Raw genomic sequence first — 112249 nt, 5'->3', positions numbered from 1 at the left:
ATCCATTAATGTGTCAATGGACATTTAGGTTGTATCCACATCTTGCAATTCCCTCTGTATTTCTTATCTGTTCTATTATAATGTTAACCTAACTGTTTTTCACTTTTCCATTATCGGTCCCATCCAACTCACTCTCCATACCAGACACAGAGTGAACTTTAAAAAATAAAAATTGCTCATACAGCTCTTTCATTTCTGGATATTTTGGAGGGATAAATATCTTGAAAAAACATTTCCACTACAAAACTAGATACGATAAAGAAATATCTTCTTAAATGCATAATGCTTAGCTGAGCTTGCAAGTGAGGAAGTAAAATCAGAGAGAATAAAGGGAGTAAAGGAGAATAGGAAATAGAGAGGAAACTTGGGAGGTAAGGAGGCATTAATGCCATGGTGGTTCTGAGGACATTTGCTAGTCCTAGTAAGCTTGAACCTTTGGTTCTGTGACAATTGCCTTGAGAGATGGAGGATAAAGGGACAAAGCCTTGGGTACCTACAAGATGAAGAGTTGAAATGTCTCATCAGGGAGCAGGGCTTATCTCTGGGAATTTGTAAACACAGGCTCGCCCTCAAACAATATAAATTGAGTCTTCAATTTATACTACCTGAGTGTTCTAAGAAACCACAAGCTGAGAAATTAACAAACACACATTCCCTCTGGAGGGCACAACATCAACCCAGGCCTTCCGGGTTTCCAGAGGAACAAAAGTTCACAATCCAAAATTACAAAACACCACAGAAACCTTCAAGAGGGAGAGTCAGAAAAACAAATAGTAAAATCAGATACCCAAGGACTTGATGATGGAATTCAGAAGCAGAACATAAAATAAGTATATGGGTGAAGAAGTTAACAGAAGATATCAAAGCAAGGAACAAAATGTTATCAAAAAAAGATCCTGGAAGGTTTGAAAAAGTAGACCATCTAAATAGACCATCTAAAATAAAAAATTTGGGACTTCCCTGGTGGTCCAGTGGTTAGGACTCAGCACTTCCACTGCTGGGGGCCCGGGTTCAATCTCTCATCGGGGAACTAAGATCCTGCAAGCCACGAGGCATAGCCAAAAAAATAAAACAAAATAAAATTAAAAATTTAAACTCAATATTAAAAAAAAAAGTCCACTGAAAAAAATCTGACTTATAGGAAAAAAATCTTTTAAATTACCTGGAATATATCATTGAGAGAGAAGTCCACTCCTCTCATTTTTCCCCCCAAAACACTAGAAGGACTAAGAGACAAAAAGGATAGAAGAAGGTGTAACACACATACTTAGAGTTCAGGAGAAAAGACAAGAGGATGTAGGAAAACAGTTCTTAGAGAGATGATAACTGAGTATTCTCCATTGAATAAAAGACATAAATTTGAAATTTGGAGAGCACAACAAATCCCAAGCAGGATAAATATACAGAAATCTGCATCTAGACACATAAGAGTCAAACCACGAGGCACAACGGACAAAGATCTTAAAAGCCACCAGAAATTTAGATTACCTAAATCACTTTCCTGCTTAAAAGCCCTCAATGGCTTCCCTTTGCCTGGTTAAACTTAGGGTATTCTCCAAATTCTCATCCAAAGATCATGGTATATTTTCAAGAAAACAAGAATGGAATGTGACTAATGAGTAGAAATTTCTAGTCTCAATTGCAGTGTGCCTGGCAAGAAAAGTAAAACTACTTTTGATATTTGATTTTTAAAAGGGCATTGTATGATGGAATCTTTTTGTTTTTTGTTTTTTTTTGGCCACACGGTGTGGCACGCGGGATCTTAGTTCACTGACCAGGGATCGAACCCGAGCCCCCTGCAGTGGAAGCTCGGAGTCTCAACCACTGGACCACCATGGAAGTCCCCGGATAATGGAAATTTAACAATTCTGATCCAACACAATCTGATAAGAAACATGAATATTCCGGTCCACTAGAGAGGTGTGCAGTATGGTGGGGCAGGGACGATCTATACCCAGCTAACATTTTCCTCTAGACGTTCCATTTTCCAAATTTGTTCCACTGGTACACTGACACAAGAACATACAATCAAAACTCTTTTGTTCATGCTTTTAACCTTTTCTGACTCCATCCTCAAAGAAGTTTCTGTCATGTTTGTGTGAAAAATATCAAATTCTACAAAGCAGCTGTGCACTCCTTTGAATCCTGACACTTAACATACCACGTATGAGAGCTGCTTCCTCAGGACAGCTGTTCAGAACCATACAACTTCAGGGATAAGAAACAGGGAGAATACCACACTGAGTATCTTGGGAAAAAATTTTAATCTCCTTTCCAACATCTCTTTCAGCATTTTGTTAACTAACTATAAGTGACAATCAGAAATAATTTGGCTTCATATTGCTTTCAAAAAGCAGTAAGAAAGTAGCTACTTAAGAAAAAAAGAAGTAGCTACCTAGAAAAAATGAGGTCTAACAGTTTTTTTTCAATTAGAAACATTAAAAATTGAGTACAGCAGAAACTAATACAACATTGTAAAGCAATTATACTCCAATAAAAATTAAAAAATTAAAAATAAATAAAAATATAAATTGAGAATTCCATCACATAGAAATACATGATCAAAGGTCAGACTAACAAACATTCAAACAGGCTCTATTCAAACTGCAGTTCTCCATTTCTTTTAGAAGAATCTTTTTTCTCAGACTTGTGAAACAGGATAATGGAACCCTAATTTAAAATGGTTTTGGGGAACTTCCCTGGTGGCTCAGTGGTTAAGAATCCGCCTGCCAATGCAGTGGACATGGGTTCGAGCCCTGGTCCGGGAAGATCCCGCATGCCATGGAGCAACTAAGCCCGTGCGCCACAACTACTGAGCCTGCGCTCTAGAGCCTGCGAGCCACAACTACTGAAGCCCGTGCGCCTAGAGCCTGTGCTCCGCAACAAGAGAAGCCACGACAATGAGAAGCCCACGCACTGCAACAAAGAGTAGCCCCCCACTCGCCGCAACTAGAGAAAGCCTGTGTGCAGCAACGAAGACCCAACACAGCCAAATATAAGTAAATAAATAAATTTATTAAAAAGTAAATAAATGAAATAAAATAAAATGGAGTCAGGAAGTCACGAAGGAAGAGCTCTCACCCTCCTCTCAACTTACACAGCCAGCAGAAAGATTTCCACATTCCTCAGTAACAGCAAACTGCCAACCACTTGAAACCAATGTGAAACCACCATAAGCCCAAACTCTCGTTCTCCTCCAATGGACTTCTGTTCAAAACAACACTCCCCAATTTCCTCCCAGATTCTAATAAAAGCTAACCTCCCCTTTGTCTCCTCGGACTTGCTTATGGTTCACCATAGTTCGCTGGCCCCAAATTGCAGAAATAGCAGAAATTCTTCTGCTATTCCCAAATAAACTCATCTTTGCTTAATAATAACTGCTGTTAAATTTGTTTCAGGTTGACATTATATGGTGTCACAGATGGGATTCGAAGCAACTGAACTCCTGAGAAGCTAACAGTCCTTGGAACTGTGTGTGGTACCCACTGGAGCCCCTGTAATCTCTGCTTCTGTTAGGGGAACCACTGACTGAAACCACCCGCCCTGGCCAGGCACCATAGTAACCACTTGCATGAGTTATTTTAAACAGGAAGTCCTGGTAAGGAATACAAAACTAACAAGCTACCACCAACTGGAAGAATTCAGGAAAGGTCAAAAGGAGAGAGGAGAATCCAGTCCATATGTCCTATCAACCTCCCAGAATCCTTCTCACTGTAATCCATGTTTGCTGAGTGATGCGCATGCCACCAGGAAGGACCCTGAGTCAGAGTGACTGGCCAGAGACAACCCAGAAACTAACCCCATTCCCATAAAACCCAACACTGTGAGCCACGTGGCAGAGTTCTCCTGGGTTCCCTTACCCTGCTGCTCACCACCCAGGCACCCCTTCCCCATAAAGTTTCTTGCTTTGTCAGCACGTGTGTCTCCTGAAACAATTCATTTCTGAGTGTTAGACAAGGGCCCGCTCTCGTGCCCTGGAAGGGGTCCCCCTTCCTGCAACACTTCCATGAGTCATCTTCTTCCTTTCAGCTAAGTCTGCTCTTGGATTTGAGCTCCCTCCTTTTGGTCCAGCCCTCCAAATTTATTCAGAGTGTTTTCATAAAGGCATCGTCCTCCTTGATGAATACTCAATTTTCTTCTACAGTGTCCCTGTTTTTGAGCTATGGGATCCCAGTCCTCTAAAGACTCTTAGGACAGTTTCTTTCTTTCTTTCATCTCTTTCTGGGATCCTGGCCAGTTTTATGTTTAAAAACTACAGTCCCTGCTCATGCTCATTTTTTTTTAACATCTTTATCGGAGTATAATTGCTTTACAGTGTTGTGTAAGTTTCTGCTGTATAACAAAGTGAATCAGCTATACGTACCCATATATCCCCATATCCTCTCCCTCTTGCATCTCCCTCCCATCCTCCCTCTCCCAACCCTCTAGGTGGTCACAAAGCACCGAGCTGATATCCCTGTGCCATGCAGCTACTTCCCACTAGCTATCTATTTTACATTTGGTAGTGTATATATGTCAATGCTACTCTCTCATTTCGTCTGAGCTTACCCTTCCCCCTCCCCGTGTCCTCAAGTCCATTCTCTACAACTGTGTCTTTATTCCTCTCCTGCCCCTAGGTTCATTAGAACCTTTTTTTTTTTTTAGATTCCATATGTATGGGTTAGCATATGGTATTTGTTTTTCTCTTTCTGACTTACTTCACTCTGTATGACAGATTCTAGATCCATCCACCTCACTACAAATAACTCAATTGTGTTTCTTTTTATGGCTGAGTAATATTCCATTGTATATATGTGCCACATCTTCTTTATCCATTCATCTGTTGATGGACACTTAGGTTGCTTCCATGTCCTGGCTATTGTAAATAGTGCTGCAATGAACATTGTAGTACATGACTCTTTCTGAATTACGGTTTTCTCAGGGTATATGCCCAGTAGTGGGATTGCTGGCTCATATGGTAGTTCTATTTTTAGTTTTTTAAGGAACCTCCATACTGTTCTCCATAGTGACTGTACCAATTTACATTCCCACCAACACTGCAAGAGGGTTCCCTTTTCTCCACACCCTCTCCAGCATTTATCGTTTGTAGATTTTTTGATGATGGCCATTCTGACTGGTGTGAGGTGATACCTCCTTGTAGTTTTGATTTGCATTTCTCTAATGATTGGTGATGTTGAGCATTTTTTAATGTGTTTGTTGGCCATCTATATATCTTCCTTGGAGAAATGTCTGTTTAGGTCTTCTGCCCATTTTTGGATTGGGTTGTATGTTTTTTTGACATTGAGCTGCATAAGCTGCTTGCATATTTTGGAGATTAATCATTTGTCAGTTGCTTCGTTTGCAAATATTTTCTCCCATTCTGAGGGTTGTCTTTTCGTCTTGTTTTATGGTTTCCTTTGCTGTGCAAAAGCTTTGAAGTTTCATTAGGTCCCATTTGTTTATTTTTGTTTTTATTTCCATTTCTCTGAGAGGTGGGTCAAAAAGGATCTTGTTGTGATTTATGTCATAGAGTGTTCTGCCTATGTTTTCCTCTAAGAGTTTTATAGTGCTTGGCCTTACATTTAGGTCTTTAATCCATTTTGAGTTTATTTTTGTGTATGGTGTTAGGAAGTGTTCTGATTTCATTCTTTTATATGTAGCTGTCCAGTTTTCCCAGCACCACTTATTGAAGAGGCTGGCTTTTCTCCATTGTATATTCTTGCCTCCTTTATCAAAGATAAGGTGACCATATGTGCATGGGTTTATCTCTGGGCTTTCTATCCTGTTCCATTGATCTATATTTCTGTTGTTTTTTTGTGCCAGTACCATAGTGTCTTGATTACTGTAGCTCTGTAGTATAGTCTGAGGTCCGGGAGTCTGATTCCTCCAGCTCCATTTTTCTTTCTCAAGATTGTTTGGCTATTCGGGGTCTTTTCTGTTTCCATACAAATTGTGCAATTTTTTGTTCTAGTTCTGTGAAAAATGCCATTGGTAGTTTGATAGGGATTGCATTGAATCTGTAGATGGCTTTGGATAGTATAGTTATTTTCACAGTGTTGATTCTTCCAATCCAAGAACATGGTATATCTCTCCATCTGTTGGTATCATCTTTAATTTCTTTCATCAGTGTCTTATAGTTTTCTGCATACAGGTCTTTTGTCTCCCTAGGTAGGTTTATTCCTAGGTATTTTATCTTTTTGTTGCAATGGAAAATGGGAGTGTTTCCTTAATTTCTCTTTCAGATTTTTCATCATTCGTGTATAGGAATGCAAGAGATTTCTGTGCATTAATTTTGTATCCTGCTACTTTACCAAATTCATTGATTAGCTCTAGTAGTTTTCTGGTAGCATCTTTAGGATTCTCTGTGTATCATGTCATCTGCAAACAGTGACAGTTTTCCTGCTTTTCTGATTTGGATTCCTATTTATTTCTTTTTCTTCTCTGATTGCTGTGGCTAAAACTTCCAAAACTATGTTGAATAATAGTGGTGAGACTGGGTACCCTTGTCTTCTTCCTGATCTTAGAGGAAATGGTTTCAGTTTTTCACCATTGAGGACGATGTTGGCTGTGGGTTTGTCATATATGGCCTTTATTATGTTGAAGTAGGTTCCCTCTATGCCTACTTTCTGGAGAGTTTTTATCATAAATGGGTGTTGAATTTTGTCGAAAGCTTTTTCTGCATCTATTGAGATGATCATATGGTTTTTATTCTTCAATTTGTTAATATGGTTTATCACATTGATTGATTTGCTTATATTGAAGAATCCTTGCATCCCTGGGATAAACCCCACTTGATCATGATGTATGATCCTTTTAATGTGCTGTTGGATTCTCTTTGTTAGTATTTTGTTGAGGATTTTTGCATCTATCTTCATCAGTGATATTGACCTGTAGTTTTCTTTCTTTGTGACATCTTTGTCTTTGGTATCAGGGTGATGGTGCCCTTGTAGAATGAGTTTGGGAGTCTTCTCCCCTCTGCTCTATTTTGGAATAGTTTGATAAGGATAGGTGTTAGCTCTTCTCTAAATGTTTGATAGAATTCACCTGTGAAGCCATCTGGTCCTGGACTTTTGTTTGTTGGAAGATCTTAATCAGAGTTTCAATTTCAGTGCTTGTGATTGGTCTCTTTATATTTTCTATTTCTTCCTGGTTCAGTTTTGGAAGGTTGTGCTTTTCTAAGAATTTGTCCATTTCTTCCAGGTTATCCATTTTATTGGCATAGAGTTGCTTGCAGTAGTCTCTCAGGATGCTTTGTATTTCTGCGGTGTCTGTCGTTACTTCTCCTTTTTCATTTCTAATTCTGTTGATTTGAGTCTTTTCCCTTTTTTTCTTGATGAGTCTGGCTAATGGTTTATCAATTTTGTGTATCTTCTCAAAGAACCAGCTTTTAGTTTTACTGATCTTTACTATTGTTTCCTTCATTTCTTGTTCATTTATTTCTGATCTGATCTTTATGATTTCTTTCCTTCTGCTACCTTTGGGGTTTTGTCGTTCTTCTTTCTCTAATTGCTTTAGGTGTAAGGTTAGGTTGTTTATTTGAGGTGTTTCTTGTTTCTTGAGGTAGGATTCTGTTGCTATAAACTTCTCTCATAGAACTGCTTGTGCTGCATCCCATAGGTTTTGGGTCATCGTGTTTTCATTGCCATTTGTTTCTAGGTATTTTTTAATTTCCTCTTTGATTTCTTCAGTGATCTCTTGGTTATTTAGTAGTGTATTGTATAGCCTCCATGTGTTTGCATTTTTTACACATTTTTTCCTGTAATTGATGTCTAGTCTCATAGCGTTGTGGCTGGAAAATATACTTGATACGTTTTCAATTTTCTTAGATTTACCAAGGCTTGATTTGTGACCCAAGATATGATCTATCCTGGAGAATATTCCATGAGCACTTGAGAAGACAGTGTATTCTGTTGTTTTTGGATGGAATGTCCTAATAATATCAATTAAGTCCATCTTGTTTAATGTGTCACTTAAAGCTTGTGTTTCCTTATTTATTTTCATTTTGGATGATCTGTCCATTGGTGAAAGTGGGGTGTTAAAGTCCCCCACTATTATTGTGTTACTGTCAATTTCCCCTTTTACAGCTGTTAGCATTTGTCTTATGTACTGAGCTGCTCCTATGTTGGGTGCATAAATATTTCAAATTATTATATCTTCTTCTTGGAATGCTCCCTTGATCATTATGTAGTGTCCTTCTTTGTCTCTTGTAATAGTCTTTATTTTAAAGTCTATTTTGTCTGATATGAGAATTGCTACTCCAGCTTTCTTTTGATTTCCATTTGCATGGAATATCTTTTTCCATCCCCTCACTTTCAGTCTGTACGTGTCCGTAGGTCTGAAGTGGGTCTCTTGTAGACAGCATATGTACGGGTCTTGTTTTTGTATCCATTCAGCCAGTCTATGTCTTTTGGTTGGAGCATTTAATCCATCTACATTTAAGATAATTATCAATATGTATGTTCTTATTACTATTTTCTTAATTGTGTTGGGTTTGGTTTTGTAGGTCTTTTCCTTCTCTTGTGTTTCTTGCCTAGAGAAGTTCCTTTAGCATTTGTTGTAAAGCTGGTTTGGTGGTGCTGAATTCTCTTAACTTTTGCTTATCTGTAAAGGTTTTAATTTCTCCATTGAATCTGAATGAGATCCTTGCTGGATAATCTTGGTTGTAGGTTTTTCCCTTTGATCACTTTAAATATGTCCTGCCACTTCCTTCTGGCTTGCAGAGTTTCTGCTGAAAAATCAGCTGTTAACCTTATGGGGATTCCCTTGTATGTTATTTGTTGCTTTTCCCTTGGCTGGTTTTAATATTTTTTCTTTGTATTTAATTTTTGATAGTTTGATTAATATGCGCCTCGGCATGTTTCTCTTTGGGTTTAACCTGTGTGGTACTCTCTGTGTTTCCTGGACTTGATTGACTATTTCCTTTCCCATGTTAGGGAAGTTTTCAATTATAATCTCTTCAAATATTTTCTCAGACCCTTTCTTTTTCTCTTCTTCTTCTGGGACCCCTATAATTCGAATGTTGGTGTGTTTAATGTTGTCCCAGAGGTCTCTGAGACTGTCTTCAATTCTTTTTTCTTTATTATGTTCCCCGGCAGTTATTTCCACGATTTTTTCTTCCAGCTCACTTATCCGTTCTTCTGCCTCAGTTATTCTGTTATTGATTCCTTCTAGAGTATTTTTAATTCCAGTAATTGTGTTGTTCATCACTGTTTGTTTGCTCTTTAGTTCTTCTAGATCCTTGTTAAATGTTTCTTGTATTTTCTCCATTCTGTTTCCAAAATTTTGGATCATCTTTACTATCATTACTCTGAATTCTTTTTCAGGTAGATTGCCTATTTCGTTTGCATTTATTTGGTCTTGTAGGTTTTTACCTTGCTCCTTCGTCTGTAACATATATTTTTTTGTCATTTCTTTTTTTCTTTTTTTTTCTGATGGGTGGTGCTGTATTCCTCTCTTACTGGTTGTTTGGCCTGAGACATCCAGCACTGGAGTTTGCAGGCAGTTGGATAGCACTGTGTCTTTGTACTGAGATAAGGACCTCCGGGAGGCCTCACTCCGATCGATATTCTCTGGGGTCTGAGGTTCTCTGTTAGTCCAGCGTTTTGGACTTGGAGCTCCCACCACAGGAGCTCAGTCCCAACCTCCAGCCTGGGAACCAAGATGCCACAAGCTTCGTGGTGCTGTTAAAAAAAAAAAAAAAAGGAAGAAAGAAAGAAAGAAAGAAAGGGGGGCTTCCCTGGTGGCACAGTGGTAAAGAATCTGCCTGCCAATGCAGGGGGCACAGGTTTGAGCCCTGGTCCGGGAAGATCCCACATGCCGCGGAGCAACTAAGTCCGTGTGCCACAACTACTGAGCCTGCACTCTAGAGCCCACGAGCCACAATTACTGCGCCTGTGTGCTGCAACTACTGAAGCCCGCACGCCTACAGCCCGTGCTCCGTAACAAGAGAAGCCACCGCAATGAGAAGCCCGCGCATCGCAACAAAGAGTAGCCCCTCCTCACTGTAACTAGAGAAAGCCCACGCGCAGCAACGAAGACGCAATGTAGCCAAAAATAAATTAATTAATTAAAAGAAAAAAAGCAGTACAATATCAAAGAATAAAAAACAAAATAAAATTAGAAAGATAAAAAATATATTAGGAAAAATAAAACTGTAATTGAAACAACTGCAACAAAGTAAAATAAAACCACATCAGAAAAAAGAAAAAAAAAAGGGGGGGGGGGCGGGGGCAACAAGGCAAAAGGAGAGATCGCTAACAAAATATAAAGAATAAAATAAAATTAGAAAAATAAAAGATTTATTAGGAAAAATAAAAATATAAAAGAATCAACAACAATGAATCAACAAGGTAAAACAGAACCCCAATCTAAAAGAGGAAAAAAGAAAAGAAAAAAAAAAAGCCTTGGCTATGGGGGTGGAACTTAGGCAGGGCTGGGGCTTAGGGTGGGGCGGGACCTAGGTGGGTGGGGGGTGACGTTCAAGCATGGGGGTGCAGGGGGCCTCTGCTTAGGACCTGCGTGGGAGGGGAGAGGCAGCACGTGGAAAGGAGGGCCTCTGGAGTGTGGAGTTCTGGAGTTTGGAGGTAGGGTCCTGGGTGAGGGTGTGTGGGTGGGGTTTAGGCCCAGCGCATTGGAGGGGGTCTCAGAGGGGGTCTCCGAGTGTAGAGCAAAGGCCCTGGTGGTGTAGAGGCGGGGCTTGGGCTCTGCACAGCAGGAGGGAGGCTCCGAGGGCAGAGGGTTAGGACCCGGAGCCCAACAGGCTACCCGGTGCCTAAGTAGACAGGGAACGCACTGGCCCTGTTCCCTTCCATTCCTTCGTGCTCCTCCCCCACAGTCTCCCCCAGGTTCTCCTCTGTCACCGCTGGACCCCTAACCGTGGGTGGGTCCCGCTGGGTGTAGGAACTCCTCCCCTCCCACAGCCGCCCCTCAGGGGTGCCAGTCCCGGAGGTCTGGGCTTTACTTTTGCTCCCCCTTCCCCTCTCCCACTCCCTCAGGACCCGTGCTGCTGGAGGGGGCCTAGGTGGGCAGAGGATCAGGCCCAGTATCTCAACAGGTTCCTGGGGGTCCACGTAAGCAGGGGAAACCTGGCCACACTCCCCTTTGATCCTCTGCCCTCCCAATGGTTCCCCAATTTCCCCCTTCGGGTGTGGGATCTCTTCCCCTCCCCCAGCCGCCCCTCAGGGGCGCTAGTCCTGTCCCGCCTACACTTCTCCTCCCCCTCACTCCCCCCATGCCCCACGTCCTACTCAGTCCCTGGGGGTTCCTCCCGTCCCCTTAGGTGTCCGTGGTCCCCCACCAGTGCCTCGTAGGTGCCCTAGTTGTGAGGAGACACGAATTCCGCGTCCTCCTAGTACGCCATCTTGACCCTCATGCTCATTTTTAACTAAATGGACCAGCCTAACCAAAGATCGTCTAGAACTTCAGTGGCCATTGTGGGGAACTTTTGACCTCCCCAAACCTGTTTTTCTCAGAACTAAAATAGAAGACCATGGCTCTAAAGCACAACAAAGTGAATGGGATGCCTATTTTAAATGGTACCTCAAGGCTTCCAAGTGCCATCAGGACTCTAAAGCTGCCTCTTTACAGAATACTACTTATGATTGAGGCAAATAAAAAATTAAAAGAATGTAAAAAAGCATCAGAGGCCTCTTCTCCCCTTTCACTTCCTGCACTAACTTCTCCTTTCCCTACTGTGCCTGTTCTTTCCTCTTTGTACCCTCCTCTTTTCCATTTCAACCCTATCATTGAACTTCCCTTGTTCTCTGAACCTCTCCCTACTTCCTCCTCAACTCAACCCATTAAAACCTGCACCTTTAAAAATCAAACCCTCCAGGCTTCCCTGGTGGCACAGTGGTTGAGAATCTGCCTGCTAATGCAGGGGACACGGGTTCGAGCCCTGGTCTGGGAAGATCCCACATGCCACGGAGCAGCTAGGCCCGTGAGCCACAACTACTGAGCCTGCGTGCCTGGAGCCTGTGCTCTGCAACAAGAGAGGCTGCAATAGTGAAGAGGCCCACGCACCGCGATGAAGAGTGGCCCCCGCTTGCCGCAACTGGAGAAAACCCTCGCACAGAAACGAAGACCCAACACAGCCAAAAATAAATAAATAAAATAAAGAATTATTCTGCCTTCCTCACTGAATTACTTAAAAAAAAAAAAAAATCAAACCCTCCTAGGATCCTAATGCTAAGCTCCTAATTTCCTATGTTCCCTGAACTAAGACTGAACTACAAACCATAGTCAAAGGTTTTCCTAAAGTTACTGAAGGTCCTCATAAATTCACTGAGGAATTTAATATAATTGTCCAGACTTTTCAACCTGGTTCCTCAGACTTAATATCAACTAGTCCACATGCTTTTTGGCAAAGGTGGAACCCAACATTGGATGAAAACTGCTAATTGGTCACATCTCGAAAAATCTCTAGAATAACAAATGGGAGATTAACCCCCTGCCCTATTTTGTGATCAGGCTCAGGCAATTGCTAAGGGACTCCACTTAGCAATCCCTAGAGCTTTCCTGAAAGCTGTTGATTGGAACAAAATTCAGGCCTGCATTTAAAAACCCAATGAGGTCCCATTTGTTTGTTTTTATTTTCATTACCCTAGGAGGTGGGTCAAAAAAGATCTTGCTGCAATTTATGTCAAACAGTGTTCTGCCTATGTTTTCCTCTAAGAGTTTTATAGTGTCTGGTCTTACATTCAGGTCTTTAATCCATTTTGAGTTTATTTTTGTGTATGGTGTTAGGGAGTGTTCTAATTTCATTCTTTTACATGAAGCTGTCCAGTTTTCCCAGCACCACTTATTGAAGAGGCTGTCTTTTCTCCATTGTATATTCTTGCCTCCTTTGTCATAGATTAGGTGACCATAGGTGCGTGGGTTTATCTCTAAATGTCCATCAACAGAGGAATGGAGGGACTTCCCTGGTGGCGCAGTGGTTAAGGATCCACTTGCCAAGGCAGGGGACACGGGTTCAATCCCTGGTCCAGGAAGATCCCACATGCCACGGAGCAGCTAAACCCATGTGCCACAACTACTGAGCATGCACTCTAGAGCCCGAAAGCCACAACTACTGAGTCCGCGCACTACAACTACTGAAGCCTGCACACCTAGAGCCTGTGCTCCACAACAAGAGAAGCCACCACAATGAGAAGGCCACGCACCACGACGAAGAGTAGCCCCCACTCGCCACAACTAGAGAAAGCCCACACACAGCAATGAAGACCCAACGCAGCTAAAAATATAAATTAAAAAAAAAAAAAACAGAGGAAAGGATAAAGGAGATGTGGTACATATATACAATGGAATATTACTCAGCCAGCCATAAAAAGGAACAAAATTGGGTCATTTGTAGAGACGTGGATGGATTTAGAGATTGTTATACAGAGTGAAGAAAGTCAGAAAGAGAAAAACAAATATTGTATATTAATGCGTATGTGTGGAATCTAGAAAAATGGTACAGATGATCCTATTTGCAAAGCAGAAATAGAGACACAGACGTAGAGAACAAATGTATGGATACCAAGGGGAAAAAGCGGGAGGGGTGGGAGGAATTGGGAGATTGGGATTGACAAATATACACAATTGATACTATGCATAAAATAGATAACTAATGAGAACATACTGTATAGCACAGGGAACTCTACTTAATGCACTGTGCTGACCTGAATGGGAAGGAAGTCCAAAAGGGAGGGGATATATGTATATGTACGGCTGATTCATTTTGCTGTACAGTAGAAACTAACACAACATTTTAAAGAAACTATACTCCAATAAAAATTTAAAAAAAAAAAAAATGAACCCATGCATGACTATTATAGTCGACTCCAGATTATTTTTAAGGCAAATTCTAGTCTCCCCATGGATGTCAAATCCACATGGGTGGCCTTTAACTCTATGTTCATTAATGAGCTAAACTGAGACCTCTCTCTTTTGGCAAAGAGAATTAGAATAAGATGGGAAACTATGTTTGTAATGGACTTGGTTAATTTAGCAAACCGGCTAACCCACACCCACACAAAGTACTAGGTATAAAATAAGCTACAAGGATATATTGTACAACATGGGGAATATAGCCAGTATTTTATAATAACTATAAATGGCGTATAACCTTTAAAAATGGTGACTCACTATGTTATACACCTAAAACGTATACAACGTTGTAAATCAACTATAACTTAATTAAAAAATAAAATAAAGTGATGGCCAAAACAAAAACACCCAAATTGTTCCCTCAAAGCCTTTCCCCAGAATTAATCAATACCCTACAAATAAAGAGTGCTTACAGGGAATCAGACCAATCACAGAGGATTATAAAGCCCAGGCGTTTATAATCCCTTGTATCAGTCCCTGCAATACCCTTATTTCACCTACCAGGAAACCCAATGGCCTCAGATAGACTTGTCCAAGACCTCCATACTGTAAACAATATTGTTATCCCTCTTCACCTTGTTGTTCCCAACCCTCACAGCTTATCAGCTCCCATCCCTACTGAAAGTAAGCTTTTCACTGTGATTGCTTTGTGTACTGCCTTCTTTAGCATCCCTGTGGATAAGGCCCATCAATATCTCTTTGCCTTTAATTGGGAAGGACAACAATACATCTGAACAGTAATGCCCCAGGGTTTAACTAAAAGTCCTTCTTATTTCTCACAAACCCTAAGAGCTTATTTAGATGATGTAAAATTTCCTAGAGGTTCTAAACTATTACAACATGTAGATGATTTGCTTCTCTGCTCCCCTTCCCAGGCCTCCTCAAGGGAAGACAGCATCCATCTGCTAAAGCTTTTAGCCTCAAGGAGACATAGGGTCTCTAAGGAGAAGCTACAGTTTGTTCAAACTCAAGTTTGCTTTTCAGGACATCTGATTTCAGAACAAGGACTACACATAGATCCAGAAAGGCTCCATGGCATCCTGAACTTCCTAAAGCCCAAAACTAAATGCCAATTACGAGGCTTTCTTGGGTTAGCTGGCTATTATCATAACAGGGTTTCAAATTTTTCTCTCATGGTTCAGCCCCTATATATATCTTGTTGAAAAACACTAAGCCTGATCCTATTATTTGGGAAGATCAGGATGATCTAGGTTTTAAAACCCTGAAGGAAAGCTTAATGAATCTCTCTGCCCTTGGACACTAATTATCAACTCCCCTTTTTCCTCTAAGTCTATGAAAAGGAAGGAAATGCCCTCAGGGTGCTTATTTAGAAACATGGAGATCACCATCACCAATAGGGTATCACAGTCAGCAGCTAGACCCTGTGGCACAAGGATACCCCCTTGCCTCTGAGCCATTCCTGCCACTGCCCTTTTAGTAAAGGCCAACCAAGAAATACTCATGGATTCCTCTCTGACCATCTTTGTTCCTCATGCTATTGAAAGCCCTTCTGAACTCCAACCATATCCAACATCTTTCAGCAAGACGTCTTACTCCCTATGAAATGCTCCTGTTGACTGCACCCCATATCACTCTTGCTCACTGTAATATCCCTAACCTTGCCACCCTTCTTCCCTCCTCTATGGACGAAACTCCTCATGACTAACTCTGACAGACCATCTCTTGACTCCCTATTACGACTTGCAAGAAACCCCTTTAACAAATGTTGATTCTTCATGGTTTACTGATGGTTCTTATTTAAAAGATGAAAACGGTGAATATTGTGCTGGATATGCAATTGCAACTTCTTCTGAAGTTATCAAGGCAGCACCTTTGCCTTTGGCTACCTCAGCACAACGGGCTGAATCATACGCTCTTACTCAAGCCTATATGCTCTTACTCAAGCCTATAGTTCAGCCATGGGCAAAACTGCAAATATTCATACAAACAGTAGAAACACTTTCGGAGTAGCTCATAACTTTGGAATGTTATGGAAGCAGAGAGATTTCCTTACGTCTAATGGGGATAAAACTTAAAATGGCCCATATGTTCAAGATTTATTAGATGCCATACTTCTACCAGCCACTCTGGCTATTATTAAAGTTCTGGGCATTCTAAACTTGACTCCCTGGAAGCTAAAGAGAACCACCTCACTGATATCTCCACTAAAAATGCTGCTCTCACAGGAACCAACAACCAAACCTCTGTCATGCTCCAAAAAGATGTTCCCCCCAAATGATAATCTAGACAAGTTGACTAGAGATACCCAACAACTGGCCACAGAAAAGGAAAAACAATATTGGAAATCTAATTACTACTGGTTTGATAAAAAGAAAGAGCTCTGGTTTGGGCCAAATGATGATCCAGTCCTGCCAGAGACTCTAAAATTCCCATTACTGACTACAGTTGACCCTTGAACAACACAGAATTGAACAGCAAGGGTCCACTTATATGTGGATTTTTTCCAATAAATACATACTACAGTACTACATGATCTGCAGTTGGCTGACGCAGAATCTCGGATACGGAGGGCCAACTGTAAAGTTATAAGCAGATGTTCAGCTGTGCAGGGGGATCAGTGCCCTTACCCCTGTGTTGTTCGAGAGTCAACTGTACTGTATATGCATTGAATCACTGATCTACTGATAAAATGATAAACTTTATGAATCAATACTGGTGGGAAAATATTAATAAAGCCACTAAAAGCACTTTATTTGCCACACGCATCCAAAATACAATGCTGGGGAACCTATCCACACCACCCCACAACTTTAAATTACCCAATAGACCATTTGAGGTTTGGCAACGGATTTCCTACAGCTTCCCCCATCTCATGGATATAAATATCTTTTGGCAATGGTTGTATATTTTCTCACTGAACTGAAGCTTTCCCTCGTAGATGGGCCACTGCCTCTCCTGTGGCTAAAATTCTATTAGAAAAGATTATCCCGGGCTTCCCTGGTAGTGCAGTGGTTAAGAATCCGCCTGTCGATGCAGGGGACACAGTTCAAGCCCTGGTCTGGGAAGATCCCACATGCCGCGGAGCAACTAAGCCCGTGCACCACAACTACTGAGCCTGCGCTCTAGAGCCCGCGAGCCACAACTACTGAACCCAAGTGCCACAACTACTGAAGCCCGCGTGCCTGGAGCCCGTGCTCCAAAACAGGAGAAGCCACCGCAATGAGAAAGCCACACACCGCAACGAAGAGTCGCCCCCGCTCACTGCAACCAGAGAAAAGCCTGCGCACAGCAACAAAGACCCAACACAGCCAAAAATTTTAAAAAATTAAAAAAAAAAAGCCATTAAAAAAAAAAATTATCCCTACCCAGCGAACCCCACCTCGAACTTCATGGTGACTGGGGAATTCACTTCACCAGCCAGGTGCTTGGACAAGTCTATGCTGTCTGGCCAGTTCTACAACACTTTCCCTGTGCTTACCAGCCAAAATCCCCAGGGCCAGTCGAACACATGAATGGCACCATTAAGAGTCTATCGGCAAAATTTGTAGAGACTCTTCAAACACCCTGGCCAAAGTCACTGCCATTGGTCCTTCTAAATCTTAGGTTTATCTACCCTTTTTGCAACCCATAAACTCTCACACTTTGAGATAATCACAGGATTCTCAACGCCACTAGCTCCTGCTTCTTTTGATCTACAGCTAATAAAAGAGTATATACTTGAATATTTTAAAGACTTAATTGTTTCTGCTGAAAATAACCATGACTCAGTAGAACAATCTTTTCACAGCATGCTCCTGGGAGACAAAGGTCTTCAGCATCATCCCTTACAACCTACAGATTTCGTCTCCTGTAGGAGACATCTTCAAAGACATCCCTCCAACCTTGCTGGAAGGGCCCTTACCAACTGTCGTTAACCAGTCCGCGTACTGCCAAGATCCAGGAAACAGACTCTCAGATCATGTATCACATCTAAAGAAAGCACCAAACCCTGACTGGACCTGTGTACCAACTGATGACCTAAAAGTAAAGGTTTCAAGGAAGTGAAACAGATGACAGCGAAAGGAGACAGCTTTCCCAAGATGACCAGACCAGGCCTGTATACCTTTTCCCCACTGTTTCTTACCTTATTTCCCCCCTTTCTTTCTTGGAAAGACAATGCTCTTACCTGCACTTCTGACTCTGTTTGCAACAGAGGGAAACATCTGATGGTTGGGTTTGCCACCAGAAACTCAAATCTGTACACAACAGCAGTAACTCTCTAGTCCATCCTGTGACCAGTTTTTCATTTGTCCCTAATGCCACTGCTAATTGCACTCCATTTCCCCTCAGTGTTAACTCCAGAGTGAAACTTCTGTCAACAGCCCTCCCGACGCCATTTCATCCTGAACACCCCCACTGACTGTAGCAATGATGGTACCACTCCCGATAAACTTAAAATTATGCTACTACAACCACCCAACTCACGCCCTTACTTTCATGATCTTTGTCCCCAAAACACCTTAAACCCAATTACCCTGTGCCATCACGTTAGAGAATAGACTTTTTGGCTTGGAGGAATCCTCTCAAAACATCACTGACCCCTGGTTGACTAACGCCAATAGCTCCATTCCCACAAATTCACCAATAAACAATGCCACTTCAGCTGGAGTCCTTTGTGCTCATCCGGTTTCATCTTCATTTGTGAAGGATGGCATCATCCCTGGGCTTATAAATGTCTGGATAGTTGGCGAATGGGAGGACAATTCTCGTTAGGATATCTAGTTGTTCCACTATCCATTCATAACCGATCTGAAACCAATCTCTGGGCCAACCCCTTAAGCCTACTTCAAAGAACCTAATGTTAACTGCCCAACAGGGTCCATGACTCTGGGTCTGTCTCCTTGGCAGATCTTTCCTCCTTTCTTGGTTTGGAGCACACATCAATGAGCACATGATTAGAAAACTATCCATTACCCTAGGTTATACAGCTGACTCCACCCCTAAAGCCATAGCTGCCCAACAACAGGCTTAGATTCTGTCAACTTTAGTAATAGAAGAGCCAGTTATTTCGCTAGCAAAACCAAGTTTATTTGGGAATAGCCACAGGAATTACAATTCAGGATATGCAAACTATGGCAGACCATAGGCAAATCCAGAAAACAGGAAAAGAGGAGTTTGCTTTCATAGGGAAAAAAGGGAGTTGGGATGGACTGTAATAATGAAAGAGTTCACTGGAGGAGGCTAGGAGTCCAAAGTATGGAGGCTTCTCATTGGTTGGGCAGCTACAGTCTGATTGGCTGGGCTGTCATCAGACGGAGAGTTTTCTTCTTCCTGCTGGATAGTAGAGTAGGCAACACCTTCCTGTCTGAGATATAAGCACATATCTCTTCCTGTGTAGAGTAATCTATGATGCACTGGTCGGGGGACTCCCCCCTACAGGTCTGTCTCCGCTCCAATTTTAGCTGAGGTTTCTTTAATAAATTCCACAATTCCTTAGCTAAGGTGGTATTAGACAGTCAAATTGCCCTTAGCTAACTCCTAGCAGAACAAGGTAGTATATGCTGGCAGCAAGAACGACTTGTTGCACATGGATAATTTTCTCTGGGGAAGGAGAAATTCAATTACATAAAATCAGGGAACAAGTACACTGATTACAAGTTTCACTTGATTTCCCATGGTCCTTCAATCTTTAGGACAATTATACAAACTGGATTTGTCATATTACTTTTAATTTTTTGACTTGTATAATCATTTTAAAACTTTGTAACTGTTGCCTGTCAAACATCTGCAGAAATGATGCACCAAACAGTATTATGTCAGCTCAGTGCTTTGAGATGATCTCCAAGGCTTACAACCTTGTTAAGACATAATTTAAGAATGGGAGATGCCTAAGAGCTCCTCCTTCTACCTTCCTTGTTGCTCAAATGTGGGCTTACGGTTTCCAAATGCTACTTATTTACTTTAGTCATAATTCTTTTCTTTTTTAAATTTTTAAAAAAATTTATTATTTTTGGCTGTGTTGGGTCTTTGTTGCTGCACGCGGGCTTTCTGTAGTTGCAGCGAGTGTGGGCTACTCTTCGTTGCCAGCTTCTCATTGCGGTGGCTTCTCTTGTCGTGAAGCATGGGCTCTAGGTGTGCGGGCTTCAGTAGTTGTGGCACACGGGTTCAGTAGTTGTGGCTCGCGGGCTCTAGAGTGCAGGCTCAGTAGTTGTGGTGCAGGGGTTTAGTTGCTCCGTGGCATGTGGGATCTTCCTGGACCAGGGCTCAAACCCATGTCCCTTGCATTGGCAGGCAGATTCTTAACCACTGCACCACCAGGGAAGCCCTTTAGTCATAATTCTGTTCTCCATCACTGTTTTAATATTGTCTCTGCTTATAGCCACAGCAGAGGATGGAGCTCCACTGCAGGGGACTGTAATTTTGTAGCACAGCACAAATGCTACTTGCTCTTTCCCCCCAACATAACTCCCAGGAAAGGTCCTTCCCAGCAATGAGGGACACAGACGGAAAGGTCCTTCCCAGCAATGAGGGACACAGACAAAAATATTTCAACCAAAAAAAAAAAAAAAAAAAAACCAACCTGATGCTACATCAGTTATGCTTTCAGAGAAAGATCTTGATCAAAAGGGAGAAATGTGAAAATGGATAAAGCATACTTGATTTTTAAATGGAGTGGGAATGCCACGAAAGGAGAGTTCTTACCCTTGGTTTCAACTTACACAGCCGACAGGAAGAAAGATTTTTGCATTTCTCAGTAACAGCAAACTGACCATCACTTGCAACCAATGTGAAACTGCAACAACCCTGAACTCTTGTTCTCCTCTAATGAACTTTTGTTCAAAACAACACTCCTCGGTATCCTCCCAGATTCCAATAAAAGCTAACCTTCCCGTTGTTCCTCAGATTTGCCTATGGTTCGCCACGGTTTGCTTGTCCCGAAGTGTAATTCCTCTGCTATTCCCTCTGCTAAACTCATCTTTGCTTAATAATAATTGCTGTTAATTTTATTTAAGTTTGGCAGACTCTTCCAGAAGTACTTCAGAATGAACAAAGAGGTCTTGCCCGCTCATTTCTTTATAAACTGAGGTATGACAAAATAGCTATAAGTAATGGTGAGAAGCTGGGAATAAAGCCCGAGGATGTGGCTCGCCCTCTGAGACCGATTATCTTTGAGTTGTTAAAGCCAGAACAGAAGAAGCTGAGAGATGGTCAAGGCAAACCCTGAAGGAAGGTGAATGAGGACAGCTATTACCCACTTTACCACAACACGCTCCAAACTGATTCTCCTGCCCCCACTTCACAAGGTTGAAAAGCTTAATGAGGAAAAAGCCTGTATTGGTCATAAAATATAATCTTTTCACTTTATTTTTTAAAGTGCAGCTCTTCAAAAATTTCATTTAAAAAGATCATCTGGGGCTTCCCTGGTGGCGCAGTGGTTGAGAATCTGCCTGCCAATGCAGGGAACACGGGTTCGAGCCCTGGTCTGGGAAGATCCCACATGCCGCGGAGCAGCTGGGCTCGTGAGCCACAACTACTGAGCCTGCGCGTCTGGAGCCTGTGCCCCGCAACGGGAGGGGCCGCGATAGTGAAAGGCCCGCGCACCGCGATGAAGAGCGGTCCCCGCACCGCGATGAAGAGTGGCCCCCACTTGCCGCAACTAGAGAAAGCCCTCGCACGAACCGAAGACCCAACACAGCCAAAAATAAATAAATAAATAAATAAAGTAGCTATAAAAAAAAAAAAAAAGATCATCTGTAAGGAAAAAAAAATGTGCTTAATTTAAACACTGATTTTAAACATCCCCATAAGTGAATGAACAAAACATCAGGCTCGGTTTATAAACTCCAGGAGATCCCTGCAATAGGAAAAGGTGTCCTGTCAATAGGTGGCTGCCGAGATGGTTTGATTTTAGGGACAGCTGAAAGGACTCCTGCTTTTTTCCTCATGTCCTTCCTCTCACCTATGGCCTCACTGATGCCTGAAATAAATTTTGAGTGTCCTTGGTCCTTCAGTGTCTGTCTGATCCTGCAAAGAAGCTGGGCCTGCCTCACTGTGACTTTGGAGACACATAAGTCTTACCAGGCATTTGTCCCTCTGCGTAAGTGAAGAGGTAACGCTTTACCCTGAAAGCAGGTTTTAATCAGGGGCAAAGGGCACTGAGCACCAGAAGACTAGCTTTCATACGTACAATTCAAAATAAATACTTAAGAGTGACATTAACATGACACAAATAACAATCATACACTCAATGCCTGTCAGAAAATATTATGTATGTATAAATGTTAAGGATGCTGCTATCTTCTAGGAGAAATACCAGCCTATGTCCTCCTTCCCCCATCCCTAATCGCTGCCCTCCCCCCAAAAAAAAACTTTAGCAAACCTTCATAGCATAGGTGAATTCATTCTTCTGCTTTTAACTCGGGTTTCTGATCCTAGTCATGTACTTGTCTGGGCTGGCAGCACTCATTACCGTAGTATAAACTGTGTAGCTGAAAATGAGAGGAATTTTAACATATACATCATTTTCTCTAATATTCCAAAGAGGGGAAAAAAAATCCCAAGCTCGGCTTCCCTGCTGGCGCAGTGGCTAAGAATCCACCTGACAAGGCAGGGGACACGGGTTCGAGCCCTGGTCCGGGAAGATCCCACATGCCGCAGAGCAACTAAGCCCGTGTGCCACAACTACTGAGCCTGCGCTCTAGAGCCCGCGAGCCACAACTACTGAAGCCCACGTGCCACAACTACTGAGCCCATGCGCCTAGAGCCGGTGCTCCACAACAAGAGAAGCCACCACAATGAGAAGCCTGCACACCACAACGAAGAGTAGCCCCCACTCACCACAACTAGAGAAAGCCCACGCACAGCAACAAAGACCCAACGCAGCCAAAAATAAATAAATAAAATAAATTAAAAAAAAAAAGAGCCCTCTTTAAAAGTCATGAGGGACACAAAATAATTAAAAAAAAAAAAAAAAACCCAAGCTCTTTTCCTCATACTTGGGACCCAGGACAAGAATACAAATAGAGACCCACATATGTCAGGCTATTTAAAAGTTATAATTCAAGCAACCACACAAAGTGTTCTTTCCTATTTTGACAACACTGTGGAAGGCCAAGTTCAAAGTTCTCAGACTCCCCAGAGTTCCACACTGTGGCAATGAGGGAGCGCTGGCCTTGGCCCGCAGCCCTGCTCTGCCTACCCCACAAATGGCACATATGTGGACACTCATCTAGGCTTCATGCACCACCCCCAGCAAACAGCCATCCCTTGGCCACCACCAGGCACAGGACGTCCAGGACGGCTGCACACCGCCATCAGGAGAACACCACCCAGGGAAGTGGACCACACAGGCCCTGGAAATGGCTTGGGTGCTGTTCAGGACGAGAATTCCAGGGTTCTGGGTACTTGGGCCAGACTCTGAGTGGATTCCTTATATCATGGGAGAGTCAGAGGAAGGCCAGAGTGGGGCCCCGAAAGCTCAGGGATCAAGACAGGGGGTCCACTGGCCCAGATCTAAGGATGAAAAGTACAATGTCACTTACTCAACATTCTGCAGAGCAAGAGACCCAAATAACTTGTGCACACGCACATACGCATGCACATACACACTGAGGCTCCTACCCTTCACTCCCTTCAACTACCTTTTGCCCCAGACACCAGCTGGGATGCCTGCTCAAAGCATTGGGAGTGGGGCGGTTTAGGAACAGGCACTGGCACCCCACAGCTGAATCAAACACTGGGCTGAAGACAGCACTATGAGAACATGCAAAGCTTGTCCAAGGGGAACAAAGGTTCCCTGAACAGGACCTCAGCTGCTTATTTACTTTAGTCATAATTATTTTTTTTAATTTTTTAAAAAATCTATTTATTTTTGGCTGCGTTGGGTCTTCATTGCTGCGCGCGGGCTTTCTCTAGTTGCGGCGAGCATGGGCTACTCTTCGTTACCAGCTTCTCGTTGCGGTGGCTTCTCTTACTGTGAAGCATGGGCTCTAGGTGTGCGGGCTTCAGTAGTTATGGCACACGGGTTCAGTAGTTGTGGCTCATGGGCTCTAGAGTGCAGGCTCAGTAGTTGTGGTGCAGGGGTTTAGTTGCTCCGCGGCATGTGGGACCTTCCTGGACCAGGGCTCAAACCCGTGTCCCCTGCATTGGCAGGTGGATTCTTAACCACTACACCACCAGGGAAGCCCTTTAGTCATAATTCTGTTCTCCATCACTGTTTTAATATTGGAGCTCCACTGCAGGGGACTGTAATTTTGTAGCACAGCACAAGGGGGCAGCATAGAGCTCCTTGCTTCTGTTCAGACATTTCTGAATATTAACCTCACACACTGAACAGACATAGCTGGTGGTAATCATTACATGTAAAAGGCCTGAGATTCAGGGATCTGTGTTATTTCTGGTTCACTGGTGATAATCATTTAAATGTAGATCCTCTTGGGTTTTCAATTATACAATAAAGAAAAATGCTTCTTGGTAAACTGTTTATAACTTCTGACAATTCTATTTCAACAAAACATTTGCCATTTAAACATTCATAGCCTTTAACTCAGTAATCCTACTTCTGGGAATTCAGCCAAGGAAAATAATACAAAAACAGGGGGGAAATGTACAAATATATTTATTTCAGAGTTTTAATAGAGGAAAAACTAACAACTGGAGAATGTTTAATTCAATTATACTACATTCAATTGGTTATGATGCAGCTATTTAAAATTATAAGGGCTGCTCACAGCATAGAAAATGCTTTATTAAAATAAATATTAAAACTATTTGATTATACTATTAATCTTTAAACAAAATATTTATCATTTATATAACTATTTAAAAAACTATAAGAACAAAAAAATAGGTTAACTATTTTTTAAATGACTATTAAAAAGGCAAAACTGGGCTTCCCTGGTGGCGCAGTGGCTGAGAGTCTGCCTGCCAATGCAGGGGACACGGGTTCGAGCCCTGGTCTGGGAGGATCCCACATGCCACAGAGCGGCTGGGCCCGTGAGCCATAATTACTGAGCCTGCGCGTCTGGAGCCTGTGCTCCGCAACAACAGAGGCTGCGATGGTGAGAGGCCCGCGCACCGCGATGAAGAGCGGCCCCCGCTTGCCGCAACTGGAGAAAGCCCTCGCACAGAAACGGAGACCCACCACAGCCATAAATAAATAAATAAATTAATTAATTAATTAATTAAAAAAAAAAAGAGTTGTAGGATCCTAAATGAGATAACACACGTGAACAATTAGAATGATGCTTGACCTTTATAAAAAAAAAAAAAAAAAAAAAAGGCAAAACTGTGCCCATCTGGAAAGGGTAATGGTGAATTGGCGCTAACTCCTACAGGCTGGTGAGAGTCAATGGTTAAATATGCAGGAAGTCTATGAGCCAACTGTAAGCTTGAAATAGGCCAGAGTGAGTATTTACAGCAAGGAAATCAATAAATGTTACAAATCAGGAGAGTCTTTTGTTTGTTTTTGCTCTCTCTTCCCTCAAAGAACTAGTTCACTAGCATAGGGCTGGGTATCATTTGTGACCCAACTAGCTCATTTGTTAGAGTGGGAAAATACTTATTTGCTTTTCTGTAGAAGATTGTTTTGGCTGTTAGAATATCGTTTATGGAATTAATTTTTAAGCAATAATCTTTTTATCTGGACATACTTAAAGAAGAAAATTTCAAAGAGATATATTCCTATTACAGTGCAAAGTGAACAGAGTAACACCAGTTTTGAAAATGTCATTGTACCTAAGGAATCTTAGAGCACCCAAATATACAAAAGTTAATCTAGAGGCCGTCAGGAAAACTACTGTTTTATATTTGTGTGAAAGAGGATCATTTCAAAGAAAAAAATCAATTGGGTATTTGAAACTAAAAATCCCTTTACAAGTTTTATCCATATTAGGCTATTTATCGAAGAATATCATTTTTGATATTCTTGCCTTGAAGAAGTAAGGATGAAGAGAAAGTAGGAAATGCTGGGTTTTGGAATTTATGGAGGTAAAAGAAGGAGATAGGACTCTGTGATGACTTGCGTCCTCTTCTATTTTAGGCCCTACCTCACTGAGCTGGTCTTGGGCACAGAGAAGGCAATCAGGCAACACCTTGAGGGGTATGCGGCCACGAAGTGCGGGCTCTTGGCCTATTCAGCCATGCTGTGATGGCGACGGCGGACCTTCAGAGCTTCCTGTACAAGTTTGGTGGGGTCTGCGTCTCAAGTTTAACTCACAGCTTCCTGTGGCAGTGGCAGCCCGGCCCAGCAGTTCACGTCAAAAAAAAGGAGGTGGGTGAAATCCCAGGCTGTAGACCCGAGAAGCCATTGCTCACAGAATGCTACTATCAAGGGCACAGGCTACAAGAGAAACATTAACTCAGGCACGGAATCAGCTGTGAAATGAGCACAGGGGTAGCAGAAACTCCCCGGGAAGATAAAGGGAAGCCAAAGGTATCTAAAGCTTAGTACTAACAGTGAAGTTAAGGAGCTCGCAAGCAGCGAAGGTGGTCCCCAGCTAGCAGACGGATTTAGGATAAGCATGTCATGCCCTCCTCCTTCCAGATCACTCTATCCTCCTCACCTTTGATTTTCCCCATGGACTCCTCACCTGACTTTTGCTACATTGGTTTATCTGTCCCTCCCTGCCAGTAGAATGCTGGTCCCAGCAGAGCAAAGAGTCTGTTTTGTCACGGCTGGATCCACAGTACCTAGAAAACCTGCTCTGTGGGAGCCCTCAGATCCCTGCCGAGCCAAAGAGCGCAGGAGAGAGTCTACTGTGCCAGGGTGATGTATGAACAGACGTGCTTAACATGTCACTTACTTGTTATAAACCGGAAACACTGACAAAACCTGCATAGGAGAAATCATATTCAAAATGATTAGAAATTCAAAAAGGTTCATGCACCCCAATGTTCACAGCAGCACTATTCACAACAGCCAAGATACGGAAGCAACCTAAGTGTCCATCAACAGATGAACGGATAAAGAAGATGTGGTACATATATACAATGGAATATTATTCAGCCACAAAAAAGAATGAAATTTTGCCATTTACACAACATGGATGGACTTGGAGGGCAATATGCTTAGTGAAGTAAGTCAGACAGAGAAAGACAAATGCTGTATGCTATCACTTATATGTGGAATCTAAAAAACAATACAAATGAATGTATATAGCAAACAGAAACAGACTCACAGATATAGAGAACAAACTAGTGGGAGAGAAGGAGGAGGGGAGGGGCAAATTAGGGGTATGGGATTAAGAGATACAAACTACTATGTACAGGGACTTCCCTGGTGGCACAGTGGTTAAGAATCTGCCTGCCAATGCGGGGGACACGGGTTCGAGACCTGGTCCGGGAAGATCCCACATGCCACGGAGCAACTAAGCCCATGTGCCACAACTACTAAGCCTGCGCTCTAGAGCCCACGAGCCACAACTACTGAAGTCCATGTGTCCTAGAGCCCGTGCTCTGCAACAAGAGAAGCCACTGCAATGAGAAGCCTGCACACCACAACGAAGAGTAGCCCCCGCTCGCCGCAAATAGAGAAAGCCCGTGCACAGCAACAAAGACCCAACACAGCCAAAAAAAATCAAAAACAAAACTACTATGTATAAAATTAGCTACAAATATATTATATGGTACAACACAGGAAATACAGCCAATATCTTATAATAATTATAAATGGAATATAACCTTTAAAAATTGTAAATCACTATGTTGTACACCTGAAATTTATGTAACATTGTACACCAACTATACCTCAGTAAAATAATAATAATAAATAAAAGACTATTAAAAGGTAGGAGAAATAGGCGCATAATATCAATAGGAATAAAATAACCACTGAACACTCTGGTGTCTCTTGGGGTGACAGAGTTAGACTTTTGGAACCTTTCTCTTTTTTTTCTTTTAAACAAATGAACACGTTATAACTATGCTTTTTTTTTTTTTTTTAACATGCAGAAAAACTCAGGTGAAGATGATACTTTAACCTAAATGGTTACAAGTTCAGAAAATGTTTTTCTTTTAAATGTTTTCAACCAGGTAAAACTTCTACTTTAATATTGCTTGATTTCAGAAGAATTTTTTTTTAAATCACTATTGAGAAAGACACCAAACATCCTGGGTAAAAGCTGGACATTGTGACACAAGTTACCTGAAAGAGCGTCTCCAGGCTGAGGTTTGCCTGGCCCATGGCATTAAGAGCTTTTATGGCAGGTGTTCTGTAAGGACAATGGTCAAAGGTCACTTGGCACTTCAGGAAACTCTGAATCCCACAAGCTCTCATTTTGGGAGGTTCAATGCAAGGTCTAGCCTCATTATCTCCCTTTCCCCCAAACAGATTCTGGCCCCCATGCATGTTTGCTACCTTGTCTCAAACCACCATGGTGGAATTAATTCAACCCCGTCTGCTCAAGGAAGCCAGGATGATGAAAATGTTTTCTGTGAATTGAACAGTTGCCACCAAACACACGGGTCAGTAAAGCCAAGGAAAAATATATAACTACTTGCCTTTTGGGGATGCACTGACTTATAATTATTTACTTATAATTATCCTTATAATTATATACTTACAATTATAGGGAAGTCCCTATTTTTATTACTTATAAAAATTATAATTTTTCCAAATTAGAAGGGAAATTAAAGCCCCCAAATGGTTTATTTAAGTGCAGGGAAATGTTTTCCTTCCCAAAAAGTCTTACATAGAAAACTATGAACCTTGTTCCATCCTTTCCTTTTACAGATGGGTGAACAGAGGCCCAAGAGGCCACCCAGTGAGTCATCAGCAGAGCTAGGGGTGGAATCTAGAACTCCTGACCCTGAGGCCAGAACCAACCTTGTCTTCCCAACACCCAGCCATCTGCCAAGAAACTCCTTGCCATGCTCTCCACCACATACCACACTCTCCCATCCTGGCCAAGGGCTAAGGTACATTTTCTGGGAGGGGACAGCACCTATAATCCTCTCCAGTTCCCGTAGCAAGAGGGGCACATTCTCCTGACCGCAAGAAAACACTGCAAACCAGAAAGTGTTTAGAGACTACCTTCGGTCATCTCTCTTAGGCACTGGCTTCCAATGGTCATAATTTGTCTCAACTCGGAACCACCTGCAACACAGCACATCATCTTGTCTTAGCCAAGGTCATTTGGGACACAGCTAAAGAAAAAGTATAGAAAAATAAAAAATACCTCTAGTTTCACCAATTAAAGAAAAAAAAAAAAAAGATTACTGATACAAAATGACCACAGCCTTTAATTCTACTCACGCTCCATTTAAAGGATCTAGAGGCCATATGTCTGCTGGGCCATCTCTGTTCCTTGTGATGACCACTCCCTCCCGGGGGGATGTGCCACCAACAATGTAATAAACATCAGCAATAAGGGGAGTCTTGGCCAATTTGTAAACAGCTGCTTCAAAGTTTTCTGATTCACTCAGGGTCTGAACAAAAGAAACAAACCTGCATTAGTATCATCATACACGGCAGTTATCCACACCAACTGATGGACAGATGGTCCAAAGCACATTCTCCTGCTATATTAAGCCATGGCTATAATCTTGAACTGCTCTGACCTCATTCTCTTGTCATCAGGGCTCCTGAGATGGAAGAAGCCTCGATGGAAAGCCAACAGCAGCAGGGTTTTTCTCACAAAAGAGGAGAACTTTGACAAGTTCTCTTTGGTGAGAGACCCGGCTCACCAAACACAGGCTGCATGATTTCGAGGCAGATCACCCTCGCAAAGACCTCCCCATGTTTCTTCATTCATTTGTTCTTTTAGCAGATATTTCCTGAATACCTGCTATGTGCTAGACACTGTGCTGGTGTGGGAACAGAGCCGTGAATACGATGGACCCCGTCCTTGCTCTCCCCAAACTTCCAAAGATGAAAGTAAAGTCAACAGGCAATACTGACACAATGTAATGAGTGTCGACACAGGAGAAGGAGATGCTGTGGACGTCACAGCAGGGGACCCATCCTTACCCAGGCCATTGAGAAGGCCCCTCAGGGAGGTGTCCCATGAGCTGAGGTCAGAGAGACAAACAGAAGTCAGACCAGAGAAAACGGTGGTTGTGGGGTTGGGAGTGGGCGTGGGGAAGAGAGTTGTAGCTCAATGGAACAGACTGGCAAAGGGCTGGAGATGAAAGACAGCGTGCTGCATTAGAACATCGAGCTGAACGGTTAAGGGGGTCACTTCCCAAATATTCAGCTTCCACGTGTGCTCCTTCCTCAAGCTCATCTGCTCCAGAACGTCCTGGGTAGAGGGCCAGCCCCTCCCACCTACACCTTCACCAACACTCTTCCACCACTTTTGGAAAGTACAACCATCCTGCTCACCCATCCTGAATAGTGCCAAAGCACAGTGTCAAGGGCGGGGAGAGGGTCAAACAAAAGAACCATCCAAAACATTGGTGTCTGCAACGGTGCCATCGTCCAACACCATAAACCATTAACCACGGCAAGCTCTGTGGACTGTTCCCTGACTTATACGTATCGCCGTTAGGGTGGGGTAGTTAGACTTGAGTTGGTTTGTTCTAAACTCAGCAAAATTATAAGTGAGGCAATAGGAGTGATGGAATAGTTTTTGGATCATGTCACCTATAGCATCCCCCAACTACTATCTAAGAATTCATTGCCTCTAACAGAATTCTATGAGAACAATGCAAAAGAACATCAGTAAGAAATACTGGAGGCAGTGGTGCCTGATTTCATTCACCCAAGTGGCACACTCAGGGGGAGACAGGTACCTTATCTATCTCAGGGAATGGAGGAAATGGGCAGTGACTGCTAATGAGTACAGGGTTTCCCTTTAGGGAAATGAAGAAGTTCTAAAACTGATTGTAGTGATGGCTGCACAACTCTGTAAGTACACTAAACACCAGTGAGTTGTATACTTTAGATAGATGAACTGTATGGTATGTGCCTTGTATGGCATTACCTCAGTTAAATATATGTCTACCTTATGACCCAACAATTCCACTCTTAAGTACTTCATAACCAGCTGAAATGGATATATGTTTACAAAAAGACTTGTACAAGAATTTCTACAGCAGCCTTATTCACAATAAGCCCCAAACTGGAAACAACCCAATGCCTATCAACAATAAAATGGATAAACTGTGGTATACTCATACAATTGAATCTTCTTCAATAAAAAAAAAGGAATGAGCTAGTAATACAAACAAGGATGAATCTGAAAAACATTATGCTGAGTGAAAGAAAAAGAGTCCATATACTATGATTTCATGTATATGAATTCTAGAACAGGCAGAACTTCCTATAGTGATAGAAGTCAGAGTGGTGACCTGGGGGAGGTTGGGTGTCGGAGGAGGTTAGAAATTGACTGGAAAGGAGCACTAGGGAAATTTCCAGGGACATTTGGAAATGTCGGCCAACTAAACATGGTCACTCGCCATCTGCCTCTACAAGGATTAGGTCACTAGCCACTGCAGTCGCTGACCTTCAACACATCCTGAAAGGAGTTCAGGGTGGAGATCAGGAATGAGGCACTCTGTGCTCTGGGAAAAACTGGCGGAACAGGTCTTCAGATAGCTAGATATTTTCAGGAGAAGGTTTTATCAGCCCAATTCTTTCATCTCCTCATACCTAGAAAAGCGCTAAAATCATTAACGGCGACATCTGCTCCTCATGACTAGCAGTGAGCCTCAGCCAAAATGTGTGCCTGACTACACTCACCCTCTTCACTAAAATCATATATGACACTGACCTCTCTCTCCCCCTACCTCTCTGAAGCAGTTTCTCAGAGCTAGGTGAAATGCTGTCTCCCGGGCTATAGTCCTCATCTTGCCCCAAATAAAACTTAACTCACAGCTCTCATATGGTGCATTTTTTTTTCAGTTGATACATTCTATATCTTGTATTGTTGGTGGTTACACGGATGGATAAATGAGTGTGTAAAACTGTCAAAACACACTGAACTAAACCCTTAATATCTGTGCATTTCATTGTATGTAAATTATATCTAAAATTTTTTTTAAATCACTGGTGTTTAGATTCCCCTGGATAGACTGATTGATTGATTGATTTGTGTGGCTGCACCAGATCTTAGTTGTGGCACGTGGGATCTTTAGTTGTGGCATGTGGGATCTAGTTCCCTGACCAGGGATTGAAGCTGGACCCCCTGCACTGGGAGTGCAGAGTCTCAACCACTGGACCACCAGGGAAGTCCCTCCCCTGGATAGATTTTAAATTATAGTTTTATTTTTAAATGTCAACATGTACAATACACTGGATTTCTGCAGCTTTTTAATCTTATGATGAAATACTTTAGAAGTCATCTTTAAAAATATGTGAAGGATGCATAGTTTGTCAACATCTTTAGGGAATAGTTAAGTAAAATGTTTAGGAGAGGGCTTCCCTGGTGGCACAGTGGTTGAGAATCTGCCTGCCAATGCAGGGGACACGGGTTCGAGCCCTGGTCCGGGAAGATCCCACACGCTGCAGAGCAACTAAGCCCATGTACCACAACTACTGAGCCTGTGCTCTAGAGCCCACGAGCCACAACTACTGAGCCTGTGTGCTGCAACTACTGAAGCCCGTGCACCTAGAGCCCGTGCTCCGCAACAAGAAAAGCCACCACAATGAGAAGCCCGTGCACCGCAACGAAGACTAGCCCCCGCTCGTCGCAACTAGAGAAAGCCCGTACACAGCAATGAAGACCCAACACAGCCAAAAGTAAATAAATAAAAAAATTTATATAAAAAAAAAGTTTAGGAGAATTTCAAGCCCACAGGGGCTTGATCATTTAGAGCAGGACAAGGAAGGGCCAAAAGGGCTAAACCCAGGCAGGGCCAGATCCTTTCACCAGAGATGTGTTCCTGAAAATGTACTTTCTGTGGTCAGATTACAAGTTATATGTGGCCTGGAACCCTGCTGACTAAGAGCGAACCTAAAGCTGATGTTCCTTTTGTTGTGCGTAGAGCTACCTTCTAATGCATTTGTTTTGCTAATTCAGATACTTGCAAATGGAGATTAAGATATCTGCAATTGGAGATTCTAAAAGGAGGGCACATCTATATCTGTAGAAAAACATATCGTCTTTTATCTCAATCAGCTATTGCGGAAAACTCTAGCCTATGACAAAGATCCTCTTCTTGACCGAACTCTATCCAGGCTCCTGGAGCCCTCCTCTCAACTATGCCTTAACCTCAGCCTATAAAGACTTGGACAAACACTATCACAGCTTCTGACAGCTCAAGGCCGCATTCCTACGATGACCGTAGCCCCCTTATAGTGCCTGCCTGAAAAAACTCAAGGCTTCCCAAAGAATTTACAGCTAATACCTGAAGATAGGGCCCCTATGTCCCAGTCTCTGCGGGAGGGTAGGAGGCTGACTTACTTCACATGGACAACTCCCTCCTTTCTACTTTTGCTAATTTTTCACTTCTCTGACTCCACTGTGCTCCCCTCACCCCCTCCTTATTCCCTCATTCTCCCTTTAAAATACTCAGTCAAGTAGAAGTTAAGTTCCATTCACGCTGGACACTTTTCCCTATTGCAATATTATACTACTGATAAAAATCTGTCCTTAACACTTTAACTAGTGTCCCGCTTTATCTTTGGTACTTATTATCAAAAAAGGTGATAGGCATTTTGTAAACCTTTAGATGCTTATTCTTGTCAGGAGCTTCTTACATTAAAAACAACATTGTTAAATGACACAGCACCACAACATGAACACAGTTTAGAACATGACATTAGGGTGAGGTGGGCTCGACAGTAAAAATACTCACAGTGCGGATAAGCCAGCTGACCGGTGAGTGTCTCTGAAAAAGGGCAGCAATCATATTCTCCCACCACCAGCCTTTATCTGCCAAGGATGGAACAGTAAGTATATGCTCGAATTGCTGCCCCAGACCCACGTTTTAAAATTCCTAAATCTTGTTTCTTTCCCATAGTACAAGTTGATGCGGGAGAAATGGTGGTGGATGAAGAGTGATTTTATGAGCAACCAGTTTTCAAAGATGAAGCCCAAATTTCATGGCAACATATAAACATGTATATGTATATGTGTGAGTGTATATGTATGTACATATGTATTTCATATGTGTGTGTGTGTATATATGTAGTCTTTTACCTGGAAACAATGATAATTATGTTAAAGGAAATCATTCTATTATATTACTTCATGCAAAATGAAATTATGTAGCTAATAAGAAAAGTGACTCAATAGTATTTGGAAGGGCTTCCCTGGTGGCGCAGTGGTTAAGAATCCGCCTGCCAATGCAGGGGACACAGGTTTGAGTCTGGTCTGGGAAGATCCCACCTGGAGCGGAGCAGCTAAGCCTGTGCGCCACAACTACTGAGCCTGCGCTAGAGCCCGCGAGCCACAACTACTGAAGCCTGTGCGCCTAGAGCCTGTGCTCTGCAACAAGAGAAGCCACCACAATGAGAAGCCTGTGCACTGCAACAAAGAGTAGCTCCCGCTCGCCACAACTAGAGAACCCGGGCGCAGCAACAAAGACCCAAACCAGCCAAAAATAAATAAAAATAAAATAAATAAATTTATATAAAAACATAGTATTTGGAAGACTGTAGAGCACGTATATATTTCAGAACTTTAAGTAAGATTTGGACTCTTTTTTTTTTAATGCTTTTTAACATATTTAAAATTATCTGTAGGGGATTTATTTCCAAAGAAAAATTTTCATTCAAGAAATAAGCATTTCATTCAAGAAATAAGCATCTACTAGTCACCATATCCAGACTTGGTCCAGACCCTTGGAATTTAACAGTAACCAGAAGAAACTAGTGTACCATTAAATAACAAGGTTTTGATAACCATAATAAAGTAAAACAATAATGTAATCATGAGTGACAAGAGAGGACTCCTCTGAGAGGAGCGTAAGGATAGCCCCTCTGAGTTGTGGACATCTACCTAAGGCGGGCAGAGCATTCCAGACAGAAGGCATAGGTGTCAAGCCTAAGGCAGGGACAAGCTTGGCAGATGTCAAGAAAACAAAGAACGCCAGTTAGGTTCAGGTGGAGTGAGGGAGAAGGAGAAGCATAAAATGAGGTGCTGGAGGCGATCACGTAGAGTTTTGAGGTCAGAGTCAGGGCTCTGGATTTGTCACGTGAAATGGAAAGTCAGAGACTCCCCTGCTGGTCCAGTGGTTGAGAATCCGCCTTGCAACGCCGGGGACGCCAGTTTGATCCCTGGTCGGGAAACTAAGATCCCACATGCCGTGGGGCAACTAAGCCCGTGCGCTGCAACTACTGAGCCCGTGGGCTCTGGAGCCCGTGCATCACAACTAGAGAGGAGCCCACGTACCACAACCAAGAGCCCACACGCTGCAACAAAAGATCCCGTGTGCCTCAACTACGCAGCCAATAAATAAATAAATAAATATTAAAAAAAAAAAAAAAAAGAAGAAATGGAAAGTCATGGTAGGCTTTAAGCAAGGGAACAACCTGATCATGCAGCTGCAGGGTGGAGAAAGTACAGGAGGGTGAGAACAGTAGTGGGGAGATCAGATGGACAGCTAGGCAGCAACACAGGTGTGACAGCCTAGCAGGGAAGGTGGAGAGAATGGACAGGGAGAGTCTCGTTTTCGGGGTAGAGCTGACAAAACTTAGGGACCGAGGGGTCAAAGAATTCTCCTGGTAGCAACTGGTTGAGGAGAAGTGCCATTCCCTGAGACATGGAAAATTAGGAGAGGTGTAACTTTGGGTAGAGGAGGAGTAAGGGCAGGAAAAGGGGAAAAGAAAAGAGCAAGAGATATGCTTGAACATGTTCAGTTTGGGATGCCCAGGCGACATCAACGTGGAGATGCTGAGCAGGTAGTTGGACACTTCAATCTGGGGCTCAGAAGACGGCCAGCCCAGAGAGGTGACAACAATGACAAACACGTCTATGGCCCTTGCTCTGTGCCGGGCATTGCTCTAGATACCTTACATACATGAAGGTACACCTTACATACATGAACTCATTTCATCCTTACAGTGGCCATTATCGTCTCTGTTTTTCAGATGAGGAAACTGAAGCACAGAAAGGTTAAGCACCTTGGTCATGATCACCAGCGAGCAAGTGACAGCACCAAGGTATAAACCCAGGCAGCCTGGCTCTGGGGTCTGAGATCTTATCCGCAGGTGGTTAGGTCTCCCACACTCTATGCCATTTGTTAGTCCTCCTCCTTTTCTTATCCTTATTCATATACTAAAGGCACTGCTGGCCCTCTCCATAATATCCAGAAACTTAATTGAAGATCTTAATTATTGCTATTAACGAAGAGATGTTATTTTATCGTTCAGGCATTTTAACTCAGTCTTTGCAGACTAAAGATATAACTAGATTTCATTAGCTTAAGGTTTAAAAAAAATTTTTTAATTAAAAAAAATTTTTTTTGACAGTATTTAATTAAATGTGTATGTAAAAGAATAACTCAGTTATTTTTAAACTGCTCATAACTATCAGTTAAATGAGTCACAAAATGATGGGAAAAAAGCCCCTTTTGTTTACACATGTTTACAGTCATTCTCTGTAAAACTTCAGTAACTGTCATGCTGTGGTTTGGGTACCACTGGTTGAGAATGTCTCACTCATAGCTGACATTTGAGAAAATGATGAAGAAATACATGAGGATAAAGAACTGAGTCCCTTGGACATTGATACATCCTTAACCAGCATCTTCCTGGTCCAGCCTATGTAAAAAGATAAGAATATATCAAAGGAAACAACAAGTTGATCAGGGGTTCATCAGATGACCAACACTACACTTTAAGAGACTCCATGTACCTGTCTTTCTCCTTTATTCAGTTGCAATTCCTGAGGACAGAGACCAGAGCTGGCTTATCTCAGGGTTTCCCACATATTGGGAAACTGAATGGTGTCCCCTGAGATTTAGGGGATGGCAGTGGGGTTATTTCATAGAGCAACCAGGCAAGGAGCCAGGAGATCAATTTGAGAACCATCTCTCCCATCAACTAGCTGTCCATTCATCTTGTAGCCTTAGTTTCCTCCTTTGCATAATGGATGCGGTTAATAATATCAGCCCAGCCTATCTAACAGGACTGTTGTGAGGGTCTAATGAGAAAACTTAGGAGTAAGTGCACAGAAAACCTTAAAGTGTTTTACTTGTATAATGCCACCATATATCCTCTGATTACTGCAATAGCTTCCAGACAGTCTTCTGCTTCCATCTTAACCCAACATGATCTAGTCTCTACAAAGCAGCCAAATGATAGTTAAGAATATAAAGGTAAAACAGATCTGTTCACTCCCTGGCCTAAGATCTTCCTAGGGCTTCCATTTTGTTTAAAACCCAAACTCCTCCTCATGACCCTGCACCATGGCCTCAGCCTTCCTCTCTGTCTCTACTGTCACTCCCCACTTACTCCATCCTGTAACCACATTACACAGTCTTTTGTTTCTGGAATGCACCAGGAATGGTCCTCCCCCAGCTTCTGCACACCTGGATCATGTGAGTCAGGCCTTCCTTGACCTTGCACTACCTGCTGCACGCCCTCCTTCATTCTCTATCACATCTTCCTGTTTTACTTTCTTGGTAGCATTTATCACTAGCTGAAATAATCTTCATTGCTTACTTGCACACTGCCCACCTTCCCCCACTAGAATGGAAGCATGTAGCGTAGAAGGTGTTCCATATGTTCTGTTGGGTGAGTGAATGAAGTACTTGGATAAAACTGAACAGGGATAGGGCTAAAAGTGCTTGGGAGTTTGTTTTGATTACCTCGTTCGTCGCCAGAAACGGTAAACTTGTGCGGACTCTGACCGGTCCATAATCCTACGTAGCCAATAAAGGTGGTTCCTGTGAAGGCGATCTGAAATCAAGAGGTAAGGCATCATCTCAACACTCCAACCAAATGTACACTGAAATCACCTGTTTTGTCCCACAGTTTCATGGATTTTTTTTTTTTCTTATAAGTTTCAACATAATAGAATAAAAACTCTGAAATAGCCTTCTGGAAGATTTAACTTTGGGGGTCCATGGATAGAAGTCAGTGGATCTGTGACCTCAGATGGAAAAAAAAAAAAAGGTACATCTTTATTTTCACTAGCCTCTACCTGAAATTTTACTCCCTCTGTAATGAATGCATGCAAGAACTCATGTAGTCATAGCAGTGCCTGTGACTCCATCACCAGGAGAAGTTCAAGTATTTTCACATACATAATGGCATCATACCTATGTTGATATGGTATACATGCGTATCTTGAAATATCATTCATACTTATCACTACTCTGAATTTATGGTAGTTTCTAGACCCACTGCTAAATTTTACCAGTTAATGTGTTAAGAAAAAGTATAATATTGAAATGGCTGTATTTCAGCATAACTGGTTTCTTCACAATCTCATGAATTTTATTTTACGTATTTATGAAACATTATTTCGAGAAGGGATCAATAAGCTTCATCAAAGGGCTCCTCGCAGAAAAAAGTTAAGAAGCTCCATCCTAGAAGTAGCAAGTGGGCTTCCATTTAAAAACTTATGTTGGCTCGATTATAAGAGATTAATATCATGCATCTTACAAGCTCTGTGAAGTAAGGGGAAACAAGTGAGACTGTTTGTCAGTAAAAATCAAATTTCAATTTTAAATATAAAAAAATTCTTTTACATACATCCTTCATTTAATCCTCATGATTATTCCATGAGTTACAGGGATCACACCCACTTTTTTTTTTCTTTTTTTTGCTTTGCTCCCACTTTAAATCAAGGAAATGAACTCTAATGATTACAAGACACCACTATATCCCTGAGGAGAAAAACAAACTCTATCAGTTATTTCAGATACCAGACACCCAGCTCACATGGTTCAGTAAAGATGAACTAATACTTTTGTATGTTGAGAAATGAACGGGCCTAGCTTACTTTTTTCCTAGAAAGTTGCATTTTAAGTCAGTAACTTTTCATTTAATTGTTTATTTCTACCTCGTCTGGTTGTAAAATAAAGTGGCTAAATTACAAGGGGAAAATGCAATGGTCTTAATTTCATAAATGACCTCTTCCCCGAGACTCAATGAGGGTCTTCCATGAATTCTCCCCATTTCCATTCATGGCAGTAAAACGGGAATAAGTCTACCTCACTACTAAAGCCCTTACAAAACTTAACTATAGGGGAAAAAGTAATCACACAGTCACTTCATTCACATGGCACACCAACCCTCACATCAGTGTTACTCTTGAAGAGCCAGCAAATTAAAGTTACAAAAATCAAAATCCCTGGTAGTTTCCAAGATATTTTATAACACATAACTACAAATAATTATAAGATATTATTTATACGATATTGTATCTTGTAGCTCTGAAAAGCTGTATTTCTAAATGTCTACGCTTTCCAACCGTCTGTGCCAGGTCAGTTAACATAAACAAAGCCCTAGCTGGGGCAGGAGACTCTAATTTACAATCTGAGTTTTGGGGAGACAGCTACTTGAAGACTGAAGGCCTGGGTTTTGTCCCACCTCTGCCTCATCTCCTCGTGTGATGTGGAGCAAGTTAGTCTCTGTAAGTCTCGGCCCTTTCATCTGAAAAATGAGGATAGAAATGTTGACTTGAGCCTGCCTTGCAGGGCTACCATGAAGATCAAAGGAGGTCCTGTATCTGAAAATACTTTTAAAACTGTGAACACTAGGTAAGAATAAGAGCTTAATTATTGGATGAATAACCTGTTCTTAATTTAGCAAAGCAATTTATTAGCCATGAGCCCTCAGCAGAAAGACAATACCCAAGTGTAAACTGTTAAATTCGGTAATAATAGCCTGAGCACGGAGATAAGCCACACCAATAGACCATTTCCCATGAGAGCTCCAGGAGCAACAGAAACAAATGAAGCAACACCTGTTAGTTAGAGTGAGTCTAGAGGGAACAGCTGAAATTATTTTTATTGCATTTAATCTTTTGTCGATTTTTAAGAATTTTTGCTCATTGTAGAATAATGGAGAGAAGCATAAGGTAGTGAAAATAATTATTGTCCCCTATTATTATTCAGTAATAATTACTAACATTTTAGCAGATGTCCTTTCAGAATTTATTTTCATGGATATTCTGTCATTGCTACCACTTAAAACCATTTTTGAAGTAAATCTTCAGCTACAAATTAAATTGGTAATAGTGGTGAAGTAAAGGAATGAAATTGGGAAAAGGAAAAACATTCACCTCAAATATTTCTGTACTGTTTGAACGTTTATGAGAAAGTTTTTGTTTGTAAAAGCAGACGACCAACTGAGTATTTAGTAAATGAGTCTCTAGTATTTGTGACTCAACCCCTAAACGCAAAGAACAAACGAAATAAAGTCCTTAAACAGTGTCCCCCCAAAGCCAAGATCTGACTTTTGCATTCTCTGTTCTGTTTCATGGCAATGACATGCTTTGTGTACACAATGAACATTGATTTCTGCTCTCTCTCTAGATATTTACACAGAAACGTGACAATAGTACATACTAGGTTGTACTTTTAAAGGAACTATGAGGAAAATAAAATGATGTATAATTTCTTAAAGATCAAAAATAAGAGTAGTGTGGGTCAATTATACTTTTAGAGTGAAGGACCATTTATTATTTGGCCACGATTTATCAAGCATCTACCATATGCTTTGCATAGATTACTTCATTTAACCTTTATAACTATCTCCATAAAGTAGTTATTAACCTCTCTGGGCTGTAATCTGCAAAATGGGTTTAAGTAATTTCCCAAGTTCACAAAGGAAGTGACAGAAGCAAACTTCAAACCCAGGACTGTCAGATCCCAAAATTAGGTGTTCCTAGACATTACACTACCCAGCCCCTCTATTCTAGAAGCAGCCTGAACGTGGGAAAGCAAAGGAAAGAGCTGATTTAGCATCATAAGTGGAGACCGATCATACACCCATAGAAATTTCCCTAGGGAAAACTGATTGACCTCTGTAAGTAGATTCTCAATAATAATAAATGACCCTTGTTTCTACAAGCATACTTGATGTAAATCTCTCTTGTGGTTTTGTTTTTCCAGGAGGTTGATGTTTTTTGTATCTTAAATTGATAACACAGTTAAGCTGCAGACCATCCAAGTGACGGCTAACTTGGGTTAGCAAGTCTCTCTGATTTCTGAATCTTACACCGTACGGACTATACCTGCCCATTCTTTATGAACTGCACATCCACTGTCAAATTGCGTAAGAAATTTCCAAAAGAGTAATCCAGATTCCGGCCATGATAAACGTTGCCTTTGGAGTCCTGAGCCACAATACTGGTGCAGAATCTGGGAAAAGGGAAAAATTCAACATAAGTGAACAAGAAAAAGGAAATGAGTTTTTCATTTCAAAAATAAGTCCTCAAAGTAAAACAGTTTTCTTCCTTATAACAGACACATATGCTATATAATCCCTGTGGATCATAATTCAAGATGAAAAAGACAACTGGACACAACAGCGTTTGTTCAGTGTTATTAGACCTCTGCCCTCGGCACACTGGACATTGAAAACATACTGAATGCGAATTTCATCCTAAATCTAAATCTGAAACGGACTCATTCTGGGCTCAGGGAGTTCACTGAACTTTGCTTAGTCCTCTGCTTGGCAGTATGTAGTCTATTTAATACACCATTCAAGGCTGGCTCGAGCTCAACTCTCTCTTCTCTGGATTTCTCAGAGCAAGCACCATGGCAGCTAATTATTCTGCTCCACAAATTGTTTCACTTTGTCTCCTTGGAAAAAGGATGAACTATTTAGGGGCTTGGCACTTTTCCTGTCCCCCTTAAAGCTCCCTGCAGAGAGCTAATAAGAGAAAAGGCTCTTTTAAGAACTCCCAGCCAGAGAGATGTATTTTGAGGAAAAGACGAAGAGGTTTGTTAAGATGTCTAAAGGTCCATATTCTCAGAGAATATATAATGTTATGTAAAAAATATTTGAATACATCATGTCCAATTCTGGGACAGGGGAAAGATATGTATATACACACACACACACACACACACACACACACACGCACACACACGAAATATCCTGAAGGATGGGTAGTCATTTCTGAGTAACAGGATTGTGGTTAATTTTCTTTCTACTTTTCTGTATTTACTAATTTTCTATGATTACATATTATCTTTATAATTAAGAGAAAACAAATGTTACCTCCTTTTCTGTTTGTTTAAAAAAGGAAGCTTGGTCAGGTTTTAATTTTTTCCAAGGTCTCTGATTTTCAACGAGTTCACGTCAAGAAGCAAACTGATCAAACACTGGAAGTAGCTAAAGCAAAGTTTGTAGACTCTCAAAGGTGATTTTTCAAAACTGGCGAGACAACAATTCTTTCATGTCATGCCCAAATGTTTTGGTGTGAGGTGGCCCACAGGCACAGGGAACTAGGAAGCCAGGCTCTGCTTTGGGAGATGCACTGCACTGTGCTGGGGACACGTGCTTTCAGCAGCAACTCTGACCACTCACCATGCACCTGACCTTCAGCAAATTGTCCCCTTTGAGGCTTGGTTTCCACATCACAAAAGGTAATACAATCTCCAGTGCCTCATACCCAGTAGGCTCAATAAAGCGTCGCTACTCTTACTTAAGCTGATTCAAAAAGCCTTATACCAGAAGTGAGGACAAAACATTTCCTTTGTTAATGCTAGTGGAGTCTGATGGTGCTTTTTCTTGCCAGGCGATTCAGTATATACCTTAATAGCAAATCCAAAAGTTAGAATTTTTGTTTACTAGAATTTTTGCTTTAGTTGATTTGAGTACAGTGACTACAACAAAGGAAGAGGAAAATGAAAATGAAAATAAATTGATTTTTTCATTGAGAAAACCACATGTCAGAATAGGAAAAAGATGGGGGTAGGAGACGAGGAATGGCAAAATTAACTTAGGTCAATTGAAAGGCACTTTAATACATCTGTGTCTTATCTGTGTCTTAAAACATTTCCCTGAAGAGGAAGGCAGTCACAGTGCTTCTTAACCTACTCTACCTAGATGTTCTGGGAAGATGCCAGCAGGCAGTAAAGTTTCATTATCCACAGAAAAAAATTTTTTTAAACATCTTTCGGCAGCGAGAAGCTGTAAGTATCTAAAAGATGTTACTAATGAGTCTGGTCTGGTGGCAAAACAGTAAGTCCTGAAGACAGAAACCAAGTCAAATCTCTCTTAATTGCAGGACCTGTTACTGAGCCAACAGACTTGAGGCTCTCCCTTCACTTTGCCTGGGATCAACCACACACTCCGTATTGCTTTCCCCTGTATGTGCCACATGCCCACTCCGGGTACCAAATACTGGCTGCCCCTACTAGCCAGAACAGTATAGCCTGTGACCCCAGCGCTGGAGGCAACAGGCTCAGAAAGAGAATCATGACCGCTAGCCATGATGAACATGGAAAGTTAAATGCAGGGGGACAAATGAATGCTGGGACAGCCCCCGCATTATAAGGCTGGGCAGTCATTGGGTTAACTAGAGTGGGATTATTCCAAGACCTTCCTGGGAAAGTACATGTTGAGCAGAGTTTCAAAAGTGGGATGCTACCGGGATTGGTGGAGGGAGAAAAGGGGACTTCAGGTAGAGGAACGGTTCAGCGTTGAGGTCAGAGAAGCTGCTTTCCCTTTTCGAAACTCATAATCTGCTGCTCAGCTTTACCCAGAGAAGCAAAGAGGAAGCACTGGAGGTTTCTGGGCAGCCCGGTCACCACCCTGCTTTCATTACACTGAAAACATGTCTCCTTCCACTCAGATGCGGCAGGAATCTGGGTCAAGTCTCAAGTTAATCCGCGCTAGCGCGGGGCACTCACGCGGTGGACTCGTAGGCCAGGTTAAGGAGGATGCAGTCGGCCAGGTTGAAGTTCAGGGCGTCGCACTGGCCGCGGATCTCGTCGGTGAAGGGCTGGGGCAGGAAGAGCTCCAGCTCCCAGACCGCCTTTCGGATCAATGCGAGGACCCACTTGGGGACATTAGCCCTAGAAATGAAGAACCACGAGAGTGTGTGATCTGCTCAGAGGTTCGGAGGGGTGCGAGTGTGTGTGTACTGGGGGAGGGGGTACCTGAAGCTCTCATCCTTAGGGGTGAGTTCTAGGTGCCTCGCTTACCCAGAGAGCTCAGTCCAGGTCCAGCCGGCATCACCCAAAACGCAGCGCCCAGAAGAGAGAAGAACACTCCGAGAGAGGGAAGTAAGGCGACCGACCGAGAGTGGCCCCCAAAAGGGTGGGCCTGGGGGCCCACGAGGCCTGCTAGGGGTGCGGGGCTGCGTCCCCTACTCAGTAGCTGAGCAGCCAGCCGGGGCGACGGCCCGGGGGACAACCCGCGCGCCACCCTGATCCGGAATGGCTGGTGGACTGGCGTGCCACTGGAGACACCGAACTTGAAAGTCAAACCAGCTGCGCGGGATCATCCCCAACCCCGGCGCTGCCTGGGGCACTAGCAAATGCCAGCTCTGGTCCCCGCCACCCCTGCACACGCCAGACGCCCGGGGTGAGCGGCATGGGGTGGAGGGCAAGGCTGTCCGAGAGGGAGGGGAGGGGTCACGAATCTCAGTTTGACGCACATTGCGCAGCAAGCGTCCGGGCTTTGCCGCCCTCCGACCCCCGCCCGCTCCCCCTGTCCTGCGCTCACCCGATGATATGCGCCATAGCGGCGCGCAAGAAGTCGCGGTCGAAGTGCTGCAGCGTTGGCAGCCAGCGCAGCTCGGGGGCCGCGTCCAGGCTCACGTTGAAGAGAGGCGGGGCGGAGGACGAGGCGGCGGCCGACAGCCCGGCCCCGGCCAGCAGCAGCAGAGCCAGCGCCGTGCGCGCACTCAGACCGGCGGCTCTCATAATTCGTGCGGCCACAATCCGACTCTGGCAGCCGCTGCCCGTGCCCTGGGGAAGCGCTGGAGGAAGAGGAGGAGCCTGGGCGGAGCCGGGAGGGCTGGAGGCGGAGCCTGTGCGCCGCTTGGCCCGCCTGGTCACCCGGGACCCGGAACGGTGAGGGGAGCCGCCTCCCCAAGTCCAGCATCTGCGCTTCTCGCCCCAGTGCCTGCGTGCCACGCCCCCGCCCCCGGCCAAGGGTGCCGCCCTGCTCCGGGTCCCCCGGCGGCGCTAAATGCGGCCGCCAGCTTCTCGCCCCCCACTCTCCGCCCCATCCCACCCACGTGGGCCGAGAGAGCGTAATCGGCGGCCTGGAGGGCGTTTATGAAAATGGTTTTCAGCGGCGAAGAGGGAGGCAGCAGAGTCCTATTGCGATAGGAAGGGCCCTCCCACCCCCGCCTCATTTGATCTTTTTTTTTTTTCTTTTTAATAAATTTATTTATTTATTTATTTTTGGCTGTGTTGGGTCTTCGTTGCTGCATGCGGGCTTTCTCCAGTTGCGGAGAGCGGGGGCTACTCTTCCTTGCGGTGCGCGGGCTTCTCATTGCGATGGCTTCTCTTGTTGCGGAGCACGGGCTCTAGGCACGTGGGCTTCAGTAGTTGTGGCATGCGGGCTCAGTAGTTGTGGCTCGTGGGCTCTAGAGGACAGGCTCAGTAGTTGTGGCACACGGGCTTAATTCCTCCGCGGCATGTGGGATCTTCCCGGGCCAGGGCTCGAACCTGTGTCTCCTGCATTGGCAGGCGGATTCTTAACCACTGTGCCACCAGGGAAGCCCTCATTTGCTCCTATTTAAATTCTTCAAAGGTTTAATCTGGATTTTATAGGGGGAAGGAGAGCTTTTCCAGTTCAGCAGTCCCACTTCTTTTCAGTTTCTTTAAAAAAGCTAAAAAGGTAGCTAACATTTACGTGCAGAATGTTTTGCCCACTCTGTCTCATTTGACCATCAAAACAAGCCAGAAGATACGTTCTCCTGACTCATCCCTGTTTTCCTGATGAGGAGTGTTACGTAATTTGCCCGAGGTCACATCGCTGGTGAGCTAGCCTCAAAGCCAGACTGTCAGAATCCAAATTCCACCTTCACAATCATTGACCTGAAGAGCCTCACCTTTTCGCGTTCCCAGTATGGGAGACAGAAGGTGTTAGGCTCAGGAAAATCACCAGACTTAATAAGGCTGGAACATTCTTTAATGGTTAGCACGGTCGTCCGTAGGTAGAGTGTGTAGGGGAAACTTGGAAAGTTTGCTTTTTTCAGCCCCCTCCCCCAACTAGAATACACCATCACTACCTCTGATTTTTTCCCATTCTTTAAATTGAAGTATAGTTGATTTATAATGTGTTAATTTATGCTGTACAACAAAGTGATTCAGTTATACACGTATATATATATGTTTTTTATATTCCTTTCCATTATGGTTTATCACAGGATATTGAATATAGTTCCCTGTGCTATACAGTAGGACCTTGTTGTTTATCCATCCTATATATAATAGTTTTCATCTGCTAACCCCAAACTCCTAATCCATCCTTCCTGCACCCTCCTCCTCCTGGCAACCACAAATCTGTTCTCTAGTTCTGTTTCGTAGATAGGTTCATTTGTGTTATATTTTAGATTCCACTGAGTTTTCCCATTTTTGTGGCTTACATGTCACTGGGCTAAAGTTTCAAGCCTCTGTTCCCATTTCTTCCTGGTCTTTCTGTAAAATTTAAGACCCAGGTGTTAATTTGCTCATTTGCAAAGCCTGAGTAACAGCAGTTGCCTGCTTAAACCATAGGTGCATTGAGAGAATCACCAAGGGAGCAAACAGATTAGTTGGGTTCAAAGAGATGTGCTTGCATTAAAAAAAAAAAAAAAAAAGTGGCTTCCTGTCACTTCAAGAGTGATATTAAAAAGATAAAAATTAAAAACAAGTGCAGAATTTTTAAAACAACCATGATAAAATGTATTGAATGAACAAATCCACAGTGTGGTAAAATAGGTGTTATTCACAATTAAGCTTAACTAAATATAATTTCATATAATCTATTCCTCTATTATTAAAAAGTTATACATTTGTTATAGGACAGTTTAAAACAAAGATTAAAGGGAGATCTGGAATTACCAATCTATGAGCCCTCTCCCTTCTGCTGCTTCTATGCTGTGCAGATTTCAGAGATGCTATACACTGATTTCATGGTTTATTTATGGAACTGAATCTACAGTTTAAAAAATACTTCTGTGGAGCGTGCAAGAAGGTAGATGATATATCAGAAACACGGGATATAATGTTTTTATAGCTGGCATCTCATTTTGTTCAGTTTAAAAGTAGTGTGGGGACTTCCCTGGTGGTCCATTGGTTGAGTCTCTGCACTCCCAATGCAGAGGGCCCAGGTTCAATCCCTGATCAGGGAACTACATCCTGCCTGTCACAACTAAGGCCCGACGCAGCCAAATAAATAAATAAAATTAAAAAAAAAAAAGTGGTATGGTAGTTTTAAAATAGATCTACATATTCTTCAGGACGCCTCCCTTCCAATGGTGGAGCCTAATTCCCCTCCTCTTGACTGTGGGTTACATTTAGTGACTTGCTTCTATCATGTAGAATATAGCCAAGGAAGTAATGGTGTCTGACTTCCAAGACTAGGTCACAAAAGACATTTTGGACTCCTTGCACTCTCTCTCGGATTGCTCACCCTGAAGGAAGCCGGCTGTCATGTTCTGAGGGCACTAAAGAAGTCTTATGAAGAGGTCCCTAACTTGAGGAACTGAGACCTTCTACCAAGAGCTGGAGAGGAACTGAGGCTTCCTACTAACAGTCATATGAATAAGCCATTTGGGGAGTGGATTCTCTAGCCCCAGCTAAGCCACCTGAAACTCCTGACCCACAGAAACTGTGAAATGATGTTCATTGCTTTAAGCCGCTAAATTTTGTGGTGTTTTGTTATGCAGCAATAGATAACTAATATAGATCTAGGTAATGCAAGTGGAGTGATACCAAATACCTAGAACCATGGGTGTGGCTTTGGAACTGGGAAGCTAGAAGGAAGATAGTTTGGTGATTTCTTACAAAACTAAACATACTTTTACTGTATGATTTAGCAATCACTCTCTTTGGTATTTACCCAAAGGAGTTGAAAACTCAGGCCCACACAAAAACTTGCACATGGATATTTATAGCAGGATTTTTAAATGGCAAAAAAGTGAAAAAACCTAACTGCTCTTCGGTAGGGTAATGATAGATTGTGGATTTATGGATAAATAATGGAAAACTATTACAACAGTTAAATGATAGAATCTTCATTTATCCAGAATCTAATGTTGAGTTATAGTCAGCAAAAGGATATGTACAATGATACTATATATGTAAAATTTTAAGATACTCAATGATACTTTTATTACACACACACACATACATATACATGCACAAATATAGTAAAAAAAAAATAACTAAAGGAATAATAGGCATCAACTGCAAAATAGTAGTTATCCCTGAGAAAGGGAGAAAATGCCTGAGTGGGGCTTCAGTTATACTCTTAACATTCTATTTCTTTAAAACAAACCAAAAAAGGTAAAAATTAATATTGAATAAATCTAGGAGATGGATATGTTTCATTATTTTCTATATGTTTAAAAAATCACAGTTAAAATGGTAAAATGTTTCTAAAATTTTTAAAAAGAGGAAGATTCAAGTATCCTTAAAGTAAGTTGTGAAGTATCATAATTTATTCTTAGTTTTCATGTCATCCTTTTATACTTCCCCTCCTGTAACACTTTCCAGAATTAGGTTCCCACATCATCTTAATTTTCCTTTACCTCTTAGCCAAATTCCCTCTTAAAGCACTCCTGGATCTGATCTTACTATCTAAATAATAGGAATACTAGGCATACCAATATTGGATCTTGCTATGAGAATGGAACTAGAGGTGTTTTATATTTAAAAAAAAAAAAAAAAAAGGGGGCCATCGGCACTCCTGATTCTCAGGCCTTCAGATTTGGACTGAATTACACCACTGGCTTCCCCAGTTCTCCAGCTTGCAGACAGCTGATTCCAGGATTTCTCGGCCTCTATAATCTCCTGAACCAATTCCTATGATAAATCTCCTCATATACATAGGATATATGAGATATATATATCTCCTATTGGTTCTGTTTCTCTGGAGAACCCTAATACATGCTTAATACGTAGAGAAAAGAAAACCCAATCAGCTATATTCGCACCACACTATTTTCATATTGCATATTATACTTACAAAATTGTAAGTTGTAAGAAGCACCATTATTTTATGTATCTTAAAGAGAAACTTGCTGACATTTAAACTACAACACAATGCTTTCTTATTAGAATTTTAAAATGTGTATGTATTGAAAGAATTCTAAGTCTTTTGTCACAGATATTTAAAAATAAAATACCTGCTCTTGTACATGTTTGAGGAAGCGAAACAAATTGGTTAACATATTGCATAAGCTTCTTTGCATTCAAAATCAGACTCTTGTGAATCTCTTTGACTTGGCATCCTAGATGCCCGTGTTTTTCCACAGCACACTTGTGTCATTAAGAACCTTGGTGTTGCAGCATTTCTTGAGCTCTCCACTCAAAAGGGGACTTCTGAGGTGTTGGTATTATTGTTTCTTGATCTGGGTGCTGATAACCAGGGATGTATTCAACTTGTGAAAATTCACTGAGCTTAAGTACACTTAACGATACTTGCACTTTTCTTCATGTCTGTATTATACATCAATAAAGAACTGAAAATTTTAGAAATATGTTCCACTGTTTTTTTTCTGGAATTTTCTTACCAGCTACTGACTCCCCTTCTGCAAGTTTTGATGCTGGTCCTTGCTTGATCTAAGCAAATGTCAACTTAAGATTTTCAGACCAAGTTCATGAATGTGCATGAATGTACAACTATGTCAAGACTGTCATTTGGCTGCAAAAATTTTAAGACACATCCCAATTTCATGAATTAAAGATGTGAAAAATGTTTGTCTTAAAATCACGTTACACTGATACTTTGCTTTTGAAAATAATGGCATAGTATTTTTCACATTGCTGTAGTGTACATACCTTATTATTATTATTATTATTTTGTCATTTCAAAACTGGCTTTAAATACTCATCAGGGCACCATGCAAAGGGACTGGGGTGAGAGCTTGTTACATATGAATGGGGGCTGGGGTGCCTGAGAGAGAAGGGACCCATCCATCAGGGCAGCTGGGGTGCCCCACCCCAAACCTGGGATAAAGCAACAGAGTAGAGGCCCTCTCTGGAGGGTCCCAGGACCAACTGGGAGCCAGCCCTCCCTTTGAGGTAGATCATCAGGGAGGGAACCGAGGAGGAGCTCCCACGGTGGCGGTGACCGGCAGTCACTTCCTCAGTGGTATTGCTGATAGATGGGGTAGCCTGGGGCCGGGGTACCCTCCTTAGGGGACAGCTGGCTGGGGTCCTCCAGGAATGGGGGTGCAGTGCAGAACTGCTGCGATTGAGGAGGACGCCACCATCCTCGATGAGGGCCAACAGAATGCCTCCCATCATTGCCGAGCCCACCGTGGCCGATGGGCCAATGCAGGCAGCCAGCACAGCCCTGGTCAATGCTCCACTGGTGATGGAGTTCCAGGGATCTTCCTTGCCCCGCAGCCGCACCAGACCGCAGTCGATGGTGGAGAAGAGGCTCCACCGCACCGCGAAGCTACCTCCAATCCGAGGGGCTCGGATCCTCACAGCGTTGACACTGCCTCTCATTCGGTGCCGAATTCCGACAGGGGCATTGCGGAAGCCCTTAATGGCCTGGAAGACTCCACCGCCGATAACACCCATAGTGAAGCCTCCACCGCAGGCATCCACAACTCACCATGGGCAAGGCTCCTAAGCGTACTCCTCCATGGCGCCTTATACCTTATTTTTAAAATAACTCTATCAAAGTGCTTAATGGCTGGATTTTCCATCCGAAGTTGCTTAACTAGTGCTATATTTTGATATATTTTCTTGCACCCATTTTTGCCGCTATAAATTATGTTGCAATGGATATTTCCCTACAGTTAGCTTGTGGTAGACATTGCTGGCTGCCTACCCCAAATCTATTGAACGCCTCCCTCTCTTCATTGTGAACAGATGCCCAGTTCTGTCGGGGTTGTTACAGTCCATTTAAGCTGAGGGGGTCAACAATCCTGTTTCCTGCTTTCACGGCTTCCACCGTTGGTAGCGTAGCCATATTACCCAATTCTGGCTAATGAGACTTAAGGGAAGGCTGTTGCAGGGATCCTGGAAAAGCTTTTTGCTTTCCTAGTAAAAGGGATACATGTGACAATGTCCCTTCTTGTTGCCTTAAACTTAGAAGAAATGTCTATGAAGGTAAGGTATTATCATCTCCGTTGTACAGACGAGGAGACCTGGGCACAGAAATCTTGAGTAACTTGCCTGTGGTCATACAGCTGTCAGTCGGCATCCAGATCTTAGTGTGTGGCTCCAACACACTAAGAATGACAAAGCAGAAGAGGAGCCCAAGATCTTGAAGGCATCACTGAGCAGCTGAACCCAGGCCAGCAACTGTCTACCTCCAGACTTACGTGAGACTCCAATTTGGTTAGACTATTTTGTTTATTGGCTGCGTCAGGGTTTAGTTGCAGCACCTGGGATCTTCGTTGAGGCATGCGGGATCTTTCATTGCAGCGAGTGGGTTCTTTGTTGTGGCACGCTGGCTTCTCTCTAGTTGTGGCCTGCAGGTTTTTCTCTCTCTAGTTGTGGCGTGCGGGTTCCTGGGCATGTGGACTCTGTAGTTTGCGGCACGAGGGCTCTCTAGTCGAGGCGCACGAGCTCAGGAGTTGTGGCGCAAGGGCTTAGCTGCCCCGTGGCATGTGGGAACCTAGTTTCCTGATCAGGGATCGAACCCTCGTCCCCTGCATTGGAAGGCGGATTCTTTACCACTGGACCGCCAGGGAAGCCCCAGACTATTTTTAGATATACTCTGTTACTTGCAGCAGAAACAGACCCAAACACATCTTTTGGGCTGCCATATTTTGAACCATTTTCTTTGATTAGACTCTCAAAGTGGGTTTGAGTCAAATATTATGACTATTTTTAAAGGCTCTTGGTACACAGCACTAATTATTTTCCCTAAGAATTGTACTAACTCAGCGCTCTCTTAGCACTGGGTATTGCTGACTAGAGTCAGAGGGTGTCAAACTAAGGATGACTAGCACCATCAATAAACCACTGGAAGAAGGAGACTATAACTCCTCTGGAGTATTTTCAAATCAATCCTTGCCTTGCTTTTAAGGTGCATTCCTCTTGTGATTTAAAAAAAAACAACTCATGAGTCTTAAGGTACATTATTCCCCAGCCTCAAATAAGTTATTTTGTTTCTTACACAATAACACAAATAAAAACACAGGTACTGTAAAAGACTAAGAAAGCAAACTAGAAAGAAAAATAACCCTCACATGTGATCTCAATACCGAAGAAAATCACTTTACTATTTGGTGGCTTTCTTCTTGGGCTTTTATTATTCCCCATTTTCTTACAAGTGTAATTGGATTACACTATAAGTATTTTTATATTTTGTTCTTTTATAATAAGCATTTCCTATTGTAAATATTTTAATGGTTGTATAATATTCCATCATGTGGATAAATCATAGCTTATTCAACCATTTCTGGATTGACAAAACAACAAAAGCAGAATCTGCAGAAGGAAGTAAAATTACCACCTCAGGTATGTGCTATATACAAATATATGGTATTTAAATAGTACAGAATTAGCTATGCTCTCAGTTCTTCCTTGCATATCAAAGACTCTGTAATAGGGAAGGAAAAGGTCATTTTCTTATAAAAGAGAAAAGGCTCCACGTCAGTGCTTTACCTTCCTATTCATATTCAAGATCTTTTTAAAATCTCATAAAATACATTCTAAAAATACGTAAGCAGTAGTCAATTTTTAGTTTTATTTTTATACAATGAAAGGATGCCACTTGATAGAACAGTTTAATAATGTGTTTATCTAAAATAGTTTGAAGAACAGAATATTCTGATTAAACATTCTGGTTAATACTGAGTTGCTATGTAACACTATATAGATTATAAATTTTCAAAGAATTAGGATATGAGATAATGCAAACAAAATTTACATTAATCATAAGCTTTAAAAAATTACACCAACTTTTAAACCCTTTCTTTCATGATTCAGGAATTTATCTCCTGCTGCTGCCCTGTTCATTGTAAGTATCAGCGTGTTAGCAAACAGGCATTTCACCGATGCCCCTAGCCCTGTGCTGTGCCTTTGTTATACAGTCATTTTGTAAGTCTGTTTCCTTCACTAGATTAAAAGTTTCTATATGGCAGGAACATTGTGTTTGCAACACACACAGCTTCTAGCAGAGTGCTTTGCACTCAGTGAGCATTCAACAGACATTCTGATATTTCAAACTAGTTCCCCCTAAATGGATAACGGGTAAAACAAGTATTTGTAGCAATGGCAATTGTTGTTTCAAGTAAATTAAGCAAAAAAACAAGAACAAAAAGACCTTAATAGATATCTAATCTTTGATGAGAAATTTACTGAATGCTTTCTTTGTGGCAAATACCATGCTAAGTGCTTATGAACGTTAGTTGTCAAAATTTTCAAAACAATCAATGAGGTAGGTGGTATTTTATTTATTTATTTATTTTTATTTTTGGCTGCATTGGGTCTTCGTTGCTGTGCACAGGCTTTCTCTAGTCATGGTGAGCAGGGGCTAGTCTTCGTTGCAGTGCACGGGCTTCTCATTGTGGTGGCTTCTCTTGTTGCAGAGCACGGGCTCTAGGTGTGCAGGCTTCAGTAGTTGTGGCACAGGGGCTCAGTAGTTGTGGTTCACGGGCTCCAGAGCTCAGGCTCAGTAGTTGTGGTGCACGGGCTTAGCTGCTCCGCGGCATGTGGGAACTTCCCGGACCAGGGTTCGAACCTGTGTCTCCTGCATTGGCAGGCAGATTCTTAACCACTGTGCCACCAGGGAAGCCCTAGGTGGTATTTTATTTACAGAGAGAAGACAGACAGGAGTTATATCAGGTATTCAAATATTTGTTGAGCACCTACCTACTGGGCACTGAACTAGCATCAAACAGCATAGTAGTCTCTCTGCCTTCTGTGGAGCTTATTTTCTAGTAGAACTTGCTAAGATCACATATATATCAGTATTCTAGATTTAACACATTACTTTATATATATTATGAATTTGGACAATGTGAATTCATCCCTGAAATGGACCCATTCTCAGTGTTGACGAAAATTTGAGACTATAAAGCTGAAGTTCAAACCCTGGTGACTTCTTCAATGTAAAAGTCACCCTGAAGGTTACTCTGCCCTTGCTGGCAGCATCCTTGTGAGGATCTGACCTCCAAATTTAGAGTAAACAGAAAATATTCTCAAGAGAAGACTTATAAAATAATAAAAGGAAACTACTACGGGATTAAAGAAATAGAAGTTAAGGCTATAGCTTTTAAAGCCAGATACCTAGCTTCCATATAAACCTCAGTTAAGAGTGGTAGGAGAACAGAAGTCAGAACACAGAACAGACTGGGCTCTCGGCAGCTAAGTGGGGTGGGAAAGTCTAGGGGAAGGAAGGAAGTTCCAGGCATCATCGCAATTCACACAGCAAAGCTACAGACCCTCGGTGCTAGGCCATTTTGAATTTTATTTACTTCTCTCTGGAGCTAGACACATAAGGAGACACCCAGTTCAAAAATGCAAAGAGAGAAGAGAGGAGTTTCAGGTCTGAAACATTCAAACGTGCATCGGACACTTCCTGTGAAACACTGAAGTTGCTGGGGGTTGACTGAGGGCTCCTCTCACTAGGCCAGTGCAATTTAATCAGTAAACCGCAAGGTCTTCATAACTAATCCCCAGTGGTATGGGGCGTCTTAGGAAAAGTCACAAAGTTTCATTCGAATAAAACTGAAGTTGAACTGAGAAAGTGAACAGAAAATGCTGGAATACGAGTAAGAAAGGTGGTTTTAGAAGCTGCTGAGTGGGCAGAAAATTGCCTTTTCCTCTAGCTTGAGGCAATTTTCCCCACTACCACACTACCTAAGAAATCTGAGACAATGGGCACCAAACTATTTCCAAACGCAACAACTTGCAAACAGCTGACCACGGCTCTCGTGCGGTGACCCCTGAAATCTACTCAAGCACACCTAGTGAAGGGAGACACACACACCACTCAGCACACAGAGTACCTATTTGACATTAGAAACCTTTTATTGAGTGAGACAAGGCAAACAGTGGGATGAAAATATTACAGGGTGAAGGAAGGCTGAGGAAACCAATCTAATTTCTTTTTCCTCTATGGAAGAATGAGCAGCCCAAATGATGAACTCAAGCCACTCCAAGATTACTATTTATACTTAAGGCAATGTAAAAAGTGAGGTTTTAACCAAAAAGCCTGTATCTGGCATTAAAAAAAAAAAATTACATCTTTTGGATGGATGGACTAAAAAAGCTATACTGTCTACCCAAAATCTGTACAGCAGGGACCTGTTTTCAGCAGGTAAGCCTATTTACAAGTAAGATCCTCTTACTCTTGTAACATTGTCCTGTTTTAAGAGAATATATAACTCCCATCCCCTGCAGAGTTAGTCCATAAGGCCTCTGTGACCCCATAGAAGCATGAACCTATCTCTACTAGAGAACTATTTATACAACACTGTAAATACACAGATACATACTTGCCCCTTGCCCCATCCTACAAATAGGCTATAAATTTAGAGTGAGGAGTTGTGGCTCATTCAATTTTATATCTTCAGTGACAATTAATAGGCGCTCTCTCTCTCTCTCTCTCTATATATATAATTATTATTTTTTTGCATGAACACTAAATGAAAATGATTTTATAACATCACTACTGTTTACATTTCAAACATTCCCACCCCTACCCATCTCTAAAATAAGAACACCAGAAGCTACCAAGTTTACTGTGGTTTTCACAATATAGTGCTTTTGGACTTTTTAATGTAAACATTCTTAATGTACTAGTTTTCAGAGTAATGACACGAATTTAGCATTCTCCCTGGAATGGAAAACTTGCTTGGAAGTTACTTCACTCTTTTTCTCTTTTTCAAGAGAGCATCTCGTAACGCCAGCTGGAAGATAAAAAAAAAAAAATGTAAATATGATCTATAGAAAAAGACCACAGGACCAATGTTCACAGTGAACCTATGAACATCCTTAAACATAAAGTCTTACAGTTCCCAAAAGAAAACAACAGAATATTAAATAAAAGATTATTAAGAATAAGCCCAAATTATAAAAAGAAGATAGCCAAGGTCAATGTATACATCTTAAGTGTGTGATGGATATTATTCCATTAATTCGCAAGCACCCACCACTCTTTCAGTCCTAGAAACTTTAAAGCAGTTTTTGGGGTGGAAGTTGCCTGGCTCTAATCAAGCTTTTTGAATTTTGTGACTTTAAGTTATTGACTCTTTGCTTTTAGCTCAGATCTGGGTCTTGGTGTGTCTTTGTAGATATGCAGAATAAGTGGGACGCTTATGGTAGAAAAAAAAAAAATCAACCAGTTCATTTTAACCTAATTTGCATGGCTAAGAAGGTATTTCTCAGATTCAGCTATGTCTTATTTTCTCATTTGTAAAGTCAGTTTAATCACAGTATCTGTTCATATTGTTCACATGAACTAGCACATATCCAGTGAACTAACTTCCTCTTACAAAATTACTTTAATCTTTGAGAGAAGTATTTTATACTGAAAGAGGTACTGACAGGAACAAAGCAAGCCTTCTCTATCATGCCAAAAAAAAGCATGCTAAAAAATAGAGGAAGTAGGGGCTGGGGGAACACCCCTAGATAAAATGTAGCAAGGTCACAAAAACCTCAAAACGAAGCAAGGCCTGCCAACTGGATGATCGTTATTTCCTCGACCCAAAAATCTTATAAAGGGCAGGGGAAGGATAAACTAATGAATTTAATCAATTCAACCATGCATTTAAATTGAATTGGCAAAATTCAGACTATTTAACGGCACCTTTCCTTTCACCTAAACTTTCAACAAATTCTAATCAAAACTACTGCCACTTTATCACTTACATAACATTGTTGAAGAGTTTAGAACTAGAAAGATCAAATAAACAGAGTTAGTCATATTGACTTGGTTCCCACACCGATGGAGCCCTGCCCTGGAGGGCTGGCTGGCACACTGAGGCCTGGCAGGCTCATCCCGGCTTGCAATTTAGGAACGCTGGCTCAGAATGTGGCACTATTTTACCCGTGACCTGACTTCCTAGAGATTCTTCCTAGTACATTTAGATATACACTCTGGTTCACTGGCAGTAGAGGAGGATATAAAAACATAAATTTGTTTTACTACAATGAATTATGAAATAAGCAAGCCAACAGGGCAGCACAGGACTACCCATCAAAGACTGAAAATGGATAAAATGCAATTCCAAAGGTCTGTAAACATAATGGCTTTGCAAAAGGGTACACAGAGAAAGGATCATGCCAGCAACAGAACTGTTTAGTTTGTACTGCTTTCCTGAAACTGTTACTGAGATATTACCACACATAATTATTGCTTTTTGGAAAAAAGTACCATATAACAAACACTCAAAAATTATTATTCAGTTAATTTTGATGTATTTCACAGATGCAATGTCAAGAGAATTTTAGCATAGGAATGGACCTCAGAGCTCATCTAGTTTAAACTCCTTTATTTACAGAGGAAGAAAATGGCATCCCTTTGGTCACACAGCTGAATCTCAACAAAGTCAGGTCTAGGATTTACAAGCCCTGACCGCTTTCCACCTCTCCATGCTCTCCAATAATGCACCCCATTAATCCTAAGACACACATAATACAAGGTTTTAGAAGGCACAACTCCACTCAAATGTAGAGAAGTCTTAGAACAACAATACCACTCTACCCAGTCAAGCTTCAAGTTGAACTCACCTGCTTTTCTCGGAAGGAACGCTTATTTTTTGACCGGACGTTATGACTATATCGCATCATCATGAAGTTCTTCTGTTTTTTCTTCTCCTTATTCGTGGAACTGGAAAATGGATTCATTTTGGTTTTCCTCCTCACGAATTCTTTTCGATCTGTTTTTCCAGCCTATCAGCACACACACACAAAGATACCACTGCAGGAATTATCTCACCAACATACACGTCTCCTCTGTGCCAGCTCCACTGGATGCCAAGGACACTAAGGTGGAGGGAACACGCAGTCACTGCTCCCTAGAGACTCAGTTCAGGCCAGGGGAAGAGATGACCATGATGTATTGTAATGGGGCAGGGGAGCTCAGTGGAAGAAAAGGTTTCTTAGAGGCCAGAGGAACCTCTGAGAAAGGGAGACACTATGAGCTGTTTCTCGCAGGATGAAGGCCTTCCTGGTGAGGAAAGGAGGGAAGGGTAGAGCATTTCAGGTAGGAATAGTATATGCAAAGGTGCGGTGGAGAAAAAAACATGGGTTTTCAAACTTATCTAAACAAGTGTCAGTACAAATGGAATAGGGGGTAATGCGGAGCCCATTTGGAATGGCGTCTGAAACAAGTCAAGGTAGAGAAAATGAAACTGGAAAGGTAGGCAGGCTGCAGTCACAAACAGCCATAGGACTTGCCTGAGGCAGCTCTAACTGTCTCTGGCTTTTCTTTAATGACTGTAAACATTCCCCTGCTTTTCTCGTAGCTCTGGTAAATGTACTGAGCCTCCCTGAGACCGTGAACATATAACGGTGCCCTTCTGTGCTCTACAGCTTGTCTTAGACGGTGGTTACATACGTGGTTATCAAGTTGTTAGAACTCATCTAACTGAACACATATTATCTGTGCCTTTTATTCTATGTTAATTATACTTTTATTTAAAACATTAAAATAAAATACTGCAGGGACTTCCCTGGTGGTGCAGTGGTTAAGAATCCGCCTGCCAATGCAGGGGACACGGGGTCAATCCCTGGTCTGGGAAGATCCCACATGCCGCGGAGCAACTAAGCTGCTGCGCCACAACTTCTGAGCCTGCTTTCTAGAGCCCGTGAGCCGCAACTACTGAGCCCACGCGCCGCAACTGCTAAAGCCCATGCACCTAGAGCCCATGCTCTGCAACAAGAGAAGCCACCACAATGGGAAGCCTGCACATCACAACGCAGAGTAGCCCCCGCTCGCCGCAACTAGAGAAAGCCCGCGCACAGAAACGAAGACCCAATGCAGCCAAAAAAAACCTGCAGTTCTGTGCCTATACAAGTTCTGAGTCATATTTCTGTTTAAACAACTTTCTGTTGTTTAAACAACTAGGCAATGACATGCCCCACTCACCATTGCAGTTGCTAGTCTTGTCTCCTTGTCAGACTTTGGCTTTTTATGAAGGCGTTCAATGTCCCGAAGAGAAAGTAACTCACCCCTGGGGTGAAGGAAAAATTGTAATATGTAACAAGGATGGAATTCCTTTTCCTAATACTTTCATAATCATGTGAGCTGACTGAAGACCTGGTGTACACACTGTCTTACCTGGGCTCCTCATCACTGTCTATTTCGATGTATTTCCTCTTTTGGGCTTTCCCAGGGGCAGCGTCGAGTTCTTTCCTCATTTGGGCCATTCGGATTTTCTGGAAGTCTTCCTGACTTAACACTCGGCTAGTGCTGACGGCCACGGCTTTGGCTTTCCGCTCCTCCAAGGGCATGCTGTTCAGCTTCTCAGACTTGAAAGGACACAACACAGGCTTAAACGGCTATTAGCTCCAGTGAGGGCGTAGCCCCTCAACACTGAGAAAAGGACACTTTAGGACTTACGATTTCTTTCTGTTCTTCATCAGAAGAATGGTGCACGTCAACCCATTCGCCATCGGAAACTGCCTCGTCACTGAGACTGGTGTTTTCCCACTCATCTGTGTGAAAAAGAGCACACCATTAGCACCCGCTTTATGTTGAGTGTTCATGGTACAGAGATAAATCAAGCAAAAGAAAACTTAGGTAATGAATCTCAAATAGATGCTCACCAAGAATTGAGCAATATTATTGTTAAATAAACCACATCAATTTAATTAAGTCAAGGAAGGAATGGAGAATAAGCACTGATCAATTATCCACCATGAGCCAAAACTTTACAATCTTTCTCTAACCCTCGTGACTCAACAAAAGAGGAACAGACTCCGGAGTTAAGTAACCTGACCCAGGCCACGCTGCTAGAAATGCAGCCTACACTGAAATTAGGAAAATCATGTATGACTCTGGAGCCCACATTCTTTCCACCAAACTAGCCATGTCCATCAGAACTGTACTTGTACATTTACAGTGGCCACATACAAGTTATTTAACTTGTCTAAGCACATTTACACGTTTGAGAAATTAGTTAGAAACAAGTCATTCAGAGAACCAAGGTAGAAAATTTTGGTTGTGTAAGAACCTTGTAGACCCCTCAGTAAAGAGGTATCAGAGTTCCTAACGGAGCCACCACAGTAAGCTTTCAAAATGAAGGATACCTGCAGTCTCTCAGCGGATGCCCACGTTCTGTAAGACAGTGCCCCAGCTCTTAGGCATGGCCTACACAGCCACTCATGTGAGGCCCCACCTCTAACTCTAGTCTCAACGCTTTCTGTGCATCACCTTGTATCCTACATTCTCATAGTTTCCTAAACCCTTCAGTACTTTGCTCACAGTTTGCCTGGAAAGTCTCCACTATACTACCACTGCTCACTAATCATTCAAAATACGGCTCATGGGTCACCATTTCCTTGAAGCCTTTGTTGAACCTCTGAGGTGACCTGACGTCTCTCCAGCCCTCATACCCGACTCCAATCATAAATCCTGTTAATGATTTATTAGCTGTTTATGAAAGACCCTCAAGGACAAGAACCATATCATTCATCTTTGCTTTGACAGTGGCTGGCTCATAGCTAATGCTTACGAAAGTTTTGTTGAAATAATGAAGGAATGAACAGGAAGAAGACAGGACCCTAGCAACCAATGCAGTAAATGCTAACCCTGGAAATGAGAATGGAGTTCCTCAAGCACTCTTCGACCAGTTCAACAAGCATTCTCCTTCAACAGGAGGATTGCTATAGACTAATCTTCATTATTTTATCTAGGCAACAAAAGAAACCCATTATCTTTCCCAAGTGTCAAACAGCATGCCCTTGATAAGGGGCAGCCAGTCTGAAGGACATGAAAAGGCATTTCCTACACCAGAAAGTAAATTCTCTCAGAGCAGGACCATGCCCATTTGACCTTCAGTGCCCATAACAGGGCGCGGCACAGTCATTACTCAGGAAACTTCTGCTAAATGAATGTCCAAACAGTATAAAGATTTCAAGATCAATACAGATATAGTAGGAGTGATTTTGTCCTGAATAATGGTGAAACAGAAATGAACCTTCATCATCTTCAGCATTTTTTTCTTCTTTTTCAACTTCCAGAACTTCTGCTCCTGGAATGTAATCTTTAGCATCTAGTTCTCCATATTCTTGCACTCTTGCTTCTGTGGAGGCCTCTGTAGGCTTACCCTAAAGGAAAGGAACCAGTTTTTAATGAGGTGCTTAAACTGCAAAACATTATTCATGAAAAGGATTCTCTAGGATTATGAATTGAGAGGGAGAATCACAAAAAAATGGAAGCAATCGAATGACAAGAACAGTCCACCAATGTCTTGGGTCAAAGTAAATCCCCCAGCCAGAACTTTCCCCACTGTTTTCTTGCTTTCTTCTGATCCACCTCAGGAAACTTCAATTAAGTCTTGAGAGCTCTCCTTCTGTTACATACATGCATCTTTCTTTGTCCCAACTTGAAAGAGGTAGTATCTGGTTAGGGAACAGCCTGTTCAATACTGGCATCAGTTACTGACTTCCAGCAGTCTAACAGGTCTATAAGAGTCATCCATCATCAAAGAGCATATACCAACTATAAAACAGTTAAGCCACAGTATTCAATCAATTTTATTCTGAGCTTAAAGAATAAAACTACATGTATCACCAATACTCCTAATGGAAGCATCAGAAATACTCAAACTCAAATTGTAGGAAATTACCCTCACTTTCTGGGACCAAATCCTTGATCAACATATGTATGCCTCACCTACCCGGAATTTCTTTTGTAACATCTGAGGGTTCAGTGTTCGGAAGAGCTGAATCAAAGTTCTAGCAGACATCATCACATCTGGAAAATAATACCTTTAATTAGAAACTGCAGAGCAAAGAGTCTACTGAGGTAAAAATGAGTTACTCTGTACTCTTTGATCTACCGAGAATAACACACCACTTACTCTTATCTCTGTGTGTTTTATACTGAGCCAGGTCTTGGAGAAGTTCTTCAGTCATGGCTAGAGGACATCGAGCTGTTATCTCTTTTATAGCATTGATTCTAAAAAAAGGAAAAAAATAAATTAAAAAAATAAAAACAAACAAAAAAAACCCCCAGCAGTTTCATGTGGTTCAACCTACGAATATTTTCTAAAAAGACTAAATCAAAAGGAATGTAAGTTGGGTTTTATAGGTCTTAGGTCTCTAAAACTGCAGCATGGTAGAGTGTGAGGGTGGGGAGCCTCAGAGGGCTTTGATTCCAGACAGTTTACTGCCATTTCCTCTACTAGAAGAATAAGAAACAGTGTAATCTCTGTAAAATACAGCCATACCTCAGAGATATTGCAGGTTTGGTTCCAGACCACTGCAATAAAGTGAGTCACACATATTTTTTGGTTTCCTAGTACATACAAAAGTTATGCTTAACTATACTGTAGTCTATTAAGCGTACAATAGCATTATGTCTTAAAAAGTACATACCTTAATTAAAAAATACTTTATTGCTAAAAATGTAACCTTCATCTGAGCCTTCAGGGAGGCATAATCTTTTTGCTGGTGGAGAGTTTGAAATATTGTGAGAATTACCAAAATGTTACACAGAGGCGTGAAGTGAGCCAATGCTGCTGCAAAAATGTGACCGACAGACTTGCTCCACACAAAGTTGTCACAAACCTTCAATGTGTAAAAAAAACGCAGTATCTGTGAAGAGCAATATAGTAAAGGGCAATAAAAGGAAGTGTGCCTGTATATGACAGCAGCATTTATTCCCCAACTCTAGGGGAGATAGTACTAGGTCAAATAAGGAAAAGTTAAAGGTCTTTCGGGCTGTTATCCCAGCAGTATTTTCCAAGGGAGATGAAAAGCAGCGTTCAGCGTACTGCTTAGTCATCAGGACCGATCAGTCGTCCTTAAATTATTGCTCACACTCATTAAGTGCTTTTGAATTAATCAAAAGGGCCACTGAACCGCCTTGGGATTAAAAAATGATTCCATAACGAATCATTTGTTCTAGGGAAGATAGGAATTCAGGGTAGAAGACAGAAGAAAAACATTTAGATTGCCACACAAGCATTCATTTGAAAGAGGGAAAGCTAATTAAAAACCAAAATGTTGGGCTTCCCTGGTGGTGCAGTGGTTGAGAGTCTGCCTGCCAATGCAGGGGACACGGGTTCGAGCCGTGGTCTGGGAAGATCCCACATGCCACGGAGCAACTAGGCCCGTGAGCCACAATTACTGAGCCTGCGCGTCTGGAGCCTGTGCTCCGCAACAAGAGAGGCCGCGATGGTGAGAGGCCCGCGCACCGCGATGAAGAGTGGCCCCCACTTGCCACACCTGGAGAAAAGCCCTCGCACAGAAACGAAGACCCAACACAGCCATAAATAAATAAATTAAAAAAAAAACAAACCCAAAATGTTGATTAGAAGGGCAAATATCTTTTCTCTGGCTCAAAATTCTGACCAATAAATTAAAAATACCAAGCCTGCTGAGAAGACTGAAGTGTACTTTAAACTGTTTTTGCAGAGAGCACATTATAGCTGAAATTTTACATCTTGGTAATGGAAAGCAAACCCAGTGCGTTACAACCATACCCACTGCCTACAGCCACGTTCTACATACCCTACGGTCATGACCTCTCCAGAGTTCTTGTCGGTAACAAAATTGTTGGCCACAGTCATGAGCAATGACTGCGTGATCTGAACGGGAGGGAGAGAAAGGATATGAGTGCTGGTAAAACGTCTACACCTACTCAAACGCTTGACGATGAAGGGACCATAAACTATTACAGTGGAAAAACAGCCCTCCACCTTCGGTTTGGGAGTTGGAAGGATCAAGACTGAGGAAGACTGAGAGAAAAATATTCCACTTTGGGTTTCAGCCTTCTTCCTAGCTATCCTCAGATTAAATTTGGCTCGCCTTTAATATTAGTTTTCAACATGGATTAAAAATTGCTTTGACCCAGGATCATCCAACACTATTTTAATCAAAGAAAGAAATGATCAGTTTTGAATAATAATCACTATAAATTCACTGATATTCTTGCCCTCCCCAGCATAAAATTTGGCAATTAAACAAAACCAGAATTCTCAACAACTTGTCCAAAATAAACTTTACTTTCTACATTAAAATGTTTTTACTTCTATGAGTAAACTTCTATGGATATCTCCTTAAGAGCTAGTGTCTCTTCTACTCAGTTTAAAAAAGGCAGGGAGGACAGTAATCCCTGTGGGAAAAGCCACCATGACATACTTAGTGGCAGGGCTACGTATGCACTAGATCCTGACAGAAGTAAAGTTTAAGAGTTCTCACCTCTGGGGGTACTAAGTGATGAGATGCCTGTGCAGCAAACAGAAGGATCTTCGTTACTTCTAAAAATGTCAGAGATCGGAAAGGCCACGGTCAGTTTATTGCCCTGCCCTCAGGACCACAGCAAACACGGCCAAACACATTACGCTGGCCGTAATGCTACGCTGCTTAACTCTGCCCCAACACCCAACCCCCGACATCTGCATAGCTCACTGCCTCGCTTCCTTCTGGTCCTACTTAACTGCTGCCTTATCAAAATGATTTCCTGACCACATAATCTAGACAGAACCCACCCCAGCACTCCCTACTGTCCTCACCTGCTTCCTTTTTCCTCAAAATACTTACCGTCACCTGGACATATTACACACAGCACTCTGTAGATCTCCCTCTAGAATGTAAGCTCTATGACGGTGAGGATGTTACTTTGTGTTCACTGGTGTCTAATGCAGTGCTCAGACTAGAAATCACTCAATAAATGAATAAATACAAACACATATACACACACTCTCCCTTTAAAGGGGCAGTATGGATAAAGAACAAGGCCTCTGGCAAAAAACAAAGAAGTGAGGTGAAGCCTAATCAGCCATTATTTGCTGAGTGATCTTGGTCTTTTTTTTTTCTTTCTACACCTCTCAGGATTGAAGTGAGGATTAAATGAGATGACTGTATGTAAAGCACTTAACACAGTGCTTGGCTCATGTTGAATGTTCAATAAATGTTCATTTCTTTCCTACCTTGGTTCAAGTTCAAAGGCAAAAACAACCATCTCTTCCTTCCTGCTTTCATGTTGCTTTTAATTAAGAATATAAATGAGGGCAATGAAAGCGGTAAGTTAAACCCTGGTATCTATAATGAAGTTACAATAAATAGTCAAAATTCTTTTTTAGAATTTTTCCCATGAGTATTTATAGTATTACAAAAAGACTTGCTTTGAGAAACCAACATTTTGTTTCGGTGTTTTTTCCCCCCTCAAATAATTATTTCTTAAAGTTGATGAGCAGAACAATTACCTCATGGCAGAATCTGGAAAGAAAACATACAGGTTTCTCTCCTTGTCTCTGAAGCAGAACACACTTCACTCCTAACTCTTGTCTTTAGTATTAATTCCAGAACAAAAGACTCTGGATGGTTAACCCCAAGGCCACCAAAGGAACACGGCAAGTGGAAGCCTTACCTCTTTGGTGGGGCTGCAGAAACCTCTGCACAAAGGGGTAGAAGTTGAAGAGAAAAAGCTGTGGAAAGAAGAATGCACTGACTTTAATATATATCTAGCTGAGCTGTGGAGTTTCATTTCTCCATGATGCAATTATATCATCAAGTTCAACTAACTGGGAATCATTTTTTTACTGTCTTTTTTTCTCAACAAGCATTCATGCTCCAGGATGATTCAATGTGCTGTATTAACCAAAGAAAGGAAGGCCTTGTTGCTATCCTGTTATGTCAAGGAAGAAGAAAGTGTACACAGAATAAACCAGGGGGTGAAAAGGCAGTCAAAAAGCAACTTTCTTCTACTTTTAAATTGGTGTGGATGCAGAACCAATTTCCTAGTCTTCAAAGATAATAGTAACTCAAATCTGAATAGCGCCTCGTGTAATCTGATCACCAAGAAACCCACAGTCTAGTTTTGTTACGGGATACCAGTCCAACCACACTGGAGGAATTACTCTGAGCTCCATATTTTAGACAGAAAACACTAACACTCTGGAGTCTATCTAGATAAAGGAGGCAAGGATCCAGTTATTAAAGCAATTGTAATCTTTAACTTCAAGAAGAGAAACTTTGGAGATGGCCTAGTCTTTTTCAAAGTTCATCATGTGAGAATAAATTTTTTTCTATTTTAGCCGCAGAGCAAAACCAGGACCAGAGAAGTAAAAGGGAAGACTTGGGTTCAGTACAGAGATGGGTGTTCAATTGTAACCAGTTGTGAAACTCCAGTATCATTTCCGTCAAACCATGCTCGAATTAAGAATCACTTTTGCTTTTCCACTGAGCTCAAATTCAGATGTAACTTGAAATTACTGCACAAATGTAACAAGAATTGACCTGGTAATCCTGCTTTAGAACTGCAGCCCATGTAGAAAAAGCAATTTATTCACTAAAATGTTAAGGTTTTCTTAGAGAAATGGAATAAGTGCATTTATTCATTTTTAACTTGATATATGTCTATAATGTTTGATTTTCAATAAAGGAGGCTGTTTTACTTCTTGTGTTTTTTTTTTTTTTTGAAGAAAGCAACACATTCAGTGACGATCAGAACAGCACTAGTTATAAGAGCAAAACTATAGGGAACAACCTCAATGGTCATTTCTTCATGGGCTGAATTTCTGGGAATCCCTCCTTTTCAACAATGGCAGTTAGTCTGAGTATGTGTGAGGTTTCCATATGTATACACAATATATATACATTATACCACCAAGGAGCTCTTGCAATCTAATTTAATATAAAGTGAATGGCCAGAGAATTCAGCTTTGCAAACATGATCCTCCTGCTAGAGTGGGCTGGAAGTCAGGAAAGCTATGAAGGGGTAAACTGTGAAATGTAATAACAGTTGATAAAAATATGTGGGCTATGGTGGCTCAGGAAAATGTATAAGTGAAACATAGATAAAATAATCTGTCCATAAACTGAATACATGTACAATTCAACATCCATACTTACTGATAAGAAAACAAAGCGACAAAAACAGCTATTTTCAGAGTGAAAGACTTTATCCCTTTGTAAACTGTATGGGTTTAAATGGTTTGGGACGATAAAATTAAGCCACTGCTCTACCTTAGTGTCCTTTTACCAAGAAAAATTCTACTTCTAACACTCATCAAGAGAAACATAATGTAATTCAAACCTCGTGAATTCCCACCAATCTGGAGATGAGGTTCATGAGCATCATCTTCACCTCAAACCTCTCCTTAGAGCTCTCAAGCTGCTTCAGTAGTTTCTCTGCAAAATCTGAAAGGAGAATATCAGAGAAGTATACTGTGGGCCCATGGTCTATACAACATCATCTACCAGGTGTAGAGAAAAGCAGTAGTTTGATCACTGACTCTGGTATGGCTGTGCCTGAAATCACTCTGCAGAACCAGGATGGTGAAAAGACTCACACACAGGCAAATATACCTTCAGTGGTGCCCAAAGTTAAGTCTTAAGGATTTCCAAGATTTTTAGCATCAACATCTTGAGTTACTGTTGACAGATGCTCCACTTATAGTTCTCTGGGGCCCTGCTTCTCAAAGTGTGGTCTGCAGACCAGCAGCAGCTGTCCACCTAATAGCTTGTCAGAAGTACTGAACTGCAGGCCCCACCCCCAGACCTACTGAATCAGACAGAATCTGTACTTTAATAGGATCCCAAGGTGATCAGTATGTGCCTTAAAGTCCGAGAAACACTGACCTAGAGGAAGGGTCAGCAAACTAAAACTAAAATACAGAGAGCATTTAAAAGCCCCACTGCCCAGCCATACCCCGTATCAACTAATCGGTCTCTGGGAATAACAGGACCCAAGTACCAGTATAGTTTTATAAATTCCCCAAGTGATTCCAATGTGCACTCTAGTTTGAGAACTAGTGTTCTAGAACAGGGTTTCCCAAACTTTTGGTTTCCACATACCAGTTTAAAAAAAAGGGACTAATAAAAGATTGTCAATTTTTCATTTGGTCAAGTACAATGTCTTATAGTACAAGTACCATGTTATTAAAGACATGAATTGCAAAGAGAGCTGTTCCTCCATATTTTCCTTATTTTGCTGTGGATTGGGCATCACTGCTTTGGAACAGAATTCTCTAGGCTACAACCAATAGGTAACAACTAAGCATTTACTGATTGTCTATTAAGTGCCAAGGATTTTATAGTCCCTGGTAACCCTGAAGGTGGGAAGCTAAATAGGCAGATAAAGCCAACAAGGAACTTGGGAGGTCATAATTATAGTACCTTGGGGATCATGAATCAAGTGAATAGCTGAAAAGTTAAACACCTCTGGTTTTCTCCTCTTCTTTTGTTTCTGAAAGAAAGGGAGAGGAAAACATTTACATTCTGAATTACAGTGAAGAGGCCCTTGGGATTAAATGTGCTAATGTGCTAAAGGCTGTTATCAAGTCCATCACACTATTTATATTTATTTTATTTATTTTCCTTATTTTTTTTTGGCTGCGTCGGGTCTTAGTTGCAGCACACTGGATCTTTTGTTGAGGCATGCAGGATCTTTTCGTGACGGCATGCAGTCTTCTCGGGTTTCTCTCTATTTGTGGCACGTGCGTTTTCTCTCTCTAGTTGTGGCGCATGGGCTCCAGAGCACGTGGGCTCTGTAGTTTGCAGCATGCGGGCTCTCTCATTGAGGCACTCGAGCTCAATAGTTGTGGCATGCAGACTTAGTGGCCTCGTGGCATGTGGGATCTTAGTTCCCCAACCAGCAACTGAACCCGCGTCTCCTGCATTGGAAGGCGGATTCTTTACCACTGGACCACCAGGGAAGTCCCCATCACACTAATTAAAAAGAAAAAAAAAAAATCTTTGTTCCAAAAACCTTTCTTTCAACTAGAAGAACTAAAGGTGGTTTTTGTCTTTTAAGATTAAACCTTGGGGACTTCCCTGGTGGCGCAGTGGTTAAGAATCCGCCTGCCAATGCAGGGGACACGGGTTCGATCCCTGGTCTGGGAAGATCCCACGTGCCTCAGAGTAACTAAGCCCATGAGACACAACTACTGAGCCCACACACCACAACTACTAAAGCCTGTGTGCCCAGAGCCCGTGCTCCGCAGCAAGAGAAGCCACCACAATGAGAAGCCCGCGCACTGCAACGAAGAGTAGCCCCCGCTCGCCGCAACTAGAGAAAGCCCGTGCGCAGCAACGAAGACGCAACGCAGCCAAAAATAAATAAATTAAAAAAAAAAAAAGATTAAACCTTGGGAATGTTCTAGCTATTAGCACCTGTGAGACTTAAAGGGATTTGGAAATATGAACATTAAAAAACACACAAGGACCAAATTAATGACTTTCAAATAATTATTACAAAACAAAATGTACTTCATTTGCATACTCTTCTGAGAAGACATCGTGATCAAAACAAATGAATTTAATCAAATTAATTTATTCAAGCCACAGATCTTGCTAGAGCTGAGAACATTTATTCATCTAAAAAATTAGTGCTTAAAAAGTCATCACACGTTTCTAAGTCTTTCAAAAATGCTATTTTCCGGCTTCCCTCGTGGCACAGTGGTTGAGAATTTGCCTGCCAATGCAGGGGACACGGGTTCGAGCCCTGGTCTGGGAAGATCCCACATGCCACGGAGCAACTGGGCCCGTGAGCCACAACTACTGAGCCTGCGCGTCTGGAGCCTGTGCTCCGCAACAAGAGAGGCCACGATAGTGAGAGGCCCGTGCACCGCGATGAAGAGTGGCCCCCGCTTGCCGCAACTAGAGAAAAGCCCTCGCACAGAAACGAAGACCCAACACAGCCATAAATAAATAAATAAATAAATTTATTTAAAAAAACACAAAAACGCTATTTTCTTTATTCCAAATGCTTAAAAGCTTTTCTAAAGACCACATATTCTGCATTCTAATGATTCCTATCTCATTTCCCAGGTACAAGTCTCACCTTGAGGACTTTCATAGCCTTTTCCAACTTTTTCTTGTTTTTGGAGCTTTTCTTCCCTGTGGCATACTGCACTAGCAGGTCTCTTGCTGTTGGTCCTTCATCCTGAAGAATAAACTACTTTGTAAAACTATAAACAAGGAAAATCTGCATAGAAGCAAGGAATAACCCTTTCAATCACTTCTTTGTACTTATACTCTTTGCATGCAGCTATTAAAAATAAACACAACTTTAAAAATTCAATAAAAAACAAATTTGCCCATCTGCAGGAACAGGCACATACAAAGATTTTCACTGCGACACTGACTTTTGTTTTTACTTTGCTTTTAGTTTTTACTGAAGTATTAATATACAGACAGAATGCAACTTTGTTTTTATTTGAAAAAAGAAACTGGAAACAAATATTTATCAATAGGGAAATGCTTAAACTATAGTACATTCATATTCTGAAATATTATGTGGAGGTTAAAAGAATGAGGTAGATCTATATGTACTAGTAGAAGAATATCTAAATGCATTGGTACATCTATATATGTCATCACAAAGGAAGCAGGTTGCAAAATAATACCTATATTATTTATATATATTATAAAAACAGACCACACACATAAGACAATATGTGTACACATCCACACAGAAATGCATGGGAAACGAAATGGTTATCTGTGAAGAAGGGACTGGGAAGTGGAAATAAGAAAGGATCAAGAAAACTTTTATCTATAGTATCTGAAATTTTATACAGTAAGAATGTATTGTTCATACATTATTTACTAAAGTAGTAACAAAAGGTGTTATCCCATATTCCAGTATTCTTGTTACCAAAATGCTAAAATGGGAAGGGAATTTCTTTTTAATATTAATAAAAAATATTTTTTAATAAAGAAAATTTCATGACATCATAAATCCTGATTCTTCCTTTTAAAGATGCTGTACTACCCTTCTCCCTTTCTCCACTCTAAACTTCCATGATGTCAACACTCTACCTCAAAAATATATTGGCAGTAATTTTTATTCTAAGTTTATATAGTGAGATATGGGTATAGCTTTAGCACTAAGAACAAGGTTGAATGAATCTAAGTTTTACTAGTTACTTAACCAGTCTTTCTGAATGTAAGTGACAAGTTCTAAATAGAATAAAATCTCAGCATGGCAGAACTCAATAAAGGATAAAGGTAGCATCTAAGTTTCTTTCCAACTTTTACAATCTGTACTGAAAACAATAATAAAATCTGCTCAACTGAGAAGTTCAGAAGTATCTATGGTTAAACTAACCTCAGATTCTGAGTCACTGTCCTGTTTCTCCTCTTCATCTTTTCCAAGGAAGAATGTCAAAGCAGCAACTAATATCTAAAGACCAATTCAAACAACGTCAATTACTCATCCCAGCTTACAACAAAGAATGAATACCTTTGTCTATATTTTACACATGCATATGAACTAGGATCTGAAGAAAAAAAAAACAACAAAGAATGGTGGGATTTGGGCTCATGTGTCTTAGCCCAGCTCTACATAGTTGATATCCTTCAAGTAGAAAGTCAGGAACTTCTACATCCCCCACAAGAAAAGTGATATAGCCCCTCTAACAGAAAGTCAAACATGTCCTTAAATTTCTTTCAGCTGTGCCTGAGCCCAATAAAAGAGCAGTCAAGAATTACAGAGGAAAACATAAAATAAACGCTAAGGCTATCGTTTAATACCAAGCATTTTAAAAACTCATAATTTTGTGTGACTCCTCTAAAGCGCAGATAAACCAGGGAAGCAGCCTAAGCACAAGCAGCATGTCCGCACACCACCTCTTCCTCGCGTACCCATCTCCTTCACCTTCTAGCTGAAGAAGCGGGCTACTCACAGACAGTGCCTTCACGCAGCCATACACGTGCTCACCTTGGTGACCTTAGAGAAACATGCTGTGGTGATCACGTTGACAGTTTTGGCATCATTCCTGGGGGAAGACAGTTGAGTGTTTTAAAGTGAATTTTCATTCGAATGTATTTGACAGCATAGACAATGGCACAAAATAAATAGTAAATATTTCTGACACGTTAAAATTCACAGTTTGTAATATTTCAAAAAGTCACGGGTTGCTAAATAGTCAACTACAGGCAAACATTTAATTCAATTTTAGCCCAGTTGTGTGTCAGAAAATTATGCAGCCATTCAGATGTATTTTTTGAAGAATTTTTAATGACATAAAACCTACTCAAGATAACTGGGGGGGAACAAAAAACCAATAAAAAACTACAATACAGCAAAATTCCAACCATACTTTAAAATTCACATTAAAGAAAAGACAGGAGGAAATATCATAAAATATTAACTGATTATCTCTAGGGAGTGGGACTATCAATAATTAAAAAAAAAACTTTCTAGCTTCTCCAAATCTTCTGCTGCAACGAATATTACTTTTATATTTTTAAAAAATTAGTGAATAAGAAAAGCAAAAGACATGAGTTGGGACACTGTACCAACAAGCCAAAGTTTATGAAACATGATAATTTAAGTACATATGGTAAATTGATTTGAAAATCTTCAGAGAGGCAGAGTAGAAAGAGCCCAGATTTCAGTCAGACAGATCGGGTTTGAATTTCAATTCTGCCTTTTACTAGCTACTAAACTTAAACTTATGAACCTATAGATTTCATTACCTATAAGGTGGGAATAATCCCAAATAAGCTGCATTACACTGTTCTGAAGGTTGAATGAGGTAAGGCATAGTGCAAGTGTTCAAGAAATGGTAGTCAATATTGTTATTAGTCATTTGGATTGCCTCCGTATTTTTACTTCCAACTTAATCTATGGCAGAGATATATTAAAGAGCTCAAAATCAAGAAAAATATTTGTGTATGTGTTCTGTGGTAATTACAAATGAATAAAAGACTATTTCAAAAGAGACAGGTACATAGATATTACCAGATGTTTCTCCTGTAGAGTTCAATCATCACATCCAAAGATATCTTGGCTGCAGTTGCATTGCTATCTCTTAACATGGTATACATGAAATTCTGCAATACCTGAAGAAAAAGAGGAGAAAGAAGACTTAATAAACTGCACGATACTGTAGTACAATGCTGCAAACATGGAAAACAAAAGGGTACTTACTACATTCACTTTATTGTTCTTGTGTTTTGCATTTATATTCTTGATATCAGTCACAATATGAGTATATAAAGTCTGAGGAAAAGAAACAAAAACATATACACATTAACCAACATTTCTAACCTTGCTTAATTTGGAGAGAAATATAAATGCACTGGAGGATTTAATTTTCCCCACTTTTCATTCTATCACAAAAGAGACCAAAAACAAATAAAACAAACAAAAAAAAAGCAGGTAAAGCAAAATGAAAGTTACCCTCAAAAGGTTAAATATGAAGTTCTATGACCCAACATTTCCACTCCTAGTTATATACCCAAAAGAAATGAAAATATATTTCCAACCAATGTTCACACAAATATTCATAGCTGCATTATTCACAACAGCCAGAAAGTGAAAACAACCCAAATGTCCATTAACTGACGAGTGGATAAACAAAATGTGGTATAACCAGACAATGAAATATTATTTGGCAACAAAAAGTAATGAATACTGACATATGCTACAACATGAATGAACTTTGAAAACATTATGCTAAGTGAAAGGAGCCAGTCACAAAAAATTACATATTATATGATTCCATTTACACGAACTATCCCGAGTAGGCAAATCTATAGAGACCGAAAGTACATTGGTGGTTGCCTAAGGCTGGGACAGATGGGAAGATGGAAAGTAACTGCTAATGGGAATGGGGTTTCTTTTGGGGGTGCTATAAGTGTTCTAAAACTGACTGTGGTGATGGTTGCAAAACTCTGTGACTACACTAAAACCCCCTGAATTGTACATTTAAATGGATGCACTGTATGTGAATTACATCTCAATAAATTTTTTTGTTCTGTTTTGTTTTGTTTTTAAAAAGGAAAGTCGGGGTTTCCCTGGTGGCGCAGTGGTTAACAATCCGCCTGCCAATGCAGGGGACACGGGTTCGAGCCCTGGTCTGGGAAGATCACACATGCCACGGAGCAACTAAGCCTGTGAGCCACAACTACTGAGCCTGTGTGCCACAACTACTGAAGCCCGCGTGCCCTAGAGCCCGTGCTCCGCAACAAGAGAAGCCACCGCAATGAGAACCCCAAGCACCACAACAAAGAGTAGCCCCCGTTTGCCGCAACTAGAGAAAGCCCACAGGCAGCAACGAAGACCCAACGCAGCCAAAAATAAATAAATTAAAAAAAAATAAATTAAAAAAATAAAAAGGAAAGTCCAAGCCCCTAACTGCATGCAAGACAATATTGGGATTTTTACAAATATCATTGGTACCCAAAATATGCTCCCCTGGATCACTTTTATTCACAAGTTAGTCCAAGAAGTACAATTGCTAAAATCAAATGGTTGCAGTCTCTTAATATTTTGAAAAAAAAAAATAAATAAATAAATAAATTTTTTTAAAGTTAATGTATGTAAACTTTAGTTTCTCTTTCTTAAAATTCTTTCATAAATCTTCAACTTCTGGTCTTACTTATACAAGCAAACACGAAGTCACAGGGAAATATTAATAACAAAAAAAGTCAGTTTTGGGGGGAAGAGGGTGGGAGCGGCTACAGCCACAAGTGTCCAGTCCCTGCTCTGATTTAGCTGGTCAGTACAGCACAGCGGAAAAGGGCTTGGGCCCTGGAGCCAGGTTCCCTGGGTTTATGTTCCTGCCTCACCAGTCAGAAGCTGTGTGACCCTGGGAACATCACTCTATCTCTCTGTGCCTCAGCCTTTTCATCTATAAAATAACAACAACAATAACCCTTATCTCATGGCACTTTGTGAGTAAACGAATACGTAAAATGCTCTGAAAATGGTAACCTAGCAAAAAGTAAACAATAAATGTTAGCTATCACCACTACATTGCATGCACACAATGGTCAATTTTTTTCCTATCAAAATTATTCTTAGCTGTATCCAATAGTATGAAGCATCAAGAGACTCCAAATGCTATAAGTTTCATGTCACTGCAAGGAAGAATGAGATATGGAGCGCAGCGGGGAGTGATTTTGCTCTTTACCTTTCGCAGAAGTTTATCGTGGCAACGCAGAAGTTCAAAGAAGAGTTCTAGCAAACTTGATGGATTGATGAGATTCTTATTTCTCAGCAAGACCAAAGCTTTGCAAAATGTCTCAGGAAGGAAAAAAAAAACATACTATAAGATAATGATAAAGTTAGGATGAGAAAATGGAGCAAGTATATCCCAAAAGCACTTAATGTCTTCTACTAACTAGGCATTGTTCTAGGCATGGGAACAGAACAGTCAGTCTCTGCCCTCATGGAGCTTACACTGGGGGTGGAGCGGAAGAGGGGACAGGCAAGCAAGTAAGCATATCAACAGGTATACCTCATATAGGAAGGAAACAAAGCAGGGTAATATAATTGATACATAGTGACTGCAGGAGGGCTCCTTTACACAGGAGGTCAAGGAAGTGTCAACGTAGAAAAACGCTAGTGATCAGTTAATCCACAGAGATAAGAAAGGTGGGTTACAGTAACATAACACACTAAATTGGGATAATCAATCTGAATCTGTGACCTTACAAGGCATTCTTTTGAAATACAGTTAGTAGTAAGAACGGCCCAGTGGTAGTTGTAGCACCCTTGCTTACCACCAACTTTCACGAGTACCCTCTAAAGAGGAATGCTAATTATACAGACTCAATCCCTTGCTTCCTAGCAATGTCCTAATTATTTTTTAAAACCCATTAATCATCATAAAACACTATAAAGAAATATACACACACATTTATTTATTTAATAATGCCTGCAGACCAATTTGGTTGGGTACTGTTAGCACACCAAACTTAAATAAGACCTAATTACTTGGAAAGACACTAAGTCTCCACACTCAAAGTCTCAAATCTGTACGGCCCACAAGGACTTGACCTAAGTCTTGACCTAAGTAAAAGTCTTCTGCAATGGTTCAAGTTTGAAGCCTCTGAGGCTGTGCCGCCAGGTCCCACGTCCCAGCTGAGAGTTAATCAGAGACGCCAACCTTGGCTTGTCTGAGATGGTATTCTTTTTTTTTTGGCCTGATATCAAATTAAGATAATCCTAGAGAAGTATAAAAATTGAAGAATTACATAAAGCCTGGGAAAACGCAAGAATAAGAAACAAAGTTGAATCTACAGACTTAGCATTTTTATACGTTTTAGTAAAGGATATTAGTATGTTTTGAGATCATAATATTTGTGTAAGTTCTACCAGCTGTAAAGGTGTTTGAAAAGCTGATATATAAAATTTGGAAATGCCTCTGGTTGGGTTCCCTAGAAGCAGAACCCAATTTATTACAGAGGTTTGTCCAGGGTGTGCTCTCTTCTGGAAGGGAAGTAAAAGAAGCAGGATAGGGCAGAGAAAAGCTGGGCAAGGATGTGTCCTTGGCTGGAGACTAGCTTTAGTCTGATTACAGAGAAGCCCTGGAGCACAAACTGCAGCACAAAGTTGGACCTTTGGGAAGGGTCGGGCTTTGGAACCTCTGGGTTAGTCAGATACCACCTGTGGGCTGGGAGGGCCACTTCCCAGGTGCTAGGGCTCCCATTTAGCTGAAGACGGTGCTCCAGAGAAAGGGCAGCTGGGGGCCATTAGCAGCCACCATTCCCCGTGGGTGGGGGAAATGGGAGCACTGGCCTGGTAAAGGGGATCCCAGACAGGACCCAATGTCGATCACTAAGGGAACAATGTTTACATGCTCAAACTGGCCAATTAATAGATAAATGTCTAAACTAAGCTCTATAAAAACTATAGGTTATAATTAGGGTTCTTCATGCATTTGAGATTTGAATGACTAAAAGGAATCACCTAATCAAAAAAGGGAAAAGAGCATCTTGGCAGCGTCAGCATACTGGCAGAACTGAGAGATCAGAGAGGAGTGCAGCAGAAAAGGACATGAGGTCAAAAACACAGGAAGGAAGCAAATCATGTAGGGACTTACAGGCTAAGTTAGTAAGTTTGAGTTTTATTCTGCGTAAATGAGAAGCCACAGAAGGATTTTAAGGAACGGGTGACACACTGATTTACATTTTAGAAAGATGTTTAGATGACAGGCTGTTCTCCTTTAAACACATATTATACGCACACGTGAACACAGCACAATTTATCAATCCAACTTCTGGTCCTACCATTCGGAGATCTGGATCCAAGACAGTGTGGTTGTAGGAGAGAAGATCTTTCAGCTCTTGAGGAAAGTTACTTAAATGTTCTGGATAACAGTGACCAATCTGTAACAAAGCAAAGGCTCTTCTGAAGTTTTTCTTTCTCTCCTATAATTCATATGCACATATTAAGGATGTTCTGCAAAAGGAGAATAAAAGGCTATATTTCATAGAAGTAGATGGCTCCAAACCATCTCTTTTTCTTCTACATGCTAATCTCTCTGACCCCTTTCATATTTCCTCTAGTCTTAGTAAAGTATGTGACATGATTCAGAATCTGCTTTTATGATGAATTTGAAGAAAACAAATAGTTTGAAAGCTTTTTTGCTCCGGTTGGCTCTGTGAAAAGCTCTAGTGAAATCCTTTAACTGAACATAAGGAGGAAATAAAATCTGCAAAAAGGGAAAATTAATTTTCTTTTTTAAATTAACTTTCTACTCCCGAATTGAATGAGGTTGCGTATAAGTGAAAAATATTCTGCAAGCTGTGTGCAACAACTGGTCTTTGTTTTACTCAAAAATTATCTTCTTACCTGTGCCATAAACATCACCAGCTCTGCCAGTTCTTTGCTGGGTTTATTTGGTTGTAATTTGAAAATCTCCACATTGGATTTGTAGTGATTATACTGCTGTAGAAACTGTACAAAAATAAAATTTAAATTGGTCACCTTCTATTATAAGACTTTCTCAGTAGAAAATTAAAAATTACTTAGAAATCTTTGATAATGGCATTGAGAAAAAGATGTGGCAAAGGTATGTAGAAACACTATGTTTTCCTTATCAGCATTCTTCAAAATGAGTTTTGAAAAATCTGCGCACATCTTGGGTAATCTAAAGACCCTTTCCCTTATCATTAGAAATTTAGGTAGTAAGGTATAAAGAACAGTGAGACGAGTCAAAAACTCAGATCTGGCTCTCTACTGCCATTTACTATCTAAATGACCCCCTACTATATTGTCCATGTATATAGAGCACTAATATCTGCAGAAATATGTGAGTCAGAAAATGTAAATTATAATTCAAGTACACAAAGCTCTCCAGTCAAAATTCCCCTCTGCTTTTAAATAATAATTATGATTTTATCCTGGAGTTCTAGATAAGATGTGTTAACAGGCAAAAGCAATAGACACACAGAAATAATAATAGCTTCCATTTATTCAGCACTTGCTATGTGCCAAACTCATCATGTACATTATTTCATTTAATTATGTTTAATCCTAACAACAACCCAACAATCTAATGTTGGAACTCACAAGGCCTCAGTTCCACCCTACAGCTACTCTCATGCCTAGGCCATGGCTTTAAACTATGTGTGTATGTGTTAGATAGAGTGATAGTGAGAAAGGAGGAGGGGGAAGGGAAGGGGAGGGAGAGAGAGACACTCAGAAAGAGAATGAGTATTTCTTTCTTTTTTTTTTTTAATTTGGCTGCTCCAGGTCTTAGTTGCAGCACGTGGGAGCTTCGTTGTGGCCTGCGGGATCTAGCTCCCTGACCAGGGATTGAACCCAGGCCCCCAGCACTGGGAGCGTGGAGTCTTAACCACTGGACCACCACATAAGTCCCAAGAATGAGTATTTCTTTATATTACCAGCCCTAACTGGTTCAGTGAGCTCCAAATTCATATACCCAATTGCCTGTTTAGATGTCTAACAGACATCTCTTAAACTTAGCCTAGTCAAAAAACATAACCCCTGATTTCCCCAACAAAACTGCTAAGCCTCCAGTTTTCTCCAAGAGTGGGAATCAAGAGGGAGACCTGCAGTCCGTACATGCTTCAGTTAAGACCCTACCTCTCTTAACTCCACGTCACCACTGACAAGTGAAGAGAGGGCTCTGTAACTCAGTGTGCTCCTGGCAAGATTCTTATCCCACTTCTTCCCCTAGATGACTAGAATGTAATCTAATGAGAAAAGTATTTTTATCTGTATTGCTCACTACCGTAGTCCCAGTACCTAGTACATAACAGGTACTAAATAGTATTTGTCAAATACCCAGATGCAGAAATAAAAAACCTGAACCATCCTTCCTTCCTTCTTTTTTCCTTATCCCCCATATCCACTCCACCAGGAAGTCCTACTAGCTCTATTTCCATGTACAGCTAGTCCCAATCTGTTCACTTCTCTCCACCTGTGTTGGTAATTCCAGTGGCATCACCATCCCTTGCCTAGGCTATTCCGACAGCTATCATATTAGTTACCCTGCTTCCAATCTTGCTGCTCTACAATCCATTCTATCTACAGCCTCCAGAATAAATTTTTAATAATATAAATCAGATCATGTCACACCTCTGCTTAAAACTCTTCAATGGCTCCCTAACACACTAAGAGTAAAATGTTAATTCCTTATCGTGTTTTAAAAGGTCCCACATCATCCCACCTCTGTCTGCCTGCATTCCCCACATCATCTTACACTACCCTTTTCTGTGCTCACTATATTTTAGCCACACTGGCTGCCTCTCTACTTTTCCATCAATAGCTTCTTCACTTCCTATTCCCCCTATCTAGAATGCTCTTGATCTGTCTCAATATCATAGCAGACAAGCCTTCCCTGTTCATGGGAGCCAAATCAACAGCCTCCAATTCTAACATATTCATATCCAGTTTTACTTTCTTCAGAATTCTTACTACTATATGTTTTCCATCACTAGAATATAAGTCCAAGAGAAGAAGCCTCTTGTATCTTATTTATCATTGCATCCTGAGCGCTGAGAATTATACTAACACACAGTAGGTACAATATGTGTGAATTTGCATAAATATTTGTTAAGTGAATCAAACAGTAATCCTCTTAAGTAGGTATTATCTCCTTCTCACATATTAAAATACACATAGGCTCAAGTGGTTAACCCTCACTGGTTACACAATTGGTCAACAGTTGGGCCAGGATACGGAGTTAGTTTTGAAACCAATGCTTTTAAATACAGCGCTGTACAGAGCTGTAGCTCTCAGCTATTACTTTGTCTAATGGTTTATAGTGCTTCACACATCTCAAAGCCTCACCTATATTACTTAACTTCTTGTATTTGTTCCTTAAGTCTTTGTTTCCACTCCCTTGAATCTTTGGAAAGGCTCTCTCTACTGGTGACCTAAACCACTGAGACCGCTATTTGTTAAAATGTATTCACATAAATATTTCTATGTGAAAATCTGGGGGAGGAGGAAAATGAGAAGGGCAATCAAAAGATGAATAATTGGGCTTCCCTGGTGGCACAGTGGTTGAGAGTCTGCCTGCCAATGCAGGGGCCACGGGTTTGAGCCCTGGTCTGGGAAGATCCCACATGCCGCGGAGCGCCTAGGCCCGTGAGCCACAATTGCTGAGCCTGCGCGTCTGGAGTCTGTGCTCTGCAACAAGAGGCTGTGATAGTGAGAGGCCCGCGCACCGCGATAAAGAGTGGCCCCCACTTGCCGCAACTAGAGAAAGCCCTCGCACAGAAACGAAGACCCAACACAGCCACAAATAAATAAATTAATTAATTAATTTAAAAATACATGAGAATTTAAGGGTTTAAAAAAAAAAATTGTGTTAGCCATCTGCACATACAAGTAACTGAAGCAAATACCTGTTTAATGCCGGTCAGAAAAATGGGTGTCTGAAGAAAGCACTTGCCAAATTAATGTAGAAAAATCATCACTTTCATTTTGTCACTTCTCGGCTCAAACACCCTTAATGTTCACAATTTGTATGAGGTCAGTATACAAAGCCCCTCACGGTCCGGACCTAATCTAATTTTCAACTTCATCTTTTCCCGAGGTAAATTCCGACATCCAGGTCATGCCAGCTTCCGATGAGACTGAATCCTGTTTTTTAACTAGATAACTAAGCTCCTATGTCTGTCCCTTATACTTGAGAATACCCTCTCCTTCCCAACACAGTCCATGGCACAGAGCGCGGGCTCCCGGAAACAGACGTCGGTGGAAAACAATCTAAACAAAAGTTTCATCCACTGTTACAGACTAATTCCATTTAGGGGTTTCAGGAAAGAAAAGGCTTAAGAAACTTGTCTGGAAGTCAGAGGTTGGGGGCGGACCATTTGTCTCTCGACCTCAGTGAGCTCGGGAGATAACCCCTAAAGCAAAAATGAGGTCTGTTAAATGGTGTTTCTGTGGCAGCAGGGTCTATGGAGCAGGCAGAAAACCCAGACGGGCAGCAGATTTCAAAAGGTGGGGAACGAACCCTGTGGCATGTCTCTCCCTTAACCCCTTTTCTCCTCTCGCGGAACCCCTGAACTTAAGAGCAGAACACGAGGCGAGCCAGGACCCCAGCTCCACTCCATGCCTCCCTCCAGCCACTGTCTCAACCAGCCGCGTCCCGGCTTCTAGCCTCACCGCGCCGCATTCCTACCTCCTCCACGTAAGCCGGCGGGTCCCGCTTGATCAGATTCTGTAACTGCGGCAGGTTGCTGGGCAGCTTGTTATTGTTTCTGTTAGACATGTTAGCTGCTGACTGGTTCCGCGACGAGCAGTTTTAAGAAAACCCACACCGCTGGCAATTGCCAATAGTCCCAGCTACGACCGGAAACAGCACATGGGTAACTCGACCGGCAGTGCCATCTTGGCTCTTAAAGCGAGCTTGACTACGGGAGCCTCAGAGTGTCAAAATTACTCTCACGGCCGAAATGCTCTATAGTGGTTTTTACGAGGTTTTTGCTTTTTTCCTCGATCAACCGCTGCTACTATCTCGCGTTCCTGAAATAATCTGAAATGCAAAGACTTTTTTCACACACCTTAGTTTATTTCACCATCCTGACACTCTTATGAAACAGACAGATGAGAATTAATATTTTTTTATAAAAAAACTCACAGCCTAAAGTTAGACCCTAAAAATATCCCTGGGGAGTTGATAGCACTATCCTATTTTGGAGAGGGGGAAAAAGGTCAATGAGGGGCGTAAATTAGTTTTTTTGTATATTTCAAATAGCTGTTCTTGTGTTGTTTTTAATTGTTTCAACCCAATGTAACCAAGGGAAAAGGGTGTGAACTGGATAAAATGTAGTCATGTTGGTTGTTTTAAAATGCAAATGAATTTGTATTTAAAAGCCAACTATTGTTATAACCTTTGTAGGTACTGTTCAGCCAGAGTTTTAAATTCAGATCCTGGTAATTTGAAGAGAATGCGTTTCCACAGTTTCATGGTGTGCAAAAATAAAAATGTGGAGAATGAATTAACGAAATAGAGTGTTGTTAATATAAAGAGACACTTGATCACTCACTCTGTTTCAAGCCCTTCACTTGTATTTAATTCTGAGAAGAGCCCTCTAAAATAGGTACTATAATTATCTGCACTTTGCAGGTTCAGACAAGTTGACTGCTTAAGTTCATAGCAGGTGAGAAGCTGGGATTTCAATCCAGGCAGTCTTGATCGTAAATAGATGAGAAAGAAAAATGTAGCCTAACAGTTGTCAGCTGGTAAGCTGGTCTGGCATCAGTAGATGAACTGTGGTATTCCCCTGCTTAACACGAGCAATTTCACACAACACCAACTTCAGTCCAGGTCATCTGTGGCCAGGTCGGAATGAGCCAAAAACAAAGCAACTCTGTAACCACATCTAGGCACAAGCAAATTCAAGCACACTGTGCAAACCACTATTAGTTTTTCAGCCACATTTGGAGAATGACTATTTTATTTATTAATCATTGAATCAGGTACTCGTGAAATTATTAAGAAGTAAATGTAAGCAATAAATCTTTTTTTTAAAACCCTTTCACAGATTTAAATTAAAAACATTGTTTTTGGTTGGTTGGATTAGTAAGAAAAAAGGCATCCTCAAAACAAAACATACTGATATTATTTAATATAATTCCTGTCAAAATCGTAAGCTTATGTACTATGAATATTTAAGTCACTAAAATGTGACTTATGAGTAAAACACTCAGGCCATGTCACAAGCTTTTACAGTATTCACAATCTGTCAGGCACGAGGGTAAGTGTTTTTTTTGTTTGCGTGTTTTCGGTTTTTTTTTTGGCCATGCCACGCGGCTTGCGGGATCTTAGTTCCCCGATGAAGGATCAAACCCAGCTGGCAGTGAAAGCGCAGAGTCCTAACCATTGGACCAACTAAGTGTTTTGAATACAAAAATAAATAAGGCATGGGCATTTGCCCTTAGGAAACTCACAGACTAATAAGAGAGAGAAATAGAAAATACTCTTTTTTTTTTTTAATAACTTTTTTTACTTATTTATTTTTGGCTGCATTGGGTTTTCGTTGCAGCGCGCGGGCTTTCTCTAGTTGTGGCGAGCGGGGCCTACTCTTCGTTGCGGTGCACGGGCTTCTCACTGCAGTGGCTTCTCTTGTTGCAGAACACAGGCTCTAGGTGCGCAGGCTTCAGTAGTTGTGGCTCGCGGGCTCTAGAGCGCAGGCTCAGTAATTGTGCCGCACGGGCTTAGTAGCCCCGCGGCATGTGGGATCTTCCCGGACCAGGGCTTGAACTCGTGTCTCCTGCATTGGCAGGTGGATTCTTAACCACTGCGCCACCAGGGAAGCCCAGAAAATACTCTTAAAATGAATTAATGTGTTCTTACGATAGAGTGGAAGCAATAGGACAACATAGCCAGAGGAATCAGAATGTTTCACAGTTATGGTACCATTTGATTGAAATTCTGGAAGATGAGTTTTTTTTGGAGAAGGGAAAGAAAGGCTTTCTACATAAAGAAAACAACCAGTGTAAAGGTGCAAAGGCTTGAAAAAGTCTGGTGGAATTAAAGGATGACCAGAAGTCTGGGTGTGACTAATGGTTGGGAGGGGTGTGTGCAGCAAGGAAGGAGCTGAGGAAAATGAGTCGAGTGAGGTTATGCAGTCCTGATGACGAAAGGCTTTACATGCTAATCTAAGGAGGGCATATGGGTCTGCTCAATTTACCCCCCAAACACCCTGAAGCAGGATGTGTTTTTTTTGATAGATGAGAAAACTAAGGCTGAGAGTGGCTAACTAAATATGTATTTTTTAAATGTTAAATAATGGCTATATTATATGCAATGCAATGTACATACATTTAATGTATATTAGTCAGGTCAACACCAAGAAAACTCCATATTCACTTCTGTATTTAGTCTTGAATTAGCAAAGGAACTTTCCATCTTTTTCTGATCCCCAAATGATTTTTAACCTAAAGCGAATTATGCTAGAAAAGAAAATATCCTTTATACCTTTGCAAAAGGGAACCTATTATTATAATTATAAAATGGATCATAATATCTGGATTCAAATGGCTTAAAATTTTCTTATTTGAAGGAGCCTAGACTAGAGGACTATTTTAAATTGTTTGCATAAGAAGCACACTCTTCTGACTTATTATCTCTACTTGGGGTGCCTTTTTGGTAAATAGTTCAGACAGCAGCTTGAGCACCAGTCTTGAGCCATTAAATCTTATTACAGGTACATTAGTAGGAAGGAGGAAGAGGGGGAAGGGCAAAATGGTACACCTCCCAGCTGAACTAGCCCTACAAAACTTCCAAACAATATAGTACTTCCTTTTTTTTTTAATTTTTGTGGCCGAGTCACTCACACACCTTGTAGGATCTCAGTTCCCCAACCAGGGATTGAACCCGGGCCACGGCAGTGAAAGACTGGAATCCTAACCACTAGGCCACCAGGGAACTCCCCCTAAACAATAATGTATAATACTTCTGCATCTGTCTCCTTGGTCAGAACTTAGTGAGATGGATAGTACTACAAGCAAGTCTTTGCTGGGTACAATGAAGCTCTGACTAAAGGAAGGAGAGGTCATGTTTGTTTTGAGGAATAAGGAAAGGCTTTATGAGGATGGATGATGTATTTGAGATGTCTTGAAGGATGTGTACAGTTTTGATGAGAGGATACACAGGGAATAAATAAACAATAACTCAATTGGGACAGGTAGTAATCTCCATAAGAGTTTATTAGTATCATTTATTTAAGAGAACTTTGTGGCATTCCTTAGGAAATCCTTCCTTCTTTATAAAATGAGAGTGTTGAACAAAGCCAATTCTCATGCCAACCTCATAACTTTATTATACTGCCATGTGGATGTACGATTCACATGATGATCAACTGCATCTTTCTTCAAATTCATGCTTAAGTATACGCTATTCATTTAACCTTATCCAAAGCAATAATATCTGGGAATGATGGGTTTGATGTGCTGGTTATGTGGAAGGGAGGGAGATGCAAGAGGGAAGAGGTATGGGAACATATGTATATTATAACTGATTCACTTTGTTGTAAAGCAGAAACTAACACACCATTGTAAAGCAATTATATTCCAATAAAGATGTTAAAATAAATAAATAAATACACATCAAAATATGATGGAAAATTCCTGAGCCTAGCTAAGACCAAGACCTCTGCTTCCACATGAGGTCCCACCCTTTATTTTTTATGTTAATGTATTTATTTATTTTATAGCTTTATTAAGATATTAATTTATAAGAAACTGGTCACAAAGTGTACAATTTGATGAGTTTTGATACATGTATGCACCCATGAAATCATCATCACAATCAGGGTAATGAATATATCCATTATCCCCAAGTTTCCTTGTGCTGCACCATCCCCAGACAAACACACATCTGCTTTCTGTCACCATAGATAAGTTTGCACTTGCAGAAATTTTATACAAATGGAATCATACAGTATCTATTCTTTTGTGTCAGACTTCTTTCACTTATAATTATTTAAAAATTCATCCATGTTATGAGAGTCAATAGTGTGCCCCTTTTATTTTTGAGTAGTATTCCATCATATGGATATATTGCAATTTGTTTATCTGTTTACCTGTTGTTGAATATTTGGGTTGTGTCCAGTTTGGGGCTATCAATATTCGTGTTCAAGTCTTTCTATGGATATATGTTTCCTTTTCTCTTGGTAAATGCCTAGGGGTGGAATGGCTGGATCACGATAGGTTTATATTTAACGTTTTAATAAATGCCAGTTAGTCTTTTGCTTCCATCATCCCACTGAAACTGTTTTTATCAAGATCACCAATCACCTTGATGTTGCTAAGTCCAATGGTCAGTTTTCATTCTTTAACTTACCTGCAGCATTGGATACAGTTGGTCTCTCCCTCCTTCTAGAAACATATTTGGTAATTGGCCTTTAAATGGTCTCTCTGCTCCTTCCCTTGCCCCTGTTGTGTATTTTCTTGTAGTGGTGGCCAGAGGGATCCTTAAATAGATCCAGTTACTCCTCCAGCTTCCCTTCTCTCTCAGATTTAAAGCTAAAGTCCTTCAGGAACACAGAAGACCATTTATAACCGGACCCCACATTACCTCCTTGGGATCCCCTCCCATCACGCCCCCCTTTGTCCACTCTGCCCAGGAAAATGGCCTCTTAGCTTCCCTCAACACGTCAAGCCTCAGGTCCTTCACACTTTCTGTCTCCTCTGTCCTAAGCACCACACATCTTGCTCGCTCACTTTCCTGCTCTCTGCTCAAGTGACATCTTATTAGGGAGGCTTTGCCTGACCTCCCATCCTGCCTCCCACCCCACACTCCCTTCTCCTGCTTTATTGCTTCCATTACACTTGCAAGCCTCTGGCATAACACGTATTCACTAGCTTAATTGTTTGTTGTCTGTCTTTCTGCACTAGAATATGAATTTAATAAGTCCCTTTTCTTTTTCTTTTTAATTAATTAATTAATTTATTTATTTATTTTTCACACACACACACACACACACACACACACACTGTATTTTATTTTTACAAGAGATAAATAAACTGACGCCAAGCATTGTAAATGGATGACCACAACAAAAGCAACAATGATTGCAATTACCAAACACGAAACACACTCATACTATGTCATAATATTGACATTCAGTCCAGTAATCCTCCACTGTAACAGCTCCTTTACTTTGCAGTGAAAATTGATTTGTATATTTTTTGCCTCTGAGTCCTTGTGGGATTTTTAAAAATTTTTTATTCAAACAGAAAGTCACAAAAATTATAATCATCCTCATCAGTTCACTCAGTCCCATGTAATTAATTGTTTTTTCCTCTTGACCTTTTGTTAGCACTTTTATTAATTCATCAGTTTTCCATTAGAGTTCAGAAAATGCTTCTTCATTCAGTTCAGCAGTATAGTCAGTTACCAGAAACCTGTACTTGTCAGAGTCTTTTCCATGAATTCCTTGAAGATGAAACCCTTTTATAGGAACATTTTTGCAAAAGCATCAGAGTACACCCAGAACTGTCTGTAAATGACAAAAGAGTAAGTCCCTTTTCTTGTTCACTGCTCTATACTCAACACTTGGGGCAATGCATGGCACATAGTAGGTAATCAGTTAATATTTGTTGAAGGAATGGATAAACAATTTCTAGTCTTCCAATTCTTCAATTGTGTGATTTATTAAAGTAAGAACTTAAAATATCTTAGCTATCCACAGACAAAATTTGTCTCAAAATCAGTGAGTGACTAACACATGAATTCTAGTTATTGTCTCTCTCATTAGAAACCAATGATGGTGACTGTTGTTCAGAAAAGACAGGCATGTGTCTGTTCTTTTCTAATTAAAATGGTTTTTTCTAATTGTTAGATTAGCCACTGGAGGGAGCTCATGCTTTTCTTTTTAACAAGAAAACTATACCATTTGACAAAATGACTACATGCAAACTCAGCAGGAAACTGGTATTGGAAGAAATTTTAGTTTTCATATTTTCATTAGTTCTTTTCATTTTTTTAAATTGTTCTTTCTTTTCCCTCCTCTTTTTCCAGCTTTATTGTGAGTTTTATCCACAATTCCATCTATCCTTTCCTCCTTGGGGACAGTGAGGACTGTTGGGTCAGCCTTTGGACAATCTATCAACCCCAGATTCAATAGGGACTAATTCCATCATCTTTCTTGGATTTTTTCTCTTAAACCACCATATCCAAGTTCTTAAAGTCAAAATGTTTCTCAAGAACCAGCGAATGGCTTTTATCTTCTATGTGGTTACACTTAAAACCTGAAAGCATGATTTCAGTTGGCTTTGAGCGAATGATTTTGTGAATAGAGAGGAGATAACCAGCTCCTTTGTAGGTAGACCACTGCACATTGTAGCACCATTTAATCTCATAATGGGTAACGGAAACAAAGACTTGTTTTTATCCTTTCGCCAGATTTCTTGGGTGTGCCAGCTGAACCTGATGCTGTTCACTGCCTTATTCTGTAAAAATCTACTGTTACTGCTGGATTCATTTAGACTGTGTAAGACTATTAATGTGATTGACTTTGGGTGTTCCTGATTTTCACTGATTAGGAAATTTTCCCTCTTGGGGCCCCAAATCTCCTGATACCACTACATAATTTTTCTATTTCATGGGAAATAGGGTAGGCTGTGGATGGTATTTTTAAAGTTTTTAAGCAAGATATAAGATTTTGGGGTCCTTTTCCAGAAGACAAGTTACAATAAGGGGAGAGAACACGTAATGTGTGTAAATTCCCTGTTTCTTTCTTTGCTTATAAATCATGCTTGCTTGCTTTTTAAAAAATTTCTATAAATTTTTAGGAAGAAAGCTGTTCCTCTGTAACCCAAATGACATGAAAGTTGTGGAGGGGTGTCCTCAAGGATCTACAACTTCAAGGATCTTAGTTATTTCAGGAAATAAATAAAAGTGGTAAGACCACCTCTCTCTCCTCCCCTGAAACGTTCTCCTGGTTATATCCTCAGAGACTCAGTTACAAAAGGAATAACATCTCCTCTTTTGGCTATCCCCAACCTGAGGGACCCACAGGGGTAACTGGACAATTGGAAAATCCCACCTGCAGGCAGAAAGATAGAGCAATGTGAGAACTACCTGGACATTACTTGGCATTGCTCTTGATAGGGAATAAAGAAAGAACAAAACCTTTTTGGAGTCTTCTAATTTCCATCTCATGTTATCAAAATAATCTAAGACTGGAGAAGTGGGCTTCTCACATTTTGGAAGTCCTAAACTAGTTACCCATGGCAGTTTATCTTAAAATACAAATATATTTAAAGGAGTACAGGGAACATCATTGTAAAAGGTGGCCAAGTTAAGGTATCCAATTAGCAAAAAGTGTGGTGTACTGGGCAGAAAGCTGAAAAGGGATAATGTTTGGGGAGCCCTTAGAGAAACCTTAGAGATCATAGTCTCTCATGCTTCAGTTTGCAGATGAAGAAGAGGCCATGAGACTTAAGGCTACACAGCCCATTTGAAATTCCCTGGCGGTCCAGTGGTTAGGACTCCCCGATCCCACTGCATGGGGCATGGGTTCGATCCCTGGTCTGGGAGCTAAGATCCTGCATGCTACGAGGAGCCGCCAAAATAAAGGGAAAAAAAATTTTTTTAAAGGCTACATGGCTCATGAGTGGCAGGATCAGAAATATCTTCCAGTCTCTTGGTTTTTAGGCTCTTGGTTGTCCTTCCATCTGGAAGGTTTCTCTCAGTGTTAAAAGTCTGTGTTTGGGGTTATAGGAGATAATCATAAAGATAATAGCAGCTAATACTTATTGATTAAAATAAAAAGTATATTCTATGTAACCTGTGTCATTTGGGCTCTCTGGGAAGCAGGCACTGAGACAGAATCAGATGTGCAAGAGGTTTATTGGTGGGACCCTTTATAAAAATAAAAGTGGGAGGAAGCAGAATTGGGCAGAGACTGCCTCAGACTTGGATACAGATCTGTCAAAGTTTTAGTCAATACAGTGGGGAGCTCCTGATGAAAGACTGCCCATCTGGGCGGAAATGACCAGGCCCTAGTATTTCTTCTATACTCAGTCATTGGCTGGAGGCTGCCCAGTAAGAGCGTGGTCTCAAAATCTGGGGTGAGTCCAAGGTGCTGCTGTTGGATGTGTTCAGCTAACCACCCTTATTGCAGCTGAACAGCAAGTTCTTTGTTGAACGGTGATCCAAGCGGCACACCTCCATGGCTGTCACATAACCCAAGCAGCCCAAAGTTCTCTGTTTGTCTGGAGTTACCTTCAGTATCCAAATAAAGTGACTTAATTCCCCCAAGTATGAGAAATCTAAAATCTTTCCCAATATTTTCAGAGTCCCAGCCAGGCTGGCATTTAAAACTGAATGTGTAAGGCAGGGAGGGATAAACTGGGAGATTGGGATTGACATGTACACACTACTATATATAAAATAGATAACCAATAAAAACCTGCTATATAGCACAGGGAACTCTACTTAATACTCTGTAATGGCCTATACAGTATGGGAAAAGAATCTTAAAAAAAGAAAAGAGTGGATATATGTGTATATATATATAACTGATTCACTTTGCTGTACACCTGAAACTAACACAACATTATAAATCAACTCTACTCCAATAAAATTTTTAAAAAACAAACTGTGTTACACAGCAGTGTTTTAAAGCTGGTCATCCCTTAGATGTTCATCTTTTTGGTTAATTCTAAATAGTTTTACCAAAACGGAATAGCAATTTTTGTCCCCACTAACAGTACATGAGAGTTCCTGTTGCTGTGTACTGTCATAGACAAGCCATATTGTCTGTTTTATCAATTTTAGCCATTTTGGTGGGTATGTAGTCATATATTGTTCCAACTTCCATTTTTATTTAATTAATTATAAATAAAGTAAGTATAGTAAGTAAATCAACTATACTCCAATATAAATTATAAAAAAAAAAAAAAAGAAAGAAAAGCAAGCAAGCTGGTCATCCCACCACAGGAAATTTCTCACTGGTCTTCTCTACCTTTACTCCAGCCTGCTGTCATTTTTACAGTGGCATTTTACTCCCATCTCCTTCTTCTGCCTCTCTTTTTGCTGTTCCAGAATTCCCAACACCCTCCCTAGCTTCCAGAGGTAATTTCTATTCCCTTACTATTCAGGGAAATTTAGCTTGCATTTGCTTTAACTTCCATTCCATAAAACCCCCCAGCCAGTCTGGCCCTAATCAAAGTCTCCAAACAAGAGACATCTGCCTTGAGGTATGTTCTGCTGCTTTTAACATTGTAGAAGTGATTGCTGGCATTACTCTTTCTAAGTAACAACACTTTTTCCCTCTCTGTTAATAATTTACTTTGTCATTTCTCCTCTCACACTTACAGATTTTGATGTTAGTTCCTCCTTCTATTGGAAGTTCAGGTTGTCTACTCAGATGGTTAAGAAAAGCTGATGGTAGGTGGCTAGGCCCACTTGGTCCTACACTACACAGAATGCAGAGGCCAAGGCCTCATTCCCTGAAGATAGAGGTACCAGCAACTTTTTTCCTTTTTTTAAGCAAAAAAATTCCTTATGAAAATAGTCAACTTGAAACAGTAAAGTGAAATAGTATATTTAAAGGATGAGATTTTAAAATTTGTATAGCAGACTTTTTTAAAAAAAATAAATTTATTTATTTATTTTTGGTTGCGTTGGGTCTTCATTGCTGCCTGCGGGCTTCCCCTAGTTGCGGCGAGCGGGCGCTACTCTTCATTGCGGTGCGCAGGCTTCTCACTGCGGTGGCTTCTTTTGTTGCAGAGCGCGGGCTCTAGGCGTGTGAGCTTCAGTAGTTGTGGCTCGCGGGCTCTAGAGCGCAGGCTCAGTAGTGGTGGCACATGGGCTTAGTTGCTCCGCGGCATGTGGGATCTTCCCAGACCAGGGCTCGAACCCGTGTTCCCTGCATTGGCAGGTGGACTGTAAACCACTGTGCCACCAGGGAAGTCCATTATATAGCAAACTTTTTTTTTTTTTTGCCTTATTCACGAGGCACTCTTTTTTTAAAAAAATTAATTAATTAATTTATTTTTGGCTGTGTTGGGTCTTCATTTCTGTGCGAGGGCTTTCTCTAGTTGTGGCAAGCGGGGGCCACTCTTCATCGCGGTGCGCGGGCCTCTCACTATCGCAGCCTCTCGTTGCGGAGCACAGGCTCCAGGCGCGCAGGCTCAGTAGTTGTGGCTCACGGGCCTAGTTGCTCCACGGCATGTGGGATCTTCCCAGACCAGGGCTCGAACCCATGTCCTCTGCATTGGCAGGCAGATTCTCAACCACTGCGCCACCAGGGAAGTCCATTATGTGGCAAACTTTTAAAGAAAGCAAATAGTTATGTATTATAGAACTTGACACCTTTCCCTGTAATCTTTTACCAATTTGCCCCAGTTCACACTCCCATTCACAGACTTTGATTACTCATTTGTGATTTACTTACTTCCTTAAAATGTAGGATCAAAAACTCTCCTGGGAACTTTAAATTAACTTGCCTTAAAATGCCTCAGGTGGCTGCCTAGAAGCTAATTAACTCCTTATATGTAAGAAAGGTTGCTTGCTTTCCCTTCTCACCTAATTTCATCCTCTCTATACCAGCCAAAAAACAGAGTGACCACATTCTAAAGCACCTATGATTGCAGTTTCTCTCTTTATCTTCCTTTCTAATAAGAAAGCAACTTTGCATCTTTGCATTGAGAAACCTCAAATAGCTTTCTCCTAATTAACTGACCGAGAGATCACTGGCATTTCAATTTAAACGTATAGCTTACAGATTTAATATTTTCACTGATTACCCATTGCTCTAATATATAAATTTTGTTCTGATACAAACTGCTTTCTGGTATAGCAAAATAATTTAAATTTTAAATCAGAGAACAATTCCTATGAGTTAAGGTCACTTTACAACAGGGCAGTCACAGGGAGAGGAATTCAGTGTGACTGGGAGCATTCTGGGATGGAAAAGCAAGACTTGAATCATGTATAGGTGGGAATCAGTTAGATGCAGGTGGGAGGTGAGTGGAGCAGGTGAATAAAAACGTGAGCAAAGCTGAAGGCAGAAGCGAGCATGGTAAGTTTAGATGTCATGACAAGAGTAGTTCAGATTGATTTGGGAAAGACATGAAAGAAAATTTAGGGTAAAGCATATGTCAGTCAACTGAAAAATACATATTAAGTGCTTCCTAAGTGCCAGGCACTGCTCTAGACACTATAGATGCAGTGGTGAAGAGAATAAACTTTTCTGCAGTCAATAAAATTATTGTTTGGGCTTCCCTGGTGGCGCAGTGGTTGAGAATCTGCCTGCCAATGCAGGGGACACGGGTTCGAGCCCTGGTCTGGGAAGATCCCACATGCCGCGGAGCAACTAGGCCCGTGAGCCACAACTACTGAGCCTGCGCGTCTGGAGCCTGTGCTCCGCAACAAGAGAGGTCGCGATAGTGAGAGGCCCGCGCACTGCGATGAAGAGTGGCCCCCGCTTGCCACAACTAGAGAAAGCCCTTGCACAGAAACGAAGACCCAACACAGCCATAAATAAATAAATAAAACTTAAAAAAAAATAAAAGAAAATTATTGTTTGTGGTTGGGTGGGGGACAGGAGATAGCTATATAAATATTTTTAAAAGATAATTTCAGATTGTGATGAAGTTAGATTGATTTATCTGATAAAAGAGAATGAAACAGACCATAGCTACCAGATTTTTAAAAATCGTGTGCCTTCTAGGTAAAATTGGAACAGGCATCCCCTGTATGGATGTTTTATTCTTTTGTTAGTTTGTTTGCATTATTATTATTACCTTCCACATGAATTTCTTAGTAGGAACCTTTTTCTTTTTATTTATTTATTTATTTATTTGGCTGCGTCAGGTCTTAGTTGCGGCATGCATGTGGGATCTAGTTCCCTGACCAGGGATTGACCCCGGGCCCCCAGCATTGGGAGCATGGAGTCTTAACCACTGGTCCACCAGGGAAGTCCCCTTAGGAATCTTTTAAAGCCACTTGCCCATTTTGTCAAGATTGGCTTAGTTAGCAGTCTGTCTTATTATCCTCATGATCCTGGTTCTAGTTTAGAGTTAGCCATAGAGGACTGTGCCCACATAAGCGGCAACCCATTGTTGCAAAGTGCAGAAAGTGACTGAATGAGGGCACGTGTCAATCCCTCGCAGGTAAGGAAGTCTCACTCTTTCCACAGGAAATCAGTATGTGACACAGGCTCACCTGACAAATGCATTGAGTGAAGCTGCCAGTATCAATTGCTGACTTCAGATTTATAGTAAATCTTCACTTCTTTCTTATTTTTCAGACAAAATATGTTATAAATACTCTAATTTTATCTACCCCATAGGGTGCACACACCCCACTTTGGAAAGCACTACAACAGACAGGGTCTAGGGGAGAGGATGGTTATTTTACTAAGGGTGATAAGGGAAAGAGACTGTGAAGTGACATTGAAGCTGAAATTCAAATGAAGAGGCAGGAACAGCTGTGCAAAGAAGAGTGCTTTGGGCACAGGTGTATCAGTTAGGGAAGCAGAGTCGCTCTGAATATTAAGGGATTAGAGGATTTACTATAGGAATCAGATGTTACACAGATGAGGGAGGATCTTGGGAAATGAAAGTCTGGGAGGATAGTCAAGGGACTGGAGAAAGATTCACCGACCAAACCTTCAGAAGCACTGGTACAGTTATACACATAAGAGTTTGTGAGAAAAATCCAAGAAGCTAAGACTGTCCAGCTGCCAAATTGGGACTGCTAGGGACCTATGGGAAGCTATTGCTTCTATGTAACTACTGCCTCTCTAGGTCCACTTCCAAGCATCTGGTGGAGGACCTGAGACCATTGTTGGTCACAAGGCCACCAGTCATGAAGACAAAGTGAACTCAGAGGAGAGCAAGTGCAAGCTGGGATCCAAAGGATCCCCCGTGTCTGTCACTAAATCTAATCAAGAGTAATGGCCACTCCTTCACTTCTGCCTTCCAAAATCTTACACACACACCTCTTTGGTTAACTCTAACCTAGAACCTCACAGGGAAGAGGATTCTGGGGAACAGAGCTCCCAGCTTAACCAAGTTGATATAGCCCAACCCAGCCTAGCAGGGAACAGCATATGCAGAGGCCCTGAGAAGGAAATGAACTCAGTGTACTTCAGAGTTAGAAAGAAGGTGAGGCTGAGGCTCAATAAGTGATGGGAAGAGTGAAGGGAGCATGGTCAGGGAAGCAGGCAGAGCCTAACTCGTGTAGGGCTTGGTAGGCCTTGGTATGTATGACTCAATCCTAAATTACAGGGTTTTAAGTAAGGTGCTGGTCTTCTGCGAATTATGCTTTGAAAGGATCATTCTGGCTGTCGTGAATGGTAAGGAAGCAAGAGAAAAGTTGAGAAAAAGAAGCAGCAGAGAAAAGAGGAAGCTCTTGAGGTAGCCTAGGAAGGAGACAATGATGGCCTGGACTATGGGTATGAAAATATAGATACAGAGAACTGGTCAGGCAGGCTTTTGATCTCATTTCTCCAACCTATTTTTTTGGTCCTGGAAACATCTCTCTGTGTGTATGAGATGTGAAACACCCTCTGTTGCGAAGAAAGTGCAGCAGAGGTAAAGGGTCGGGGGAGGCTGGATCTGACCCTGAGGACTTGCTATGCACCAAGATCTATGCTGGGCCTGTTCCTCACAACAAATCCTGGAGGAGGAACTTGGTGTACAGGGAGGTTAAAAAGTGTGCTTGAACCAGGGTCACACAGCTAGTAAGTGGTGGGATTGATCTTAACTCAGATATCTCAGAAGCCAGAATCTTAGCTCTCTCCACAGCGTCCTGCTGTGTCTCAGGTCAAGGTCCTTGTGGGCTTTGTCATGTTCACCATCAGCAGCTGCTACCTGCCCACATATCACACATATCTGGCCTCTCAAGTGTATCTCAAACGTACAAGGCTGGTAGTCTCTGTTCACTCCCAACCTTCTGAGAGACTCCATACTGCATAATACCTCCGGCCCAAGTTTTCTGGACTCTGGAATAACTTATCCTATGTTTGGGTCTCCATAACTACTTGAGGCTTTTATAATATTTAAACATATATAGTTTTAGGTTATGGAAAAGAGTCAGGACATTTTTGGTCTCCTGGGTATACTTCTTATTGGAATAGCATTGCCCTTGAGGATTAGGAAATAAATTGCATTCTGCATAAACTCTTGTAAGTCAATGTTGTTATAACGTATTGTCAAATTTTCCGCTGAAGTTTTTTTATGTCTCCAAAGAGCACTTTAAAGAGCTTCCATGTCTTTATCTCAATTACACTTTATTTGAGATGAAACTAAATGAATAAGGACACATGAAAATTACTGTTACACATGCAGTAGTTGAGGTACATGTCTGAGACATTAAAAAATCAAGACTTGTTTTCTGATCAGTGGTGCATTTATTGGTAGCGTTGTCTTTTAACAAAGAAAATATTTCAAAGTACAGGGTATATATGTCAATACTGCTTTGCACTTAATTATTTGCTCAGAGAGTGTACATGTATATATAAGTGATGAATGATTAGCATGTATATATATGTCATAGCTACTTAGTCAAAACATGTGGTCTTTGGGTATCAGTTATACACTGTCCACTTTACCAGTGAGATGCAAGGTAACTGGGTCAGACTCTCAGACTATGAAACATTTAGATTTTTCAGGGAGAGTTACATGAAAGGAGCTAAAGAGTTTCATGACTAGTTAAAGACGTTGTTTGGGATCACCACTGGGAAGCACTGAAAATCATCTGCAGTGTAAGGAGTGACAAAAATTGGGAAAGTAGGCATAGATTTAAATTCTGGCCAAAGACATTCTCTCTTACACAGTTCTCAGAACCTCCCCTTTAAGAGGGTTTTCAAACCCTGCAGAGGCTAACGGGTAGCACCAGCCATGCTTCCACTAACAGGATTTACTGCTCCCTCTAGCTCTTGGTAACTTAATACCTGCTTTCTTCATGAGAGCTGGTGTGGTAATCGATAACGACAATACTTTACAAGCTTTGAAACAAGTTAAACTGACAATGAAATTCATATCTACCTAAAATGAGTTTTTGAAAGGATCTTGGTGGCTTTCTCATAAGATCATAGAAAAGTGAGGCTTGTCAGGAATGGTATTGAAGGAATTTTTGTATTGGGTGGGGAAAAGCTGGGCACTGGGTCATCTCTAAAGCCCCTTCCCATTGTAAGAGTCTATGATTCTAAGTATCCTGATGCTTAATGACAACAGTTTAGAATATCCATAAGTGATTTAAACATTTCCTTCTTATCTTTTGGAGAGGCCAAGGTAACATCCTGTCAGAAGAAAACAAGGATGTTGCATCACTCCCAGTCCCCGAAGTGATAACGGCCTGAGGGTAATGAGTAGAAGATGTTACCAGGGGTTAGACTATATGGAGTAGCCAATAAATAGCCGGCTCCTGCTTTGAGGAGATGGTCTGGTTGCCCTCCTACCTGTAACAACTGCAATCAGAAACTATTTGAAACCTAGTTCCACAGTATATTAGGCACAGTGGCAGATTTGGGGGAATAAACTGTGTCCCCTGCCCTCAAGGAGCTGACAGTCTTGTTGGAGAGTTAAAATTAACAGACAAAAAATAATTAGAAAACAACTAAGTGCTCTCCTGTATGGTACTGAACACAGGTGAAATAGGAGTTTTAAAATAATCCAAATATCCAGAAGATTTTATTTAAGAGGCAGGATTAAAATGAACTTCAAAGACCGAATCAAGTGAGGATGAGTGAAGAGAAGGAGGTATTTCTGTGGGGTGTTGGGGAAAGAGTGAGAAAGCAGTAGACGCAGGTGAGTGAGAGCGTGACCTGTGTAGCAGAGGGGGCAGGCACTGAACTGTGGTAGGACGGTGAGGAACTGGCTTGACTGAAGCAAAGGCAACAGTAAGGAAAAAAGCGGTTACCCTGGGCGGGCAAGATGGAGTCACATGGCCTCAAAACCAGACAGAAGGTTCTGAAAGCCAAGTGCTAGTGTTCTCCAGTGGTGATCCCCAGAAACAACCAGCATGAATATCTCAGATGCATTGTATGAGAGGCCCACAGGCAGATTCAAATACAGATGCTGATGGCTATGGCAGCTTGGTGAGGTCCAGCTCGATTCCAAACTGCTCGGCTTACCAGCATGCTGCCAGGCTGGGGCCTGCTGATGTGTGCCTCAGGATATTCTCTGGAGTCCTGGGACGCCTACAGCTGTTCTCCCAGGCAGCTGTTGTGTGTGGGATGTAGTTGTGAGGACATCTGTCCAGATGTGGGCGTTACTGATATTGTGGGCTTAAGCATGATGAAATTCAGTTGGTCGGAGGTGGAAGAACAAAGACAAACTCTAGCCTCTAACGATTCTTCACATTTGGATTTTAAAAGCAACTTTCTACCTTTAATTACAATGTCAAAATAATGCTTTAAATTTTCTAGTTCAAATCAACAAGCTTACGTATTAAGATGCCATCCCTTTCTGGAATTATTTCAGTATAGTTGAAAAGAACCTTTTTAACACAAAACATTTGTTGGTAAAATGGTAGCTCATGTAGTCTTCTTTTGAGGAGGATGTAGAGGTTTTTTAACTTTTGGGACTTTCTTGTTTTTTTTATATTTTTTCCCTTTCTTTTGCTTTTTCTTTTGGTTGACCTGTGAGGAGACAGAAAAAAAAAGGGGGAATGTTTCTCTAGCTTACCATTTTTCCTTCCTTATATTATATTTGGACTCTCCAGACTGTGGTCTTTCTTTATCCTCAGAACCAGTTTAAAGCTGCTTCAGTCTCAGAGGGGCTCTTTTTGTTTCTATTTCACTCACTTTGATGAGGAGGCAGTAGCCTTCTGACTGCTTCTCTTTTGTCCATTTTCTGGGCTCATTACTACCCCCACTCCAATCTTGCTATGACCCACCTGTCCCAACTATAGTTTTCTGAGGTTGGTACTATTATCATCCAATGTTTACAGACGAGGAGGCTCGGAGTGGGTGACTTGCCCAAAGTTGCACAGCTGGTATGTGGCAGAACTGCTAGTCTGTCAGAGTCCAGAACCAAGCGCCCAACTACATATTCTATGGCCCTCTTCTAACTTAACTCCTTAGCACACCATGCAGGATTCTTCCCCCTTTCCTGGTCTACTTTTCTATCTCAATCCCTTCACTCCCTCCACACAAACTCCAGCCACATTACCCGAGGTTCCCGGAGCACAGTGAGCTCTCTCGTGATTCTAGTCTTTTTTTTTTTCATGCTGTCCTTACCCTCCTGGTGAACTACTTATCCTTCAAGACCCAAACCAAATGTCACCTGATATAAAAAGTCTTCCTTAACCGTTTCTTCCTGTCTCCTCACCTCTGGCAAAGTTAATTACTCCTTCTATTATCTTCAAGATTCTTGAACATACATTTATTTTATATTTTTCACATTGTACTATAATTAATTGTTAGCAAATTTGCTACAGCAGGAAGGGAATTTATCTTATTACCTTTTTTTTTTTTTTTTTTTGGTTGTGCCATGTGGTAGTTCTTCCTCACTGTCTACCATTCAATACACATTTATTGTATTGGATAAGAAAGACAAGCTCCCTACCCTCATGGAACACACATTCTAGTGGGAGACATAGACAAGTGATACTGTAAGCAGGACTACAATTACACCTCAAGGTGATGACATCATTCTACGAAAAAAATAGGAGCACAATAACATGAATGAAGAATGTATCCTTAAAGGAACTACATAATTCTTTGTCTTCTAAAGTTAATTTCTAAAAGAAAGAAAATTTTGTTCCTTTTTTTCACTAACCTGTTTCTCCCACTCTTTAATCAATTCTATCACATCTGTTGAATCTGGGTTTAGACAGGTTTGATCCCCATTCTTCATTGTAGCACTAGAAAAGAAATAGCAACAAGATTTTTTTTTTTACTTTTAATAATTTAAATGCTTCATCTTATCCACAGAATTCAATTCCCCAATTAAAAATGTATTTGTGTCATCACTATAAGCATCTGAGACTTCCAGTCTTTTTCCTGCCTTTTCATTTTTTAAGTGACTGAGGGAACTTAGATACATTTCTAGGATAGCACATAACTCTAAGTTAAAAAAATCCAACAGGTATATGCAATAGGAGAAACTTAAATCTAAAGATAATATTGGTTCTGTTATGCTGGAAAAAGCTATTTATGTTTAAGTGAAAATATAAAATAGAAAATTTGCCAATATATCTACTTTCTTTTCCCCCAAAACAATTAAAATGAGCATGAATTTTGCTAAATTTTCTAGTGAAACAACTTAAAACACAATTAAAATGTTTTCCTAAGACAAGATTAACAGACTGGTTGAATTTTTAAAATTACATCAGACTCTCCAGGAGCAATTTAAAGACTTTTTTCTTTAATTTCTGTCTAATCTAAGAATAAGAGTAGTCATTCTATACATCATCCTTGATTTAGGTTTCAAAAAACTTACAATAGGCATATCCTTTAATCTAGCAATTCTAATCTCTAGAAAGGTATTACTAATAGGAAAGAATTAAAGACACAATATTGCTACAATAGCAGTTTGTTTTCAATAGCAAAAAAATTGGAAATAACCTACATTTAGGCATTGGTCATATAGATTATGGTACGTCCACATGATAGAATAAAATTTGGCCATTAAAATTGACATTATTAGGAAAAAATGATGTTATTACAGAAGGTTTACTGACATGAGGAAATGTTCATTATATAGTGTTAATGTAAAAGCAGATTACAAAACAGTATGTAGTATATGATTTTATTTCTGTGTACATATATTGTGTGTATGTGTATATATATATATATATATATATATATATATATATATATATATATATATGGTGTCTATATATGTACACACAAAGCCAATGAGGGAGATTTGGAAGACTATATGCAGACAGATTAACACTACCTATCTCTAAATGGTAGGATTATAGATGATTTTTAATTTCTTCTTTTGGGTCATTTACATTAAACATTTTCTACAATAAACATGTCATCTTTGGTTCCTAATCTCTACCAGAAATGGCTTGTTTTTTTTAGAAGAAAAGGAAGAAGCAGACCGGATTTAAGGAGGGGCAACTATCTGCATTTTAAGGGTCTGAATGGGCAAGTATTCTGAGGGTAATACTCACACTAAACTTATTGCTGGAGCATATGTGTTGAATGAGTTTTTTTACTTACATGATTTCAGTTTTCTCACAAGAAGGGCTTGGGGCAAATTGTTTAAGGTCCTTTAAGGATTTTGAATGGATCGTCCCTTGGCTGGTGTTGATGCAGGAACAGCGTCCATTCCTCATTGTTGGAGTTCCTAAGGGAAAAAGAGAGGCAGAAAACATCGATTTAGAGCAATGTCTCAATTTAGGCGATCCACCCAAATGATACATTTGACTTAGTCATGATTACTACTGTCATTTACTGAGTGTCTGTTAATCATTACCACGAGATTTTGAGTAGGTGTTATCTCCGTTTTATAAATAAAGAATCCAAGGTTCAGAGAAGTTAAGTAAAAAACAAAGCCTTTCAGCTTTTAGGGGACAAGTGCAGGGTCTCAGCTCAGGTTTCTTTGGGTCCAAAGGCATTACTCTTAACTACCATATTTTACAAACTTAGGAAAAGGGATTTTTATAATATTCAATAAATGTCTATCACAGGTCAGATACACAGATATCTAATTCATGTGTGCTCTGCAGACCATAGTATCTCAAGCAACTCCCAAAGCCATTTTTTTATCTGACCTTAGTGAAATGGAGTTGGTACTCGTTTCAACAAAAAGTTTCACTTACAATAACTAATTACCACCACCATCCTGATCTTTCCCACTGCCTTGGTTTTCAGTAGTGCTTTAAACTTTTGAAAATTCTTTAAAATACACTATCTTCATTCCTTAATTTTTTCATTTATTCAACATACATTTACTCAGTACTTCCTATATGCCATACATTGTGTAGTAGGTAGAAAAAGCATAACTATAAAATCTCCATTTTACAGCTGAGGAAACTGAAGTCTAGAAAAGTTCATTAATTTGCCTCAAATAAAGGTAGTTAGTAAACAGATTAGGGACAACCTCTCTGATTATTGGATACTTAATTGGTTAACCACAGACATACTTATCAAGAAACACTGTCAGGGTGACAAAAATAATTTAGGAGACAAAGTCTTCCATCTCATTATCACCCAGTTCAACAAACATTTATTGAACACTTACTCTGTGCCAGGAATTCACACACGTGGACTGAGAAGACTTGTATTTGACTTGGCAGGTTCAGGATATGAACTTTGGATAATTGACCACAACTGACTCACATCACTTTCTGATGCACACACCTTTACTGGCAAATCAAGAGACTTTTATAGCAGTTCACATCTCTGACTTTACTAACCCAATATAACTCAGAATTCCTTACCTTGAACTCCAATCAGAGTCAGGAAGATGATACCCAAAAGGAGAGGAACACCACTTTTCCTCATAGTGGTAGAATGGAGTCGCTCCTGTATTTGTTCTACTGAGTCACTCCTGTATTAGATTTTAAGCCTGAGAAATTCTTTAGAGAACATGCTCTTGGAAATCATATTTATTTAGGAAATCTGTTTCCCTCCTAAAATCTGATTGGCTGGTTGTCTTAGCTGATCCAGCTAATCTGACCACAAACTTAATTGTGCTGGGGGAATCCCTACTCTCTGATCCAAGGGAATTTCTGCATGCTTTATATCTTTCCATTTCACATAAATGGATAGTTTATCATAAGAAATGTGAAACCATCATCACTGGCAGCCTTTAGCACACTCACAGCTGCTCACCTGGATGAAGAATAAGTTATATAATGAATATAATAACATCATACAAGAAGGGCTGGAGATGTGGTTTCCAGATGGGAAATATTAAAGTCCAGATAAGTAAAACGCTCTTCAAATTTTCTTACTATTTGTAGAATATCTTTATGTATAATATATGGCCACATTTATTTTTTCTTATACTGCTTACCCAACAATCTTAAACAATCAAAATACATTAAAAGGCATCTTAATTAATTCAGGGACTAGGTCATTTTCTACTGTGGTAGGCTCTTTTTGATTTTTATGTCATTGCTGCTACAGATTATTATTTTTTTAAATAGGTAGAATAATGGATCAGTTGAAAATAGACAATTGGTACTACATCAAACTTAAAAACTTCTGTGTATCAAAGAAAACCATCAACAGAGTGAAAAAGCAACCTATGGAATGGGAGCAAATAATTGCAAAACATATATCTGATAAGGAGTTAATATTATATGGAACTTCTACAAAAATAAAATCCAAATAACCTGATTAAAAAATGGGCAGACTCGAATACACATTCCTCTAAAGAAGATATACAAATGGGCAATAAGCACATGAAAAAAGTTCAACATCATTAATTGTTATGGAAATGCAAATCAAAACCACAATGAGTTATCACCTCATACACACCAGGATTCCACTTTCAAAAAAACAGAAAATTACAAGTGTTGGCGAGGATGTGGAAAAGTTGGAACCCTTGTGTACTGTTGGTGGGAATGTAAAATGATGCAGCCATTATGGAAAACAATATAGAGGTTCCTTAAAAAATTAGAGGGTTCTCAAAAATTAAGAACAGAATTACCATATGATCCAACAATCCCACTTCTGGGAATATGTTCAAAAGAATTCAAAGCAGGATCTCAAAGAGATATTTGCACACCCATGTTCATCGCAGCATTATTCACAATAGCTAAGAAATGACGCAACCCAAATGTCCATTGACAGGTGAATGGATAAAGAAAACGTCGTATATACATGCAACGTAATGTTATGCAGCCTTAAAAAAGAAGGAAATCTTGTCACATGCTGCAACATGGATGAACCTTGAGAATATTATGTTCAGCGAAATAAACCAGTCACAAAAGAACAAATAGTTATAGGAAGTATCTAAAGTCAAATCTTAGAAACAGAAAGTAGAAGGGCGGGTGTCAAGGGCTGGGGGAAAGGGTGAGATGAAATTACTCTTTAGTGGGCTTAGGGTTTCAGTGTTGCAAGATGAAAAAGTTCTAGAGATCTGTTGTACAACAATGTGAATATACTTAACACTACTGAACTGTATATTTAGAAACGGTTCAGATGGTAAATTTGATGCTACATGTTTTTTACCACAATAAAATAAAATAGGAGTAAGGGATCAGTTGCATGTAATGAAAATCCAAATTAATAGTGGCTAACTAGATGAAAGTGTGTTTCCCCGAACAGAGGCAGGTGGACTAGGGCTTGTACGGTGGTTCTGAGGTCTCCATGAGGTCTCCCGGGCTCCTTCTATCTTGTTGCTTTATCACCATCTCTACATTGCTGCCCTCATGCACGTGGCCAACGGGGGGCTTGCCACCATGTCCACTTTCAAAGTACAGGTTGGTGGGAAGGCAGAAAAGGGCATGCCTCTCATTTCTTCACTTATCACTTGTCCATACCCTGGACAATAATTTATTCACATGGCCACAACTAGCTGCAGGGAAAGTTAAGAAGTGTGATCTTTATTCTGGTTGATCCACTAAAATTTGAGGGTTCCATTACTGTAGAACAGTGTTTCTCAACCTGTTTTTTCATAATTGCTTCTCCTGAGATAAATTAGATCAAATTTAAATTAACATAAATCTAAATTTAATTTAATTTCTTCCTAAAGAGAAAAATTAAATATTAAGAAATAAAATTTTGTTAGGTTGGGTTGAACTTTGGTGGACCATAATATTTTAATATCTAAGATTGTAATATCTAAGATTTTTTAGCCCCCCAAGGAACCAATTTTCTGTCCCCTTGAGGGCAATCCTTCCTTCCCCGCATTGAGAGTGCACGCTGCAGAGTAGGAGGGGAAAAGATACTAGCATTTTCTCTTACACAATGCACATTTTTTGGACTGGTTTCTAGATGGATTATTATGCTTAAATACAATATTAAGAATTCTTTTTGAAGAAAACTTGTGGTGCTCTTTGACACAGCTTATTCATTTGGTTATGTTTAATTTTTGGTAATGACTGTGACCATGGGTAGGGTGGAGCTGGGTTCAGGTCCCAGCCTTGCTACTTAACATCTGTGTGCCAAATACTTAACTTCTATGAGCCTCAGTTCCCTCAGCTGAGAAAACTATTACTAACCTCACAGGTTGGTGAAATTAATGGTAACAAGGAATTTCAACTGCAAAACACCATAGAGCTGCTAGTGACCATTTTTTCTAGCAAAGAAAGTTAGATGGAACCTTCTTAGGATAAAGAACAAGGCCTAGAATGGTCTGCCCTTGCCCACCTTTCAAACCTCTTCTTGCATAACTCTCTGCTCCATCAACTCTGCTTTTCCTCCTTCAGTTCCTCAGAGGGGCAATGCTCCTTTCCATCACACTCTTTTTGCTCATGCTGTTCCCTGCCTGGAATGCTGTGCCTAATCTGCCTCCCTATCCTACTGCTTAGTAATTTACCCACCTTAGATGTCCAGGTTAGCATTTCCCCTGGGGAGACTTCCCTGATCCCCAGACTTGGTCAGGTCCCCCACCATGTGATTTCATGGCACTATGCGCCTCTCCTCATTCAAAGGACATGCAAGGCGATGTTACGTTATCTGCTATCTTATGGTGAACATCTCCTTCCACCACTAGGACAAGGAAGGCTTGTGAGGGTCCATGCCGGCGCGCAGTGCCGAGCGCAGGGCCTGGCACTCAGTAGGCGCACTGTTAACACGTGCGCATCATTGAGGGAACCAGCGAGGGAACCGAGGCCCCGCCCCCCCGGCTCCGCACTGCGCTTGCGAGGCGCTTCTGGGCTCAGCAGGTGTGACCACACGGCGCATGCCCAGCCAGTCAGCTTACAGAACCTTCAGTGGGGAAGGTGCCGTCGCAGCTGGAGCATCTTGCTCCGCTGGTGGCCCCGCTGGTGTTTCCGCTACCTGCGCTGCTCCCACCGTGAAGCACGTCGAGAAAGAAAGGTAGTGGCTGTGCGCCTCGGGATCTCTCCCCTCTGCCTCCTGCGTGTCCCCTCGACCCTCACCTCCCAGCGCGAGGGGGTGGCGCTTCCCCGAAGGACGCCGGGAGCGGGGTCCGGTTTGCAGCTTCCACGCGGGGCTTGGGCTGAGGCCGGCGGGACTGTTGGCCTCGGAGGGGCCCGGTCATTGGGGCGGAGGCCGCCGGGCCAGGTCTAGGAGGGTCGTTCGGCCTTGGGTCGCGGTGACTGGGACAGAAGTCTACCGAACGAGAGGAGGAGGTGCCGGGGTCAGTTAGGGGTCACTCGAGGTCCAGTCTTATTTTTTTTTAGCTGGAGGTGGCGAACTTTCTCCGGTTGCCAGCAGGACGGAGGCCCCGGCGAGTGGTCGGGCTGCTCCTCGTGCGGGGCCGGGGCGTGGAGCAGGTTTGGCCCTTGGGCCTGAAGGCTGAGGCCGCCGCCCTCAGATGAGGCGCGTTCCTCGCTTGTTTCCCAGGCCTCCTATTGGAAATTGTCCAGACAAGGCTGAGAGAAAACACGTTTACGACTGAAAACCCCACCGAAGGGGCGTTTATGACTAGATGAGGCATTTAGGGGAAACAGAAACCTGGGGAGAGGACACTGCGGGCAGTTCTCACAGCCCTGGGAAGGAAGCCAAGGATTAGAAGACCCGTCGAAACTAACAGATAATTGCCAGTTTCCCGTTGGATGGAGTTTTAACCTCATTTGCCTCCTGTCCCCGAGGCACTAAATGCTGATGTCACCCTCCCAGGCAGAGCAGGGTTCTGTTTTCACATGCGCTCGCCCGCCTCCCTCTTCCTTCTGTTTGGTTATGGGGCCAGTGCTGTCTGTTTAATTATATACACAGCGTGACCCTGCTGCCTCGAAAATCTGAGTCTTCCCTTTTACTTTGAAAGGGGAAGTCAGTTTCTCTCATAGTGAAACCCCCAGGCCTGTTTGAATTTCTTGCCGTGTGGACTTCCCCTCCTCTCAGCAGCTATTGCTAGTGTTAAAGGATGCTGACTTGAAAAGACTTTATTTCTTGAAAGCCTCGGAAGCCCCTACTTAGCATTCTGATTTTTCTTCTTTGCTCTTTTCTCCCCATGCAGGGAGTCATTCCTTCCTTCCAAAATATTACAGTACGGGAAGTTGCCTCGAAGCACATCATAGCTGGAGGGGGGTGAGGGGTGGAATGGGGTTCATGTCCTGTCTGTGTCTCAGGTAACGAAGAGAAAGGAGCAAGTTCTTCCTTTACTGATCTTAATATCTGGCCTCCTGGTTTATAATTTTTTATCTAAAGTTTATGGAGTGGATTAAATATGTGAAGAAACTGTCCTGAGAAGGAATGTCAGAACATCATTTAAAGGACAGCTGCAGCTGAATGCTGGCAGTAACACACTTTTGCTCTATGACTTTTGGCAAGTCAGCTTATAGTCTGATAAAATGTAACCATAGTTATTAAGAAGCTGCTGCCTAACTTGAAAAGAAGTTATCCTGAAAAGGAAGAAAATATTTTTGTTTAACATATCCATATTAAAGCGATTTACATTCAGATTGCTTATCTAAGTAACTTTAAGTAATTTTACAAGAAAAAAAATCCATGTTCTTGAAACCCTGCATTTACTGTTTATCATTATTTCATTCATCAAGCTTTTATTATGATCGTTCTAGGACACAAATATGAACAATAATCAGTCTCTGCCCTCAAAGAGCTCACAGTTGAGTGAAAGAGAGCAGCATGTAAATTAGCAATTACTGTAGAAGAAGTGGTATGGTAAAGGATGGTACACAATGATTGGAGGTGCAGGGAAGGTCACAACTTTGGCTCATGGCCTCAAACACAGTTGTTTGAATTAGGTCTGGAAGGAGATTTGGTTGGAATTAGTTACTAGGGGAAGGTGGGCGGCAGGGAAGCATTCTGAGCAGGAGGCATGAAAAAGTGTGCTGAGTTTTAGAAACTGCAAAAACTGCAAGAACTTTGGTAAGGGTGAAGGGTAGAGTGATAATGGGGGAGTGGTGAGAAATGAGGCTAGAAATGTAGCAGGATCCAGAGGATGAAGGGCCTTGTAAATCCCTGTGTGGTGAGGAGACATTGAAGGATTTTACCCAAGGGAGTGACATGAGAACATTCACAAACACATACACACGCATATACACCTATATCTAATCTGACTCTTGTCACTAAACAATATCATTTAATTTATCTTATTTTACATAAACATTTCCTGGTATCTATGTAGTTTATACATTTTAAAAATGGTTCTTGGTATTTGTAGTCTGTTTTTTCTCAGTGCTGGGCATTGTAGTTTTTTCCCTTGGTTCAGTAGTACAGCAAGTACTCTTATTTTTTCAGAGATTTTACTTTCTTGGGATATTTTCCTTCTTTGGAAGTTTAGAGACAGAGGTTAAAAACATTTTTATCTCTTTTGTAACATTTTAACAGTTCTCTTGTCAGAAAGATTGGACTAATTTTGTAATGCCTTCATCAGTATATAGATGTACCAGTTTTCCAATTCTCTTGTCATTTGTATTTACTTTTGTTCATTTAATATGTGAAACTGGACGTCTGAGATCAGTGCTTATTTCAGTTTTTTTACTTATTGACATTTTAGTTTGTGTTGGCTTAATATCTCCATCTTCAACCTTTTCAGGATGACTTGTCAAGTGGAGTCAGGATGTTGACTTTATAAATACATGTCATTTCTTTACAGATTTTGAATAGGAAGATTTAATCCATTTTCAGTTAAAATACCTGCTTTTTCTATTTTGTTGCCTTCATTTCTTGCATGTTTCTTACACAATTTTTTGAAGTATAACACGTTATATGGGCTGAATCGTGTCGCCCCAAATTCATATGTTGAAGTTCTAACTGCCAGTACCTCAGAATGTGACTTTACTTAGAGATAGGAATTTTTTTTTTTTTAGAGAGAAATCTTTTTTTTTTTTTTTTAACAGCTAACATTATTTATTTATTTATTTATTTATGGCTGTCTTGGGTCTTCGTTTCTGTGCGAGGGCTTTCTCTAGTTGTGGCAAGCGGGGGCCACTCTTCATCGCGGTGCGCAGGCCTCTCTTGCTGCAGAGCAGAGGCTCCAGACGCGCAAGCTCAGCAATTGTGTCTCACGGGCCCAGCCGCTCTGCGGCATGTGGGATCTTCCCAGACCAGGGCTCGAACCCGTGTGCCCTGCATTGGCAGGCAGATTCTCAACCACTGCGCCACCAGGGAAGCCCAGAGATAGGATTTTTAAAGAGGTAGTTAAGTTAAAATGAGGTGATTAGGATGGTCCCTAATCCATTGTGACTGGTGTCCTTATAAGAAGAGATTAGGACACAAAGATGTACAGAGAAGACCATGTGAAGACACACGGAGGAGATGGCCATCAGCAAGCAAAGGAGAGAGGTTTCAGAAGAAACCAACCCTGCTGACTCCTTGATCTTGGGCTTCCAGTCTCCAGAATTATGAGAAAGTAAATTTTTGTTGCTTGAGCCACTCAGTCTGTGGTATTTGGTACACAGCTCTAGCTAAATAATACAACCTATATACAGGGAAAAAAATGTATGTGTATAGAAGAGTGCACCAGTATGGCTCAGTGAATTTTAACCAAGTGTCAGTGGCATGACAGTACCCTTCACTTCTTCCCCAAAGGTAACTCGTATCATAGGTGAGTTTTGTCATTTTGAACTATATAAATGGCATTATTCGCTATGTCCTATTTAGTGTCTCATTCCTTTCTCTAAATATTATATTTGTGGGATTCATCCATGTCATGTGTGCAGGAGTGGTTTGTTCAATTGCTCTTATAGTATTCTGTGTATGACTCACCGTAAGGTATATATCCAGTTGATGGACATTTTGATTGTATCACTAGGAGTAGAATTGCTGGTTCATAGAGTGTGTATGTATTCAGTTTAAGAAGTTGTACCATTTATCCTTCTACCAACAGTGAATGAGAGTTTTAATTTATTTTTATTTATTTATGGCTGTGTTGGGTCTTCGTTTCTGTGCGAGGGCTTTCTCTAGTTGCGGCGAGCGGGGGCCACTCTTCATCGCGGTGCGCGGGCCTCTCACTATCGCGTCCTCTCTTGTTGCAGAGCACAGGCTCCAGACGCGCAGGCTCAGTAGTTGTGGCTCACGGGCCCAGTTGCTCCACGGCATGTGGGATCTTCCCAGACCAGGGCTCGAACCCGTGTCGCCTGCATTGGCAGGCAGATTCCCAACCACTGCGCCACCAGGGAAGCCCCTGAGAGTTTCATTGACCCTACATTCTCACATATATTTCATATCAGGCTCATTGTTTTCTTTTTATCTTAGTTTTTTGCTTTTAATGGTTTAGAAGTTTTCCATTTTTATAAAATACTGACGTCTGTTTATTTCTATAAAATATAAATAGTCCATAGTTGATTGTTTCAAACTATGAATTATTGCCTGATATGAAGTGTGGACTTAAGTTACTTGATCTGCAAATTAATATCTAACTCTCCCACCGAAGTTTGTTAAATGGTGATTTTTCTCTGTTACAATCAGACAGTGACTGGGGCTAGAGTCATCTGAAGGCTTTACTGGACTGGATGCCCAAAATGGCATCACAAGCCTTCTCCACATAACCTCTTTCTTCAGCAGTGTAGCCCAGGCTATTAAAAGGCCCCTGAAGACTCCTCCATGTGGCTTGCCTCTCCAGCAATATAGCTTAGGTGGTGGCAGCTTCACCTCCTTCTCCCTCCATCCTTTCTTCCTCCTCTTTCTTCTTCACTATGTAGTTACCTTTACCAGTGTTCTTTATTTTTTCATACTGTTTCAATTTATTGTCTAGTGTCCTTTCATTTTAGTCTGAAGGACTCCCTTTAGCATTTCTTGTAGGTCAAGTCTAATGGTAATGAAATCCCTTAGCTTCTTTTATCTGGAAATGTCTTTATTTCTCCTTCATTCCTTTTCTTTTTTAATTTTTAAAATTTATGTATTTTTGGCTGCATTGGGTCTTCGTTGCTGCACACGGGCTTTCTGTAGTCGCAGTGAGAGGGGGCTATTCTTCATTTTGGTGCGCAGGCTTCTCATTGCAGTGGCTTCTCTTGTTGCGGAGCATGGGCTCTAGGCACGTGGGCTTCAGTAGTTGCGGCATGCGGGCTCAGTAGTTGCAGTGAGTGGGCTCAGTAGTTGTGGTGTGCAGGCTCTAGAGTGTAGGCTCAGTAGTTGTGGCGCACCGGCTTAGCTGCTCCGCGGCATGTGTGATCGTCCCAGACCAGGGATTGAACCCGTGTCCTCTGCATTGGCAGAAGGATTCTTAACCACTGCACCACAAGGGAAGTCCCTCTCCTTTATTCTTGATGGATAGTTTTGCCAGATGTAGAATTCTTGGTTGACAGAATTTTTTTTTCTTTCAGCATTTAAAATATGTCGTCTCACTGCCTTCTGGTCTCTATGGTTTCTGAGGAGAAGTTGACTGTTATTCTTATTAAGTAAGAGCCTTTGTATATGACGAGTCACTTCTCTCTCAGTGCTTCCAAGGTTTTCTTTTTGTCTCTGAATCTTGACTATTTGATTATTATCTATCTCTTTGAGTTTATCCTGCTTGAAGTTCACCGACCTTCTTGGATGTGTAGATCCATGTGTTCCATCAGATCTGGGAAGTTTTTGGTCATTATTTCTGTAAATATTCTTTCTATCCCTTTCTCTCTTTCTTTTCTCCTTCTGGGACTTGCATTATGAGCATATTACTTTATCTGATGGTATCCCATAGGTCCCTTAGGCTCTGTGCTTTTTTCTTAATTTTTTTTTTTTCTGCTCCTCAGACTCTGTAATTTCAATTGCCCTATTTTCAGATTTGTTGATTCTTTCTTCTGCTGGCTCAAAACTGAGAATAAATCTCTCTAGTGAATTTTCCGTTTCCGTTTTTTACTTTTCAGCTCCAGAATTTATATTTGTCTCCTTTTTGTGTTTCTATCTCTTTATTGGTAGTCTCATTTTTTTCACACATCATTTTTCCCAGTTTCCTTTTATTCTTTGTGCATGGTTTCCTTTAGCTCTTTGAGCATATTTAAGATGGTTGATTTAACATCTTTGTCTAGTAAGTCCAGTGAATATCTGGGTTTCCTCAGGAATGGTTTACTGTCAGTTTATTCTTTCTTTGTGAATGGACTGTATTTTCCCATTTCTTTGTATGCTTTATGATTTGCTTGTTGTTGAAAACTAGACATTCTGAATATTATAACATAGGGACTCCAGAAATCTAATTCTCCCACTCCTCAGGAATTGTTGATTTTGCTTGTTGATGGCTGGAACCATCCGTTAGTTACCTTCCAAATATTTTTGCAAAGTGGGTATTCCTTGTTATGTGTGGTCACTGAAATTTCTTTCATTATCTCGTAGTCAGCCAGTGACCTGACATATCTCTATAAACATAGGTCAAGAGAAGTAGAATGACACACAAAGCCTGCTCATGCATGTTAAGGTAAATTTTATTCAAAGTAAATTTCAGGAAGTTATCTTTGAGACCTGAATCAAAGTTGAATTCCAGATATTAATTTTGGATTTCTTTTCTCAAAATAAGGTTAGATTTCATTCTTTGCAATATATACTTAATTTATGCTGGAAATAAGTAAATATTTGTTCATTTCTTTTACATGTCAGTGCCCACAGCCTAATAACTATCCCCTTCTGATCCCACCAGTTGTTGGTACCTGAAGTCAGAATCTAAATGGTGTAATTTTGAAAATGTTCTTGGTTTACACCTTGCAGAGTCAAGAGGATCTGCAAGTCTTGAAATAGAGGAAATAGCAGATGCAACAGA

General features: G+C 41.1%; 3 protein-coding genes and 1 pseudogene across 9 annotated transcripts; all 4 read right to left on the bottom strand.

Moving 5' to 3' along the window:
* Window positions 1-18854: 18854 nt before the first annotated feature.
* NAAA (N-acylethanolamine acid amidase) lies at window positions 18855-44575 on the bottom strand. Of its 7 annotated transcripts, none has more exons than XM_036852881.1 (11): window positions 44306-44574; window positions 43489-43653; window positions 40860-40986; window positions 37483-37573; window positions 33526-33602; window positions 29042-29214; window positions 28820-28882; window positions 27932-27998; window positions 26592-26620; window positions 22169-22277; window positions 18855-19153 (listed from the first exon to the last, which is right to left on the bottom strand). In XM_036852881.1, exons 1-10 carry the CDS (start codon window positions 44503-44505, stop codon window positions 22202-22204), a joined length of 1068 nt encoding a protein of 355 aa, XP_036708776.1. In that variant the 5' UTR covers window positions 44506-44574; the 3' UTR covers window positions 18855-19153; window positions 22169-22201. The 7 variants fall into 7 exon arrangements, 5 of the variants coding, with proteins under 5 accessions (XP_036708776.1, XP_036708777.1, XP_036708778.1 ...); XM_036852882.1 differs by having other exon boundaries at window positions 18855-19122; XM_036852883.1 differs by having other exon boundaries at window positions 18855-19119.
* Window positions 44576-49888: 5313 nt separating this feature from the next.
* LOC118896017 lies at window positions 49889-50397 on the bottom strand (annotated as a pseudogene).
* A 4323-nt stretch (window positions 50398-54720) lies between these two features.
* SDAD1 (SDA1 domain containing 1) lies at window positions 54721-81464 on the bottom strand. The gene is made up of 22 exons (XM_036853513.1): window positions 81231-81464; window positions 77423-77527; window positions 76858-76956; window positions 74757-74867; window positions 72770-72841; window positions 72581-72681; window positions 71555-71612; window positions 70943-71017; window positions 69674-69775; window positions 68008-68077; window positions 66926-67029; window positions 65258-65315; window positions 64087-64145; window positions 63397-63473; window positions 61743-61840; window positions 61560-61636; window positions 60858-60987; window positions 59279-59373; window positions 58997-59187; window positions 58805-58889; window positions 57445-57606; window positions 54721-55622 (listed from the first exon to the last, which is right to left on the bottom strand). Exons 1-22 carry the CDS (start codon window positions 81318-81320, stop codon window positions 55575-55577), a joined length of 2067 nt encoding a protein of 688 aa, XP_036709408.1. The 5' UTR covers window positions 81321-81464; the 3' UTR covers window positions 54721-55574.
* Window positions 81465-97869: 16405 nt separating this feature from the next.
* Window positions 97870-102018, bottom strand: CXCL9 (C-X-C motif chemokine ligand 9). Its single transcript, XM_036852085.1, has 4 exons — window positions 101919-102018; window positions 100696-100822; window positions 99299-99383; window positions 97870-98157 (listed from the first exon to the last, which is right to left on the bottom strand). Exons 1-4 carry the CDS (start codon window positions 101980-101982, stop codon window positions 98053-98055), a joined length of 381 nt encoding a protein of 126 aa, XP_036707980.1. The 5' UTR covers window positions 101983-102018; the 3' UTR covers window positions 97870-98052.
* Between the last annotated feature and the right edge of the window lie 10231 nt (window positions 102019-112249).

The sequence above is a fragment of the Balaenoptera musculus genome, chromosome 5, assembly GCF_009873245.2.
Source record: "Balaenoptera musculus isolate JJ_BM4_2016_0621 chromosome 5, mBalMus1.pri.v3, whole genome shotgun sequence".
NCBI classification, from domain to species: domain Eukaryota; kingdom Metazoa; phylum Chordata; class Mammalia; order Artiodactyla; family Balaenopteridae; genus Balaenoptera; species Balaenoptera musculus.
This window is presented reverse-complemented; position numbering and strand designations above follow the sequence as displayed.

Excerpts from the sequence above, each read along its gene's own strand:
- NAAA (XM_036852881.1), bottom strand. The coding sequence starts at position 44,505 with ATGAGAGCCGCCGGTCTGAGTGCGCGCACGGCGCTGGCTCTGCTGCTG. Across the intron at positions 29,215-33,525 it reads TCAGCTGGCTTATCCGCACT|ACCCTGAGTGAATCAGAAAA; the intron begins GTGAGTATTTTT and ends TCTTTTGTTCAG. Across the intron at positions 28,883-29,041 it reads CTAGATCCTTTAAATGGAGC|GTGGTTCCGAGTTGAGACAA; the intron begins GTGAGTAGAATT and ends GCTGTGTTGCAG.
- SDAD1 (XM_036853513.1), bottom strand. The coding sequence starts at position 81,320 with ATGTCTAACAGAAACAATAACAAGCTGCCCAGCAACCTGCCGCAGTTA. Across the intron at positions 77,528-81,230 it reads CGCCGGCTTACGTGGAGGAG|TTTCTACAGCAGTATAATCA; the intron begins GTAGGAATGCGG and ends ATTTTTGTACAG. Across the intron at positions 69,776-70,942 it reads ACAGTGACTCAGAATCTGAG|GATGAAGGACCAACAGCAAG; the intron begins GTTAGTTTAACC and ends TTTATTCTTCAG.
- CXCL9 (XM_036852085.1), bottom strand. The coding sequence starts at position 101,982 with ATGAGGAAAAGTGGTGTTCCTCTCCTTTTGGGTATCATCTTCCTGACT. Across the intron at positions 99,384-100,695 it reads TGTGAGAAAACTGAAATCAT|TGCTACAATGAAGAATGGGG; the intron begins GTAAGTAAAAAA and ends TTTCTTTTCTAG. Across the intron at positions 98,158-99,298 it reads TTAAAGAGTGGGAGAAACAG|GTCAACCAAAAGAAAAAGCA; the intron begins GTTAGTGAAAAA and ends GTCTCCTCACAG.